At 39.6% G+C, this 144,179-nt stretch overlaps 2 protein-coding genes and 1 long non-coding RNA gene across 3 annotated transcripts in view; all 3 read left to right on the top strand.

Moving 5' to 3' along the window:
* The window catches only part of LOC124276524, a 12,002-nt gene extending 5,939 nt beyond the window's left edge, over positions 1–6,063 (top strand). The window contains exons 6-9 of the mRNA XM_046712158.1: positions 3,500–3,526; positions 3,751–3,822; positions 4,642–4,707; positions 5,500–6,063. Of these exons, the coding sequence (XP_046568114.1) occupies positions 3,500–3,526; positions 3,751–3,822; positions 4,642–4,707; positions 5,500–5,561 (227 nt within the window). The 3' untranslated portion in view covers positions 5,562–6,063. The remainder of the gene's footprint in view (positions 1–3,499; positions 3,527–3,750; positions 3,823–4,641; positions 4,708–5,499) is intronic.
* Positions 6,064–28,933: 22,870 nt separating this feature from the next.
* LOC124276533 lies at positions 28,934–62,348 on the top strand. The gene is made up of 4 exons (XR_006898557.1): positions 28,934–29,103; positions 57,049–57,115; positions 57,529–58,591; positions 62,321–62,348. It is a non-coding gene; the product is annotated as an uncharacterized LOC124276533 (long non-coding RNA).
* Positions 62,349–62,528: 180 nt separating this feature from the next.
* LOC124276552 lies at positions 62,529–68,423 on the top strand. The gene is given in 5 exon segments (XM_046712197.1): positions 62,529–63,295; positions 64,931–65,118; positions 66,069–66,140; positions 67,679–67,936; positions 67,939–68,423. Coding segments are annotated over 5 exon segments (1,755 nt in total). The 5' UTR covers positions 62,529–62,543.
* Positions 68,424–144,179: the final 75,756 nt, after the last annotated feature.

Genomic DNA, 144,179 nt, shown 5'->3' with positions numbered 1-144,179 from the left:
TATCAAATGACAATCAAAAACGACTTTCGATTCAGGGAATAGGGAAATGCATCGGACATATCAAAACAAAACAAAAACGAACAGCAAAAAAGATACGAAAACCTTAACCAAAAAACAATCTTAGAACAAAACCAAACAAGAAATTTAAAGAAACAAGAAAAAAGAAAGAAACAAAACGAAACACACAAACAAAGATATAAAATAAACACAAAAGCAGAACAACAGTGTCAAAGCAAATTAAAATATTTTCTACACTTTGTTGTTTTTCTGTAGTCAGCCTTCCATCCGATATTCAGGCATTGCTGCCCGACCAAAAGTATGTAAGTTTCGACACCTTTCTGATAATGTTCTAAACAGGGGATGCTTAATGTGTGTATGTGTACATAACTCGGTACTGATTCCAGAGTATTTATCAAGACCGCCGTTGGCGATACTGAAAACTAACATGAAGATACAATCATAAAAATATACAATTGCGACGTATAGTGAAGCACTGTAGTAGGTGCATAACTGTGAAATATTAGTTTTGTGAGTGAGGTAATTCCTTCCATAAGGGAAATTTGATTTAGTCAACTTTCTCAACATTCAGAAAATGTCACTTGTATTAATGGCTATTTATCTCAACGGCAACCCCTCAGCAATGTAAGATGAGAGTGACCCCCTAAATATTTTATTTACATATTTGTGTACTGTGCCAATCTTAGGAGATATTATAACAGCAACTTAACACATATTGCATTGGAATCTTCAACTTTATTCCTTAGAGCGGGTAAAAAACTGTAAAACAATAAAAAAAATCTCTAAATCTCTTCTACATAACAAAGGGCGTATTCCTCAGAGATAAACCACCTTTCAGCGCTTAAATCTACATGTAATAGACAAGGTATAAATGGAAACTCTTTTATGGACGCTTCAAACCGGCATGTCGAACAAATGGAACGCAAACCAATTAAGAAATTACCCAGTTGCATTAAATATTACATTCCCTTGTTACTAATACATTTGCCACTGTTTACACCAACCTGATAAAGTTGTTTACGTACAATTGCTATGAAACTGAAATACGATATCAACGCATACCTAAATCGATACTAGCGAGGGTGAAGGTCACTCAATAATAAACCAATATTGAGCATATCTGGATGGGCAAGTTGTATTTCATGCATTTATACACAATCAACAACTTTTGTAATCATTCAAATGTACTACTTACTGTATGCAAGCCATACGTTTTTGCCTCTTTTACACGCATTTGGGAGATTTGCTCCCAAAACGAAACCCGATAAGACCATCTAGTCTTAAACTGAGTTTTAAAACAAACTAATATACGGAAAAGAAAAGAAACGTACGTAAAAGGAGAAAAAAGGACAGATATTAGAATGTGCAGCAGAACAATTTGTGTTGTAAGCTGTGGCCCAATGCGAGGAGATCTGTTTGACACTTGAAGAAAACATTTGTTAGGACACAGTTCCAGAAACTGGACAATAGATAGCAAGCATTGTCACTAAGGTGACATAATCCCCCGTCGCAACTTATCAAATTAAACATAAACAGTAATAAAAGTTTAGATGTCAGCAAAAACACGACTAGTCAACCTCTCTTGATATCTTGCTCTTTAGTTGTTCAAACACACAAATATTTTCAAAACTGGTACTAAAGAAATTGCTTATTCAAAAACATTCAAGGAAAGTCTGTGAAGAAAATCCAGTGATTTCAGGTTAACATGCTGAAATCTTCAAAGTGTCGCAGTGACCTTGAACATTAAGTGAAGGTCACCAAAATTGACTGGGCCCTGCACCTTTATTAGACAAGGCGTTGTGTCAAATATGAAAAACATCCAGTAAATGATTCTTGAGATCTCACTAACCATCTTAACATGAAGGTTAACAAACTGAAATCGTCAAATTGTCGCTGTGACCTTGACAATTACGTGAAGGTCAGTAAAATGACTGTCGCTTGAGGGTCGCCAGTAAATGGTTCTTGAGGCGCGCTAAACGCGCGGAGGGGGATAATAATCCAGACATTCTTGAGTGAAATGACTTTCAATAAAGACCTTGACTTACATTGCTGCAGCCAAATATTTGTATTGCCTATAGTGAATGTTTATGCCATGTTTCATTGGTATGCTTACAGAAAACCTAACCACCCTTCCTGACGAGATGGTAGACACAACGGGCCTGTATCAGAAGAGGACTCCCTGCATGCAGATTGGGAAAAGTCTGCAGGTTATTGAAGCCATGTTTTTGCAAGGAGGTGAGTGCTTGGGTTAGAAATTTGTTCTAACACTGTAGTGCCCGTGGAGGGAAAGAACAAAAGTTTTGGTTGTGATAAGGCTTTTATGTTTTCATTGGTTGCATTCGTCTCTGATTCTGTGTCATTTGTTTTCCATATATTTAAATATCACTATTCATGAAACATGCCGTTGCATTGACAGGCTAAAAAGAAATCAAATTATTTCCAAAAAGTTTTCCAGAAGAAAAGGCTTATGCCAATTTGAAGAGGGGACTCAATGAACTTTCAGAAAGGGGCAATGCTGCCCTTTCATACATTGCAAAGTCTCTCCCTGTTACTACTAATATGGACATTAAGTGCATGAGGTTATTATGGACGTGTTTTTGATCAGACAGGGAAGTCCAGCAGCTATTCTTTCGGTTGTGACTGATATGTCTGAAAATATGAAACTTCAGACTCAAAGATACAACTCTGCTGTCTCGAAAGTACTTACAAAGAAACTTCGCAACTTTACAACCGTGACCTTCAACTCTATATATGGGTTAGTGCACGAGAAGGAGTTCATGTCGGAGGAATCATTTGAGTCATCACTGGCAATGATAGAGAAGGAACGATCTCGCCCCTTTATTCCTGGACCTTTGAGCATGAACAAGGAGAAGTATAAACATGTTGTCCGTGCTTTTCTCTCTTCTATGGCAGCAACAGAGTTTGTTAGTGATGGAAACGATGAAACGCTATGTTTTTTTTAATTCATAAACAGTTCTGTATCTTGACAGATATGCACTAACCCATATATAGAGTTGAAGGTCACGATTCTCATGCTGTTGAACGCTGGATTGTGTGATCCAGACTGGATTATTTACAGACGGCAGTAATATAGCTGGAATATTGCTGAGTGCAGCGTTAAACAAAAAAACAAGAGTTAAAAGAGTGTGAACAGTCGAGTCTGGACCAGACAATCCAGTGAATGACACTATAAGACATGGAGCATATCTTTATGAATCACTGTGCAATAGTGTTGATACAAGGTATTCGCGAGAAAGTGAGCGTATCCTGCCCCACCGGTGGCACCCATCCTAACCATATGCCAGTCAGTTGTTCACCTGAAACATTACGGGACCGCAATTTGGAATGCAACAAATGTAACTTGGAAGTTTACATCTGATCATGCAAAGTTTAGAACTGAGAATGGATTTACATATTGCTTAAGAGAGATCTCTGTATGATTAAATTCTATCTTACTTATATTTACAAACGGCAATGTAAGACACTATCAACAAACGATTTATAACAGGTTTTGCTAATCGAATATGTCAGTTTCCAGGATAGTTGGGGGATTAAGATTTGCAAGGAAGCAGACATGTTACCCATTAAAGAATAAAATAAATCAGAACATATTTACTAATTCAAAAGTAAAAGAGCCTTAGAATAGTTCCTAGTTTGTGATTGTATATGGAATCTTCTTCAGATCAACTTATACTCACTATGTTGCATGAGAGAATGTACCTTTTGTTCAAGGATCGCTTGAAGTTGAAGATGTGCAACAAACTTACCATGTGTTGACCCGTTCAAAGACAAGGTTTGATTGTTGTATGTAAGATCAGAATAATTCTAATAGGTGTATCAAGTGGCAACCTACTTTCATGTACACACGAACCATTTGTGAGTGAGTGAGTGAGTGAGTTTAGTTTACTCAGCAATATTCCAGCTGTGTGGCAGCGGTCTGTTGAACCATGTTTGTGTTTACAGCTGGAAAAAAGCCTGAAAGGGCAAATGTATCAAATGACAATCAAAAACGACTTTCGATTCAGGCGATAGAAACCTCCTCGTCTTTCTTCAGACAATTGCTCTTTCTGGTTGGGCACTTTCTGCTTTACATGCAGTTTACGGCAGTATAGCATATGCAAAAGGTCATGTATATTCTAACATATTCCATTGTACGACTTGGGTAAGACAGGGCTGTATCCCCACGCCATTGTTATTCTCCCTTTTATTAATGAATTGGTCAAGTGAACCGAATTTAGAAGCTATACAGGAACTCAACTATACCAAGACCTCACAGAGCTGATGATATTACTTGTCATAGAAGCATTGATAAAAGTCTGCAAGATATTAGTATGATCACCCAATGCAAATAAAACAAATACAAACTGCTCACTTACACCTTTACTTTTAACTTTTAATTTATGTGTGGAAGCTGTATTGAATACCAAAAAACAGAACTACAGGAATGTTTTGAGAACTTGCAAGGTTGGACATGATTATCAAAAGAATCATAACATATATGCTATTTCAAAAGAAAATGTGTCCAAGAATAGTTTCTAGTCAGTGATTAAAGATGGATTTTTTCTCAGATCAACTCATTATGTAGCGTAGGTTTGCCTAGAAAGAATGTACGATTTGTTCCAGGGTGTCACAAGGAAGAAGATGTACAGCAACACAAACGTTTATCTTCGATAACAAGGCCTGATGATGGTATGTAAGATCATAATAATTCTAAAAGTTTCAATTTTGTGTGTTTGGAGCTGGAAAAAAGCTATAGAACATAGCAAATATCAAGTGACAGTGAAATCTTATTTTTCCGGTAAGTGAGTATGTGAGTTTAGTTTTACGCTGCACTCAGCAATATTCAAGCTATATGGCTGCAGTGTGTAAATAATCGAGTCTGGACCAGACAATCCAGGGATCAACAGCATGAGCATCGATCTACGCAATTGGGGACCGATTACATGTGTCAACCAAGTCAACAAGCCTGACCACCCGATCCCGTTAGTCGCCTCTTACGACAAGCATGGGTTACTGAAGGCCAATTCTAACCCGCACATTCACGGTTTTTTGGTCAGTAACACTGACATGTACACGTAAGTATAAAGTAAAAAAACAAGCAACAGAAACGTTTCCTGTCAAGTAACATTTATGAAAGATGTCTGCTAAATGAGTGAATGAAAAACGTCAACTTTGAAACATTCCATCTATCACCTATTGTCCGTCAAGATCGCTGGCGGTCATAACCGCTACTGCCATACTTCAATACCAGTTGCTGTGTGTTCCACCTTCGTTCATTATTATCATACAGCAAGTTCTAGAATTTTCTATATATTTCCTATATTGTTCATGGTTATACAATTATTAATAGTAACTATTATCATATAATTCAGTGACTTTTAAATGAAAATGTTTAATAAAAGATGTGTGAGAAACGTAATTTTAGATAATATAAAATAATTTGTGTGTCCTTATCTTTATGCACCTGATGGCCAATGGAAGAAGTGAAAAGGAAACGACAGGTAGAACAAGTGGTAGTGTTGAAGACAGGAGAGACGTTCTGAGAGTGTTATATATTGAGATGAAGCAGTTGGAAGAGTAATATAGGTGTAGGAAAGAAGAGCTGCGACTTGAACAGGATCGTAAACTCAAACGAGGAAAGGTTGAACATGGCGACACATAGCTTAACACAACAGCCAACAAAGGTTAAGTGAAAGAGTATAGTTTCACTGATTTTACGTGATTCGTGCACATCACTGTTCATTCGTTCATCACTGTTTTGTTTTACTTTAACACCCACAGACACACATTGAAACTGTGAGGCAAACAATTCAGTTCGGTGAGTGTCATAAGTTGTTTGACGGAGACAACAACTTTTAAGTACCGAGGAAATGTGTTAATTTAGAAAAGAGGAAGACATTTCTAACTTTAACAACATCAGTGACGGAACTGGTGACTATTGAATTTCCCTATTTTGACATGTACCACATATTCTTTGAAAGTGCCATATTGCCTTGGCTCACACACACACACACCTGTTGTTACTTGCTTCCTTGTTTGTTTAACATTGCCATCTGCAATATTACAGCTATGTGGTGGTGGTCGGTAAATAATTAGGGCTCCTTGCCTCTAGGCAGGAGACCTATTGTAATCGTTCGGATTATTATTATTATTATTTATTATTCCGCCGATTTTTGTACCAAACATAACTCCTAAACCAATGCTCCGAATTACTTACAAAAAATCACACAGATGCGCACCGATGTGTAGATATCCCCCTTAAAAATCTCTAGGCTCTTGGCCCAATAGCAAAGGGGCAATAATTCAAAATTAATTCCAGAATTTCAACGTTTGACAGCAAATATCTCAGGAACTAATTGTTTCGACACTTCCAAATTTCTTGTACAGATGCACAATCGAATACCCAACAATTTTGCCAGGACGGGTCAAGTCGCTAAAACGTACCGTTTGGCAGATATTTTTGTTTTCAGCTTTTCTGAGTAGTTTGCTCCCAAAATGTGCAAATTCTACGATTCCAGAACACTAATTGTTTTGAACGTAGACCCAAGAACAACTGAGATACAGCATTTTAAAGCACGTTTTGGACGATGATATCTAGCCCTCAGATACAATAGATAGAAAGTAAAGCCAAGGAGACCTCATCGTTGCCTGCAACTATATTTTTACTTTATCTTCATGCAAAATACTTTAATTTCATTGGTCAACACCCGGGAGGGTGAAAACTGAAAAAACTATTACCCGCTGCAACGGTAACCGCCAAACACTCCGCCGAGAAGCTGTATCGCTAACAATTGTATGCCTTGATGATATGACGCATGCAGTACGCGTGTTCGAAAACATTTCGATTAGCTGTTTTTTAGATCATTATGTACACATTTAGTTTACCGACTTTCACTGCTTTATTTAAACTATTTTACACATTGAATCGTTTGCACACTCAACTTAAACATAATAAACTAAGTTTACAGGAGTTTTAATCTTGTCAGAATAAGTTTCACTGATATGAAAAATCCAGACGCGAGGCAGACGCCATTTTGTTTACATGTCATATAGTCCGTAGTGATCATATCGATCTTCAAAATAAAATAAAATGATATTTTGTACATTAAACATGACGGTAAGATAAATACGTTGAATGCTTCGCCCTCGGGTAATACGGTCTTAAATACGTCTGTTTGTAGCAGTGTCACCGGCTCGGGTAACACTACCACAAAGAGGCGTACATCAGACCGTATTACAATCGAGAGAAGCATACAACTGGACTGGACTTGACATCATGAGACCGTCTCTGTGGTGTAGTGGTGAGAGCGGAACGTCGCGGGTTCGATACCAGGCGGCGTCATACTAAAATATGTTAAAATATGGTACTTGTTGTTCCCGGCCTGATGCTTGGCATTAAGGGGAACAACAAGGACTGGTCGGCTCGGAGTCAGTATAATGTGTCTGAGTGAAGTATGTGAGCTTAACTGTGGCATGGTACCTCAGTGAGCTAGCGCTATAAAACCAGCTAAAGTCTGGGCTAGCACAAGCAGCCAAACATACAAACGCATGCATGTGGTCATGTGAGCGAAATATTCTTAAAGAACGAATAAACTTTTTTAACTATTACATATGAAAGATTTGTGGTTAGTCTTGTGCGGAACACCAAATTCATTCTTAGATATCTTGTGGTTAAGTAATACCGAGCGATTAAACGTTGCCAAAAAGTCACGTGCTTCACTCGCGCCCGCCAACGAAACCACAGAAAAGTTACGTAACTCTGTCGCCAGAGCACCGCAGTGACGTCATATGAGGAAAGATTTTCAGTTAGTTGTATATAAAGTGTGTAGCAAGCTTGTCATTTTGATGATTTCTCGACATCATTGAAGACATGCTGAATCGTTACATTGTCGTGAGTTGCTCCTAGGGGTTGGATGATGGTGTCACCATGCACAGATTTCCACAAGACCCCGCAGTTCCTGCCAAATGGGTGCGAGGCGAGCGTTGTGGAAGCCTGAAACGATATCTTACTTGTGTTCAGATTGCTGCAAGGAAGTTAAAGAATCAAAATTACTTACTAGTTGTAGTAAAATATGTATAAGATTGATGACCATAAAGATTTTCCGTGACACAACTTGTAACATAATTATTTCTTCCTCGGAAGCAAGGTTGTGGTCGAAGTAACAATAATACTGTAAGTAGAATTATGTTGACACCAACCTCGCTTCCACGAATGAAATTGACATGTAATACGCTATGTCATGCAAAATCCTTTTGGCCATCAATCAAATACATATTTTACAACCGGTAGAAAGTAGTTTTGATTTTGTAACTCGGTGAAAACAAACCTATATAGCATTCATCCTCTGACTGGCGGATGTTCGCGACAGGCCGCTGCCATTTTTTAAAATCGTAAAGTCACGGGCTAAAGTCTGTTAGAATTAATGAGATTATGGTTTGTTATCATCAAGTTAGAAAATCAAAATTACTTTCTACTCGTAGTTAAATATTAATTGAATCATGACCAAAAGGATTTTGCATGACACAACTTATAACATAACGATTTCTTCCACGGAAGCGAGGTGGGGGTCGAAGTCATAATACTGCGCGATAAATTTCTTGCTACATTCATGTGGTTAACGTCCACTTACCAGTATGTAGATACTAGTCAATGTACGTCTTTATATTTGGTCTTATAATCCTAATTAGTTTATTATCATACTTGTATGCATTGTGAAACTAAATAAAAAGCAGAAGATCTGCTGATACTTGAATTCATGACAGGACTGTAATTTCTAGACGTTTTATAGTTTGCCAATGTTAATCATAATTCGCACACACGCCCTAGTGTATGTTGTCTGTCTCATAACACTTCACGACGAAAACAATGATTCTGTTGAATGCTACGACAAATGAATAAAAACAAAATGCAAATATTAAAATTAAAACCGATTTAAGTTATAGGAACAATGTCAGGCTATTACCTTGTTCAAGGAATGTATCCATCAATATCCACAAAAACGAGTGATATGCCATTCATCTGCAGCTGTTTCAAGTGATGTGGCTTTTAACAGTCTCATATACGAAAAAGTGACATATCGTTTCAGGTATTTCACATTCGCGTATAGTCTCATTGGTCACCCAAGATAGCACACCTGGCAACTGATTGCATAATGTCCGCCATTCTTTAAATAAAGTAATTTAGTTAGCCAATAATGAGCAAGCAATCAATGCATTGGCGGTTTATCCTTTGAAAGAAGGACGTTGTTTTTTCGCAGACACAGACACGGCAGAGTGTATTCGGTATAGATTAGTAAATCTACATACACAAACACTACCTTTTGACAAATCCGCTGTGTAAGATAAAAGTAATTAATCAATCAGCGTGTTATCGGTTAATCCTTTGATCGATGTTGATAATGTTGAGTATTTACTCCAGACACACGAAATGCCGAATGGGGACCTTTGTCGGTTACTCTAAGGGGTGTTACCACTAATTATACCTGTTATAAATTCATTAAATGACCATCAAGTGAATGATGACAAATAACGTGAAGGTTAACACCACCTAACTCAGGTTACAACAAAGGAGTAATTTTAATTGCATGTGAAAGGTTATGGGCCGACACTGTTTTGAGAATACAAACAGAACTTCATTGTTGCATAAGAAATACATATAAGCATTTGCTGTGTGCTAAAACTGTATGTACCTATTTACCTAAGTAAATTTTCAGATTTTCTAGCAATGGCAAAGTAAGGTTGTTTAGTTTACGGATTCAAATAAATGAAATGTCAATTTTTAATATCATACGTAACAGACGTCATATTTTTACACGACATGATTAAATTCGAGGTAAAAAAACACAGAAATGGGATCAATTTGGATCAGTCATTATACCATCCAGGCATTAGAAAACCTGAAAAAGCCCACACTTCTTTGATACTTTATTAAAATCAGACAAGAATTACCGAGGATATTTTGAACTGATGGGCATCTGATGGGCATCCACCCGTCTTAATGTCGTACTGTGTAGGTTGAAGAAATTAACCGTAACTGTGATGGGCGAGGCTGATCATCATTTTCGCTATGACTAGCGCCTGGCTCGAACAAATAAGTCCTAGCGACGCTGAGCGATGTTGACAGAATCGTCTATGAAAAAAGTTGTAACTCGGAAACTAGGCAAAGCAGGAGACAGAAATAAATGACAGTAGATTGTGAGAACATATAGCTTTCATTTTTCATAACAATTCTCGCGATTTCAGGTTTATACAAACCTGTAAGCAAGATGATTTACCCCCTGAAATGTACATGAATTCTGCATGGGCCCTCATAGCTATTCCTCTTATGACGTCACAGAGACGCACCGCTCTGATTGGTTGAAATTTCGTTCGCGGGTGAGAATTTTGCACTGTTGTCAAGAAGGTCGATTTAAGTTAATTAGAGATCGGAATGAGTAGTTTTGACGAGTGATCTTTAAGTGCGACGTTAAACCCCATTTCACCTCACCTCACCAGACATCATGAGTTGATTGTACAATTTTGACTCTATCGTGCTATATGGTAGATTTGTATCATTGTGTATTTGCGATGTTGTTTCTAAACAAATCGAGTCTGGACCAGACAATCCAGTCACTTTTGTCATCACCATTAGATACTGATTCATATAGACATGCTTGTGAGGCGGTGGGGGTAGCCAAGTGGTTACAGCGTTCACTCGTCACGCCCATTACATGGGTTTGATTCCCAACAGGGGTACATCGTGTGAAGCCCATTTCCGGCGTCCCCCGCAGTGAGATGGCTGAAATTTTGCTGACAAAATATAAAAAAAATTGGCTTGATTCTTCAATATAATATAGTTTGTTTGATGTATGAATTATATGTTCTTTTGTGTACAAAATGTATGGTTACTTATAAATTTCACCTTATTGTTTAATCTTTAATAGTTTTATTGCAACCTGGTAAGAGCTACAACACTCAGTGTGTAGAAAATCTGTAAGTGCATTGCATTGTTGTACAATACAATTTGACTGTTATGCATTGGTTTCTCTCCTGCTCTGAATATATCCAAACAGTGGACCTAAGCAGCTAAAACCAATTGCCTCTTGAAATCTACCGAGGTGTTTGAAACAATCGCCGCCACTCCTCATTCAACGATGTCTCCACTTTGAAGATTCACATTTTGTACAGGTGACTTTTGCCTTCAAACGACTACTACGAATGTTCCAGATGTTCGTGATGGGGTTCAGATTAGGACCCGGGAAAAGGGAGAGTTTCATTAGCGTTATTCCCCAGGAACTTCCCCGCAGCACGGGAACGATGTGAACTGTCGTCAGTAAATATGATGCTCGTTGTCAGGTGGGTGGTTATCAAAATGAGGCACAACAACTTGATGGAGAACATCCATGACGAACCGCCGGTCATTAGGATATCCCTGCACAACCTATAGTCACGGGAGACTGGGAGACACATAACCTCACCATAACGGAGCCTCCATCAAAGGGAACAGTAGGATGAATGGTCCTGGCACATAAGCAGTTTTGGTGCGCAATCCAATCTCTTATACGACCATCCGTAACATGAAGCAGGAACCTGATTTTGACAGACCAATGGATTGGTCTCCATGTCCAACGATTTACGTGCAATTGCCGCCTTTGATGTTAAGATTTGGACATATGAAGATCCGATTCGTTAAGTCTGTTATATCACAAACGTCAATGTCAGTATCATCTTGGTAAATGTCAGTATTTATTCGTAGATGTTAGTACATTCTCGTAGATGATGGTGTTTTCTACGTAGACGAAGGTATCATTATGTAGAAGGAAATTGTTATCAATGTAGTTCCGGGTCGCTTTTATGTAACCCTATTAGACTGTGTCACCAATATGTTTCAATATTATTGTATGAATTTCACACTGTGATGTTTATACATGTGTTTTGTGGATAAACACTGGAGAAAACACATTACGAATGTAAAACTTCCAGGATTGATTTAAATCCATTGTGGTAGTAATAATTTATCTCGAATAATTGAGCCCCGTATGATGTATGGAAATTACGGATATTTTGCGAATGCAAATCAATGGAAAAGACATAACCCTAAATGTGTTTTTCTTGTCTGTCGTTGTCGGTATTGGCTAACGTTCTCTGGTACTCCTTATTATAATTCAATACCCGTGCTTCAAACAGTTCAAAACTAACACTGAGGTGTTCGGTATGATAATACGTTGTTCACTAGTCCCTTGGGGCACATGGGTTGGTGGACTCAACCCATGTCCCCCTCGTGACCAGTGAACAACTTATAATGTTAGTACTTCCTCGTAGATGTAGGTGTTTTCTCCCTAAATGCAGGTATCATCAATGTGGAAGTAAACTGTCATCTATGCAGTTGTTTCTGTGTTATGAACCTTTTTAGACTGCGGCACAAACACATTTCCATGTTATTGTATGACCTTCACAAGTATATAGATGCATATTTTATTTTATTTTATTATTGGTGGTTTAAATTAGCAACTTAGATTGTTAGTGGTGGTATCCTCAAGGGAGGTTGAAGTACCGTAAAATTATTGTCCTCCTGAGAGGATAGGTAAGTCCCAAAACATTCGAAGTAAATTTTACTCAAAGTTTTAATTGTAGTATTATTGTCATTTCAATTTGTGGCTACATTTACCTACAATCGCCAGCAGCTGAAGGGATGGTGTAAATCTAGCTAGGGCCCATGCAGGTAGCAAAGGCAATGCAAGTCCCCATGGTCCTTAGTATTGTGATCTACCTTCAGTTGTTGGCGATCTATAGACTGTTTTTATATTGTATCGTCTTCTATACTGTTTTAGATATATTTACTAGTAACTTATATTTGTGATAGTCTAGGTGCTTTACTGTCCTTCGTTGACATATATTTATAATTTAATCTTAATTATGAATCTATAACTTGATTTTGTTACGATATGGCTGAAATATCGCCAATATCACTTAAAATCTGAACTTGCTCACTCACTCATAAACAAAGATTAACGAAGCTTGATCTCCGACGACAAGCTCAGTTATGCTTGTTTCCTTCTCGCCCGAAATCTTGTTTTTTGATGTAATTAGAAATTACACAAATTGCTTATTCACTTTTGTCATTGTTTTTTTTTTAAATAAACATTTTACACATCAAAGACTGTTACTTGATCCCTCTTAAACGTTTTCTGTACCAGTCTGTGTAATCTTCAGTGGTGTAGTGGTTAGAGCGTCCGCCCGGAGAGCGGAAGGTCGTGGGTTCGATCCCCATCCACGTCATACCAAAAGACGTTAAAATATGGTACTTGTTGGTCCCTACCTGGCGTTCTGCATTAATGGGTACGACAAGGACTGGTCGGCTCGGAGTCAGTATAATGTGTCTGAGTAGGGTATACATGCTTTACTGCGGCATGGTATCTCAGTGGGCAGCCACACATACATACGAATGCACGTCATCATATGAGTGAAATATTCTTAAGTACGACATTAAACCCCATTTTACCTCACCTCACCTCACCTCATATGCCAGCGGTAACATGGGCTTAATGTAAACACGCATTATGATTTTAAATTTACACTTATTACAAAACTCAAATGCAACTTGACTTGTGCGTTTCTTGTGTGAATAACGTGCATTATGGATAATAATAAATAAAAAGGTCATTTATATTGCACTGACTTCCTTGGCGTAAGGGCATGTACTAAGCGCATACAACATAATGAACATTATTACCCTGGATAACCTAAGCCGCCTCCGAGGCGCTAGAAGGTTAATTGTCATATGAGATCCCACCGGGTACCCATTTTCTGCTGGGTGAACTTAACTAGGCAATTAAGAACAAACTCACTTGCCTGAGGTGAGACCACACGTATCATATGCGTCACGTGTGCTTCTACAGAAGTCCTAAAAACTCTCAGGAGTCAAGCTGCCTTTCCTGGTCGCCCATCCAAGGACAGCGTTCTTTAAAATCAACTGATTTGTGACCGGGCTCTGTGCACAAGACCACACGCCGCCTCTGGATGTATATGTAAGCGGGGACTTTCAGCAAAAACAAAACCTATAAAATAACGGCACGCAGAACGCACACGCACGATCAAAATAACGACGACTCTATCTTGACATATCCCAGAAAACAGAAAACACTATAAAGTCTTGTATTACCTTGGATTTGCATTAATTGATGTCTCACCATGCGTCAAATAGTTGACATTGATGTCATCAAATTCTAAGTGTTCACACAGAATTGGGCCGGTGGGGTAGCCTAGTGGTTAGAGCACGCCAAAGACCCGGGTTTGATTCCTCACAGGTGTATTATGTGTGAAGCCCATAGAGAACTCGTTGTTTCTCTGCTTCCATGGCATCTTCTTAATTAATTGATGAATAAACCAGCAGGGGTTCAATACGGAATCTGGGGTGCAATACGGAATTTGACCACGTCATCCGTATTGCACCCCTGTATTACTATCCTACGTTTATATGGGTATCTGATAAAGTTTGATAGGCATTCTCGAAGTTGGTGCGCCAATAATGAAGCATACGGCTTTATGGTTTCCACGCTTGTAAACGGTGTAAGAATCTTCACCGAAACGTTGCTCTATGCAATAAGTAAGAACTTGTTTCCATCAATTTGTATACTTTATTACAGAAGTAGATATCCTTCCTATGTGTTTGTGTCCAGTTACTGTGTAAGGAATACTGTGATAATTACCCCGGAGCCAATATTATGTTATATTATATGAGAGCTTCACTCAATATATTTTTCACAGCAAGCGTTTATCTGGCGTTCCCTTCCCATGGCTCCCTAACAACAACGCGCGTACAGACACAGTGCTGAGCTTTGAAGCTGGGGATGAATAGATTATTTCAGAAACATCAATTATATTAAGTTTAAAAAGGCCGCTTTCTATACGAGAGGACGGCCATTCGAGTCAACGAATAGTTCCCTACTCACCGGCTTAAGGGCATTATCAGTGGTTCAAGGGAGGTTACTCTCTTTCACAACATCGAACATGCGAATGTGGGCCCATATTCGAAACTAAACAACCTTTGAAACCTTGTCGACATGAAATCACAGATATCTGACGAGAAACATACTCATAAATACAATATAAGCGTCACCTATTCATACAAAATACATGAAATAAGTGTTACATAGAAAAACAATAGCAAACAACACGGGTACATTTGCCGTGAAACTAGGTCGTGAAGTCATTAATATTCATTTGCTGTTCGGACCCGTGAAGATCCGGGGTAGAATAGGTCTTCAGCAACCCATGTGCTTGCCATAAAAAGGCGACTATCTTGTCGTAAGAGGCGACTAACGGGATCGGGTGGTCAGTTTCGCTGACTTGGTTGACACATGTCATCGGTTCCCAATTGCGCAGATTGATGCTCATGCTGTTGATCACTTGATTGTCTGGTCCAGACTCGATTATTTACAGACCGCCACCATATAGCTGGAATATTGCTGAGTGCGGCGTAAAACTAAACTCACTCACTCACTCATTTGCTGTTCGAGAGGCATTTTAGAAGTTGTAAAGATGAAGGAAAATTAAGTTCTATGGATAGTCAACTTCATTATTGCAATGAGTGCGACGTTTCGGTGTAGGTACTGACACCGTTATCAAGCAAATGATTTGAATCAAGGAGAATATATACATTGCTTAATAGTGAGTATATACAATTAACAAGGCTGACGTATAGAGTGATTGATTGTGATTAGAGTTGAGTTTATACAATAGATGAGTTTGACTCCCATAGATTGCCAACAACTGACATACAGCATTTGCTTCCTGCATGGGCCCTACCTGGATTTACACTATCCCTTTTGCTACGGTTAATAATTTGCCGTGACAAAAGGTTTAAAAGTCCCCTTTGAACCAGTAAAATAAAACTCAGGCAAGTCTAAAATATTCAATATGATATTGAACAAACAATGGGCAAAGTACAATGAATGACAATACAGATTTCTAGTACACTGCAGTTGAGTCACAAATCTAAAATAATGGATCAAATATATATAATATTAACTCACAAGAGGCTTGACATTTACAGTGTGAGCAGATATCCTGATTGAAAGCTGTTTTCAATGCCACAGCTGAATAGACAAGCATGGTCAGTGTTCATATGTTGACGATGGCAAACAGATGTACATAAATCCTGTCATATGAAAAATCCCGCCGCATAGCTTAACAACCAACTCTATATAGCTCTGAAACAGTTCTCGAGCATTCTAGCAAAGCTAGGCTCCATCATTATTCTCTCAGAACGATGCGAGTATTTTTCGAACCAACGACGTTACAAGACTCAGAGGCACCCATGAAAGGCCACCTCCTCGTGGTGGGTGCTGGGTCACGCTAAGCGCCTTTCAACCCCCCGTTGTGGACCCGGGGGGGATATTTTGGTCCACCAACCCGTTTGCCGTGGGTTGCGCCCCTGTGTCGGTGGAGGACGGGATTCTGGTGGTTGAGGGCAAGGGTTCCAGGAACAGCGTTCCTTTGCCCAACACACCACTTCGGCCCTTACTTCACCTAGACGGGTGGTAGAACTGGCCCAGTTCTATCAATCGGCTGGTCATGCCAAGCCCTGTGTATGTATATTTTGATACACACGTTTTAGACACTATGCAAAATATTTCTGAAATGACTTGGCTTCATGTTTCTGTTTTTGAATTTGAACATATTTCACTTTTGTAATTTGCCTAGAGTACTATACCCAGAAGGCGGTGGCTCATGGGCCAATCTGGTGGAAAAATTAATCTTTTAGTTTTTCTGCTTGAGTATATCATCCGAGTATCCTTGGTGCTACAAGTTGGAGACCCACTTGTATTTAGCATTGTCCTTGTGATACTCGTGGTGGGTGGGGAGCTCGGATGATGAACCATTAAAACTAACCATGGCATACGAAACCCCTTAAAAAACAAAACGTCCACTTGACAATGATCCAAATGATAACGAACAACGACTGTCCACATCCATTGATTACTGGCCACGTTTTCTCGTGATTGAGACTCGAGATAGCACAAGATTAAAATTGAACCCTTTTGCAATACAGAAAGGTATACAAGGCATTGCCGGTGACGTAAAAAATATCAAACGTTTACGTTCAGGTGCATTACTCGTGGAGTGCAGCAAAAGATCGCAGGCTAATAACCTGATGTCAACTGAAACATTCGTCGGCATTCCAGTGTCAGTCTCTCCTCATAGAACACTGAACACCAGCAAAGGAATCATCAGAGATAGAGATCGATTGTTTGCTGACATGTCTGAACTTGATATTGTTTCCGAAATGAAAGATCAAGGGGTCACATACGTTAAGCGGTTTACAACACGTAAAAACCAGGAAACCATTCAGACTAATACGTACCTGTTTTCGTTTTCCTCTCCAAATGCTCCCAGATCAGTAAAGGCAGGATATTGTCACATTAATGTCGACACCTACATACCTAATCCTTTAAGGTGTTTTAAATGCCAGAAGTTTGGTCATGGGGTTAGTACTTGCACATTGTCTGTTGTGTGTGCTCACTGTGGTGAGAAGACACATACAACAGAAGATTGTGACAGTGACTTTAAGAAATGTACCAACTGTGCAGGAAATCACTCATCATTTTCAAAAGATTGTCCGATCTGGAAACAGCAGATGGAGATCAATAAGATCAAGTTCACTCAAAAGATTAGTTTTACTGATGCCAAAAAGCTTGTCTTACGATCTGAAATTAAGGAATCCTATGCATCCATAGCCAAAACATCGTCTGATTCAACTCCTCCACTAACCAAATCGTCTGTGAGCTGTCAGACGAATTTAACCTGGCTCACAACCGATTCTCCTCAGATTTTGTCACCTGCAATATCTACACAAACTGCAGAACCACTTCCTGGTACGCCCCAAGTCCAATCAGAACCATCTCGTGACCGTGGCGCCTCTCCTCAGTCAACTCAACAGTCTCAATCAACGTCAAACGTTCAACCAATTGTTAAGACCAAAGGCAAACCGAAGCCAGATTCAAAGAAACAAAGTGGCAGAGCCCCAAGGGGTCAGATGATAAAATCAAGTTATTTAATAAATACGGATCACTTGAGGACATGGACGTGTCCGAAAACGTCCACTCTAGGGCACATAGCTTGTCGCCCTCGAAACGGTGCGGGTAGATCCCCAATTAATCCGCCTAAAAGATAGGTCTATCTACCAATATCGTGCAGTGGAACTGTAGAGGACTCCGGACAAATTTTAATGAAATACAGCTATTACTCCAGGATTTAACGCCATCAGCGTTCTGTCTGCAAGAGACGTATCTGAAACAATAATTTTAACTTACGTCAGTTTGAAGCCTATAGTTATTTTTTCCCCTCCAGGTGATAGAGCCACTGGAGGTTCTAGTATCCTTATACGATGACAGGATGTAATTCACAGCCCTGTTACTCTTAACACTAATCTCCAAGCTGTTGCAGTGCGACTTACTCTGGGTGTAGCATTTACATTGTGCTCTCTGTATATCCCACCTTCATCGACACTTCAGCTGACTGATCTTCAATCACTGTATGATCAACTCCCAAAGCCATGTGTTATCATGGGTGACCTAAACGGTCACAACCCACTCTGGGGCAGTACTCACCACTAATACTAAAGGTAAAATAATTGAAGACTTCATTTCCAATAATGACCTGTGCATATTTAATGATGATTTAAGCACCTATCTTCATCCTGCAACTGGCACTTATTCTTCTTTGGATTTATCTCTTGCAGATTCACACCTCCTGAATGAATTTGATTGGTCTGTTCATAATGACCTTTGTGGAAGTGACCACTTCCCAACTATACTTTTGGTAGAAATAACTCCATCTGATTCTCCATCGTATACAAGATGGAACTTTTCGAAGGCTAACTGGTCTTTATATCAAACTTTATGTCAATGTAAATTACGACCTGAATGTTTCAGTGATATAACTGATCCCATTCAAACCTTTTCTGATGTTTTAACTGAAATAGCTGATGAGTGTATACCCAAGTCCTCTACGACTCCACATGTACGAAAACCATGGTTTAATACTGATTGTAGACAAACCAGAAAAGCGAGGAAAAAGGCTGAGCGTTATTTCCGCCATCACCCAAATGTCCACAACTTAAATAAATTTAGAATACTTAATGCAAAGGCGCGTCGTACGTTTAAACAAAACAAACGACAATCTTGGAGAAATTATGTCTCCAAAATTAATTCACGCACGCCAATGTCTAAGGTTTGGAACATGGTTCAACGAATAAAAGGCAAAGGTTCAAAATCAGCTGTGCACCATCTTAAAGATGGTGATAACTTGCTAACTGATAAATCGGATATTGCAAATAAAATTGGCGAAACCCTTGCCAAACATTCATCATCGGCAAATTATGTCCCTGAGTTTCAGAGATATCAGAAACAAAAGAAAAGACAAAGCTTAATTTCGAATCGCATAACGGTGAAGATTATAATGAAGTGTTTTCATTACATGAGCTACATACTGCTCTTGAGCAAGCTCATGACACTGCAGCGGGTGATGACAATATACATTACCAGCTACTGAAACACTTACCGGAACCATGTCTGATGACACTTTTAGATATATTTGACAAAATATGGACGTCTGGAGAATTTCCTCCTTCATGGCGTAATGCCATTGTAGTCCCAATACCAAAACCTGGCAAGGATCATACAGATCCGTCTAATTACAGACCGATCTCTCTAACTAGCTGTGTTTGTAAAACCATGGAACGTATGGTGAATAATAGACTAACTTGGTATCTTGAAACCAATAACCTTATAACCAATATTCAATGTGGTTTCAGGAAAAATCGTAGTACCATTGATCATTTGGTACGCTTGGAATCCTTTGTTAAGAATGCTATAGTAAATAAAAAAACTTGCTGTATCAATTTTCTTTGATCTTGAGAAAGCTTATGATACGACCTGGAAGCATGGCATTTTGAGGGATTTACATGACTTTGGTTTGAGAGGCCGTTTGCCTCTTTTCATATCACGGTTTTTGAAAGACAGACAATTTCAAGTCCGAGTGGGTTCAACCCTGTCTGATCATTACAATCAGGATCAGGGTGTCCCTCAAGGCAGTATTTTGTCTGTCACTTTATTTAGTATCAAGATTAACAGTTTATCCAAGGTTTTAAACGATTCAATTGATGGATCACTTTTGTGGATGATTTTAATATTTCTTGTCGTGGTAAAAATATGCATACTATTGAACGGCAATTACAGTTGTGTTTAAATAAAATAAATAAATGGTGTCTTGAAAACGGTTTTAAATTTTCCAAATCCAAAACTAATTGTCTACACTTTTGTAGAAAATATAAACCGCATAAAGATCCAGAACTATCTTTAAATGGCACTCCCATCAAAGTGGTTAAGGAGGCCAAATTCTTGGGTCTAATTTTCGACTCCCATTTAACTTTTTTGCCACATATTAAATCACTTAAAGCCAAATGTCTGAAGGCACTCGATTTGTTGAAAGTTGTTTCAACTCAAAGTGGGGAGGATCAAGCTACCCTCCTCCACCTGTATCGATCATTGGTCCGCTCGAAACTTGATTATGGCTCAATCGTATATGGTGGAGCCTGCAAAAGCAACCTAAAACTCCTTGATTCTGTCCACCACCAAGGCCTAAGACTTTGTCTTGGGCCCTTTAGAACCTCTCCTATTGATAGTCTCTATGTTGAAGCAGATGAGCCTTCTCTTACACAACGTCGGATAAAATTAACTTTACAGTATATTACAAAACTTTATTCCAATGAGTCAAACCCTGCATATAACTGCGTCTTTAATCCACTATATGAAGATCTGTATAACAAGAAGCCTTCTCTTGTTCCGCCTCTTGGTATAAGATTGAAACTTTTCCTTTCTGCTGCTGGCATTGAGCTAGAACATATAGCTCCTTCCCCGTTTCTTTCTTCTCCGCCTTTGGCAATTGGTTAGGCCTGAAGTTGACCTAACATTAACTACATTCAAAAAATCAGAAACAAATGAATTACAGTATAAACAAGAATTTAGTCAATTAAGAAATCAATATAAAACATATAAATCCTTATTTACAGATGGGTCCAAGGATGGTGGCGCGGTGGCATGTGCCACTGTCATTGGATCCAAAACAATATCTTCTCGACTACCAAATAACAGCTCTATTTTCACAGCAGAAGCAAACGCCATCTTAACGGCTCTTAAATATATTAATAAACATCGTAAATATAAACAATATATCATCTTTTCAGATTCTCTTTCTTGTCTTCAGGCTATTAAAAATATTTCTTGCAAACATCCACTTTTATTAGAAATTATTGAATTGAATAATGAGCTTGCTACTGGCCAGTGCGACATCGTCTTTTGTTGGTTACCCAGCCACGTTGGCATTTCTGGGAATACCATGGCTGATCTTGCTGCCAAGGCAGCACTCAACAAATCTGTGACACCACTTCTTATTCCATACTCTGATTATAAAGCTGGCATTAGAACTTACATCCGTGATCTGATGCAGAAGAAGTGGGACGCCCAAGTAGGTATTAATAAGTTACATGTAATAAAATCCTATATTGGTTACACCTACTTGGGTTGTCAGTCCAGATTTGAAGAGGTCATTATGCGACGATGTCGCATTGGCCACTACCAGATATACTCATGAATATTTATTGAAAGGCGAAGATCCTCCGTTTTGTATCCCTTGTGATGAAAGGATCACAGTCAAGCATGTCTTGCTTGACTGCATTGAATATTCCATCACAAGGATAAGTATTTTAATGTCAAAACACTGAAGGATCTTTTTAATAATGTTAGTTCTCATTTAGTTATTGCCTTTTTAAAAGAATTAGATTTGTTAACAGATTTGTAAATAGCTAAATATTTTATGATTGGAAGTTTGAATTAGTAACATAGATTGTTAGTGGCTGTATCCTCGAGGGGGGTTAAAGTACTGTAAAATTATTGTCCTCCTGAGAGGGTACGTAAGTCCCAAAACATTCAAAGTCAATTTCAACTTTCCGTTTTTTAATCGTAGAATATTTGTAATTTTAATGTATGGCTAGATATGTGTTAATTGCTAACGGCTGAGGGGGATGATATAAATCCAGCTAGGGCCCATGCAGGAAGCAAATGTACTGTAAGTCCCCATGGTCCCTAGTATGGTGATCTACCTTCAGTTGTTAGCGATCTATAGCCCATTTTTAGATTGTGTTGTCCCCTATGGTTAAAATGTTTTAGATTCAATTACTAGTTTTACATATATATATCTGTGATACTCTAGTTGCTTTACTGTCCTTCGATGACAGGTTTTATAATATATACATATTCCATTACAATGTAAAATGTTCTCGTCACGATATGGCTGAAATATTGCCGATGTGACGTTAAATATTAACTCACTCACTCACTCACTCACAAGACTCAGAAGTCAAAACAAAATAAAGCCGGCCAAGGGAGGCAACTCTGCGCCATCAAAAAGGCGTACCGATACAAATACTATTGCCATTGAACAGATATGATGCGAGATGCGAGCCAAAACCCACATTTAAAACTTTAAACATTGTTACCCATAATAATTATCACTTAATAAGTGTGATATTACATGTTACAAATTACAAAAAAACCCACTCTCATAACAGTTTGATGTACACAATGTAAACAAATCTAGCGATACATTAAAAGCACACATATTAAAAAGCGTGGATAGATTAATTGACTTTAAATGTTTTGCGAAATTATAAGAATTGAATGTCTGTTTATTGTGTTTACTGAAAAATGAACGATGTCAAAGCGTTGTTCAAACTCTCGTGTGAACACGCTCGTAAACTCGCTCGTCCACACGAGTTTGAACACCGCTTTCACATCGTTCATTTTTCAGTGCAAACACACAAACTGACATTCAATTTTTAATTGAATGTTTTGGGACTTGCGTACCCTCTCAGGAGGACAAAATTTACAGTACTTTAACCCCCTTTGAGGATACAGCCCTGAACAATTTCAGCTGATAATCTTAACTACCAATTATAAAACATTGCTTTTAGCAATATTCCAGCAACATCACGGCGGGGGATACCAGAAATGGGCTTCACACAATGTACCCATGTGGGGATACGAACCTGGGTCTTTGGCGTGACGAGCCGACGCTTTAGCCACTAGGCTACCCCAACGCTAGGGGTGATAGAAGATGAGTTTCATTTCACATTAGTCTGTCTGTATTTTCAAAAGTTAAGAATGTTATATATACCCCCATTTTACCGCATCAATCACTGTGAATATAAATTAAGGTTAAGGCAATGACGCCTTCCCAATCACGGACCGGATACCTGTTGAAAAAAACAATACCACCTTTTTCCATCAACCAACTTCCTCAATTTAAGTCAGGCTTCGGGCATCATTCCAAACTATTTAACAGTTGTTGAACACATTTCAATAGAATGACAGTGAATAGCACCTATATCATTTAAACACATTGGTCATTTCTGTTTCCAAATAGTCTGGCCACTACATTACATATTGTGTACTGAGCTGGATTCTGATTCAACATGGGGTAACCTAGGCCGCTCGTCACGCCGAAGACCCGGGGCGATTACCACAATGCCATGACATTGCTGGAATATTGATAAAAGCCATATTAAGTAGCTGAAAGCACCACTAAAGTACCCTCCTTGTATTCCAGATGTAAAAAGTTTACGGTTGTTGATTGCCTGTAGACAGGATAAACAAACAGAAAATATGATAATTCTGCTTCCTTTGGAATGTTGAAAATGTTGCAAAGCTAGTAGGATAGCCCTAGTCTCTGCTGTAAAACTTCCATCGGTTGATCCTATTGACACAGTATCATCACGAGTAACAGCTGCAGCTGACACGGTGTCTCTATTCTTTAATCCGTTGTGTATATACTTGTGTTATCGACATATTGGTGCCTAATATCCAGGAAGGTTTGTTGAAATGTTCGTATCAGGCCTTTTCGGATAATTCCAAATTTACATAAGTGAGTGAGTGAGGCATGGTTTTTAGTCACATTGGCAGTATTTCAATCAGATCGTGACTAACTCATGATACTGAAAGGTCGATTGCTTTCGATATTTGTGTTAAGGGCGTCTTGAAAAGATATTGTTGAGACATTTCATAGTAAAACGACCCTTTTCATATCTCCACGAAGGACATGATTTGAAAATGCTTCATGTTGACCGTTACAATCAACACAGTTTAGGTCTGCTCTACAACTAGAGCCTTTATGATTGCATCCACAACGATGGCACACGGACGACTGAAGAATGTGGAACCTTGTCCAAACTTTTCACAATTGTAACACAATGGACTGGGGACATACACCTTTGAAGTAGCCTGTTTTAATGGTTGTCGGGATAGAAGTCAGCGAAAACACAATTGAATTATAAAATCCTGCCAACGAAGGGCAGTAGAATAATTACATTATCACATATATAGAATTAAAACTTATACGTAACTGTTAAATTCGACAAACGTTTATGGACAATAAAATATGAAAACGGGCTGGAGATCACCAGCAACAGAAGGTACGCCACCAAAGAGACAGTGAGGTGAGGTGAAATGGGTTTAACGTCGTGTGTATGTGTGGCTGCTTGTACCAGCCGAGATTTAAACTGGTGTTATAGTGCTAGCCCACTGAGATACCATGCCGCAGTTAAGCATAAATATCTTCTTTGATTGGCATTCTAGAAGTTGGGTAGATGAAGGATGAGGACTATTTTTATGGATATACAACTTCTTTATATATATTCTAATGTCGTTGTCAAGCAAGTGATACATGAGAAGTAATTTTGGGTGATATATATATACATGAGATGTTATGGACAGTAGATGAAGCATAGGGCGAAAATGAGTTGTTTATACAATAGAAGAGGTTGATAACACAGATAGTATACAGGATTAAGTAGGTTGATGGAAGCAAGTTGATGGAAGTACATGGTTGTATACATAAGGGATCAAGGATGTTGATTGGCAGCCAGTAGGGGATGATGTACATAGGTGTATACATTAGTGATAAGGTACTGTTAGGAAGCCAGTAGTGAGGTGATGGACACAAGGGATAATGTACAATGGCTGGGTAGGGTTACAGCTTGTCGTAAGAGGCAACTAACGGGATCGGGTGGTCAGGCTCACTGGCTTGGTTGACACATGTCATCGTATCCCGATTGCGCAGATCAGTACTCTTGATGTTGATTACTGGATTTTCTGGTCCAGGCTCGATTATTTACAGACCGCCGCCATATTGCTGAGTGTGGCGTAAAACAACAAATAAACGAAACATAAATGTGCAAACCAGTTTCTATATGCTTATACCACCATGGAACTAATATTGCAGCCAGTTCTTTTGACAAAGTCAACAATAATATTTTCACAGGCCTTTTATGTAATTTGTTACTTTAATAACTGTAAACAGCCACACGAATTACATGGCATTGATCAGTGCAATAAATCGACCATAAGCCACGCGTCATGTATTATGGAAACGTCAGTCTAATAGGCGTGGTCTGGTCTGTTTTATAATTAGCTTTATGGGAACATAATCTATTGACAACATTACGTGATACAAACGGATTATATATCTATGGTGACGTTTGATCTTTTAAAGCATACATAGAACAATAATATAAATAAAAATCTCGTGACAAGTTTCTGAATTCTGACTTTAAAAAAACCCTGGCTTTTTACTCAAGGTAGACCTGGCTGACACATGTCATCGGTTCCGAGTTGCGTAGATCGATGCTCATGCTGTTGGATACTGGATTGTCTGGTCTGGTCTTGTCTGGTCGAGACTCGATTATTTACAGACCGCCACCATATAGCTGGAATATTGCTAAGTGCGGCGTAAAACTAAACTCTGTGTTTTCATTAATCGTTATCTATTCATTTCCTTTCTGAATTCACGTCTTATTTCCAATTATATTAATGATTTTTAAATTATAAACATCTTCTCGTTCACACGAATGTTTCATAGACTTAATTGTTAATTCATAACTAATTTTTAATTTAAGTGTTTGCTATTGAAGATACACAACCAAATGTCAGTGCATAAAACATAATTTCAAGAAATGCTGATGCAACTATCATTAAATGTAATGTCATGATTACACTTGTAAATGACTGTAAAACTTAGTGGTTACGATTTTTAAAGCATGGTTAGCTTTGCAGCTCTGCCAAATGATTTGAAAGACCGGTCCGATAACACACTGACCTAGTTTTACGGGCCATGTCTTTTGAAGGTCGTGAGGCGTGTGGGCATAGGCTAAGACTGCATTAAACACAAGCCATTGCAACACGAAATATATCATCAGATACCAGTGGATGGATATAACACTATGTGTAAAACTGTGTATGAACCTAGGACAGTGTTCTATTCTATTTGGAGGACTTGTTAACCTGCTACGAATCCATACGACAATGAGAGCTCTGTTTACATGACAAGGCATGTTTACGTGACGTTGTGAAAAAATGTGACTGTTGATCTCATGGAATATTTAGAATATACCATGCTGTTTGTCGATGGATTATATGGAATGTGTTATACTGTGGACAAATGATAACGAGCAGGTGGGAATTATAGTTTGAAATTGTAAGCCGACATGTATATAAAGGCTAATGTTATGATGTGATGTATCGTGAAAGTAGCTTTGGCATCTGCTGTTATTAAGATTTACGGGCTTATTAAATGTTGTGTATAGAAGTTGTATATTGTCGTTGTTTATTTCGCCCCATAAGTTTACATTCATGTGCGTTGGTCCCATTATACAACCGGACGACTTTTCAATATATTTTAGCAGTGAAACCAGGTTACTTTCTCTCGACTTCAGGGAGGCTACCTGATCTCTTTGCAAGATTACATGGTTAAGGGTGCGCCAGCAGTTAGGGTCCTACCACTACTCCTGGCGTTGTGAGAGATGACTGCCCACATCTTGTCACTTTCTTCACCAAATCTGTCCACTTCCTGTATGCAATATGTTGTGAAGAGTTCACCCCTTCGGCGGTAGATACGGACCCTACCATCCTGTCTGCAGAGCATGAATCGGGATTCATCGCTGAACCATACTGTCTCCATCGTCCCTGAGGCCGTACCCTGTGCCACCATTGCAGTCGTAGCTGGCGATGCTGGCTGTAGAAAATCACGCCTCTAACAGGACTTCTTGGTCGCAACCCTGACTCTCATAGACGGTTCCGGACAGTCTGGTCTGAGATGTTGCGCAGTTCCAGTGCTGTAGATGAAGTGGAGGCAGCATTTGTCGTTGTTTGGCGTAGATGGCGCAGATGGCGCAACCGGATGTGGCGGTCTTGGGCAGGAGTGGTGACTCATGGTCTACCGGATCTAGAAAGGTCACGTGTTGATTCCTGTGGTCCATATCATCGATATGGTGCTAGGAATATCGATATGGTGCTAGAGACTTTAAAAAAACTTGCAACCTCCTTCAGTGTTTGTACAACCACCCCAGAGTGTGCTATGGCCATTTAAATCCCCCACGATGAAACAGAGTTTAGGTAGTTGATCATAAAGAGCTTGTAGATCAGTTAACAAGATAACAGGTGAAGATGGAATATACAATGAACAGGGAGTAAAGGCAATTTGTAATGTAAGTCACACTATTAGTGTTTGTGACAGCATCATTCTTTTTAGCAGTGAAACGTTCGTCATCAGTAACTCCTTGGGACCTTAATTCTGTAATGATGTCAACCTCAGCCATATCTGAAAGGCAACGCCCTATAACACGGATGATGCCTTTACTGCTCTGTTATGTCCTGCGAAGGGAAACCTCAACAGGAACATTGGCTAATAATTTTGTTGTGAGGAGAACCTGAGATTGGATCTTTTCCAGCACTGGATCAACAGAGAACAAGATCGTAGTTTTTTTACTTCCTTTACTTCACCAGCCAAACCGTCTATACCCTTTGCTATAGTAAAGAACATCCGGTGACGCCAGGACAATGAAGTTATCGGTATTGATGAGGGCTGCGGTAGTCACATCTGCCGACGAGACAATTCATCAGATTCATGAGAACGTTTTTTGAGTGGGGGCGCCATGGTAGAAACATATCAGATTCACTCTCCTAGCTCCCCACACAAGGACGATGTCTCATGGGTCTTTAACAGACGACACAAGGTATACCAGGAGGGTATACTCAAGGATGCAAATATCTAAAAAAAAAACATGACCTACCAGATTGGCTCATGGGCCACCGCCGTCTGGGCATAGTACTCTAGGTAAATTGAAAAATAAATACTTTGTGCTTTTAGCAATAAGTTTTGAAGCCAAGTCCAAACGATACATTTTTAAGAATCTAATGTGTGCAAAAATACTTACCATGCACAGGGCTCAGTGTACCCAGCCGATTGATGGAACCGGGCCCAATTAATTCTACCACCCGTCTTGGTGAAATCCGGGTCGAAGTGGTGTATTGGACAAAGGAACTCTCGTCCTGGAACCTGTGCCCTCAACCATCTGAATCCCTTCATCCACAGATACAGGGGCCGCAACTCACGGCAAACCGTTTGCCCAATACGGTCGCCTCTTACTATCAGCTATGGGGTATTGTGGATACATTCTGCCCAGGTCCTCACGCGGAGGTAGCTCTTCACGAGTGCCTCTTTGTATTACAAATATACACATGATCATATTTTGTAAATCCCTATCTCCATTCATATTAATTGGTGTGACCTACTTTGGACTGTACTACTCTTATTTCGAAATAAGGTGTTTCTTTCTACTTTATAACAATTCACATTAAAAACCGTAAACAACTTGACATATATACCCTTGCAAGTATTCATTCTTAACACACAGGAGTCAGCGCCCCATCAGAAGGAAGATGGCGGCCAGCCAGTATTCTCAGGCAGCAACGATGTTTGTTGTTTACCCTTGACTGAGCTTAGTCACACGAGACTGCAACGTGCTACAACCTTCATAACGACACAGTCGAGCAGTTCCCGACAATACGCCCGGGTACATAATGTATAAATAATGTAATGTATGCAATGTTGTGTAACTACCAGCTTGAAGTATCCAGATCGTTCTGTACTGCACCCAGTAAAGCGAAGCTGTTTTGAAATATTTCCAGATCCACCTGCTGCTGAGAGTGACAGGTAAATATATGATACTTCAATGTCACTAATAGTTTAGTTCATGTTTTATATCTTGTTTGAGTGGCATTTTAGAAGTTGAGACGTACAATATAGAACAAGTTTTATGGATAACAACTTTTTATTTCGTGAGTGCGACGTTTCGATACAGATTCTTGTACCGTTGTCAAGCAGGAGGATACATGAAGTGTAGGAGCTGCATATTTATACTGTATATAACAATGAAACAACATAATAGACAAAGGAAACAACATAATTGCCATAATTGGCTACAGTAAGCTGGTGAAGCCAGTGAGTACAATAAAGGATAGTGAATGGAAGCCAGAGATGTATAAATACAGGAGTAGTTACAAGAGATGTTTATACAATAGGTGCGATGTTTATACAATAGATTGGGCTTGGTGGAGGACTGATCATAAGCTGATGAAATGTGTTATTTATAAAATAAACTGTGATTGTGGACAAAGCTACATAGGTGAAACATCCTGACCCATCAACGCCCGAGTCAAAGAACATCGCACCTCGGTTTCCAATTCCGACGCCAAATCAGCCATCTCTGAACACATCAAAGAAAACCCCAATCATCGAACAGAGTGGTCCGACATCACCATTCTCGCCAACAACCTAACGGACTTCACTAAACGCAAGCTCACCGAAGCCATTCACATCAAAACGCCATAAGCCCACCATAAACCGTGACCAAGGATACTTCATTCCATCAGCTTATGATCCACTCCTCCACCAACTGGTTCTATATTGATGTTTTATACCTAGAAATAACATGATACAATGTTTGGGACATCTGCCTTTGATTTCCATGTAAATTCCAGCTTACTACACCTGTTTCGTTGCGATATTTGCCTTTCACCTTCCTGGTCACTACATCCGCCACACTACACTACACTGTTACAGTAATATGTATAATCAGTAAATATTACATTTACTGATTTTTTCAGTGATTATGTATATTTACTGATTCCGTCAGGGATTATGTATATTTACTGACATTTTCAGGAAATTTACATATTAACTGAAAAGTACACTTATTCATTGTACATATTTACTGAAATGAAGATCTGATCAAGAATGACATATAAACAAAGATTTGTTCACTCTATAAGCCTTCTCTCAGTTGTTGTAAACTCTTGATCATATGATAACTATACCTGTATCAGATCATGATCTCAGTAAATATGTATCTGACAACATAGTACATGATATCTTGATTAGCCCAAAATACTTCATATGAATATATGTAAAATATGTACATTATTTAAATTTACATGATTTGAATGAGTTTTGTATTTACCATCTGGTCTGGATGATTTGAAGCAAGTAATGGTTCACGATTTAGCAGCTTGTTACTTCCTGTTACATATCAGTTATATGTAAGATTATGGTGATCTTACTTCAGTTGTTGGCAAGCAATAGCCCATTTTTATATTGTATTGTTCTATTTAATAATAATCGTTTAATGATAGCATGCTAGTTTTACTTTAATGTCTTTGATATACTAGTAGTTTTACTGTTCTTCGACAACAGACTATTAATTTATAATTTTATTCATAATATGATAGTAAATTGTTTTCGTCACGATATGGCTGAAATATTGCCGATGTGACGAAATATTTTAACTCACTCACTATATGTAACATTAAGGCCAGCTGGGTCTATGGAATATGCATTCAGGTACCAGTCAGTGACGTACAATAATGCATATAACGAAGCGAGTTAGGAAAGGTGTAGGTTTTTGATCAGGGTATTTTTGACTACTGCCGACTCTGGACGTCAATGTGGAGGGCTTGAAGGTTGTAGGATTGGTAAAACTCTAACCGGTGTAGAGTTATACGCCACGGTGATCACATTTGATTGTACTGCAGCCGTAGGAAAACGATACTACTTGTTTTTCCTTCGTTCATTGGGTGTCAATCTTAACGACACTTAATATTATTAAACTCAACACCTTGGTGACCATACAACTATTGCAGCTACTTGGCGCTTCCCATCCTTACGATCACAGCTGGGTGGACTGGGAAACATAGTCACAGTACCTTTTCCAAGTTCACTGCACGTTGCTGTACCCGCAACTAGGTGTTTTCCTGTATTTATGTGGCCACCAGCTGGTCATTTACCAACGGACTCATGGGTTCTTTTAAGTCAACAGGGTTACAGTAGGGATTTTGACAACGCTAAAGGAGTCTGCACACAAAGTTGACTCCAAGGTTTTTACACTCGGTCAGAGGTGGGCTCGATCCCGACACCTAAAGCTCGCTGGATCACTAGCCTGGCGCCAGTTCACCCACCACGCCCCATTACCACCAAGTGCAATATTGTTATTAACATCAGGCGCACCTGTAGTGACGTAAACACTGCTGTGTAACTACCCCACATGGGGTTTAGCTGACACAGAGCTGCGACGCAGTAACATACTTTCAGCTCATTTCTAAGTATAGTATGATTGAGGAGTTCCGATATTGAGAGCAACAGATAAATACGGCCGCTTTTTTGTACTCTAATAGCGTATGTCAGGAAGTTTGAATTCCATTTAGGGTTGTCATTCTTTATCAAGTTTACAATACATAATCTCGTCTTTCTAATCTCAAAAAGTTATAATCTGGATAACTTAAAACCCTTTCGCGATCTGGTGTGATCACTGATTTTCAGAGAACCGTCCATTTAAATTTAACATATAAACGATTTACTTCGATAAAAACTATAATTTCTGAACAGACTGCAAGAAGATGTTTTGATCAAAATGGATTGACATTGCCGTCTGCTCATTATTTCACAGGTATCTTTCTTGAAGAGCAAAAACATTTTTCTAACCAAATTATCAGATTCCTTCCAGAATATTTCGTGGTCGGTCCCTACCATTTGCATTACACTAAGTTTAAAACAGCACGAGTACCTGTCGCTGCGATATTTGCCTTTCACCTTCCTAGTCACTACCTCCTTCACACTACACTACACTACACTGTTACAGTAAATATGTATAATCGATTAAATATGTAACAGTGATCTACCTTCAGGGTTGTGTACTGTACACTAGGGGTTTTGACAACGCTAAAGGAGTCTGCACACAAAGTTGACTCCAAGGTTTTTACACCCGGTCAGAGGTGGGCTCGATCCCGACACCTAAAGCTCGCTGGATTACTAGCCTGGCGCCAGTACACCCACCACGCCCCATTACCACCAAGTGCTATATTGTTATTAACACCAGGCGCACCTGTAGTGACGTAAACACTGCTGTGTAACTACCCCACATGGGGTTTAGCTGACACAGAGCTGCGACGCAGTAACATACTTTCAGCTCATTTCTAAGTATAGTATGATTGAGGAGTTCCGATATTGAGAGCAACAGGTAAATACGGCCGCTTTTTTGTACTTAAATAGCTTATGTCAGGAAGTTTGAATTCCATTTAGGGTTGTCATTCTTTATCAAGTTTACAATACATAATCTCGTCTTTCTGATCTCAAAACGAAACAATCTGGATAACTTAAAACCCTTTCGCGATCTGGTGTGATCACTGATTTTCAGAGAACAGTCCGTTTAAATTTAACATATAAACGATTTACTTCGATAAACACTATTATTTCTGAACAGACTGCATAAAGATGTTTTGATCAAAATGGATTGACATTGTCGTCTGCTCATTATTTCACAGGTATCTTTCTTGAAGAGCAAAAACATTTTTCTAACCAAATTATCAGATTCCTTCCAGAATATTTCGTGGTCGGTCGGTTTGAGGCAATATTTAAACACTTGCCTTACACTAAGTTTAAAACAGCACGAGTACCAGTCGCTGAGCACAGTATGACGTTGCTGTACACGTTATTGCTATTGAACTGCATGTCATATGTCATGGGAAACTACCAGCAACTCGTGTAGTGTTCAGTCAAGCATGGCTCAAATCCCCTTTGAAACGAAGTCCTCTTTGTGGTTACTGAGGGGCAGCGATTCATAGTCAGTTGATACCGCTGCTCGTATACATTGAAATGCACCTGCCATTGGAGATGAAACTGTTGAATAGACCTAGTATTCAAAGATAAGCAACATAAAAAGATAAACATTCTCTCAGAAATATGATTATATCAGAAAGTGAAATGGTAGGGGTCATAAGTTTTCCTGTTCTGGTTTTCCTTCTTTAAATGATTTTACAAATATAGGTTTGCATATTCACCTTGGATAAGCAGCCACGGCTGCATCCTACATTATACATATGAGACATACAACATTAGGAGTGAGTGAGTGAGTGAGTTGAGTTTTACGCCGCACTCAGCAATATTCCAGCTATATGGTGGCGGTCTGTAAATAATCGAGTCTGGACGAGACAACCCAGTGATCAACAGCATGAGCATCGATCTACCCAATTAGGTACCGATGACATGTGTCAACCAAGTCAGCGAGCCTGTCCACCCAATCCTGTTAGTTGTCTCTTACGACAAGCATGGGTTACTGAAGATCAATATTGTAACCTAGATCTTCACGGGTCTACAACATTAGGACATGGTGACACTGAATTAGAGCAATTTATAGTAAAAATATTTCAGCAAAACTTCGAAACGCCGATGTGGCAAGCCAAGTGGAAATTCATATAATGTTTTGATGGATGTAGTCAGTTACGATACGTGTACAGTGGGCGCGAACCTTATCACGTCTTGAAAGTCAATACGAAGCAATATATAAGTATTAAAAAGAACTCTACAAGAACACATCAAGCGATAAAAAGGAAGCGTGAGTGACTGAGTTAAAAAATTTAACGTCACATCGGCAATATTGCAGCCATATTGTGATGAGAACAGTTGATATCAATAGTCAAATCAAAAAATGTATAACGTAAAACCTATCATAGAAGGACAGTAAAACTACTAGAGTATCACAGCTCTTAATTTAAAACTAGTACGCAATCACAAATAATATATCACAAGAGACAACAGTACAATATAAGAACGGGATATAGATCACCAGCAACTGAAGGTTGATCACCATACTAATGACCATGGGGATTAAAAGGAAGAGTAACAGTTACACCTAACCTCTAAATATAGTTTGGTTTAAAGAGTATTATACGTTTAGTTGAGTTGAATTTTGTGTCGCATCGGCACTATTTCAGCCATACAGCGACGAGGCCAAGTCTGCACACATACACATTCCAAGTACAAAGTTTTAATGAGTTTTCCAAACAGCGTTTAAATCTGTCACGCTTGAGCGTCAACGTGGCATGTGTAGTTGTATGTATGTATTAAGCTTGACGTGCACAAAAGGCATAGCTTTTTGTATTGGTTTGAAAAGCCTCTAATGTTCTGATATACATGCATTACTACGTAGTATATTCCGGTCCCAACAGCTGCTTAGTGTTTAACATTCAATGTGACTTTAAATTGTGATGAGGTTCTATTGAACACCTTTTCCTTGCATCTAATTATTGTAATGTTCATGTCGCAGGATTAATACAAGCACTGGGCTGGTGTTCAATGTTTTATTTTGCCATTTGGGGTACAGGTCGTGCCCGTTGTAAACCTGTAATTACGGAAAGTACATGTCACTGCCAGCATGGTGTCATACAATATGAATTAATATGGCAAGCTACAAAGCAAAACTGTCAAAGTGTCATTGTGACATTTACATGCTATTAAATAAAAAATAATTATTAAGCTTCATGGTTACAAAATCATTATTAAATATTTTTACTAGAATATACAGGATTACACCTGACTTGTAAATGTGGGAAATCGTGGATACCTGTAATTAAGGACACTACCTGAATCTGTCCGCACAGGACCAGAATGAGCCAGAGCCCATGATGTACCTGCTGGGAGCCAGCTCATCAGTATGGCAACCTGTTAGGGACAAAATTGTGAATTTGTGAAATGTACCAGGGAATTCGGAATTTGTGCTGTGCTATATAAACAAATCAAAGTGTGACATTCACACAACTGCTACCGTCCTACTTGGTGATGTCAAAATTCATTACTAATGTGAATCTAAACCAGAGGTGAAGCAGTGTAGGGCATTATTTGAATCATATTGTCTAACCCAGCTTGTGCAAGATCCTACACACAGAAGCGGACATACCATTGATTGAGTAGTTACAAACTCCCATCAGAATTCAATGTTTTCCGATGTCAGGTTTGGAGATAGGTAAATGTCTGATCATTATTGGATTGAAATTTGTTTTGATTATGACAAACCTGCTCCAGATAAGAAGTGAATTCTGTGTAGGAATCTCAAAGGCATGTCTAAAGACGACTGATCTCTTGGAATCAACGTTACTCACCAATCCTCCAACAGACAAATGATCTAGCGATGCTCTACAACAAAATACTAAAGGACCTACTGGATAAATGTGCCCTTGCTAGACTGCAAGAGAAGCACGTGAAAATAGGTGCTCCATGGTATAATGAAGATATTCAGCAGGCAAAATCACACAGGCGATCTCTGGAGCACCAGTTGAGAAAATCGGGACTAGAAATACCCCGTCAAATGTTCAAATCGTGTCGGACGAATGTGAACAGGCCGATCAAGTTCTGCAAGTCAGACTTTTGCAGGAATGAGATGATGTCCAACTTAAACAACCCAAGGATGCTGTTTTCTCATATGTTCAGCATTCTGGGTCAAGTTAAGGACAGACCTCTACCGGATGCTGCTGACAAAGATGAGCTTGCAAGAGATTTCTCTCTAACGTCATCAGTAAGATCGATAACATTCATCGTGATTTTCCAAGGGATTCTTCAAGTGGAGACGAGTCGGAACATCAAAGCCTTGAAGGCACTTCTATAGCTAAGTTCAGATCCAAAGAAGATGTAGAAATTATGAAGCTTATTGGTTGCTCTAAACCACCAAGTTGTGAGTATGATCCCATTCCTACCAAACTGCTTTTGGAACATATTGATATCTTGCTATCTACAGTGACAAGAATAATCAAAGTTTGTAGAGCACATGAAGAACAATCATCTTCATGTCATGAAGAACAATCAAGTTTCAGTCGGCATATCTTGTTGGCCACAACATAGAGACAGCTTTGCTTAGAGTTGTAAGCGACCTTCAGCAAACACTGGACCAAGGTGAACTAGGTGTTCTAGTTCTTTTGGATTTGACAGCAGCCGTTCATACTGTGAACCACACCATACTTCTCTGTCGTCTCCAGTCAGATTTTTTGGTATCACTGGATATGCGTACCTCCTATCTATCAGGAAGATAACAGGCTGTTGCAATTGATGATATCAAACCTGACAGAGTATTGTTGGAATGTGGTTTACCACAAGGATCCGTGTTGGGACCGGTTTTATTTACCATGTATACAAAGCCCCTAGGTCACCTCATAGATAGCCATGACAAAGGTCATCATCTATATGCGGACGACACGCAGGTTATGGACAGTTTGCTTTCTTTCCATGACCCTGGCTCACCACTGTCATCCTTAGATGATTGTCTTGATGACATCGGTACTTGCATGTACAAGCTTAACCAAGACAAAACTGATGCCATGCTGATTGGAACTAAGACCATGCTGTCTAAAAACAACATGGACAAGCTCTCAGTTGGCCAAGAAGAAATAAAATTGTGCCCTTGTGTCAAAAACCTTGGAGTTTATCTCCAATCAAACTTTAACTGTGACAAACATGTAACCGACCTCTGTTGTAAGTGTAACTACCATTTATGAAACATTGGGAACATTCGTCACCTTCTCACCCAAGAGGCAGCTGCTGCCCTCGTCAGAACACTTGTACTGTCCAGGTTGGAATAGTTTTTGCTCCATAGTGCAAAGCAAGAGCATATCCGGCGTCTCCAGAGGATGCAAAACAAGGCTGCCAGGATAGTAACTTTAGATCCAAGTACGACCAACCATATAACGCCAATACTGAGATCACAACACTGGCTACCAGTACAGGCTCGGATGGAGTGCAAAGTTATCTCCCTTACGTACCAGTGTATAAATGGAAAAGCCCCCCAGTACTCATCAACATATAAAACCCTCTCGTTCTCTCCTATCAGACACAAAGAATCTTCTCCAGACACCTAGATGGATGCTTAAAGTTTTCAGACAACGTTCTTCCAAAAACTCTGACACTACCCTCTGGAATACTCTGTTTAATGACATGAGAAAATGCCCATCCTTGGAGAGTTTCCAAGTCCATTTGAAGACACATAATTTCAAAAATATATATCCAGATTGACATTTCATCTTTGCTATGTACGGCGCTTTAAGCATATGATTTATGGGTAAGGCGTATTATTATTTTATTATTATGTAACTGCTTAGATTAGATAATACTACATAAATGACGACAAACTATTGTTATAACACAATGATATGAACTTCTTAGGAATCTTAACAGATACATGAGTGCTTAATAATATCAACAACTGTTGATCGCTTCCTTCGTGCACATGAATCGGAATTTCTGTCCTAATTTGCAAAATAACATCAAGGTAATTTGACCGAGAAGTTATGCTTGAGACACATCGATTTCTCATGTTGATAATGGTCTTGCACTGATATATAAATAACGGGAAAAAAGAGATCGATGAAATCGCGTCACCTGTTTGATTCATACAGTTTCAGGCTTCAATGTAACATGACATATTGCCGATGTGACTTAAAATCTTAACTCACTCACTCACTCAAAGTGACAGATAACTCTCCACAAAAAATGACACTCGATCCTTCATCCACTGCTTACCCGACAAGTATCTTTCGAAAGTAATAAAGCACGGGTCATTGATCATATACAAAGCATGGTGACGTTGATGTATTACCTTGTTAACTGACTCATAAAGATCCGGGTTAGAGTTGGTCTTCGTAAGAGACGACTAACGAGAGCGGGTGGTCAGGCTTGCTAACTTGGTTGACACATGTAATCTTATCCTAATTGCGTAGATCGATGCTCATGCTGTTGATCACTGGACTGTTTGGTCCAGACTTTGTTAATAGCAAACATACGTCATATGGCTGGAGAATTGCTGGGTGCGGCGTTAAACAAACACACGGGGGATCGGTGGAATAGCCTAGTGGTTAAAGCGTTCGCTCGTCACGCCAAAGACCCGTGATCAATTCCCCTCATGGGTACAATGTTTGAAGCCCATTTCTTGTGTCTCCCGCAGTGATGTTGCTGGAATATTGCTAAAAGTGGCGTACAAGTCACTCACTGACTGAAGGTACTGGAACACCACATCTATAATACATCAGATGTTTTGTTTGTTTATGGAGGAAAGATTTTGTAGCTTTTGAGATCGCTATGGTCATCTATTTGAAAGCCTCCTATATTGTTATGCCACATGTGTCATAATTAACCATTTACAATATGGCCGATTTATGTGAGGTTGTCTAATTTTGACTATCACAATATCTGCATTTTAGTGAGTGAGGTTCCTGAGCTATGATAAACGTGAGGTGAGGTGAAATTGGGTTTTACGTCATGCTTGAGAATATTTCGCTCATATGACGACGTGCATGCGTGTGTATGTGTATGTGCGGCTGCTTGTACTAGCCCAGAATTAAGCTGGTTTTTTATTGCTAGCCCACTGAGATACCACGCCGCAGTGAAGGATGAATACCCCACTCAGACACATTATACTGACTCCGAGCCGACCAGTCCTTGTTGTACCCATTAATGCCGAGCGCCAGGCAGGGACCAACAAGTACCATATTTTAACGTCTTTTGGTATGACGCGGTCGGGGATCGAACCGCGACCTTCCGCTCTCCAGGCGGACGCTCTAACCACAACACCACGGAGGCGGTCGATCTTTGATAAAGAATGACATTTTATGCCTTTCATACAGAACTCTGTATGCGTAAGAATTTTCATATGTTTTTATGGATCTTTTTAAGATTGTGAAACCTGCTCCGCATATTGAGGCTGTAAAGAGGGTATTTATCTACTAGAGGACAATGTGTTGCTTATTGATGTAGATGTTAAGGTAATAAACATACCTCATTTCAAAGAGAAGGAGTGGAAAGAACAGAGAAAGAATTTTGTTGACAAGCTTAAGCAGTACATATCGGCTCTGAGGAACACAGCAGGAGGCATAGCGCTGGTTCACCTACAGGGATTAGCGTTGGAAGACAAATGCCTCCACTACTTCCATGAAATAGTCGATGTGAAACTGAATGATATGATCAAAGATGGTAGTTTCTTTGTGCAAAGTTACCAGAAAGATTGGCTTCTAGACAACGAGTCAGACACTGAAAAGTTCAGTTGTTTTCAAGGATTTGTTGCTATCCGCATTGTCAAAACAACCACTTGATAACAGTGTAAACGATTTACAAAGTAATGTAGCCATACAATTTCTAAAACGGAAAACTGTTTTGAAGACAAATGTACGTCAATTCGCTCAATACCACAGATCAATGAACGCCAAAACATTCAACTAAAACGTTTCGACACTGCCAAGGAACATACTTTGCAAAGTGTTCACAAATTCAATGACTTTCTTTGGAAAGAATGTCGGTTAGGTGTATATATAAGTGCCTTTTCTAAGTTATATGGTGGTGGGTCTTTCTTCCTTGGCATCAACGAGGTCGATAAACGGTACAGTGCCTACACATCTAAGACGTTTTCATCAACTGGCATAAAATTCAAAGACTCGAATTTTCGTCAAAAGACTGAAGCTGCCATTTTCCAGCCTTTGCAGGAGAATACTGTTACCGTGACATACAGTGGAGTGCCACTTGAAACTCGCAACACTATTCTAATTGTATTCCATACCGTAAAGGCAGACAAGTTTGTGCTGGAGGTTGCTGTTGCAGCAGTAGATGGTTTACTGTTTTACGACAAGGAAGGCCCAGAAAGTCTGTTGTCGGTCGCACTAACAAAGAGTCTCGGAGCACGAGGCGATGGACGATCGGGAGGTGGAGGGCGCAGAGGGAGTAATTTTGGAACGCTTGTCAGCAGGTGCGTGTGGTGGTCCTCGATGCATACCAGTCCTTGTTAGAGTGGACCGCAGTAGTTTTTCTCTGAGCGTGGTCTTCCTCCATCCACTGACTGAACTTCAGGCCCATCTGACGCGAGACTCGTTGCTGTCAGTTGCGTCTCAGGCTGTGTGTGAGGTTAGGGGTATGTGCCGGCTGTGGCTGGACACGACCTTTTTTAACCTGGGGTTCAATTGGATATTCCGGAGGCTGTTAAAGCAGCTGCGGCTTGCTCGCACCTGTAGCTCCTATGGCTGGCTCTTCCTCAGTGATACTGCCTAAATCCGACTCTTCTTCCTGGTTACTGCTGGGCAAGAATACGAGGAAGAGCCGTGCTAAGGGTAAGAGCAAAGGGGATAGTGCTGGTGGAACGCAGCAGCCTTTTTTCAGTAGCGGGGGTTCTGCCCTGACCTTCTTCTAGGTCTGCAGAGGACCCATGTCGTCTATACTCAAGTTAACTGGGGTTCTCTTATGATAGGATTTGTTATCAACATGCTACCCTTATACTGCTCCAAGGGTGTTCACCAAGCTCATGTTGTTGCCAGCGCAAACAGCGAGGTTGCAAAGACTGTGCTGTCACCCTGACCTGACAATTGGTTGCTGTGGACACCAGCTGTGGTGGATCGTGGACCTTTCTCTCTCGCCCAATCGTATTACTAGAGTACTGGAAATTGTGCCGCGCCCACAGGCCCAGGCTCAGACGTGGCTACGTTTGCTGGGTCCTTCAGGTGACTTAGGAGTTCCCACTGAGGTGCGGCAGCTTGGCTACTTGTGCTGCTGGCACCTCTTTTTCTGTTGCAGAGCTGGTTTCCTGTAGTCCTGTTTTTTTTACTTTATGGCCGGACGTTCTCACTCAGAATGGAGCACAGAACGTTCTGCAGATATAGTTTGGGTACTGGACTTCCTTCAAACCCATTTGGAAGATGGTCTTGCAGTCACGATCACCCATGTGTATTTCCGCATTTCACATCCCTATCGATTGTGCTCTTCTGGGGCAGCATCCTCTGGTGAACACTTCTTAGTTGGCTCTTCACCGAACCAGCCCATCTTTGGAATTGAAAAGAAATAATTGTTCTCGAATTTCAAGTCTATCATCTCTCGCACTTCAGTTGTTGTTGTTAGAGACTGCTTTCCTTGTGGCATTGGCCTCTGGTACAAGGGATGGTGACATTTGTGCAATGTCTGCGGACAAATCGCAGACAATATTTCATACTGATCGTATAAGTATTTGCCTGCAAGATAGCTACCACCCTAAGATTCACCATGCTTTCCACGCGACAGTGCCTATCCAACTTCCAACTCTCAGCTATGTGTCCCAGCCTTCCACATCATGGACCGCTCCTTTGAGTGCTCACCCGTTTTATGTCCTCAGGGACCCAGGGTTTATCAAACTAATGAAAGGGATCCAGTTATTCTGCTGTGATGGTGGCGGGAAGGCTTGTGTAGACTATTTTTTGTTGCAACTGCCCATTGAAGAGCTCTGTTCCAATGCTCTGGGTGACTGGGACTGGGTGTATGTGCGTCTCTAACGTCCTCTTCGCCTAAAGGAATGAAAGGGCGGGCTGGGTTATGAATGCAATAACAAGATGTTATGTTATTAATACATCTTTCAATGGAAATGGGTATGAACCCCAACAGGTAACCGCCTGGCATGCCTCCCTTCCAGCTGTAATGGCGGGCCAACACTAGTTTGGTTTTTGTTTGGTTTTTGTATGCTAAAAGAATTACCCTCTTTCAATCAATCGACTGGTATTATCGAGCCCTGTGTATCACTAGTATTTGCACAAATTCTATTATGAACACTATTTTTGACTTAAAGTGTTGGCTCGATTTTGATTAGAACTATTCACTACATTTTGAAATATGTCCTATTTAAATTGCCTAGCGTGTTATGCCAAGAAGGCGATGGCTCATGGGCCAATCTGGTAGATTTATTACTTGTTTAATCCTTCTGCTGGAGTATATCATCCCAGTGTCCTTGGTGCTGCAAGTCGGAGATCCACTTGTATATAGCATTGTCTTTATGATACTCCCTGGTGGGTGGGGAGCTGGGGTGATGAATCTTTAATACTTCAACATGGCTCTTGAAACCCCCTTGAAAAAAAAAGCGTCAACTTAACAATGATCATGGTGCTAATGAAGGCTGTCTACCTCTAAAACAAGTTGAGTACTTTCAGAGATTTCTGGTTCTAGAATTTCCGGCATAGCAACCTACCAAATCGAATTCTTTTGCGATTTCAAAAGGACTGTATGGTATAGCAGGAGATGTTAAGAATATCACACGTATAAGATCCGGACCACTTCTAATTCAAAGTGCCAAAAGACAGCAAGCTACCAACTTACTCACTGTTGATACATATTGGCTGGACTTCCTGTTTCAGAATCCGTCCACAGGTCACTTAATTCAAGCAAAGGCATTGTAAAGGACCGTGATTACCTCCTAGATGATATGTCTGAGCTTGACATAGTTTGTGAGTTGAAAGATCAAGCCGTGACACATGTGAAACGTTTTACTCGGCGTCAAAACTCAGAAATAATTCAAACAAACACTTATTGGTTTTCTTTCGTCTTTCCGTATCCACCAAGAACCATCAAAGCAGGTTATGGCAGTCTTGCAGTTGAACAATATATCCCAAACCCACTGAGGTGTTGCAAATGCCAAAAGTTTGGTCATCGGGTAAAGATTAATACAATCAAAACTACTCAGAACATTAGTTACAATGAAGCTAGGGAACTTGTACCTTCCTGTGGCCCAAATGGTTCCTATGCCTCTGTAACTAGAAGCCCATCTGTGGCAACATCTTCTATTGGCTGTCAAACAGATTTGACATGGGTAACTTCCATCAATCCTGAACCTTTCTGTATGTCGGATTCCTGCACACAAACTACTGCTGAGCCTTCTCCAGCTTAACAGATTCCTGTATCATCATCGACTGTTTCTGTAACACCAACTCAACGAACAGGGACATAGAATAATTCAGCACCAAATTCACTATCCAAGAAAGGAGAAAATGCGCTATCCAGATATAAAACTGACTCTTCTCGAAACAATGAAACGGGTAGAGTATCAAAAGGTTCCGATGATCCCATTAAACTCTATAATAAGTTTGGATCACTTGAAGGAAAGGATGTTTCAGAGAACATCCCTCAGAGAACAACAAGTTCACCTAAACGTATTGGGCGAGCGAGATCTCCAGTTAATCCGCCTAAGAGATGAATAGTTCTCAGCCTTTGATTCAGTGGAATTGCAGAGGACTGAAGAATAACCTTAACGAAACACAATTACTCATACAAGATCTTAAACCGTCAGCATTATGTCTCCAAGAGACATATCTTAAAAATACAGATAACTTCAATTAGAGACAGTATAGAGATTAGCACTTCTATTTTGGTTCATCAGAGCGTCATACATAGCCCTGTCACTCTAAATCCGGATTTGCAAACTGTTGCTGTTCGTCTGACTCTGCACATGGCGCTGACATTGTGCAGCTTGTATATACCCCCCTCTTCACAAATTCAACAATCATATCTTCAAAATCTATATGATCAACTTCCGAAGCCATGTCTCATCATGGGCGATATTAACGGACACAACCCACTATGGGGAAGTGTCAACACAAATACTAAAGGTAAAATCATCGAGGAATTCATATCTGATAATAATTTGTGTATTTTCAACGACGATTCAGCCACTTATTTACATCCACCCACGGGACCATATTCTTCCCTGGATATATCACTTGCTGATTCTAACTAATGTAATGAATTTGAATGGGAGGTCCATGATGACCTATGTGGGAGGGATCACTTCCCCACCATTCTCAAAAACATCATCCCTGGGGATGATGCACCTTTGTCAAGAAACGTCACCAGGGCTGACTCGTCATTTTATAATACACTTTGTACTGAACACTTAAAACATGATGTTTCTGCAAATAGCGCAGATCATATACAGCTGTTTTCAGATATACTCAATGACATTGCTGACCAAAGTATACCAAAGTCCTCTGCAGTTCCACACATTCGTAAGCCATGGTTCAATGATGAATGTAAGCAGGCCAGAAAGTGTAGGAAGAAAGCTTAAACGTATTTTCGCCGACATCCTATCGTACATAATCTAGACAAAGTTAAAATTTTAAATGCCAAAGCTAGACGTGCTTTTAAGCAAAATAAGCGTAAGTATTGGCGAAATTATGTTTCTAAAATAAATTCACGCACGCCTATGTCACAGGTGTGGAACATGATTCAAAGAATAAAGGGCAAAGGTTCTAAGTCTACTGTTCACCATCTGAGTGAGTGAGTGAGTTAATATTTAACGTCACATCAGCAATATCTCAGCCATATCGTGACGAGAACAATTTAATTTATATCAATATAAGAAACAATAAATTGAGAACTCAAAAAAAACCTGTCAGCGAAGGACAGTAAAACTACTAGAATATCACAGCTATTAATAGCACGTTATCATAAAAATATATCACTGTACACAACAACACAATATAAAAACAGGCTATTGATCGCCAACAACTGAAGGTTGATCACCATACCAGGGTCCATGGGGACTAACAGTGCCTTTGCTACCTGCATGGACCCTAGGGGCCGAATTATGGAAACAGGTTTAGACCCGGTTTAAGGAAAATCCCGGTCTAACTGTGAGTTTAAACCTGACCTGCTATGATGAAAAGTGGTTCGAACTTAATCCAAGTCTAAAACAAAGAAGTTAGACCGAGACGTAAATATTTCATATTATCGAACGTGGTTTAAGTTAGTCCCGAGTTTTCCGTCGCTCCCCGGGAAATCACGAACACATTTACGAAGTTTGCCGATAACCCAGGTTTAACCCTGCACTGAAGCTGAGTTTTCATTCCAGGACGGTATTAATAAAGCAGGTTTTGTACTAAACCAGGTCTTAACCCAGCAAAAAACTGGTTAAAATGCAGACCTGGTAGGGGCAGGTTTACATGCAGGTTTTTATCATGTAACTCCGATTTACCTCTAAAATCAAACGTTGTTTCGTTCAGTTCGAGAGTGTTCCATAGCCATAAGGTACTAAAATAACCAAGAAAAAGTGTCTAGGCCTACATGTATATATCTTGTTATTTTGAATATCCTTTTTTGAAAAAAACCCCCAGAACTAAGGCATGTAATTAGGAAGGTGACTTTATTTCAAGAACAACACTTTTATTTTTGTTGAATCAACTACAACATAACAAGCTCTTTAAAATACGGAACAAGTGAAAAAACGGACATTGAAGAAATATGTCATCTTACGGAGCAAGCAAAGTCGATCAAAAATATGCTGTTATATGGCCAAAAGACTTGGCGTAACAATGACATAACCTACATGAAGTTATTGCCTTTGTGGCGCAGTGTGGACATGATGCCATCAATATAAACAAGCAGTATTAAATGCAGTAGTGTGCATACGGTTTCTGTGAACATGGGGCAAGTCCATATCTGTGATTTAATGAGAGAAATGTTGTGCAATTATCATATCTCGTTCCCTTAGGCCGCGACGTCGCAGAACAGCGTCGGTCACATTGTCATTGTCAGTCTCTGGCTCGCTGTCGTCATCGTCATCATCGTCGTCGTCACTGTCGTCAAAGTCAGGATCATGTCTAAGTGACGCAACGTTGTGCAGAACTGCACATGCTATGATAACACTGAATATTGTGTCCAACTTCAATCGAAGGCCAAAAGATAAGCAGGGGAAGCGACGTTTCCAGATGCCGAACAGACGCTCAACAATCCCTCTAGTCTTCCTCTGAGATGTGTTGAAACGTCTATCTGCTTCCGTGCGAGGATTGTTAACAGGTGTCAGTTAGTACGGTAAACAAGGATACCCGGGATCACCAAGAAGGTAGCCAGGAACTTGACCATGTTCCAGTTTCTCACTGATTCTGCTTTCTTGTAAAATACGCGAGTCGTGGGTGCATCCGGGCCATCGTGCGACAATGTTTGTTATCAGTGGGATGTCGTCACATATTACCTGGGTATTTAATGAAGAGAACCCTTTCCTGTTTATGAACCGCATTGCATCATTGCCACTTTGGGTAGAAATAGGAATGTGAGTGGAATCTACTGCCCCTGTAACATGTAGGAAATTAGCTACTGCCGAGAATCCAGCCATGACTCGTCTTGCTCTAGCACCAGTAGGTATTGTAATGAACTGATGGCGACAGGAAGCCAAAGCTTTACTAACCCTTTTGACAACAACGCAAGCTGTTGTCTGGTGGACGCCAAGGAGATCACCAAGGGCAATTTGAAAGGTACCTGTAGCATAAAACCTGAGAGCAATTAAGCATTGCAACGCAGCAGGTAATGAATTGTTGCGTCTAGTTAAAGGCGCAATTTGCTCTGAAATCAAACCAATGATGAAGTTAGCGTTCTCCTTATTGAACCTAAATCGGCGATGAAATTGCCCGTCGTTGTACATGTCAAAAGGATTCAGGCGATCTCTAAAAACACGGTCTCTACGCAGAGCACGACGGAACGCATGAAGTTGCCGAAGTGCCCGAATGATGTGTCTCGGCATTTCTTACTTTCATACAAAATATTTCATACGAGGTGATGAATACCAGTATCTGTCAAATTGAAGTGACCTTCTGGGAACTATGTCAACCATATCATGTCCAAAACATACCTTGAAACAAAACGTATTCAAGACCTTTGACATTTGATTTTCAGCATCCTCTCCGTCATCCCTAACGTCGACTAATATCTGTTTGATGTTACTGAAGGTGGTCAGCAATTGTCTCAGACTAGAAGGTGTAAATGAGAAGCCTACGTCAGTCAAAAGCAAACTGTGAAGACCTGGTACTCTACTCAGCAGATCTGAGATACCATCAGCAGTAAAGCTAACCACATTTGTAATCTCAAGACTCACAAGAGAATTGTTGTGAGACAAAGCATTGATAAAGTCACCCTGTAAGAACTTTGGGCCACGGTAGCCAACAATTTTCACAAACTTCAAATTTCTCAAGACTTCCAAAACTTTGCTAGAACACAATTGATTTTCAGATACTTTCAATATGCCTAATGTTTTTGATTTTGGCAGGAAAGGGGTAATGTCTAAATGTGAAAGGCCAGGGTCGTCCAATATATCAATGGTTTTGATACTTAGCCAGAAGTGGGAACTATCAATGATACTTCTCCATCGTGTACACAAAAAACTGATGTTTCGAAAAATGTCACTAAGTTCCAATTCACGAAAAATGTTTCCCAAGATTTCGTCTGGCAAATGATCTATAGATGCAATCTGAAATGAAAACAAAAATGTGTGGATTTTTCACTCAAAAAACAGAATGTCACTGGAATAAAATCTCGACATGCAAGATATGCGATTCGCAAAAAGACCAATCTTTCAGAAATGTTTAGCTGCGATATTTACCAGCTGAACTTTGACATTGTATTTAGTGTCCAGTTTTGTGGAGTACAATAATCACAGTCAATGGTGGTAATCTTTTTCTACATAAGAGATTCGTCGCTGATTTGTATCAATAAAATATATTTTCCACTGTTACTGGTGGAAAAAGAAATGCGAGGCATATGAATAACATCGAAACAGGTCTGAACTGCATTACGGAACATAGATTCAGAACTCTACACTTGCAGAACAATGGACAACGTAAAGTTCTCCATTAATGATCTACAGTTCAGTGTATGAACGATCGCCATCCCACACGACATTGTGAGTGCCAAGTTTATTTCCTGCATGTGTTTTCTGCAGTTGCAGAATTTCCATCTTTAGGTCGTGTTCTTCCTTCATGTACTTCAACTTTAGTTCGTGTTTTTCTCGTGCGAGCTGCAGAAGGGTTGTCTCGGGTGTCGCATCTCTAGCTGAACCGGTCGATTGTCTCTTTCTCTTTGTAAGAATGGGGAGTTTATCATAATGACACTGACTTACGCTGATGTCATCGTCGCAGTAGTAAACATTTGGGCCGACAGAATCACGCACACACTCGATGTTGATGTTGATGTTGACGGTATAGGGGCTCCCTTGCTGACATTTACTACCTGGACGTCGGGACTGAAGAGTAAATATCACAAAGATAAAGTATGATATTTTTGTTCTGGTACATAAGTATTTTTTCCTTACCATTTAAACTACATTGCATGGATGTAACTATCATACATTTACCTAATCGGTTTATCTATAACGTTTAGCATACATGCTCCAATCTTACTAAACTGACCTAGCAGACACTTTTGAAGGGGAACTATTTATTAGGAGCGCTTGACTGCGTTAACCCTCTATTATATATGATAATTGTAATTCCTGGTATCTAGTGTGCCCCATAGAGTAATTGGAGTTATCTCCCTTATAGGGCTTTGATCCATGCAATTTTGCAAGTCATTCAGTAGTTTTGCATGCTTAGTGCAGAAAGGTCATCCAAGACGGCGGCCTCCATGAAAAAACACATGTCTGTGTGCGCTCAGACATTGACTGGATATTACACGCTTGTACAAGTGAAATTAAGTTTTATTTTTAATATGTTCCATGTTCATGGATTACCATGCATCAGTATATTATGTTATTTACGCTTATACCACTCTAGTTTAATATTAACATGTGTGACAAATGATGTGTATCATATATGATACAACGGGAAAGACGTGAATTGTAAGGGGAGATCACTCTAATATTTTTCTCTGATGATGTCTTTCAAATCTTCATTTTGTATGCTATAAATACTAGATTTGTTACTGAATAATGAAATTTAAGACAATAATTATTGGCTGCTTAAACATCAGTTGAAAACAAGCGTGATTTTTCGTTCACTTTGTACTTGATGTTATTGAGGATGAAGAAATCTATATAATTTTATGTGACCGCGTCTTGACAAAATAGGGTGAATGGCCAAATTTAATATTTGAGACTTTTGGTTATTTGAAATCAGCATCATCATAATGACACACACACAAAACTTTATAGAGGTACCTCACTTCCTGTTGAAGTTACAGCATGTTTTTCTGGGGTTTTGTGAAAGGCGAATGACGTTATAAATAACTGAAAATTGCTTGTGCCGCATCTGGCCCTATTTTGTCAGCCGCGGTCACATATTCATCCTTATACACATGTATACCTCAAATTTTCGCCTTCCGCTGAGATATCTCCTTGTTCGTCATGGTCATCAGCGTCGTCGTCGTATGGGTTGGTCAGTTGTTCAAACTCCCTGGGAATCATACTGATTATTCTATGCGATACATTTGACACGTCCTTGGGTGGTGGCCCCCCTCCAGTTTTTTTAAGTTCCTTTCCGTAGTTGCGTAGTTCTGTTTTGACAGTTAACTTTAGTCGTTTCCATAATTGCTTCAATTTATCTGTGTCAATGTTGATGCCAAAACGACCTTGAAAAGATACCTTGATTCTTCCCCATGCTGTCGATTTGTTTTTAACGCATTGGCGTCACACCTCTTGTCTTCAATGATTGAAATATTATCCTCAATACACTGGAGAATGTACAGCTTGTGTTCCTCTGTAAAGTTTTGTATTCTAGATGCCATATTGCCTTACCTTGACGTTTGAAACGCTACTGTCATGTGCCGTCATGTTCCGCCATGCAACGTATAAAACGCTGAGTCAAAAACGGAAATAGGACACTGATTATGCGCAAAAACGGTTTAATATAATGTTTGAATCATTTTTAAAGCGGAAAAACATTAAACCCCTAGTCTAGGTTTAAACCAAGGGTTTTGCCAGACCTGCTTTCTATAATACCGTTTATTTTAGACCCGGGGTCTGGGTTTACCAAAACCCAGACTAGCCTTAAACCTGGTCTAAGTTAAACTTCTTTCCATAATTCGGCCCTAGCTGTATTTACACCATCCCTTCAGCCATTGGCGTATATGCAGAGATTTAGCCATACATTAAAATGACAAAAATACTACGATTAAAAACCTGGCAGACTTAAATTTACTTGAAATGTTTTGGGACTTACGTACACTCTCAGGAGGACAATAATTTAACAGTACTTTAACCCCCTTTGAGGGTACAGCCACTAACAATCTCAGTTACTTATCTAAACTACCAATCATTGAAATACATCTATCTACAGAACATATTCACAATTCATCTATTAAATGAATTTCCAATAAAAAGCCAATAATAAAATGAAAATTGACAGTGTTAAAAACGATCCTTAACTGTTTCCACATTGAAATACTTATCCCTTATGATGGCGAATGCAACACAGTCAAGCAGGAGATGCTTGACTGTGACTCTCTCATCACAAGGGATACAAAACGGAGCATCTTAACCCTTCAACAAGTATTTGTGAGTATACCTTTTGTGGCCAATGCGACATCGTCGCATGATGACCTCTTCAAATCTGGACTGACAACCCAAGTTTAGGGTTTTATTTCGTGTAATTTGTTAATACCTACTTGGGTGTCCCACTTCTTCTGCATCAGATCACAGATGTAAGCTCTAATGGAAGCTTTGTAATCAGACTATGGAATAAGACGTGGTGTCACAGATTTGTTGAGTGCTGCCTTGGCAGCAAGATCAGCCATTGTGTTCCCAGAAATGCCAAAATGGCTAAGTATTAAACCAACAAAAGACGATGCATATGTCGCATTCGCCAGTAGCAAGCTCATTATACAATTCAATAATTTCTATGAAAAGTTGATGTTTACAAGAAAGATTTCTAATAGCCTGAAGACACGATAGAGAATCAGAAAGGATTATGTATTGTTTATAATTACGGTGTTTATTAATATATTTAAGAGCTGTTAATATGGCGTTTGCTTCTGCTGTGAAAATAGAGCTGTTATTGGACAATCGAGAAGATACTGTTTGGATCCAATGACAGTGGAACAAGCCACTGCGCCACCACCTTTGGACCCATCAGTAAATAAGTAAATAATTGCTTATATTCAATAGTTGCAGATTTCTTAAACATTGTCAGAGTTAGGTCAACTTCAGGCCTCAAGAGTTGCCAAGGAGGCGACGAAAGAAGACGGGAAGTATCTATATTTTCCAGCTCAATGCCGGCAGCAGAAATGAATGGTTTAATTCTTAGCCCAAGAGGTGGAACAAGAGAAGATTTTTTGTTGTAAATTAGCATAAAGAGGATTGAAAACATAGTTAAATGCAGGATTAGACTCGTTAGAATAGAGTTTTGTTATATACTGTAATGACAACTTGATACGACGTTGGTAAAGGGATGGCTCATCTGCCTCAACATGGAGACTATCAATAGGAGAGGTTCTAAAGAACCCAAGACAAAGTCTTAGGCCTTGGTGGTGGACTGAATCTAACAGTTTTAGGTTGCTTTTGCAGGCTCCACCATATACGATGGAGCCATAATCAAGTTTGGAACGGACCAATGATCGATATAGGTGTAGGAGGGTAGCTTGATCCCCTCCCCACTTTGAATTAGAAACGACTTTCTGCGGACGGATGCTCTGCAACTTTTTGTGAAGCATTGAAAGAAGCTAATCTGAGATCACAATGCAGAAAACCAACCATTGAAGCCCCCTGTAATATTCCTTTTGATGTCATTTTAAAATATGGTTCAAACGTTGATCAAGTAACTCACATTGATAACCCTTATTGGAAATATGTTTTGAAAGTATGGAACTAATATTGTCATGTTTCTGGAGATATTTATGAAATCCTAGCCTAACCACTATGGTTTACCATAATTACAAAAACTTAACACATTACAACACAAACAGGGCAAGTAAAGGAATTCTTACAATTAAAGATCTGTGTTCCAAATCTGGTTTCTTATCATTTGACAAGTTGAAGGCAATTGATGGTATTAAAGGCACGTATTTCGACTATTGCATGTTTTGAATATACTACCTGATTCTTGGAACTATTCATTAGACACTCTAGAAATATTCCAGTTTTTGATTTACTCATAACTGAATGTCATTTGAATTTACTGAAATCATACACAGGCTCAAAATGATTTAAATGATGCCTTGACTTCTAATGAAGAGTTACCTCAAGTGTGTCTTAAGTGGCTAACGATACTTTTGATTAGAATAGGATATTTATGAGTCACAGATATGGTTTGAAAGATGTCAAACTGTCTGATTACAGGTTTTCACATGGTATTATCTATACTAAAACCAGTTTTTTTAAAATGAACCTTGTTGACGATTTATTGTGCTGTTTTTGTAATGAGCTGAATGAGAGTACTTGTCATGTTTATTGGGAATGTTATGGTGGCTGATTAGGGCCATTGCATTCTCGCCTAAAAAATCGGAGGCGAGAAAGCGATATCACGAGACAAGAAAGTGATATCACGAGACAAGAAAGCGATATCACGAGACAAGAAAGCAATAACACGAGATGAGAAAGCGATATCACGAGACGAGAAAGCGATAACGTGAGACGAGAAAGCGATAACGCGAGACGAGAAAGCAATAGCAAGAGACGAGAAAGCGCTAGAGCGAGAAAGCAAAAAAGCGATAGAGCGAGAAAGCGATATTACAAGGCTAGAGAGCGATAAAGCGTGAAAGTGATATAACAAGGCGGGAAAACGATAGAGCGATAAAGTGAGGAAGCGATACAGTGAGAAATCAAGAAATCGATAGAGGGAGAAAGCGATAATTCTGCCCTGTCTGCACAGAGGCTTTATTGTCATTTGGTTTAGTTGTATAGAAACAAAATGAACATGCTTTCAAATTCTTGTAATTAATTAATTTTTGTAATTAATCCTTTAACTTGTCCAAACAATAATCCAACAATAATAACTCCAGAAACCGAGTGTGTTTTCGTTGAAATAAATGAGCGGTCTTAAAAAGTCTGTAAAAAGGATAACAATCATTTAATGTATTGTTACATCACTAATTAGGCTTGGATTCATTCCTGGCTTACATTTCTTTACTGTCATTTCCCTTGTTAAATGCCACCATAGTTATTTCATTATTCATTCCCGGGATTAGCAATCCATGGCTTCCATTTGTCCATCCACCCTACCAATTTAGCGCTAATTAAGTACTGGCTTCCCTTGTTATCTTATCACTGTTTGTTTATCACTGTAGGCCTTTGGCCTTGTCTCTTCATTCACCCCATGAAGGATAAGAATATACTCTGTAACATCGTGTTCCACAAATACAGAAGTTGACATCCATAAATTCTCTTAAATACCTTTATGAGTCCTGTTTTATGAGCCCTGTTTTTCACTGGGCTAAGCTACACATTTGCCTTCACCCCATGTTACACTTGAAGATTCGGGTTAGATTGTTCTTCAGTAACACATGCTTGTCGTAAAAGGTGACTAACGGGATCGGGTGGTCAGGCTCGCTGACTTGATTGACAATGTCATCGTAACCCTACTGTGTAGATGTTTTTTTCCCATGATGTTAATCACTGTATTGTCTGGTCCAGACTCAATTATTGACAGACCGCCGCCATATAGCTGGAATATTGCCTAGTGCGGTGTTAAACAACAGACCAACCAAACCAACTCCCCGTCGGGCTTTATTGTATCCGTGATGGAATTTTATACACTCTGTGCCTTTCATCTGATTTTTTTTATGTGTGCATATTTCACACATATATATATTTCTACTATTATATGAAAAAGGTATTGTTCTAAATGTATGTGCCATAGTCTCTCATACTTCTGCTTTATATTGTAAGGAGTTTAGCTTATCATGATTGGTAGGGGGATAGAGAAGGACGGGAGCGACTCACTCCAGTGTGAACACGATAAATTTTTTGTAGATGTGTATGAGGGTTTATTTGTCTGCATCCCAGTGAATGTCACCTATCGCTCTCATTCGATTTGAATCGTTTTGACTTAAGTTGACCAAATTATAAACAAGATGATACAGGTAGATAGTTCCATATATTGAACGAGTTTCAAGTCTTCCTTTGGAAATGAAAATGTTACGAAAGGTTAATTGGATACCCGTGTGAGCACTCAGCTTATCAAAACCTATGCAACCACGTCCAGCTGTAGCCTTTACTTTACTTTTATTCTCAATAGTACATATCACACACATCAATAAATACATACAGTCAAAATGGCGGCGGAGTGTAACAATATATTGTAGAAAATCAGTTGTTGGTATAACATGTCTATTATCTAACTTTTGTTAGAAAAAAACTTGGGGGAAAAGATGGGTTTTGATAGATATTTTGATGGCAGAACGGGTTTGAAATTGGTGGACCAAAACGTCGCTTACATTATAATAAAGAAGTTGTATATCCATATAACTTTCCCCGTTGATCAGCATACCAACTTCTAAATGCCACTCAAAGAAGTTCACTATATATGGCTAGACCAGCGTTTAACTGCGTACTATTTTCAGCTTTGATTACACGAACGTTTGACTGCATTCTTTTATTGGCTTAGATTACACCATTGACTGTGGAATGGTTCTGTTACTACACTGATGTAGCAAGGTGCTTTACTGTCACGTGCGTCTCCTCTATCTTTGGGTAGGAGCGATTTGGATTCATGTAGGTGAAGATCTTCAGTTAATAAATTTGATCGTCTTTATTAATTCAAAGAAACTACAGCTGTAATTTGATCACCCTGAAATACAAGAAAGTGACATTAACATAAATGGTTAACTTCCCATACCTCATTTTAATTCTTTCACCTGTAATCAAACAGCGAGAACTGATAATTATTATAGAATTGTCATAATTCAAAGAAAACCATAGAAAGAACCAGACTACAAAAGTCGTAAACACATCAAGAAGATAGGATCCGCCCTCAACAGAGATGTAGGATAGTACAATGCCAATGCCTACCATCACTTGATAAAGTAATCAATAATATTTCTGTGTCAATTCAACTATGTACATCAACCCCATCCATTGTATATACATCCACCTGGCTTCCTATCAGTTGTGACCGCCTCCGTGGTGTTGTGGTTAGAGCGCATGGCCGGAGAGCGGAAGGTCGCGTGTTCGATCCCCGACCGCGTCATACCAAAAGACGTTAAAATATGGTACTTGTTGGTCCCTGCCTGGCGCTCGGCATTAATGGGTACAACAAGGACTGGTCGCCTCGGAGTCAGTATAATGTGTCTGAGTGGGGTATTCATTCTTCACTGCGGCATGGTATCTCAGTGGACTAGCACTATAAAACCAGCTTGAGTCTGGGCTAGTACAAGCAGCTGTTCATACACATACACACGCATACACATCGTCATATGAGCGAAATATTCTCAAGCACGACGTTAAACCCAATTTATCTCACCTCACCTCACCTATCAGTTGTATAAGTTCTAATTCAGTCCTTGTATATCACCCTTCTGGCTTCCAATCAACTTACTCAATCTCTTAAACAAGCGTTGTACATCAACCTCATTTACTCTATAAACAACTCATTCCCCATCTATTGTAATAACAACTCATGTATATATTCTCTCAATTTGTTACTCATGTATCACTTGCTTGACAACGACATTAGAATCTATGTCTGTCGAGGCGACGTTCCACAGAATAAAAGAAGTTGTATATCCATAATAATTGTCATTATTCTTCATCAACTCAACATCTAAAATGCCCATCAAAGAAATAATTCAATTGGTTGGTGTGATTAAGACAATTCGAATCCAGTCATGAAATATGTAATTTCCTTAGTCACATCACAAAATGAACGTTTCCGTTATTTCACGATATGAATATTGCATACGTGTAAATTTTCAATACGTTTCAAAATTGACAATACGTGTCAAAGGAAAGTCTACATTTGTATAAGATATTCTCTAAACGTCAAGTCATACAACGCCATTCATGAGCAAGAACATTACTGAAAACCATTTAATACTATCCAGAAATTACGAATGGCGACTAACTCCCGTCTGTGGTCGATCATGCGCAGAAAGCACTGAATTGTAGGTAATATCGCTTCCTTTCTCGCTTTCTCGCAATAATATCGCTGCTCGTCTCTTGCTAAGGGCTCGCTAAATACAACATTTATTCATAATGCAAAATATTAACTATTGCACAATACAGCCGCGTGATAACCTATATTTATCCGTTTTGCGTTTCTTTTTTTGGACAGTATATATTTTGTTCAGAACCGAAAATACAAGTTTTATATCGTTACATTACTTCATGTTTTCTGGTTTTGAGGCTGTTTGAATATTCATTGATCGAGGATCGAGGTTATGAATCTGACCAAACGCATTCGTTGGAGCTCTCGGATGGTAGTTGATGATGGAGGAATGACGGGAGATAAAAGTCAGGCATGAAGAGTTGATGTTGACAACAGCTATGTGTATTGTAGTTCGGGAATAATGGTCGAAAGTTGATGGTTAACACGTGTCAGAAGGCACACAGGACCGAGTGGCCAATGTTCCCGGTGCGGAGACCCGCTGTCTTACATACACACATGCAGAAGTCAGACGGCGATTCTTCTTCATCGTCGACGTATTCGTTGGTGAGGCGTAGGCCTTGTCCGACGCCACGACATAGCCGCACAATCCGTCCGTTCTGTCGATGAACCGTGCCCGTCGCCTTGACTGGAGGCCGTCTCTCCGGCTTGTCTCTATGACTCGTCTCCTTGACTGATCATGTCAATCAGGTTTTATACACAGAGGCTTTACGGCACGTTGTGCAAGGTGGCTGACATACGCTTATGTACACTAATAAGATCCGCTGACGTAGGGAAGTGTTAATTGACATCTACCGATACCATTGAGAATTAAGGGTCCTGCCCGTGTGCGTGCGTGCGTGTGTGCGTGTTTATTGTCAGATTATATACACCGAATGTTACCTGAATACATTAAACAGACAAAAGCGATAGAATTTCAGTATGTGCACTTGTTGCGATTCTGTTCAGCATTGTTCTTGTGTGTTTGAAGACACGAATCCGTGTATCTCTGATTGTTACGATAAATCAAATATTTACAGACCGCCACCATACAGCTGGAATGTTGCGAATTCGGGGTTAAACAGCAAACAAACAAATCACAATAAACAGTAAATAGGTTCATGTGATTAGCTACCTACTAAGATCAAAATGTGCTACGATTTTAGTACACGGAAGATCGAGATGACTTTCTCGTTGAATTGTCGACTTAGTTTTATACAGTTCACTATGTTTACAGAACTGGACATGGACTGTAACTGGTGGCGCCATGCAGGATCCAGATGAGGCGGTCGGAGACTCGGACCGTGAGTATCCACTGACAATATCACAAAGTACGAACCCATGAAGATCCGGGTTAGAATTGGGCTCCAGCAACCCATGATATTCCAGTTATATGACGGCCGTCGGCAAATAATCGAGTCTGGAGTAATCAGCATGAGCATCGATCTACGGAATTGGGATACTATGACATGTGTCAACCAAGTCAGCGACTCTGACCACCCGATCCCGTTAGTCATTTCTTACTACAAGCATGAGTTACTGAAGATCAATTCTAACCCGGATCTTCACGGGTCTCATTTGTTGTAAGTGTATTGGATATCACCATGCCTGCATTTAGGGTTCCTGAACTATCATAAACATTGACATTGTATGCCTTCATACCCAGCTGAGACTGTATGCTTAAATCATTTTCATATATGTTATGGGTCTTTTGCAGACTGTGAAACCTGCTCTAAACTTTTGGATTGTACAGAGGATTTCAACCTTCCAGAGGACAACGTGTTGCTTATTGATGTAGATGTTAAGGTAATAAACACACCTCTTGGTGAATTTAATAAGAAGAAACGACAAGACGAGAGGAAGAGTTTTGTTAACAAGCTTAATAAAAACATATCAGCTCTGAGGAACACGGCAGGAGGCATAGTGCTGGTTCACCTACAGGGATTAGTATCGGAAGACAAATGCCTTGACTACTTCCATGAAATAGTCGATGTGAAACTGAATGATATGATCGAAGATGGCAGTCTCTTTGTGCAGAGTTACAAGAAGGATTGGCTTCTAGAAAACGAATCAAACAGTGAAAATATCAGTCGTTTTCAAGGGTTTGTTGCTATCCATGTAACAGGTTCTCGCATTGTGACAACATTCAACTTCAAATCAAAACAACCGCTTGATAACTGTGTAATTGATGTACAAAGTAATGTAGCCATACAATTTCTAAAACGGAAAAACTGTTTTGAAGACAAACGTACGTCAATTCGGGACATACCACAGATCAATGAACAGCGAAACATTCAACTAAAACGTTTTGACACTGCCAAGGAAGATACTTTGCAAAGTGTTCACAAATTCAAAGACTTTCTTTGGAAATAATGTTGGTTAGGTGAATATATAAGTGCCTTTTCTAAGTTAAATGGTGGTGGGTCTTTCTTCCTTGGCATCAACGAGAACGATGAACTATACGGTGCCTACACATCTAAGACGTTTTCATCAACTGGCATAAAATTCAAAGATTCGAATTTTCGTCAAGAGACCGAAGCCGCCATTTTCCAGTCTTTGGAGGAGAATACTGTTATCGTGACATACAGTGGAGTGCCACTGGAAACTCCTCGCAACACTATTCAAGTTGCATTCCATGCCGTAGAGGCAGACAAGTTTGTGCTGGAGGTTGCTGTTGCAGCAGTAGATGGTTTACTGTTTTACGACAAGGAAGGCCCAGAAGCTTACGAGCATGAAAATAGCAGACTGAGGAGGTTATTGATCACAGAGTGGTACGAACGGTAAGGTAGTTATATTTGTTGGCATTTGTTACTGACAAAATAATGAAACACGTTTCGGACTTATAGACAAAACATTTTCCATATTCATACGATTCCTGTCAAGAAAGAGAGAGTTCCTTAAATGGTTCCAACTATACCAAGTCACGTGATCGAATCCCGATGATACCTAGCCTTTGCGAAAAGGTGTGCATGTTTATAACCCATGACTGTGTACATAATTGTCGGTGTAATAACTATATGTATGCATGGAACGTAAATAAGGACCCACGTATATATTTCATGAAAGGGGACCGTTCATAATTTATGGTGGTGGTGGCGGTAATGGGGGTGTTCATGATGACTTTAAGGGGTTACCCAGTCTGTTGTCGATCCCTCTAACAAAGAGCCTTGGAGCGCAAGTCGATGGAGGATGGGGAGGTGGAGGGCGCAGAGGTAGCAATTTTGGAATGCTTGTCAGCAGGTGCATGTGGCGGTCCTCGATGCATACGGGTCCTTGCTAGAGTGGACCGCAGTCGTATTTCACTGAGCGTGGTCTTCCCCCATCCACTGACTGAACTTCAAGCCCGCCTGACGGAGACTCATTGCTGTCTGTCCCGTCTCAGGTCATTTACCACAGTGGAAGGTATCAGGTGCACTCTCATGCTATAATGAAAAAAGTTGCTAGAGACTGTGAACCGTTGGGCGAGGAAGACCTGTGTCTCACTCAACGTACAGCAAGAAAGATATCCACCCCATCTTCAACTTCAAAGTTGAGAAAGGCTCAAGGCAGTCGACCTCATGGATGCGCATCTTCATGTGCTGACACATCCCTCGTTCAAGAATTACCTGGGGTTCTCTTATGATAGGATTTGTTAACAATATGCTCCCCTTCCACTGCTCCAAGGGTTTTCACCAAGCTCATGTTGTTGCCAGCGGAAGTAGCGAGGTTACAAGGACCGTGTTGTCAACCTGACCTGGACAACTGGATGCTGTGGACACTAAGTCGACCAGCTAGTCATTGGGGTACTTACAACTCTAGTCCGACTGTGGTGGATCTCTGTCGCCCTATTGTATCACCAGAGTACGGAAATTGTGTCGCGTCCCCAGGCCCTGACTCAGATGTGGCTACGTTTTCTGGGTCCTTTGGGAGATTTAGGAGTTCCTGCTGTGGTGCGACAGCTTGGCTACATCTGGCACCTCTTTGGCTGTCATAGAGCTGGTTTCCTGTACATCTCATGTTTCTGGGTCAGCCTCCTGTTCTATTAACTTTATGGTCGGACGTTCTCACTCAGAACAGGGCACAGAACGTTCTGCAGATTTTTAGTTTGTGTATTGAACTTCCATCAGACCTGTTTGGAAGATGGTGTTGCGGCCTCGATCATTCGCTGATACTCCACGTCTACTTTCGCATTTCGATTGTGGTCTTCTGGACCAACACCCTCTCGTAGAGAACTTTTTATTTGACTCTTTAACAAACCAGGCCCTCTTGACATTTGAAAAGAAATAATTGTTCTCGAAGTTCAAGCCTATCGTCTCTCATACTTCAGTTATGACTTTGGCATAGTCCTCTGGTACAAGGGTTAGTGACATTCGTGCAATGTCTGCCGACAAAACACTGATGGTATTTCATACTGATCGAGTCAGTATTTGGCTCCCGGATAAGATCCGCCCTAAGATTGTTCATGCTTTTAACACGACATTTCCTATCCAACTTCCTACTCTTACCCAGCCTTTCACATCGGGGGCCACTCCTTTGAATGAGAATGAGATCCAATTGTCTGCAGTGACGGTGGCGGGAAGGCTTGTGTAGACTATTTCTTGTTGCAGCTTGAAGTGATCTGTTCCATTGCTATTTGATGCCAGCCGAGTACCTTCATTCGCCTTTACCAACTCGACAGGCATTCTAATGATCGTACTCGGTCATTCAGTTGTCTCCAGTGGGCACTGTCCTGCCACCCTGACCAAGTGAGTCTGGTCATTGGTATCGGACCTGTGTTCAGTGTCTGTTATTGATATATCCACTGAAGGTTCATATCACTACATCGTGTACCCTTATATGTGTGCGTCCCTTACGTTCTCTTCACCGAGGATTTTTCGTCACATCGGCAGTATTGCAGCCATATCGTGAGGAGAACAATTTATTTATATCAATATTAAAATCAATAAAGTTAGAATCTGCCATCAAAGGGCAGTAAAAATACTAGATTATTTCAGTTCTTAATTTAAAACTAGTACGCTATCATAGAAATGAAGTTGATCACCATACTAGGGAACCTGGGGACTTACAGTACCTTTGCTACCTACGTGGACCCTAGCTGGATTTACATCATCCCTTCATCCCCCGGCGATTGTAGTGAAAATTTAGCCATAATTAAAATCACAAAATTCTATGCTTAAAATCCTGGTAATTTGTAAATTTACTATGAAAGTTTCGGGACTTACGTACGCTCTCAGTAGGACAATAATTTTACAATACTGTAACACCCCTCGAGGTTACAGCCACTAACAATCCAAGTTACTAATTTAAGCTTCCAATCATTAAAAAATATATATCTACAAATGGTATCAATCAAAATTTATCAATCAGTTTGATTTCGTTTAAAAACTCAATAATTAAATGATTATTAACTTTGTTAAAAAGATCTTTTACCGTTTTAACACTGAAATATGTATCCCTTTTGATGGAAAAAATCAACACAGTCAAGCAGAACAGGCTTGACCGTGATTCTTTCATTACAAGGGATACAAAACGGAGGATCCTCACATTTTAGTATATGGGTGGGTTATGAATACTATAACAAGATATATGTTATTAACACGTCTAACGACGGAAATGGGTACGAACCCATACGGGTCACCACCTGCCATGCCTCCCTTCGAGCTGCCAATCACGTTTTCATGCTAAAAGAATTACTCTCCTCCTGACCCCTTCGGTCTTTGCGAGTCTGTGTTAATGCATATATGTACCCCAAGGAAGACCTCTTAACCAAACCCATAGATGTTTTCAATTCATTGAAGGAATCTTCCTTGTGGAAGGACCTCACTCCTCTCTGGAATTCTGTTCTTTGATGTTTATCTTTAGCAGAAGGAGGGATGTTTCTTGACAGGAATACACTTGGCTACTCCTGCATCCGCGGTAAAGGAGGGGCCGTGTAACAGATAAAAACCGGGTTTTTATTTGTACATCTTTTATTAAAGCATTCAACTGTCACAGGACGTTTTCAGACTCAGAAGATATATATACCCAGGGAAGACTCTAGTCAAAGAATTGAAAACCACTTCGGGTTTGGCTAACATATCTGCAGGCTCTCATGAGGAGAAGGGTGGGTGCTTTCATCCAGGCATGTGGAGGATACACGAGATACTGATGTGAAACGCATCTGTACATTTCAAGGGGCCCATACTTACAGCAATCATGTGTAGTGCAACAAACAACAAACAAAACCCCCAAAATACAACCAAACAAAAATAAAAAAATTAAAAAAACAAAAACAGAAAAACAAAAAACAAAAAAACCCAAAACATAATAAAAGGAAACAATAGTGTGAGCATTTCTCAGGTACAGAGCATACAAATCAACATATTGTCAACATTGTGTTGTTTTTCTGTACTCAATTACTCTGTCTTCCATCCGATAACCAGGCATTACTGCCCTACTGGAAGTATGAATTTCTGTTGATGTCATTGTTCTCGGACAGGTGGTGCTTAGTATGTGTATGTGACGCGTATATGGCTTGGTACTTATTCCAGATTGTGTATCGAGACTGATGGCGATGCTGAAAACTAACATGGCACTATCTGACAAAGACAGCAAGAAATGCAAGGAGGTGAGGGCGTGGATTAGAAATGTGTTTGAGCGCTAAAGTGTCCGTAGGAGAAAAGAACAGAAGATTGCTTGTGTGATAATGCTTTTAGATTTCGACTGGTTCAATCTATCCCTAATTCTGTGTCATGTATCAAACTATCACCATTCATGAAATATGAAGTTTCATTCACAGGCCCAGAAACAATCAAAGTATTTCCCAAGGGTTTTCCAGAAGAAGAGACTTATACTAATTTGAAGACAAGACTCAATGAACTGTCGACAGTGGACAATGTTGGTCTTGCATACATCGCAAAGTCTCTCCCGGTTACTGCTAATATGGACATTAAGTACGAGACTCCTGGAGAAGTTATCATGGACGTGTGTCTGATCAGACAGCAAAGTCCAGCAGTTATTCTTTCGGTTGTAAAAGAAATGTCTGAAAATATTAAACTTCAGACTCAAATATACAACTCTGCTGTCTCGAAAGAACTTACAAAGAACGTTCGCAAGTTTACGACCGTGACCTTCAACTCTATATACGGGTTAATGCATGAGAAAGAACTCATGTCGAAGGAAACATTTCAGTCCTCTCTAGCAAGGATAGAGAAAGTGCGATCTCGCCTCTGTGTACCTGATTCTTTGAGTATGAACAACGAGAAGTATAAGCATGTTGTCCGTGCCTTTCTCTCTCCTATGGCAGCAACCGAGTTTGTTAGTGACGAAAACGATGACACTCAGTGGTTTTTGACACATAAGCAGTTCTGTATCCTGACAGAGAACATTGATCACACTGAAGTGCATGTGGATACCTTCCCTGCCAGCGGTGGTCGAGTCCTGTCTCTCACCGTATGCCAGCGTTTACAGAAACTTGGACGAACATTGCTCATATCAGATGATCTCAAACTGATCGAACATGCAAGGTAATGTTTAATAACATTTCTTACGTATAAACAATTATTTTGTAAGAAGAACATTTTTCAATACTTGTTCAGCAACGACACTGTATGGATACCACCATTACAATCACATATATATGATTACAATTATATATATAACACAATGTATAACAATTTATATTATAACAATGAATATGAGTTCATGGTCCAAGTTATAAACACACAAAACACACAGTCTGAAGATCCTTGGTACAAATTACAGATATAATGTCTTCAATTCTAACCAGTTTCACACTGTCAATGTGATCATCATGAGAATGAGGTTATACTTTGTGTATCATCTTTGTATCACCGGGTAGAATTGAAGAAATTATATCTGTACCAAGGATCTTCAGACTTTGTCTGACAATCGTGTCAGCACCAGACACTCCAATGATTGACACTATATGAGATACGATGACAGACCTTGTGTTCATGAATCACTATCAGATAGTGAGTGAGTGAGTTAGTTAAGATTTACAGTTACATCGGCAATATTTCAGCCATATCGTGACTAAAACAAATTTTTAATTCACCATAAACACATTCAAATTATAAAGAGACTGTCACGAAGGACAGTAAAAATACGAAAGTATCACAGATATGAATATAAAACTGGCATGAAAAACTAAAACAATTTAATTAAAGAAGACACTACAATGGAAAACACGGGCTATAGATCGCCAACAACTGAAGGCAAATCACCATACTAGGGACCTATCAGATAGTGATGATACCAGATGTGCGCGAAAATATGAGAGCATCATGCCCACCGGTAGCAGCCGTCATAAACGTATGCAAAGGCTCGTCAACTGTTCACCTGATAATATTAAGAATTGTATGGTACAAGTTAAAACAGGAAATTGCATTGGGCAACATATTTTGTCACTGATGCATCAAATTTTTTGAAACGAATTGTCAACCATAAAACTTTTTCAAAGCTTAATTGATGCATTAAATGTCGTAACAACTCATTGAGACAAAGATAAACCATTAACGTTGACCCCAGCATTTCTTCAGCATAATTTGCAAGCACTGAACACAGGACCACCATACACGTGCTGAATTTAAAGATGCTCATGTAGTGTCAGTGGACGATTATTTATCTTATGCTTATCACAGAGTTTTGGTATACTTGATACTATTAATTATTATTAATTGTGAGATGCAACAAGTCTACGATTTATTGGCATCCACAAAACTGGCATAAGTCAGTGGCCACTGCCTGTAAACAGCAAATTGTGGAAAAACATCGAATGATCGGAAACCGGGCTCTACGAAATCAAGCTCAAAAGGAATATAATAATGTTGCATTACTGCAATATTAACTAAAGATTAGATTATTAGAAATCGTTTTCAATAAACTCATCTCTATCCTCGACTGCAATTTCCGGGGGTAGATTTGGTCTTCATGCCTGTCGTAAGAGTCGGCTAATGAATCGGGTTGTTAGGCGCGAATCACAATTGATGCTCATGCAGTTAATCAATGGATTGTCTGGTCCAAATTCGATTACTTACAGACCGCCGCCATACAGCTGGAATATTGTTGAGTGGGATGTTAAACATAATACATAGGTAGATCGAGATGACATATTACCTATACGTTTAAATTTCTTACAGAAAACACAATATTGATCAGACGACTTTCAGCGACCTTGGACAAAGAGATCTGGCGGCTGAAGGAAAAGAAATCCTTTACGTTGTTGTATACGAAGGTGGAGAACACTGCTCATCTCAGGTTCCACACCCACCGCAGCTGTTGGCCGCTGCACAAAAGCGCTGGGTTTTCCATAGACAGAAAGGTATTGGTAAGCAGCTTGCTTCAACTCTCTTCTCTATGTGTTGACAAAGTACTATGAATACAAGCGACAAAACAATTTCCACATCCATACAATATCGAGTCGATTGTAAACTACTGACTATATCATGAGTACGTATCAGCACTATTACAACTGCACGATGTTCCACGTGAAGTTCCAGGTTAGAATTGGTCTTCAGCGATTCGTTCTTATCATAAAGGGCGACTAACGGGACAGGATGGTCGGGCTTGCTGACTTGGATAACACATGTCATCATGTCCCAATTGCGGAGATCGATGCTCATGTTGGTGATCACTGGATTGTCTAATCCAGACTCGATGCTTTCCAGACCGCCGCCATATAGCTGGAATATTGCTGAGTGCAGCGTTAACAAACACACCAAGAGAAAAAAGCATGTGTAAACACTCGAATCTGGACCAGACAGTCCAGTGAATGACACTTTAAGATATGATGACAGCATATATATCAGGTGTTCGCGAGAACGTGAGCATATCCTGCTACACCGGTGGCACCCGTCATAAACATATGAAAAGCCGAGTCAGTTGTTCACCTGAAATAATACGGGAACGTATGTCACAAGTCAAAATAGGGTATGGTTATGTCACTGATGCGTCCAATTTGGAATGCAACAACCGTATCTAACAAGTAAATATGTGATCAGGCAAAGGTTACAACTACAAACAGCTTTACACATTGTTTAAGAAAATAGAGACGGTGTATGATTAAATTCCATCTTACAACAAACCAAAAACACCAAACCAAACAACAACCAAAAAAAACAAAGAAAACAAAAAAAGCCCAACAAAAAACCATCAGAACACATTTGCTAATTGAAAAGAAAACGTGCCTAAAAAGTGAGATGGAATTTTCTTTAGGTATGATCACTATATCACTATTTAGCATTTGTTTGGCGAAAGAGAATGTACATTTTGTTACAGGAGCGCTTGAGGAGGAGAGTGTGCAACAAAGCAAACATCTGTCGACCCCTTCAACGACAACGCTTGTTTGTGGTATGTAAGTTCATAATAATTCTTAAATTTTCTAAGAACCACTTGTGTGATTGGAGCTAGGAGAAAAAACTAACAAAACAAACGTATCAAGTGACAGCGAAATCTTACTTTTAATAAGACTTTCATGTACACATAAACCATGTGTGTGTTTTGAGCTGGAAAAAACTAACAGGGCAAATGTATCAAATGACAGTAAATAAGGTTTTCGATTGAGTCGATAGAAAACTCCTCGTTCTTTGCACTTTCTCGTTGGGCATTTTGTACTATACGTGCAGTTTACGACAGTGTAGCATGCGCAGGTCATGCGTATTCTAAAACATTCCATTGTACGACTCGGTTAAGACAGGGCTGTGTCCCCTCTTTGTTCTTATTCTCCCTTTATATTTAATATGAATTTACAAATGAACCGAATGCAAAAGGTGGCACAGGAATGCAGCTATACCACGATGTGATAGAGCTGATGATATTCCTTGTCAAAGAAACATTAATAAAATTCTGTAAAATATTAGTAGTATCGCGTAATGAAAATAAAATAAATATACTCATGCCCATAATGGTTGTCAAAACCCTCCCCACCCCAACCCCACACACATCCTCACACCCCACACCCCTTCTCCAATTAAAAAAAATGAAGGGGGTGACAACCATTATCGGCATGAGTATATATATATAGTTCTCACTTACAGGTTTACTTCCTTTTAATTTTCAATTTTAGTTACAAAACTGCATGTAGCCCAGTAGCCTTGAATACGACAAACAAAACTATACATATTTTTTCAAAACTTGCAAGGTTATCAACAGAATCATAACATATACGCTACTTCAAGAGAAAATGTGCCATAAAATAGTTTCTAGTTAGTGATTAAGGGTCGATTTTTTCTCAGGTCAACTTATACTCACTATGTAGCATAAATTTGGCTATGTACATTCCAGGATGGCTTGATGATGATGATGTACAACAACGCAACGACATTCGACGACAACACTTGATTATGGTATGTAAGATCATAACAATTCTAATATTTTGAAAGAACCATGTGTGTGTTTGGAACTGAAAAAAAGCTTAACAAAGCAAATATCAAGTGACAGTGAGATTATTGTTTTCAGTAAGACTGACATGTACACGCAGTATAAAGTAACAAAAACAACAAACTTTTTCTGTCAAGTAACATTTATGAAAGATGTCTACTAAATGAGTGAATGAAAAACGTCAAGTTTGGAACATTCCCTCTAACACCTATTGTCCATCAAGATCGCTAGCCATACTTCAGTACCAGCTGCTATGTGTTCCAACTTCGTTCATTATTATCATACAGCTAGTTCTATAATTTCCGATATATTTGCCATATTGTTCATTTTTATACAATTATTAATAGTAACTATTATCTCATAATTCGGGAACTTCTGAATGAAAATGTTTAATAAAAGATACGTGTGAAACGTAAGTTTAGGTAATATAAAACGATTAGTCTCTGCCTATCTTTATGCAACCGTGTGATCTTCCGTGTGTGTAAGATGATGTTTGTGCTCATTCACAGGAACAGGTTCCGGTTTTCTGGAGAGGGCAATTCGAATGGTACTTGTTGGAAAGACTGGAGCAGGTAAAAGTACCACAGGAAATACAATATGTGGAGCCGGAAAGGGGGCACAGATATTCCAAGCATTAGCAAGGGCAGTGTCTGTTACAAGGACATGCAAACAACATTCCGTTAAACGTTTTGGGCACGACTTGCAACTTGTAGATGTCCCGGGTTTTTGTGACACAAACAGATCACGTGAAGACATCAAGAACGAGTCATAAAATGTGTGGGTATGTCATCTCCTGGAATACACGCTATTCTTTTCATCGTGAGAATTGGAAGGTTAACTGGAGAAGACAAAAATACACTGGAAAAGTTCCTGCAATGCTTTGGACAAGAAGCTAAAAGATTCGTGATTGTTGTATTTACTGGAAAAGATGACTTGGAAGAGGCAGGTGACACAATTGACGACTATCTTGGAGATATTCCTGTGAAACTGAAGCAGTTTCTACTTGATACAAGACTTCGTCTTATTGCTGTAAACAACAGAGGAACGGATGAAGAGAAGGAGAAATTTACCCAAGACCTGATTGACATGGTAAAACACATGGTTGATGAAAATGGCGGCCGGTGCTACACAAATGAGATGTATCAGCGACATGAAGCTGATCTGCGAGAAGCTGAGAAGATGGAAACTCTTGAAGGCGAGAGACAAGAAACAAGAAGCGGCTGCCTTCGAAGAACAGGCACAGAGTCAGCGTGAAGAGGAATATAAGCGTAGGTAAGAAGAACTGCTGCTTGAACAGGCTCGTAAACAGATACGAAAAAAGGTTGAAGATGGCGACCTATTTACTTGGATCGTGTTCGGCAATGGCGTTTTGATGACCTTCAATGGTAGCTTAACTTAACAACCAGCAAAGGTTGAAAGATAGATTTAGTTTCCCTGATTTTACACTATTCGTGGACTGTTTTCTATTACTCCTATCACCCATTGAATCCGTGAGGCAGATAAATCAGTTTGGTAATAGTCTAATATTTAAGTCCTTAATTCGTCTTTGCAAAAACTTGTTTAATGGACATAACAACTTTTAAGAACCGAGGAAAGGTGTTATTCTATAAATTGGGAGGGCATTTCCAAATTAGTGACAGAACTAATGACTGTTACTGTTCCCTATTTTGACCTGTGCCACATATTCGCATGTCTTTGAAAGTGACATGTTGTCTTGCCTCACACACACCTGTTATTATTTGTTTCCTTGTTTGTTTAACACCCTGCAATAACACAGCTATGTGCGCTTACCCGCCATTCTCGAAACAATCAACCCTGGTGATGATCCACCTTTATCGAGAAGGAACAGGGCTGATTGGTCATTATCTAAGACACTATGTGCTGATCACTTAAAGGTCACATGCAACGTAAAACACAAGTTTGCAGATTCTGATACCTTTCGGTATGGACATAGCTCATAGCACGTGCGCAGTGAAATAGGTTCGCACAACTTGGAAGCGGGCTGTCGGGTGAATACTCGGTGAAGGCTTTGGTGTGAGCTATTTTCATAATGTTTTGTTGATATCTCACAGGCACGAGCTTTTTTGTATGTTATGACAGTAAATAAACTGTTTATATAATTTCATTTGTCTATTTCACCACACGTTCTTCTTACCGAGTCACTTTCTCAGTTCGATACTTAAAAGCAATGTCATTATTTAGAGTTGACAGAATTTCTAACTGTGATATAGATATGTCGCTGTCACAGACAAAACTCAATGTCTTGTTTTATTGACACCTGTGTGTCTGCCTGCCTGTCTGCTAACGACAATATTCAATACACAGCTGCGATCACTGACCACATGCAATTTGAACTTAACACCAATCAGGCTATACACCATAAACAAAACGCATTGATTTATGGCCCGAGTTCGGTCTCTGTCACATTATGTAATTACACAGACAGGCAGGTGTGATACTTGAACACATTACATGTTATGATGTCTGTTGATTGCAAAATGTTATACACAAAAAATGAGCATGTATTTACAAAACCCAACTTTCTATATATACACACACATTGAGCCGCGAAGGCGGCATCTGCTAATGAACCAGCCGTTACACTTGAGTGCACACCCACCCGCTCTGACTGGGTTCGGTATCCCGGCTGCTTCGTTTCGAGGGAGGTAAACCCAAGTACAAAATAATGCACTTTTGATTTGCGATTATACGCTTATAATTTTGTTTATTTGTTTTTTCATAATCAGCAATGCATATTATATGTCATGAAGAAGTGATAATTGTGGTTTAATTATGTTTGATTTTTTGGTTGCATGTGACCTTTAAACTTTTTCAGATATACTAAATGCAATTGCTGACCAAACTATACCAACGTCTTCTGCAATTCCACATATTCCTAAACCATGGTTTACTAATGAACATAAACAGGTCAGAAAGAGTAGGAAGAAAGCAGAAAAATATTTTCGCTGACATTCTACAGTCTATAATTTAGATCAAGCAATTTTTTGCTAATGACATGGCTCGACGTGCAATAAAACAGAATAATCGTCAGTCTTGGAGGAATTATGTTTCTAAAATAAATTCCCGTACACCTATGTCAAAGGTGTGGAACATGGTCCAAAGAATATAGGGCAAACGTTCAAAATCTACTGTACACCATCTGAATTATGGTGATAATCTATTAACAAATCCATCTGAAATAGCAAATAGAATTGGCGAAAGTCTTGCCAAACATTCTTCATCATCCAGTTATGTCAAAAACATCAGAAACAACAGGAAAAGAAAAGAATCACGTTTAACTCGGACAATGGTGAAGAATATAATGAATTATTGTCACCACATGTGCTGCATACTGCCCTTGAGCAAGCTCATGATACAGCAAAAGGGGCTGATACTCTTTTAGATATAATTGTTAAAATATGGACATCTGGGACGTTCACACTTTCGTGGCGTAATGTCATTGTGGTCGCTATACCCAAACCTGGCCAGGATCATAGCGATCCTTCAAATTACGGAGCAATTTCATTAACGAATTGTGTCTGTAAAACCATGGAACGAATGGTAAACAATAGATTAATTTGGTATCTGGAAACCAATAAACTCATTACAAATATTCAATCTGGTTTCCTGAAAAATCGTAGTACCATTGATCATTTATGACTACTGTCGGCGAGGCCAATCAAGGAAAGGATTACAACATGTAAATTGGGATGATAAGGGCGCAGCCAGTTTATTACAAATAGGACAGGTTGAAATTATCGCTGGCAGGTGACAGATGATAGGTGGTATATAGTATATAAGCATGCCAAGCGCCGGCCCGAAGGCATAGAGCTCCTTGACCTGTAGCTCTCTATGGGTAACCAAGAGAGTGCAAGCATTTTAACAGTACCGATAGATACTGTTAGCGTGATATATATGCCACGTAACCCAGCTGGGTTAACCTCCGAAGGGTAACCTCTGAGAGGAAAGGCATTAGCAAAACAAAACCAACACCAAATTTATACCTATAAATGTGTCCCCACAATTAAACAAACCTTACAGCTTCGGGATCTCGTAGCTCGATCATTGTATGCACGTGCTGCCATTTCAGTCCACGCTTGCTCAGCCATGTAACGAGCCCAGGTAGCCCCAGACTGTGCCCCACCGGACGTCTAACTGCCCGCTTATGCACCATATAGATAAATGAGGAGTCCAGTATCCAGATTTCTGAAGCAGATTTGCCTAGATATAATGAAAGAAACAATAATGTTAATACATTCATTCAGATTTCATTGGATGATACAATGAAAGGTGGGAGTTACCAATCCCACGACATTCGGATAAAATTGCATAGGCAGCAGATGTCCATCTGCCCCACCGTTTGAAAGTATACCCGCGTACTAGTCAGCCCAGAAGTTGACCTAACATTAACCGCATTTAAAAAATCAGAAACCATTGAATTAGAATATAAACAAGAATTTAATCAATTAAAGAATAAATATCATAAATACAAATCCTTATTTACATATGGATCCAAGGATGGTGGCGCAGTTGCTTGTGTCACTGTCATTGGATCCAAAACAGTATCTTCTCGATTGCCGGGTAACAGCTCTATTTTCACAGCAGAAGCGAACGCCATATTAACAGCCTAAATATATTAATAGACATCCTAAATATAAACACTATAATCTTTTTCGACTCGTTTTCTTGCCTTCGGGTTATTTATTACAAATCTTTCTTGTAAACATCAACTTTTAATCGAAATTATTGAATTATATAATGATCTTGCTACTGGCCAATTAGGAGATAAACGTACTGTGTTGGGAAATTAGATGAATGTTAGGCAGAATTTCATTTGGAACCGAACGCGTTGCGTGAAGTTTCAAATGATTAATTTAGAGACTATCAATTCTGCCTAACATTCATCTAATTTTCCAACACAGTACGTTTATGTCCGTTCTACCATAACCAATTTAAAAGCGAACTCCTTCCTTCCACGGAAGACACTGCGAAATCCGGCATAGTGCGAGAGGCAAATTGAACTTGTCAGTGAAGGGAGTGGAAGGTGCCGTCCGTATTTTTTTAAACATTGCAACATATATAATATTCTGTCCAAAGAAAACTAACTACTATTTATTCCATTAAATAATGTAATACCTAAGAGATTGGTTTATATAATCCGAACTCCGCACGACCGAAACCAGCCTATTGTTTTGCGTGCCGTGTTACTCTAACCCCCTGGCCACACTATAATGCAATCGTCTGACCTACTTATTTTTCTTGGAAGTGGAGTCTGACAGTTACGCAACAGTTTGAAATGGCGGACAACCAGTGTTTACATTTTGAGTGACATTGGAAAATACTTGACTGAGTGTGGAATCTGAACCCTGCAGAATCGAAGAGTAGATCCTTTTCTGATCGACCTACGACCTGTAACTATTCAAAGATTTGTATGACAAGCGAGTGTGGATCATGATTTCACTTGCATAGGCTGGAGTTGCTTCCATGAAAAGAGTGACAGTGCTGCTTTGTGTACATGCGACTAACTTGGGATTCCTTGGAACATTGTTTTCATCATTTGGGACTGGATTGTGGCCAAACTTTTTTCAAGTGTACGAACATAGATCACCAGCAGTGACAGCCTTGTTGGAAAGCTGGCAGAGAGCAGAATTCTGGCGGTTCAATTTTTGACATGTATTTTTTGAACGATGCAACGGTACATGATTGAGTGTGAGTGGCATAAATTTTGTGTTTCGCCTGACCGTTATCTTGCGAATTTCCCATTCTTATGATTCTAAACGGAAACAAATATACCATTTACCAGGTAGGTAAATGTTTAGTAAGGTTTTGCTGCACATTTTGTATAGATAGGGATGAAATTTACAAGGCTTTCTGATTTACATGTTAGATATTGTTTGTTTATGTTTGGGGCTGTGTATTGTACTTGGGTTTGGCTATTTTTATTATAGAAGGTTATATGATAGTGAGGTTCCCTAATAATTGTGGAGGAAAAATCATATAATAATTGTATTTTTCGACTTGTAATACATGTTTTCTCAGCATTTCCATCACGTCTGTTGTGTTGATATTAGCCATGTTGGTGGTCAAGCTGGATGCGGCAGTGTTGTATACGTGCGCAGTGAAGCGGTCATGAAATCAGACGAAATTTCAATCCAAAATTGATAGCGTCTAATTTTATTGTTTGACCAATAAAAATCGTTCATTTCACGTAACCGTGGTAGAATGCGACATCGTCCCCTGCTGGTTGCCCAGCCATGTTGGCATTTCTGGGAATACAATGGTCGATCTTGCTGACAAGGCAGCACTCAACAAATCTGTGACACCACTTCTTATTCCAAACTCTGATTACAAACCTAGCATTAGAACTTACATCCGTGATCGGATGCAGAAGACGTGGGACGTTCAGGTAGCTATCAATAAATTACATTGAATTACATTAAATTTCAAACCTTATATTGGTTATAGTACTTAGGTTGTCAGTACAGATTTGAAGAGATTATCGTGCGACGATTGGCCATGCTAGATATACTAGATATACCTGTAAAAAGGTGAGGATCCTCCGTTTTGTATCCCTTGTGATGAAAGAATCACGGTCAAGCATGTCCTGCTTAACTGAATTGAATATTCCATCACAAGAGATAACTATTTCAAATCTATGAAGGATCTTGTTAATGATATAAGTTTTCATTTAATTTAATTATTTGCTGAATGATTTGTAAATAGATAAATATTTTGTGTTTGGAAGTTTATATTAGTAACTTCGATTGTGAGTGGCTGTGTCCTCAAAAGGTGCTGTAAGTACTGTAAAATTATTGTCCTCCTGAGTGGATACGTAAGTCCGAAAACATTCAAAGTAAATTAAAACTTTCTACGTTTTTAATCGTAGAATACGTTTTTTTTATGTATGGCTAGATTTCCTTAATTGCTAACGGCTGATGGGATGGTGTAAATCCAACTAGGGTCCATGCTGGAAGCAAATGTACGGTAAGTCCCCATGGTCCCTAGTATGGTGATCTACCTTCAGTTGTTAGCGAACTATAGCCTGTTTTTATATTGTATCGTCTTCTATAGTTAACTGTTTTCGATTTAATAACTAGTTTTAAATTCATATCTCTGATAATCTAGTTGTTTTACTGTCCTTCGTTGACAGGTGTTTATAATTTAACTTCAATTATTATAAATCTATAACGTGATTTAGTTACAATATGGCTGAAATATTGCCAATATGTCTTAAAATCTTAACGTACTCACTCACTCATAAACTAAGGATCAACGAAGCTTGATATCCGACGACAAGCTCAGTTTGCTTGAATCTGTCTCGCCCGAAATCTTGTTCTTGATGTAATTAGAAATGACACAAATTGCTTGTTCGCTTTTGTCATTGTTTTTTTTGTAAATAAACATTTGACACATCAAAGACCGTTACTTGATCCCTCTTAAACGTTTTCTGTACCAGTCTGTGTAATCTGCAGTGGTGCAGTGGTGTAGTGATTTGAGCGTCCTCCTGGAGAGCGGAAGGGCGTGGGTTCGATCCCTGGCCGCGTCATACCAAAAGACGATAAAATATGGTACTTGTTGTTTCCTGCCTGGCGCTCGGCATTAATGGGTACAACAACGACTGGTCGGTTCGGCACCATTAACGTCTAGGCCAGTACAAGCAGTCACACATACACACGCGTGCGAGCACACGTCATATGAGCGAAATATTTTAAAGTACGGCAATTTTTACGTCACCTCATATGCTGACGGTAACATGGACTTCATGTCTGCACACATTATGATCCTATATTTTCACTAATTACAAAACTCAAATCAACTTCATGTGTGAATAACGTGCATTATGGACTGCAATAAATATTAAGAAGGTCATTTATATGACTTCCACGCCGTAAGGGCATGTACTAAGCGCCTACAACATAATGAACATTATTACCCTGGATAACCCAAGCTGCCTCCGAGGCGCTAGAAGGTTAATTGTCATATGAGATCCCACCGAATACCCATTTTCTGCTGGGTGCACTTAACTAGGCAATTAAGAACAAACTCACTTGCCTGAGGTGAGACCACACGTATCATATGCGTCACGTGTGCTTCGACAGAAGTCCTAAAAACTCTCAGGAGTCAAGCTGCCTTTCATGGTCGCCCATCCAAGGACCCCGTTCTTTAAAATTAACTGATTTGTGACCGGGCTCTATGTACAAGACCACACGCCGCCTCTGGATATATATAAGCAGGGACTTTCAACAAAAACAAAACCTATAAAATAACGACACTCACAGGCACGCAGCACGCACAAGCACTATTATAATAAGGACGACTCTATCTTGATATATCCCAGAAAACAGAAAACACTGTAAAGTCTTGTATTACCTTGGACTTGCATTAATTGATGTCTCACCATGCGTCAAATAGTTGACATTCATGTTATCAAATTCTAAGTGTTCACACAGAATTGGGGCGGTGGGGTAGCCTAGTGGTTAGAGCACGCCAAAGACCCAGGTTCGATTCCTCACAGGAGTATAATGTGTGAAGCCCATAGAGAACTCGTTGTCTCTCTGCTTCCATGACATCTTCTTAAGTAATTAATGAATAAAACCAGCAGGGGTTCAATACGGAATCTGGGGTGCAATACGGAATTTGACCACGTCATCCGTGTTGCACCCCTGTATTACTATCCTACGTTTATATGGGTTTCTGATGAATTTTGATATCCTTCGTATGTGTTTGTGTCGAGTTACTGTGTAAAGAATACTGTGATAATTCCCCCGGAACTTATATTATGTTATATTATATGAGAGCTTCACTCAATATATTTTTCACTGCAAGCGTTTATCTGGCGTTCCCTTCCCCTGGCTCCCTAACAACAACGAGCGTACATACATATTGTAAAGCTTTAAAGCTGGGGATGACTACATTTTTTCAGAAACATTAATTATATTAAGTTTAAAAAGGTCGCTTTCTAAACGAGAGGACGGCAATTCGAGTCAACGATTAGTTCCATACTGACCGGCTAAACCGCATTATTAGTGGTTCAAGGGAGGTTACTCTCTTTCACTATATCGGACATGCGAATGTGGCCCCGTATTCGAAACTAAACAACCTTTGAAACCTTGTCGACATGAAATCACAGATATCTGACGAGAAACATACTCACAAATACAATATAAGCGTCACCTATTGATACAAAATACATGGAATAGTTGTTACATAGTAAAACAATAGCACACGACACGGGTACTTTTGCCGCGAAACTAGGTCGTGAAATCATTAATATTCATGAGTGTACTCTTTTTGTGGAACGGTTCACACGATATCTATGACGAAGTTGGTTGAGATTTTGACTTTGGAGTGAGAGTGAGTTAACATTTATAGCCACATAAATATAGCAATGTTTCAGCCATATCGTGAAAAAGAATAAAACATTATAAACTGATAATAAATGGAATTAAATCACAAAAAGTGTCAACGAAGGACAGACAAATAACTAGATTATCACAGATAGAAACGTAAAACCAGTAATTGAATCTAAAAGAGTTTAACTATAGAGGACAATTCAATATAAAAGCAGGCTATAGATTGCCAACTACTGAATGTAGATCACAATACTAGGGACCATGGTGACTTACAGTACATTTCCTTCCTGAATGGACCCGCGCTGGATTGACATCATCCCTTTAGCCGCTAGCAATTTAGACAAATCAAGCCATACATTTAAAAAGACACATATTCTACGATTAAACATAGTGGAAAGTTCGAATTTACTTTGAATGTATGTGGACTTGCGTACTCTCTCAGGAGGACAATAATTTTACAATACTTTAACCCCCTTTGCGGGTACAGCCACTAACAATCTGAGGTATTAATTTAAACTTCCAATCATAAAATATTTATCTATTTACAAATCAGTTAACAAATCTAATTCTTTTAAAAATGCAATAATTAAATGAGAACTTATATTGTTAAAAAGATTCTTCATAGTTCGTGATTTGAAGTAGATAACCCTTGTGATGGAATATTCAACACAGTCAATCAGGACATGCTTGACCGTGATTCATTCATCACAATGGATACAAAACGGAGGATCCTCACCTTTCAATAGGTATTCATGAGTATACCTTGTGTGGCCACTTCAAATCTGGACTGACAACCCAAGTAGGTGTAACCAATATAGGGTTTTATTTCATGTAATTTATTGATACCTACTTGGGTGTCCCTCTTATTTTGCATCAAATCACGGATATAGGATCTAATAGCAGCTTTATAATCAGAGTATAGATTTATTGAGTGCTGCCTTGGCATCAAGATCGGCCATTGTGTTCCCAGAAATGCCAAAATGGCTGGGTTATCAACAAAAGACGATGTCGCACTGGCCAGTAGCAAGACCATTATACAATTAAATAATTTCGATTAAAAGTGGATGTTTACCAGAAAGATTTTTAAGGGCCTGAAGGCATGAAGGGCTATAATTGGAAGGATCAGTATGATCACGTCCAGGTTTAGGGATGGGAACAATAATAGCATGACGCCACGACGAAGGAAAGTTTCCAGATGTCCAAATATCATCAAAAATATGTAAAAGTGTCTCCAAACATAATTCTGGTAAGTGCTTCAGGAGTTCATATAGTATGTTATCAGCTCCTGAAGCAGTATCTTGAGCCTGATCAAGAACAGTATGAAGCTCATGTATCGAAAAGGTTTCATTGTAGTCATCCCCATTATCTGAATTAAAATTAATAGCTTCCTTTTTTGGCTGTTTTTGGTATTTTTGGAATTTAGGTTCATAATTTGATGAGGAAGAATGTTTGCCAAAGTTTCGCCAAGTTTAGTAGCAATATCGGTTTTATTAGTTAATAACTGGTTTCCATCTTTAAGATGGTGAATGCTAGATTTGGAGCCCTTACCTTTGATTTTTTTGATAATATTCAAGACTTTAGACATTGGCGCACGCGAATTAATGTTTGACACATAATTTTGCCAAGATTGACGTTTACTTTGTTTAAAAGTACGCCTTGCTTTAGCATTTAAAATCTTAAATTTATTCAATTATGCACCATGGTTTGTCGACGGAAATAGTGTTCTTCCTTTTTCCGTTCCTTTCTAGCTTGTTTGCATTTATCAATGAACCATGGTTTGCGAATATGTGGAACTGCAGAGGACCTTGGAATAATGATATTTATTTTATCAGGGTTGAATAGCATCAGGAGCATTATTGAAAAGTTCAGGTTTAAGCACAGCGTTTCATACAAAGGCCAGTTAGCCTTTTAAAAGTTCCATCTTGATGATGATGGAGGAACATCAGATTGACACACGGGTTTTAGTATATTTGGGAAATGGTCACTTCCACAGAGGTCGTCATGGACTGACCATTCAAATTCATTGAAAAGGTTTGAAATCTGAAACCGATAAATCAAGGGCTGAATATGTTCCTGTGCCAGGGTGTAGATATGTCTTGGAACCATCATTATGAATGCATAAATCATTATCTCCACAGAACTCCTTCACTAGTTTACCTTTAGCATTAGTAGCTGTGCCACCCCAGAGTGGGTTATGGCCACTTAAGTCCCCAATAATAACACAGGGTTTCGGGAGTTGGTTATACAAATTTTGAAGGTCGGTCTTCTGAAGTGTAGAAGACGGTGAGATATACAAAGAGCATAATGTGAGTGAAACGTGTAAAGAAAGTCGCACGGTAACAGCCTGGAGACCAGTATTAAGAATAACAGGGCTCTGAATAATATTCTGGTTGATAAGGATTGAAGATCCTCCTGTGGCCCTCTCATCCGGAGGTGAAAAATAATGGTATGCATTTAAATGGCGTAGGTCAAAGGTATCCGTCTGTTTTAAATATGTCTCCTGCAGACAGATTGCTGATGGTGTAAAGTCCTGGATTAATAGCTGCGAATCATTGAAATTATTCTTCAGCCCTCTGCAATTCCACTGTACAATATTATTGGAAGAAACCATCTTTAGGGGGGATTTATTAGGGATCTACCCCGCACTTTTTAGAGGGCGACAAGCTATATGCCCTAGAATGGACGTTTTCAGATACGTCAATGTCCTCCAGAGATTCTATTTTCCGATCCTTTTGGGGCCCTGCGAATTTGTTGTTGTTTTTAAGCATCATGCTTCGGTTTATTTTTGCTTTTAACAATTTCATGAGTATCAGATGACGATTGAGACTGTGAACGTGATTGAGAGGATGACTTATGATCAGAAGATGACTCAGACTGCTTTTGGGACGTACTAGGACGTGATTCCGTAGTTTGAGATGATATAGTAGGATATAAAGTCTGTGGAGAGTCGTGTTTACCCAAGTCAAATTGGTTTGACAGCCTGTGGATGATGTAGATATTTTAGGGTTTGATCCTGTTGATGTTTTGGTTTTTGAAGCATAACTTTCTGTAAGTTCAGATCTCTTTACAAGTTTTCTTATGCATCAGAAAAACTGATGTTTTGGGTAAATTTGAGCTTGTTGATCTCCATTTGTTCTTTCCAAATCGGACACTCTTTAGAGAAAGATGAATGATCTCCTAAACAGTTGGTGCATTTTTAAAAAATACTTGTACAATCTTCAGTTATGTGTGTCTTCTCACCACAGTTAGCACACACAACGGACAATGTGCAAGTATTTACACCATGGCCATTCTTCTGGCACTTAAAACATCTGAGCAGATTAGGAATGTACAAGTCAACCTTGTGATGCAGTAACCTGCCTTCAGTGATTTTGGAGCTGTCGGAGATGAAAAGGAAAACAGATAAGTGTTGGTTTGAACAGTTGTGTTGTTTTTACGGGTTGAAAAGCGTTTGACGTACAGCACACCTTGATCTTTCATTTCATACACGATGTCAAGTTCTGACATGTCAGCAAACAGTCGATCACGGCCTCTTACAAGATCTTTACTTGCATTTAATGTCTTGTGAGCAGAGACAGTAACTGGAACGCCGACGAACGATTCAGTGCTCATCAGGTTGGCTGATTGCTGTCTTTTAGCACACTCAACCAGCAGCCGTCTGTTCTTAACCTCTCCAGCGATACCCTGAATACCCTTAGATATTGCGAAAGGGTTCAACTTTAACGGTGTCTTGTCAACAGTTTCAATCACTAGAAAACGTGGCCAAAAGTCAATTGATTTGGACGGTCTGAGGTCATCATTAATAGGACCACTTTCAAGAGGACGTTTCTTTTTCTTTGTTGGGGTTACATAAGTCGTGTTTAGTGTTTAGATTTCATCATCTGGGCTCCCACTCACCACGGAGTATCACAAGGACAATGCTAAAAACAAGCGGGTCTCCGACTTGCAGCACCAAGGATTCCCGGATGATATACTCCAGCAGAAATATTAAAAAGTTAATTATTCCACCAGACTGCCCCACTAGCCAACGCCTTCTGGGCATATGACTCTAGGCAAAAACATGAAAGTGTGTATTTGAAATTCTGAAGTTCTAAAATACGCCAAGACTTACAAATAGCATGGTACAATTCTCAAAATTTGGTGCAACATTACATAATGTAATGCTCAGGGCTTGGCGTGAACAGCCGATTGGTTGAACCGGGCCCATTCAACCACCCGTCTATGTGAAGTTAGGGCCGAAGTGAGTGAGTGAGTGAGTGAGTTAATATTTAACGTCACATCGGCAATATTTCAGCCATATCGTGACGAGAACATTTGACAGTAAGAAATAAAAGATATATATAGATATTATAAAAACCTGCCGACGAAGGACAGTAAAAATACTAGATAATCACAGATATGAAAATATAAAACTAGCAAACAAAGCTAAAATATTCCAATGAAAGAAGACAATACAATGTAAAAATGGGCTATAGATCGCCAACACCAGAAGGTAGATCACCAAACTAGGGACCATGGGGACTTACAGTACCTTGGTTACCTGCATGAACCCTAGTTGGATTTACACCATCCCTTCAGCTGCTGGCGATTATAAGGAGTGTTAGCTACAATTAAAATTACAAGAATGCTACGATTAAAAACCTGGTACTCTTAAATTGACTTTGAAAGTTTTGGGACTTACGTACCCCCTCAGGAGGACAATAATTTTACGCTACGTCAACCCCCTTTGAGGGTACAGCCACTAACAATCTCAGTTACTAATTTAATTACCAATAATAAAATATTTATCTATTTACAAATCAGTTAACAAATCTAATTCTTTTAAAAATGCAATAATTAAATGAGTACTAACATTATAAAAGAGATCCTTCAATGTTGTGACATTAAAATACTTATCCCTTGTGATGGAATATTCAACACAGTCAAGCAGGACATGCTTGACCGTGATTCGTTCATCACAAGGGATGCAAAACGGAGGATCTTCGCCTTTCAGTAAATATTCATGAGTATATCTTGTGTGGCCAATGCGACATCGTCGCATAATGACCTATTCAAATCTGGACTGACAACCCAAGTAGGTGTAACCAATGTAGGGTTTTATTGCATGTAATTTATTAATACCAACTTGGGTGTCCCACTTCTTCTGCATTAGATCGCGGATGTATGTTCTAATGCTGGCTTTATAATCAGAATATGGAATAAGAAGTGGTGTCACAGATTTGTTGAGTGCTGCCTTGGCAGCAAGATCAGCCATTGTGTTCCCAGAAATTCCAACGTGGCTGGGTAACCAACAAAAGACGATGTCGCATTGGCCAGTAGCAAGATCATTATATAATTCGATTATTTCAATTAAAAGTGGATGTTTGCAAGAGACATTTTTAATCGCCTGAAGGCAAGAAAGAGAGTCAGAAAATATTATATATTGTTTATGTTTGGGATGTCTTTCAATATATTTAAGAGCTGTTAATATGGCGTTTGCTTCTGCTGTAAATATAGAGCTGTTATCTGGTATTCTAGAAGATATTGTTCTGGATCCAATGACAGTGGCACTTGCCACTGCGCCACTGGACCCATCTGTAAATAAGGATTTGTATGTATTATAGTTATTCTTTAATTGATTATATTCTTGTTTATACTGTAATTCGTTAGTTTCGGATTTTTTAAGGAGGAGAAGAAAGAAGACGGGAAGGAGATATATTCTCCAACTCAATGCCAGCAGCAGAAATATATTGTTGGATTCTTATCCCAAGAGGTGGAACAAGTGAAGTTTTTTATTATACAAGTCCTCATAAAGAGGATTAAAAACGCAAGTGTGAGCAGGATTGGATTCATTAGAATATAACTTTGTGATATATTGTAGGGACAATTTGATACGGCGAAGTTTTAAAGATGGCTCATCGGCCTCAACGTAGAGACTGTCAATTGGAGAGGTTCTGAAAGACCCAAGACAAAGTCTGAGACCCTGGTGATGGATAGAATCAAGTAGTTTGAGGTTGCTTTTACAGGCCCCACCATATACGATGGAGCCATAATCAAGTTTCGAGCGGACCAATGATCGATACAGGTGGAGGAGGGTAGCTTGATCCCCCTCCCCACTTTGAGTTGGAAACAACTTTCAACAAATCGAGTGCCTTCAGGCATTTGGCTTTCAGTGATTTAATATGTGGCAAAAAAGTTAAATGGGAGTCGAAATTAGACCCAAGAATTTGGCCTCCTTAACCACTTTGATGGGAGTGCCATTTAAAGATAGTTCTGGATCTTTATGAGGTTTATATTTTCTACAAAAGTGTAGACAATTAGTTTTGGATTTGGAAAATTTAAAACCGTTTTCAAGACACCATTTATTTATTTTATTTAAACACAACTGCAATTGCCGTTCAATAGTATGCATATTTTTACCACGACAAGAAATATTAAAATCATCCACAAAAAGTGATCCATCAATGGAATTGTTTAAAACCTTGGATAAACTGTTAATCTTGATACTAAATAAAGTGACAGACACAATACTGCCTTGAGGGACACCCTGATCCTGATTGTAATGATCAGAGAGGGTTGAACCCACTCGGACTTGAAATTGTCTGTCTTTCAAAAACCGTGATATAAAAAGAGGCAAACGGCCTCTCAAACCAAAGTCATGTAAATCCCTCAAAATGCCATGCTTCCAGGTCGTATCATAAGCTTATCGAGATCAAAGAATATCGATACGGCATGTTTTTTATGTACGATTGCATTTTTAACAAAGGATTCTAATCGTACCAAATGATCAATGGTACTTCGATTTTTCCTGAAACCACATTGAATATTGGTTATAAGGTTATTGGTTTCAAGATACCAAGTTAATCTATTATTCACCATACGTTCCATGGTTTTACAGACACAGCTAGTTAGAGAGATTGGTCTGTAATTAGACGGATCTGTATGATCCTTGCCAGGTTTTGGTATTGGGACTACAATGGCATTACGCCATGAAGGAGGAAATTCTCCAGACGTCCATATTTGGTGAAATATATCTAAAAGAGTCATCAGACATGGTTCCGGTAAGTGTTTCAGTAGCTGGTAATGTATGTTGTCATCACCCGCTGCAGTGTCATGAGCTTGCTCAAGAGCAGTATGTAGCTCATGTAATGAAAACACTTCATTATAATCTTCACCGTTATTTGATTCGAAATTAAGTTTTGTCTTTTCCTGTTGTTTCTGATATCTCTGAAACTCAGGGACATAATTTGCCGATGATGAATTTTTGGCAAGGGTTTCGCCAATTTTATTTGCAATGTCAGATTTATCAGTTATCAAGTTATCACCATCTTTAAGATGGTGTACAGCTGATTTTGAACCTTTGCCTTTTATTCACTGAACCATGTTCCAAACCTTAGACATTGGCGTGCGCGAATTAATTTTGGAGACATAATTTCTCCAAGATTGTCGTTTGTTTTGTTTAAAGGTACGACGCGCCTTTGCATTGAGTATTTTAAATTTATTTAAGTTATGGACAGTTGGATGATGGCGGAAATAATGCTCGGCCTTTTTCCTCGCTTTTCTGGCTTGTCTACAATCAGTATTAAACCATGGTTTTCGTACATGTGGAGTCGTAGAGGACTTGGGTATACACTCATCAGCTATTTCATTTAAAACATCAGAAAAGGTTTGAATGGGATCAGTTATATCACTGAAACATTCAGGTCGTAATTTAGATTGACATAAAGTTTGATATAAAGACCAGTTAGCCTTCGATAAGTTCCATCTTGTATACGATGGAGAATCAGATGGAGTTATTTCTGAAAGTATAGTTGGGAAGTGGTCACTTCCACAAAGGTCATTATGAATAGACCAATCAAATTCATTCAGGAGGTGTGAATCTGCAAGAGATAAATCCAAAGAAGAATAAGTGCCAGTTGCAGGATGAAGATAGGTGCTTGAATCATCATTAAATATGCACAGGTCATTATTGGAAATGAAGTCTTCAATTATTTTACCTTTAGTATTAGTGGTAGTACTGCCCCAGAGTGGGTTGTGACCGTTTAGGTCACCCATGATAACACATGGCTTTGGGAGTTGATCATACAGTGATTGAAGATCAGTCAGCTGAAGTGTCGATGAAGGTGGGATATACAGAGCACAATGTGTAAATGCTACACCCAGAGTAAGTCGCACTGCAACAGCTTGGAGATTAGTGTTAAGAGTAACAGGGCTGTGAATTACATCCTGTCGTATAAGGATACTAGAACCTCCAGTGGCTCTATCACCTGGAGGGGAAAAATAACAATAGGCTTCAAACTGACGTAAGTTAAAATTATCTGTCTGTTTCAGATATGTCTCTTGCAGACAGAACGCTGATGGCGTTAAATCCTGGAGTAATAGCTGTATTTCATTAAAATTTGTCCGGAGTCCTCTACAGTTCCACTGCACGATATTGGTAGATAGACCTATCTTTTAGGCGGATTAATTGGGGATCTACCCCGCACCGTTTTCGAGGGCGACATGCTATGTGCCCTAGAGTGGACGTTTTCGGACACGTCCATGTCCTCAAGTGATCCGTATTTATTAAATAACTTGATTTTATCATCTGACCCCTTGGGGGGCTCTGCCACTTTGTTTCTTTGAATCTGGCTTCGGTTTGCCTTTGGTCTTAACAATTGGTTGATCGTTTGACGTTGATTGAGACTGTTGAGTTGACTGAGAAGAGGCGCCACGGTCACGAGATGGTTCTGATTGGACTTGGGGCGTACCAGGAAGTGGTTCTGCAGTTTGTGTAGATATTGCAGGTGACAAAATCTGAGGAGAATCGGTTGTGAGCCAGGTTAAATTCGTCTGACAGCTCACAGACGATTTGGTTAGTGGAGGAGTTGAATCAGACGATGTTTTGGCTATGGATGCATAGGATTCCTTAATTTCAGATCGTAAGACAAGCTTTTTGGCATCAGTAAAACTAATGTTTTGGGTGAACCTGATCTTATTGATCTCCATCTGCTGTTTCCAGATCGGACAATCTTTTGAGAATGATGAGTGATTTCCTGCACAGTTGGTACATTTCTTAAAGTCACTGTCACAATCTTCTGTTGTATGTGTCTTCTCACCACAGTGAGCACACACAACAGACAATGTGCAAGTACTAACACCATGACCAAACTTCTGGCATTTAAAACACCTTAAAGGATTAGGTATGTAGGTGTCGACATTAATGTGACAATATCCTGCCTTTACTGATCTGGGAGCATTTGGAGAGGAAAACGAAAACAGGTACGTGATTAGTCTGAATGGTTTCCTGGTTTTTACGTGTTGTAAACCGCTTAACGTATGTGACCCCTTGATCTTTCATTTCGGAAACAATATCAAGTTCAGACATGTCAGCAAACAATCGATCTCTATCTCTGATGATTCCTTTGCTGGTGTTCAGTGTTCTATGAGGAGAGACTGACACTGGAATGCCGACGAATGTTTCAGTTGACATCAGGTTATTAGCCTGCGATCTTTTTGCTGCACTCAACGAGTAATGCACCTGAACGTAAACGTTTGATATTTTTTACGTCACCGGCAATGCCTTGTATGCCTTTCTGTATTGGAAAAGGGTTCAATTTTAATCTTGTGCTATCTCGAGTCTCAATCACGAGAAAACGTGGCCAGTAATCAATGGATGTGGACAGTCGTTGTTCGTTATCATTTGGATCAGTGTCAAGTGGACGTTTTGTTTTTTTAAGAGGGGTTTCGTATGCCATGGTTAGTTTTTTTTTGGGTTCATCATCCGAGCTCCCCACCCACCACGGAGTATCACAAGGACAATGCTAAATACAAGTGGGTCTCCAACTTGTAGCACCAAGGATACTCGGATGATATACTCAAGCAGAAAAACTAAAAGATTAATTTTTCCACCAGATTGGCCCATGAGCCACCGCCTTCTGGGTATAGTACTCTAGGCAAATTACAAAAGTGAAATATGTTCAAATTCAAAAACAGAAACATGAAGCCAAGTCATTTCAGAAATATTTTGCATAGTGTCTGAAACGTGTGTATCAAAATATACATACACAGGGCTTGGCATGACCAGCCGATTGATAGAACCGGGCCAGTTCTACCACCCGTCTAGGTGAAGTCAGGGCCGAAGTGGTGTGTTGGGCAAAGGAACCAGTGCCCCCAACCACCAGAATCCCGTCCTCCACCGACACAGGGGCGCAACCCACGGCAAACAGGTTGGTGGACCAAAATATCCCCCCCGGGTCCACAATGGGGGGTTGAAAGGCGCTTAGCGTGACCCAGCACCCACCACGAGGAGGTGGCCTTTCATGGGTGCCTAGGGCCGAAGTTGTGTATTGGGCAATAAGAACACTGTTCCTGGTTCCGATGCCCTCAATCAACAGAATCCCGTCCTCCACCGACACAGGGGCGCAACACACGGCAAACAGATTGGTGGACCAAATATACCCCCCGGGTCCACACTGGGGGTTGAAGAGCTCTTAGTGTTACCCAGCACCCGCCACATGGAGGTGGCTCTTCACGGGTGCCTATACAGTGAAAAAAACAGTTCAATGTCCTTTGATGAAGCACGCATACAAACAGTAAAAGACTCCCTGGGAGTAGATGACGTCACAGCAGCCTCGGATGGTGTAACTGCTATTAACCGGGAGATTACTGGAGAAGAGGTTAAGGCTGCTGTTATTCGAGCTAAGCTGAGAAAAGTTAGGTGGGGTGAAACTGGGTTTAACGTCGTGCTTGAAAATATTTCCCTCATATGACGTGTATGTCCACCATCGGCATTGAGAATAGCAGTGTATCGACGACGCATAGAGCCTATCAAACGTGCAAGGAAGGCTTGTGGGCTGTCACGCCGGATTCTCCAAAGTTCTGTTGCAATGTAAAGGACGTTATCTGGCGGATGAGGAAGACGGCGTAGACGTCGATCCATCTCGTCCCAAACATGCTCTATCGGGGAGAGATCCGGTGAATTTGCAGGCCAAGGCAGTAAGTCAACGTTGTGGTGTTGCAAGAAATCCATAACAACCCTTGTCGTATGAAGGCGGGCATTGTCCTGTTGGAATGTTAACCCAGGGCCATGACGTTGCAGAAAAGGAATTGCCACGAAGACTCTGATCCCTGTAGCTCACACCAGTTAAGTTGCCCTGAACAATCACCAAAGGAGTTCTTTGACGTGCTGTTATTCCACCCCAAATCATCACGGAACCACCACCAAAGCTATTCCTCTCCAAGACACAGGCCTGTGCATAACGTTCTCCCACGCCTCTATAGGCACGTTGACGTCTATCACTATGGAAAATGTTAAACCTGGACTCATCTGTAAAAACAACATTTCTCCACCAAAACAAGGGTCTGCGGACATGATTTTGGCACCACATTCAGCGAGCTTGTCGATGACGTTGTGTCAGGATAGGCCGTATGGCGGGACGTCGTGGTCTGATCCCGTGATGACGTAAACGTTGTCGAACTGTGTTGGGGTGGATACGGCGAAGTCCTGGGATGGTTCGGGCAGTCATCACTGCAGTCTGAAACCTGTGGCGAAGATGGGTCACCCTTTTCCATCTGTCCTGTCTTGGCGATGTTACACGTGGACGTCCAGAACGTGGCCGATGGATGACGTCATTTGTGTTCTGGTAGCGTCTCACCAGTGCAGAAATGGCGTCCGGTGGCAGTGGAAATGTGCAGCCACTTACTTGTCGTTGAGACATACCTCCATGGATCATCCCAATTGTCTCATGACGTTGTACAGACGTGAGCGTTGGCAGGCTATGCGTTTCAATAGCCGTTTAATTTTTTAAACGATCGCAAGGGCAGGGGTTGAGCTTTCCAAAGGGACAGTATTGTTTGGCATTCATTTGATCTGTTTCTCTTTCCCGGAATGCACTTGCAACGTATTGCACGTCTCAAGGACGAACCCACTGACGTCACGGAACGTGGCACGTGAACGCATGTTGGATGCATGTCACTAATCTCTGAGTTTAAATCCTTATGTGTCTACACAGGTTTGATAAATTTAGATTTTTAATTTGTGCATGCACACTTTCTTTATGTGCCTAGCATATATATGTGTGCATTTGTATGTGTGTATATATATATGTATGTGTATAAGTTATTCTATTGGTATGTAGTATTTTTGTTATATATGTATGTATGTATGTATGTATGTATGTATGTATGTATGTATGTATGTATGTATGTATGCATGTATGCATGCATGCATGCATGCATGCATGCATGCATGTATATCTGCATGTATGCATGTATGTGCGCGTGAGTACGTTATTGTGCATGTCTGTGTACATGTTCGTGCGAGAATGTCATAGCGTGAGAGTGTAATAGCGGAAGCCTGTGATTGTGTTTGTCAGTGTGTCATTGTACGATGTGTGTGAATGCATGATTGCGTGAGTGGTTGTGCGAGTGCATAATTGCGTGTGAGTGCACGTTTACGTCAAAATGGTTGTTAAGTGCTTTTTTAACATTTGTGTAATTAAACTATCTTGTTATTAATCTGGAATGTTTGTAATGATGTGTTTTATTTGTATTCTCTTATTTTATTGTATTACTGTGATAATGCTTGCGATTGTAGTGTCTCATAGGCCAAATGGCCGGGTGCTTTTTGTGTTTAATGTATGTCTGTAGTGTCTCTCTCTCTCTGTGTTTATTCTTGACTGAGCTTATTCACAACTGAGTTTTTAACAGACTGCAACGCGCTACAACCTTCATAACGACACAGTCGAGCAGTTCCCGACAATACACCCGGACACACAACGTATAAATAGTAACGTAAGCACTGTTGTGTAGCTACCAGCTCAAAGCATCCAGATCGTTCTGTGCTGCACCCAGTAAAGCGAAGCTGTTTTGAAATATTTCTAGATCCACCTGCTTCTGAGAGTGACAGGTAAATATATATGATACTTCATTGTCACTAATAGTTTAGTTGATGTTTTATGCCCAGAAATAACATGTTTGGGATATCTGCCTTTGACCAGGTTTTCCATGTAAATTCCTGCTTACTAAACCTGTGTCGTTGCGATATTTGTCTTTCACCTTCCTTGTCACTACACTCGTCTCCATATACGTACAAAGACACCAATCTGACAACATAGGACATGGTATCTTATGTGAATATGAAAAAATACATACATTATTTAAATTTACATGATTTGGATAGGTATTGCATTTGTAATTTACCATCTGTTCAGGCTGATTTGAGCAGATACACGATTTAGTACCTGTTAACTTCCTGTTACATATCAGTTACATGTAACATTAAGGCAAACTGTTACTATGGATATGCAGTCCGGTATCAGTCAGAGACCTACAATAATGCGTATAAAGAAACGTGTAAAGAAAGGGTTATGCTTTTGATCAGCGGATGTTAGACTACTGACGCGTCCGGATGTAAAGCCACGTAAAAAATAATGTCTTGTTTCTCATCACCGCCTGACCCTAAAATTTGGCCTGACCCTAATTTTATATATAATCTTTGTTCTGGTAAATTTGCATGTATAAAGCCGGCAGACTTCCGAAATCCGTCTAAGCTTCGACTAACATTGCATATGAAGTCAGAAAAAACATTAAACAAAAAAGATAATAAGCCCTACCTACCCATTTAAAAAACAAGTGTTGAGAAACAAGAAATGCATTTTATGTGATCGTGAATGTTTTAGCATTTGTAAGACTCGAACTAGTGTAGTGGTATACACCACTGTAACCCCGCGGGAATTGTACATTGTACACATTTTACTGTACTGCAGCCGTAGTAAAGCGAAACTATTGATTATTACCCGGAAACGTCTGGTGCACCTGTAGTGATGTAAACACTGCTGTGTAACTACCCATACACCGGGTCTATCTGACACAGAGCTGCGGCGCAGTAACACAACACCAGTTCATTTCCAAGTACGTCCGAGGGGTTCTGACTTGGAGAACAACAGGTAAATACGGCAGTTTTTCTTTATTCTAACTGCTTGTCCGAGAATTTGATTGTCATTTAGGTTTACATTACATAATCTCATCTCATCTGAAGAATACATATAGTCTGTTTGCATTAAATCACTGTTCTACCTACTACGCTTTCCCCCTCGTAATACAAACAAATAATAGCAATTTGAAACTGTGATCGTTTGTTAAACAGCTCTTATCCTACGTTGAATAAAATTCTGAGATTTAAATGTTTAATTAGCAAGGTAAAACTGTGAGGATGCGCAATCTTAATTTCACTTTATTTGATTTACTTTTTTGTTTAAAATGGAATTCATCGGTACGTTTTCACCGTAAACAGACTATTATCTGGTTAATTTAAGACTCTTTTGCGAGCGTCTGTCGTGAACTCTGATTTTCAGAGAACCTTCCATATAAACACAGCGCTATTATAAATTTGTCCCGCAGATACCGACTTATTGTCACTGGCGCTGGTAGTATAAAATTATGATAAATACAGTGTATACTGTTTTCAATAAATCTGTGTATTTCGTTACACAATCATACAAACATGCATACACCTTTACATATGAACGATTTACTTTGATAAAAAGAAGTATTATTCTTCTAAAGACTGCGAACATTTTAAAATGGATGGACATTGCCGTCTGCTCCTTCTTTCACAGATATCTTTCTTGAAGACCAAAAACGTTTCTTAACCAAATTCTCAAATTCCTTCCAGAATAGTTCGTGGTCGGTCCGTTAAACACTTGCCTCACACTTTGTTTAAAACAGCACCGTTGCACACCGCATCACGTTGCTGTAAACGCGATTGCTGTTGAACTGCATGTCATATATCATGGGAAACTGCCTGTATATCGTGTAGATATTCTGCCAATCTGTGTTTCTCTCAGCTGAAATCCCATTTGAAACAAAGTTCTCTTTGTGGTTACTGAGGTGCAGCGATTCACAGTCAGTTTATAGCGCTGCTCGTATACATAGAAATACACTTGCCTTTGGTGATGGAACTGATAAATAGTGAGTGAGTGAGTTAAAATTTTACATCGCGTCGGCAATATTACAGCCATATGGTGATGAAAACAAGGTAATCACTGATGATCAGGGCCACTTGTAACTACTCGCCTGTTTCCGTGACCTACAAGAAGACCCGTACCCCTATCGTTCGCCATTATTGCCAAGAATCGTGTCAAACCAATCAAATCGCGCGTAGTAAAATGCATTTCGAAGCATGAAACTTGAATGCATGAATTTTGAAAGTTCGTTAATCTATGCAAAGCACAATTTAAACATAAACTTTGAGCTAAAGGATCAACAACTTTCAACACTGAAGCATCTTTACGAAGGGGAATGACCGCATAGTTGTTTTCCCCACTGAATATATTGAAGGAGTAGCCATGTTTGGAAATTCAAAGTAATCTTTCCTTGGTAACAGTACTAGACTATTTTAATCCCCGCGCCCGTTTGCGCTTAGACAGGGCCCAGTCGTAACATGGTATGAGACGCCATCCGGCTTGCCGGAATGACACGATTAGTTACGAATGGAACAGAGATAGTTTTCAAAGATAAACATCACAAGATGGTAAACAACATTACCTGAGAAATATGATTACATGAGGAAGGGAAATGTTAGTGGTCATAAGTTTTCCTGTTATGTTTTTCCTCTGAATGAATCTATTAATACAGGTTTGCTAAACAGCCCAGAGTTAACCCCCCCCCCCCATTGATTATGACGTGAGCGGTGACAATTGATTTAGACAGCTGGTTTTTTCATTCTATTGTGAACGTTTATCTTTTGTTTTCAATTGTTAACAAATGGTTGATAAACCCTTTCCTCTTTCCTGTTACTGAAATCTGCATATTTTGGGTAGTTCAGGAACGAGGAACGAGGAACGAGGAACGAGGAAAGAGTCCCTTGATAGATAGCATTTGTAAAGAACGAATTGACGTCAACATACTGAAATTCCAGCAAGGATGTAACGGGCACTAAATACAGCCCCTAATTCCAATAAACCATGGTAACATTATAGTTAAAACTGATATTTGACAGGCAGTTCAGGATCACCCTGACAATCGAGTACTATTCCTGTGTAAAAACAGTAAACATGATTCATACTTCATCGGTATCTTGTGAAATACGACAATTGCATTGAAAAAAGACACGTGTATTGCATATAAATATATCATTAATATAGTTTACGGTTTTCTTTTACATTACAGACGATAATTGGATCAACCCCTCGTCTGACGACAAAATTTGTGAACGTTTGAAACACTAAGCTCTTACACACCGCACAAAATGACTGTATTACCCAAATTTACTAACGTCAGGAAATACTCGTTTCATCCGGCGGCCATATGAACAACGTTTTAAATCTACGTATCGTCTGGCCGTCAGACTTACACACGTTTAAAGGGGTGTTCAAATAAACGACCATTCAACTCTGCATTTACATGTATTTCACAGGTGTGTAAATACCCTTGAAATCTCGTATGACCAGGGTTAGGTTTGTCATATATTTAGTACATGCGTAAATGGTTGGAAATGGGTAAATATAGTGTTACAAGAATAGCACTACTTTAATATGTATTTCAATGGTTCTATAATGTAACTGTCACATGGGGTTCGTTAGCGCGTCCGACCTCGCCATAATGTACTGAGATAATTAGAAACACATGGTGAAGTGATACCCATGACTGATCACCACTAATAACGTGCATGTCTTTCTTAACATACACATGGTGTCTGTTTAAAAGGTTCAAATATCGGAGTCTATGGGCCAGAGCGATATGCACGTTAGGGAGTGTGTGTGTGTGTGTGCGAGGGAGAGGGTGTGGTATGGGGTAGGCCTAGGGTGGGGTGGTGGAGGTGGGTCGGGCTTATGAAGTACTGATAAGTCTTTCTTATCAGTAGGTAATATCGTTTATAGTTCTTGTAATGGACATTGCATAACAGTTTAAATAACTGACCTTAGGTACACTTCTTATCAATGCTATACAAGGAGACACTGCTAAAAACACAGACAGATATGTTCACTCAGACATGAACCAGTAGGTCCCTAATTTTAGTGCTCACTTGTATGAGTTATCCGACTGATCATAACTGAACAAATTTCATTATCTATACTTTCATAAAAGATGATTGCAATGTATTAATGATTCCCGGTGTAAATTACTGTTGTACATGTGTGAACATGCACATGCCTGGTATGACCTCTTTTGATTCGGAATACAGATATTATCCCATACGGGCGTTTTCTCAAATTTCAGTTACCCGACGGAATATACCGTAGACATATTTTGTTTCCATCGCTTGGGTAGACTATAGAAAATTCTAGTGATTGCAATTAGCTTATAACTAAGCAGTTTCGATAATTATTGAAAGCTTACTACCTGACAGCATTTATGTTGCTAATGCGTTTTCTTTGTTGCTTTTGCTTTGTTTCTAATTTGTTATACATTATATAATTATGTTAATCATCTCAATATCATGGAATATAATGTGTACTTATTAATCTATCAAAGTACCGAAATGTATTATCTGTATGCTTTACTGTAATTGGGTGAAACTGTTAAACTTACCTTCGTACAGAATTTCCAGGAAATAGAAACTGAAAATTACTAGATATATGGAAAACTAAATTGGATAAAGGTCGCAAACAATCATTATTTATATTCCTCTTTTAAATTAACTTATCATGTGCAGATCATGTCAATAACATAAAAACTGAAGGATATATGGTGACAAACTTGGTTCAATCTTGAATGTATAATAAATGTACCAATGTATATTCTTTAACAGTATAAAGGAATGATGAGGTACGCTCGTGGTTAAAATCAGGTGTTTGATTCCCGACATTGGCTGATTAAGACTGAAAATATATTATTTTGATAAAAGGCAAAGATCTTAACTTCAATTGAAAAAAAGAGACGAAGTTATTTGGAAGATTCACAGACTAGCAACATCTATATTGGGGCTACAGGTGCAGGAAGTATCTTCAATTATAAAATCACATTCCACAAACATCAGATAAAGGTTTAAATGACAAGCATATTTATTGGTATCTTGCCAAGCTCTGTCCTCTCCCAATGCAGTATAACCAGAGTGCTGTCACAGCACCAAAAACCGGATAGTAAACCATTGAAATATACGTAAATACAGTAGGAAATACATGCCATGACCGGGTTTACGTATGTTTTCAGATATTTCCTAACTTCGGGCATATATTTCATATGAATCTATACCTTTGAAACATATGCCCATCGTACATTTTCGTATGCACAAGCACCTCGTTCATGTATGCCCTGACCGGATTGTCGGGGATTTCCAAATATGAATTGTAAAACAGATACCCGGTAAATACATGATCATACAGTATTTCCAATGCATTCCTTTGAATTTCAGTGGGTGCTGAAATTTCCGATTTCGTTCTAAGTTTACTCGGGTTGGAAACATGTGAATTTACTTAGGTGGGCAAACACAAGTAAATTTTCAAATTTGCAAATGTTTACACACCTTAGATATTTATGTATCATACCGGATTTCAGGGGTATGTATATGAACGGTTCATACACCATCATGTTACCTGTATTCAAGCAAGATGATCAAATGTTTCCATCATGTGAATTACTTGGCTCATGTAATTTCACTTTCACACATTTTAGTACGTTTGAAATAAACGTTCACATGACCTCAATATTCTTATCACCAAAGAGCCTGACAAAGAAAGCGGTATTACGCAAGCTAACACGCCTTATTAAGCTGCACTGGCTCTTGCTACCAGTATCAGTTACGCCTTGTCTGTGGTGTTGGCAAATCTTGTGAGGTGCATGTTTCGAGGGATTGAAAGGTTCAGTGGTGAACAAAGGGCGATGCGTTGCCCCTTTGTCCTAGCAAGTGTCCCTAGCTGCCCCAAAAGAATAGCACTTTGTCTCTCTTGGAGCACAGTCAAATATGCTACACGAACCAACTCGTAATTTCTGTTCAGCTCGCGCATCACTACTGTACAATAATTGTGGCAGTACATAATTGGAATATTATTGCACTTGCTGTAATAAACGCCATACATAAACTTTAAAGTTTGTTTCACTAACGCAAAAGTATACAATAAGAAACAATGCCATATCAAATTATATATTCTGTGAGACATGAAATGAAAAGTAGTTTTTATCGAGTAGCGATTATAACCGGATAGCACAGGCGGGTGCGTTCTGTGAGCATATCATAGACATGTTGGATCTCCGTGCCTTTTGGGAAATTCGTCTATATTGTCCTGTTTAAATTGACGATCCATAACTCAGATTGCGAGTAAATATCACGTAATTAATTGTGATGTCGCATTGCTGTAAATTTCCCTGTCGAAGAAGTCATTCTCACAAGATGTATATTCCCTTGTTTGGAGAAGATCTATGGCTATTACGCCCCAGTGTTGCTAAACATCTTACAGGCCTTTAGTCTGACACAGACGCGGAGTGAGTGAGTGAGTGAGTTGAGTTTTACGCCGCACTCAGCAATGTTCCAGCTATATAGCGGCGGTCTGTAAATAATCGAGTCTGGACCAGACAATCCAGTGATCAACATCATGAGCATCGATCTGCGCAATTGGGAACCGATGACATATGTCAACCAAGTCAGCGAGCCTGACCACCCGATCCCGTTAGTCGCCTTTTACGACAAGCATCGTCACCTTTTATAGCAAGCATGGGTTGCTGAAGGGCTATTCTACCCCGGACCTTCACGGGTCCACAGACGCGGACATCGCATGTTCAGGTTCTGATCTGACAGGGGCTGAAAATATCATTCCGACATGAATACAATATCTCAGTGTTTTCCTAAGTAAGTGGAGATCTTTCTACAACATTGGAAATAACTCTATCGTTGTCCTTCTGATATTCCCCCGAACGAAAGCTCTACCCATTTAGGGTACACTGTGTAAGTTACAGAATTGTAGGGAATAGTCTTAAGACTTTTCTACTTTGACCAAGATTCTTCGAACTTGTAACAGTCGTTTGAGAAGATCAAAAGAGAAAAGGGTAGTGCGCGATGTATATGACGGACGTATATGGAGAACGTTCGAAGAACTTTTATAAATACAATAATAGAAATACCGGTTATGTTTAAAACGCACCTTCAATCTGATAGCCAGAGGGATTATTGTGAAAGATCGCAGTATGTATCATCATAAACGGGCCAAGATAAAAGTATATGTCATTCATCTCCACATTATATCCCTTTTATAGACACGTGACATCGTTGTTACAGGTAGGGCAAACACTTTATTCTAAGTATCTGCCGGTTTCACTCTACATACATGTGTTCAGATTATCGAGAAAACTAGCGACGCAAGGTCTCCTCCATCACACCAGAGACCACATAATCTATCATATGGCCTTTGATCACACATATAATTGTATAGATACCAAGTGTTTATTGATAGCGATGAAGCAACTTATCAAAATTTACAGCCAACAGTATCATCTGCATTACTCTCTTACATAAGGTGAAATATCACAGGGTTGTCATGGTAACGATAATTTGGCATACAATTTATTGTGTTGTTCTTTAATCTGTGATTAGAATTTAAATCAATTTTGACGTGAGCATGTTAAGAAAAGAGAAGCTGTAAAACGAAATGTACTGTGATCGAACCTATAGGCCTTTGTAAAAGCGAGTTTCAAGTCACCTACATAAAAACCTGTTTTCATGATAAGTATCTGCTAATCCGTGGCACGATTCCGACCATATCGTGGGCATGTGTTTGTGAATCATAATCAAATAGTGATGTTACAAGCAGTCCATGCCGCGTCAACAACACATGCAAACAGGGGCGTAGCTACCATTATAAAAACAGCTCGAGCATTCACATGATCTTTGCTAAAAATAATTTACAGTAAATTACAGTAAACAGGTTATTCTTCATGTCATAGCTTTCAGTGATGATTGTTTTTCCATCGACATGTATGAGGATGTTTTGTTACAGTCATGATTATATGTGAATCATCACTGAAATGCAGTTGTTTATTTATCATTTGTTTATCAATTATTTTAGAAAAAACACCAAATACTCGATGTATGGTATTGTATCAATGCAGCTGACATGTATAAAATATGTCCAAACATATTTGTATATGAGGAAATCACACTTGAATTTCCATGGTGGTAAGACTTCCGTCCGTAGCCCCCAAACCTCCCCACCCCTCCCCCTTAAATTTTAACGATGAGGAAAACTTACTTTGAGTGGCATTTATATGTCTTTCAGTATGTTCAGATTCCACAATATTTTGAAGCTATTGAAATCATCAAACGTCAAACGATAACTCTTCAAGTCTCACAAAAAGTGAAAGGTGGACAAGCCCTCAATACCACCTAAATATAAGGCTTTGCAGCTCATATTGCTTACACGAAAAGCATGGCTTGCTACGTGCCTGGCAAACGCACGAGAATTGCAATACGGGCCTCTAACCACTGATTCTCCGTGACCTGGAGACACATGTGATTGAGCGTGTGTTGTGACGTCGTCTGTCATACAGACCCTGAAGCAAATATATCCAAGCCCACGCAAGTCTACAAAATGTGGCAAGTCTAGATTTTAACAGCTTCAGGAGAAAGTCTCAGGGCTCCTTTCCCTTATATAATATTCTTTTTACTATCAACTTTTTTTTCTGTAAAATATGTTCATATCAGAGACTAGTTGTTAATCTAGTTCTGACGGGTAGAAGACAAAAGACAAAATGGATACTAGTGCCGTTACAATTTTAATTATATATAAACATTCGTCCTTGTCTCGGGATAAATGTATATTTTCCACCAAATGTACATTCGGAGGATATCGAAATCTAGGTTAAGCTAGTTGAATCATATTTACAATTAAAAGACCCAAACAATGGTGTGTTGTCCACATTTTTGGTTTTCCATAGTCACAGAACGATATTTTCTCCCCTTCCGTCTCTAGGAAAAGTCACTGCAGGGTTCGGGTTATGGAGAGCCATACCGAACACCCACAGCTGGCGGGACCAACATCTCCAGTAACATTTACATCTGCCAACACTTAATTCGCAAGTGGTGAGGCAATAAGCTAATGAGGCTAAGGGTCCTGTACCATGTTTGTGAAATATCTGTGATTCCTTATATGAAGTCTATCATCTAAGCAAGTCTAGCTATGTATGGCGTTAAGTCACTGCTTTAAGGAAGGCTCTTTTAGAATTTTATCTGGTCAATATTAGTATTTCCATCATATCGGAAAATACATAGACTAACGCTTAGTGTCTGAATATATATAATTTTGATAGTAACAAACGAGCCCATTTAAATTGAGCCCCAGGGAGACACGAGATTCAGTCCGGCTAGCCATGGCTGCAGTTAGCTATAGATATGTTTACTTTGTAACCCGACCCCCAAAGTGAGTTAGGGTTCTTGCAGATGTTAACAGACCCTGGACCTGAGGAGATCTAGACTTGCTTCATTTAAGGCTTTAGCATTGCACAGAGGGCTTGGCAGTAGGGGAAATAATGTGGTTCAGGGACTGTGAGGCAGACTAAACAGTAAGGAAAATAATGTGGTTCAGGGACTGTGAGACAGACTATAAAATGCATGGCAACCTATACTTCATTGTGCCTATCACTTTAAAACACATGGGTTATTTCCTTTGGGTTAACTGACAGGCTTTCGGTGTCAAATTATTTGGAACTCCAGCCAAAGGTGATGTTATGCTCTCTGGAAATATGGCCTTTTTGTAATGCCATAATGATAAGTGATTGTTGTACATATGATGTTTTTGAAGGATAATATCAGCGTACTAATACTTTGCACGTGTCCCCCCGCACACTCTTTCCATACCCGTAAAAAGTTAACTTTCCAATATATGCCTGTGAGAAAATACTGTAAAGTAAAGGGATTGCTGAATTTGGCCACCGGAGGTAGTGACCACAGCACTCCGGTTATACTGCATTGGGAGAGGACATAGCTTGGCAAGATACCAATAAATATGCTTGTCATTTAAACCATTATCTGATATTTGTGGAATGTGATTTTATAATTGAAGATGCTTCCTGCACCTGTAGCCCCAATATAGATGTTGTTAGTCCAAATTACTTCGTTTCTTTTTTTCAATTGAAATTAAGATCTTTGCCTTTTATCAAAATAATATATTTTCAGTCTTAATGTGCCTTTGTCGGGAATCAAACACCGGTTTTTTAACCTGACAAGCGAACGCTTTAGCCACGAGCGTACCCCATCATTCCTTGATACTGTTGGTACATTTATTATACATTCAAGATTGAACCCAGTTTTGTCACCATATATCCTTCAGTTTTTATGTTAGTGACATGATCTGCACACTAATAATTTAAAAAGTGGAATATAAATAATGATTGTTTGCGATCTTTATCCAATTTAGTTTTCCATTGATCTAGTAATTTTCATTTTCTGTTTCCACGAAATTCTGTACGAAGGTACTTTTAACAGTTTCACCCAAATAACAGTAAAGCATACAGATAATACGTTTCGGTACTTTGATAGATTAATAAGTACATATTATATTCCATGATATTGAGATACCAAAATGATTAACATGATTATATAATGTATAACAAATTAGACAGCAAAAAGCAAAAGCAAAAAAGAAAACGCATGAGCAACATAATGCTGTCAGGGTAGTAAGCTTTCAACAATTATCGAAACTGCTTAGTTATGAGCTAATTGCAATCACTACAATTTCCTATAGTCTGCCCAACAGATGGAAACAAAATAGGTCTAATATGAAAATTATGAGCTAATTGCAATCACTACAATTTTCTTTAGTCTACCCAAGAGGTGGAAACAAAATATGTCTACAGTATTTTCCGTCAGGTAACTGAAATTTGAGAAAACGTCCGTATGGAATAATACCTGTATTCCGAATCAAAAAGAGGTCACACCAAGTATGTGCATGTTCACACATTTACAAAAGTAATTTACACCGGGAATCATTAATACATTGTAATCACTTCTTATGAAAGTATAGATAATGAAATTTGTTCAGTTATAACTCATCAGTCGGATAACTCATACAAGTGAGCACTAAAATTAGGGACCTACCGGTTCATGTCTGTGTGAACACATTCGTCTGGATCTGTGTTTTATTGTAATTAGCAGTGTCTCCTAGTATAGCATATTTAAGAAGTGTACCTAAGGTCAGTTATTTAAACTGTTATGTAATTTCCATTACAAAAAGTATAAATGATATTACCTATTGGTCAGAAAGACTTATCAATACCCCAACACCGACCACCGCCACCACCCCACCCTAGGCCTACCCATGCCACACCTTCTCCCTCGCACACACACACACTCCCTAACATACATATCGCTCTGGCCCATAGACCCGATATTTGAACCTTTTAAACAGACACCATGTGTATGTCAAGAAAGACACGTACGTTATTAGTGGTGTTCAGTCATGGGTATCACTTCACCATGTGTTACTAATTATCTCAGTACATTATGGCGAGGTCGGACGCGTTAACGAACCCTATGTGACAGTTACATTACAGCACCATTGAAATACATGTTAAAGTAGTGCTAATCTTGTAACACTATACTTACTCATTTCCAACCATTTACGCATGTACAAAATATATGACAAACCTAACCCTGGTCATACGAGATTTCAAGGGTATTGAAATGCATGTCCTACAATCACAGCATTTACATATGTTACACATGTTAGGAAACACATGGAAACAATGGCCAGATTTACACACCTGTGAAATACATGTAAATGTATAGTCGAATGTTCGTTTATTTTAACACCCTTTTAAACGTGTGTAAATCTGACGGCCAGATGATACGTAGATTTCAAACGTTGTTCATATGGCCGCCGGATGAAACGAGTATTTCCTGACGTTAGTAAATTTGGGTAATACAGTCATTTTGTGTGGTGTGTGGTCACTACCTCAGGTGGCCAAATTAAGCCATTCCATTACTTTACGGTATTTTCTTACAGACATATATACTGAGTCAATAAAGAAACTTCACAAAATGTAATTTGAAAAATAATGAATAATCTTTCTCTGACGATACATCTATGTATCCGAAATGGGATCCCTATCTTTCGACTCTAGAAAAACGTTAGCAAAACCCACTCAAACCCATCCATTCGTCGTGCAAATGACGTTAGTGCCAAATCAGGTTTTGCACGTGCAGTCGATCACATGATCATGATCACAGTTTTCTTCATATGCACGTGTTTGCATTGGTTTCAAGAATTGAAAAAACACACTTTTTAACGGTACTTGAAATGCCACGATTGTCAAATGTGCAACGTGAACGTGCCGTTGGCATGTTGTAAACGGGAAGATCAGTTATTGGCGTCGCAAGAGCAATGGGATGCAGCCGTCGTACTGTGTATGACTTGCGAGGTCGTCTACATCAAACTGGCACCACTTCTGATCGCCCAAGGTCGGGTGGTCCACGTGTGACGTCACGAGCAGAAGACCGTCAAATCGTCCTACGTAACAGATTTCTGCCGGCTACACGAACCAGGGCTGAGATGTTTAGAGGTCGACCGTCCTCACAGACCATTCGAAATCAGTTGCTGGCTGCCAATCTCCATTCTCGACGTCCATATCGTGGGCCAATATTGACGCCGTTTCCACCGGACCCAGAGAGACTGGAATTGAGTCGTCTTTAGCGATGAATCCAGGTTTACTCTCAGATTCGCAGACGGCAGGCATAGAGTCTGGAGACTACGTCGTGAACGGTATGCCCAATGTTGTGTACAGGAAGTCGACAGATTCGGGGGTGGAAATTTCCTTCAAAATGCTGGAATCAACGTCATGGACTGGCCATCGAGGTCCCCTGACCTTATTCCAAAAGAGCACGTTTGGGATGCACTTGGGAGAAGGCTTTGTGGCCTAAGGAACCAACCTCAGAATTTGCAGGAACATGGCGCTGCCTTGCAAGAGGAATGGCGCAAAATCCCCAACCACGTGTTCACAAGCATCAGGCAGTCGATGAGGAGACGGTGTTTGGCAGTGGTGAATGCGCGGGGCGGCCATAGACGATATTGAACTGAGAAATTTCGCATTTTTATTCTTGTGACTTGACATTCTGTATACACGTTTTGGAACGGCGGTGTACCCTAATGGAACTGATTATGGCACTGTCAGTGTATCGAGTACATCACACAGATCTCAGCAATAAAATAATAACGATTTAACCATCTTACCATCTCTTGTTCTTTTATAGTGCCCTGAAGAAAGAATGTGAAGTTTCTTTTTTTACTCAGTATATATGAAAACTTAACTTTTACGGGTATGGAAAGAGTGGGGGGAAACATGTGCAAAGTATTAGTCAGCTGAGATTATCTTTCAAAAGCATCATATGTACAACAACTACTTATCATTATGTGCAACCAAAGCATTGCATATTTCCAGACAGTATAACATCACCTTTGGCCGGAGATCCAAATAATTTGACACCGAAAGCCTGTCAGTTAACGCAAAGGAAATAACCACAGGACCAAAAGCCGGATAGTAAACCATTGAAATAAACGTAAATACAGTAGGAAATACATGCCATGACCGGATTTACGTATGTTTTCAGATATTTCCTAACTTCGGGCATTTCTTTCATATGAATCTATACCTGTTAAACATAAGCTCATCGTACATTTTCGTATGCACAAGTACCTCGTTCATGTATGCCATGACCGGATTGTCAGGTATTTCCAAACATGATTTGCAAAACAGATACCCCAGTAAATACATGATCATACAGAATTTCCGATGCATTCCTTTGAATTTTAATGGGTGGTGAGATTTCCGATTTCGTTCTAAGTTTAATTGCGTTGGAAACATGTAAATTTACTGAGGTGGGGAAACACATGTAAGTTTTCAAATTTGCAAATGTTTACACACCTTAGATATGTATGTATCATACCGGATATCAGGGGTATGGATATGAACGGTTCATACACCTTCATGTTACCTGTGCTCAAGCAAGATGATCATTTGTTTCCATCTTGTGAATTACTTGGCTCATGTTATTTCATTTTCACACATTTTAGTACGTTTGAAATCAACGTTCACATGACCTCAATATTCTTATCATCAAAAGAGCTTGACTAAGAAAGTATTACGCAAGCTAACATGGCTTATTAAGCTGCACTCGCTCTTGCTACAAGTATCAGTTACGCTTTGTGTGCGGTGTTGGCAAATCTTGTGAGTGATGAACAAAAAGGCGAAGAGCTACCCTTTTGTCCTTGCAAGTGTCCCAGCTGTCCCAACAGAATAGCACTTTATCTCTCTTAGAGCTCAGCCAAATATGCCACACGTACCAACTCGTAATTTCTTAAGTTTATTCAGCTCACTAATGTAAACTATTGTTCGGCGGTACCCAATAGGATTATGATGTGACCTTTCTTAATAGTCTCACAGTGCCTGAACCATGTTATTTCTCTTTCCGCTCATCCTTTGCTGTAATAACGCCATGCAGCTTTACGTTGTCCACATTTGTTTTACTAGCGCAAAAGTATGCGACAACAAACAATGCCATATCAAATTATATATTCTGTGAGACATGAAATGAAAATTAGTTTCTTTGTATTCCGTTATTTGGAGCAGGCCTATATCACTATTACGCCCCAGTGCTGCTAAACAACTCGCAGACCTTAAGTCTGACATAGACGCAGACCAATCATGTTCACATCTGATTGGGGCTGAAAATATTGATTCCGACATGAATGCAATATCTCATTAAGTTATTGTTTTCCTAAGTAAGTGGAGTGCCTTCTACCACATTGGAGATAAATGTATCGCTGTCCTTCTGATATTCCCCCGAACGGAAGCTCTACTCATTTTAGGTACAATGTGTATGTTACAGAATATTAGGGAATAGTCTTAATACTTTTCAACTTTGACCAGGATTCTTCGAACTTGTAACAGTCGCTTGAGAAGATCAAAAGAGAAAGGGGGTAGTGCGCAATGTACTAGCGAAGCAAGTGCTTCTCCATGACACATATAGTTGTATAGGTACCCAGTGATTAGTGATAGCATTGAAGCAACATATCTAAATTTACGACAGACACTTTCAACTGCAGTAATACTGCCACACCCAGCATCGTATTTATAGCTCTCTTACATAAGGTAAAATATCACAGGGTTGTCATGGTAACGATAATTTGACATACTATTTATCGTCTTACTCTTTAATCAGCGATTAGAATTTAAATCAGTGTTGAGGTCAGCATGTTAAGAGAAAAGAAGCTGTAAAACGAAAAGTATTGTGATCAAATCTATTGGCCTTTGTAAAAGGAAGTTTCAAGCCACCTACATTAAAACCTGTTTTCATGATAAATATCTGCTAATCCGTGGCATGATTCCGACCATATCATGAGAATGTGTTTGTGAATCATAATCAAATAGTTATGTTTCAAGGCGTCCATGCCACGTCAACAACACATGCAAACGCCCTAGAATTGCAATACGGGCCCTTGCACCAATGATTCTCCGTGACCTGGAGACACATCACAGCACCAAAAACCGGATAGTAAACCATTGAAATATACGTAAATACAGTAGGAAATACATGCCATGACCGGGTTTACGTATGTTTTCAGATATTTCCTAACTTCGGGCATATATTTCATATGAATCTATACCTTTGAAACATATGCCCATCACACATTTTCGTATGCACAAGCACCTCGTTCATGTATGCCCTGACCGGATTGTCGGGGATTTCCAAATATGAATTGCAAAACAGATACCCCGGTAAATACATGATCATACAGTATTTCCAATGCATTCCTTTGAATTTCAGTGGGTGCTGAAATTTCCGATTTCGTTCCAAATTTACTCGGGTTGGAAACATGTGAATTTACTTAGGTGGAGAAACACAAGCAAATTTTCAAATTTGCAAATGTTTACACACCTTAGACATTTATGTATCATTCCGGATTTCATGGGTATGTATATGAACGGTTCATACACCATCATGTTACCTGTATTCAAGCAGGATGATCATAAGTTTCCATCATGTGAATTACTTGGCTCATGTAATTTCACTTTCACACATTTTAGTACGTTTGAAATCAACGTTCACATGACCTCAATATTCTTATCACCAAAGAGCCTGACAAAGAAAACGGTATAACGCAAGCTAATACGCCTTATTAGGCTGCACTCGCTCTTGCTACCAGTATCAGTTACGCCTTGTCTGTGGTGTTGGTAAATCTTGTGAGGTGCATGTTTCGAGGGATTGAAAGGTTCAGTGGTGAACAAAGGGCGATGCGCTGCCCCTTTATCCTAGCAAGTGTCCCTAGCTGCCCCAAAAGAATAGCACTTTGTCTCTCTTGGAGCACAGTCAAATATGCTACACGAACCAACTCGTAATTTCTTAAGTCTGTTCAGCTCGCGCATCACTACTGTACAATAATTGTGGCAGTACATAATTGGAATATTATTGCACTTGCTGTAATAAATGCCATACATAAACTTTAAAGTTTGTTTCACTAACGCAAAAGTATACAATAAGAAACAATGCCATATCAAATTATAAATTCTGTGAGACATGAAATGAAAAATTGTTTTTATCGAGTAGCGATTATGACCGGATAGCACAGGCGGGTGCGTTCTGTGAGTATATCATAGACATGTTGGATCTCCGTGCCTTTTGTGAAATTCGTCTATATTGTCCTGTTTAAATTGACGATCCATAACTCAGATTGCGAGTAAATATCACGGAATTAATTGTGATGTTGCATTGCTGTAAATTTCCCTGTCGAAGAAGTCATTCTCACAAGATGTATATTCCCTTGTTTGGAGAAGATCTATGGCTATTACGCCCCAGTGTTGCTAAACATCTTACAGGCCTTTAGTCTGACACAGACGCGGAGTGAGTTTTACGCCGCACTCAGCAATATTCCAGCTATATGGTGGCGGTCTGTAAATAATCGAGTCTGGACCAGACAATCCAGTGATCAACATCATAAGCATCGATCTGCGCAATTGGGAACCGATGACATATGTCAACCAAGTCAGCGAGCCTGACCACCCGATCCCGTTAGTCGCCTTTTACGACAAGCATCGTCGCCTTTTATAGCAAGCATGGGTTGCTGAAGGGCTATTCTACCCCGGATCTTCACGGGTCCACAGACGCGGACATCGCATGTTCAGGTTCTGATCTGACAGGGGCTGAAAATATCATTCCGACATGAATACAATATCTCAGTGTTTTCCTAAGTAAGTGGAGATCTTTCTACAACATTGGAAATAACTCTATCGTTGTCCTTCTGATATTCCCCCGAACGAAAGCTCTACCCATTTAGGGTACACTGTGTAAGTTACAGAATTGTAGGGGAATAGTCTTAAGACTTTTCTACTTTGACCAAAGATTCTTCGAACTTGTAACAGTCGTTTGAGAAGATCAAAGAAAAAGGGTAGTCGCGATGTATATGGCGGACGTATATGGAGAACGTTCGAAGAACTTTATAAATACAATAATAGAAATACGGTTATGTTTAAAACGCACCTTCAATCTGATAGCCAGAGGGATTATTGTGAAAGATCGCAGTATGTATCATCATAAACGGGCCAAGATAAAAGTATATGTCATTCATCTCCACATTATATCCCTTTTATAGACACGTGACATCGTTGTTACAGGTAGGGCAAACACTTTATTCTAAGTATCTGCCGGTTTCACTCTACATACATGTGTTCAGATTATCGAGAAAACTAGCGACGCAAGGTCTCCTCCATCACACCAGAGACCACATAATCTATCATATGGCCTTTGATCACACATATAATTGTATAGATACCAAGTGTTTATTGATAGCGATGAAGCAACTTATCAAAATTTACAGCCGACAGTATCATCTGCATTACTCTCTTACATAAGGTGAAATATCACAGGGTTGTCATGGTAACGATAATTTGGCATACTATTTATTGTGTTGTTCTTTAATCTGTGATTAGAATTTAAATCAATTTTGACGTGAGCATGTTAAGAAAAGAGAAGCTGTAAAACGAAATGTACTGTGATCGAACCTATAGGCCTTTGTAAAAGCGAGTTTCAAGTCACCTACATAAAAACCTGTTTTCATGATAAGTATCTGCTAATCCGTGGCACGATTCCGACCATATCGTGGGCATGTGTTTGTGAATCATAATCAAATAGTGATGTTACAAGCAGTCCATGCCGCGTCAACAACACATGCAAACAGGGGCGTAGCTACCATTATAAAAACAGCTCGAGCATTCACATGATCTTTGCTAAAAATAATTTACAGTAAATTACAGTAAACAGGTCATTCTTCATATCATAGCTTTCAGTGATGATTGTTTTTTCCATCGACATGTATGAGGATGTTTTGTTACAGTCATGATTTTTTGTGAATCATCACTGAAATGCAGTTGGGTTTTTTATCATTTGTTTATCAATTATTTTAGAAAAAACACCAAATACTCGATGTATGGTATTGTATCAATGCAGCTGACATGTATAAAATATGTCCAAACATATTTGTATATGAGGAAATCACACTTGAATTTCCGTGGTGGTAAGACTTCCGTCCGTAACCTCCAAACCTCCCCACCCCTCCCCCCTTAAATTTTAACAATGAGGAAAACTTTCTTTGAGTGGCATTTATATGTCTTTCAGTATGTGCAGATTAAATAAACAAAACACGTTAAAACCCATCCTTATCGGATGAGGAATATATATTCAGGTGATATGATGTGACTAGAATGAAATTTAAGGGGGGATACAGGCGGAAGTCTTTCCACCATATTTTGAAGCTATTGAAATCATCAAACGTCAAACGATAACTCTTCAAGTCTCACAAAAAATGAAAGTTGGACAAGCCCTCAATACCACCTAAATATAAGGCTTTGCAGCTCATATTGCTTAAACGAAAAACATGGCTTGCTACGTGCCTGGCAAACGCACGAGAATTGCAATACGGGCCTCTAACCACTGATTCTCCGTGACCTGGAGACACATGTGATTGAGCGTGTGTTGGGACGTCGTCTGTCATACAGAGCCTGAAGCAAATATATCCAAGCCCACGCAAGCCTACAAAATGTGGCAAGTCTAGATTTTCACAGCTTCAAGAGAAAGTCTCAGGGCTCCTTTTCCTTATATAATATTCTTTTTTTACTATCAACTTTTTTTCTGTAAAATATGTTCATATCAGAGACTAGTTGTTAAGCTAGTTCTGACGGGTAGAAGACAAAAGACAAAATGGATACTAGTGCCGTTACATTTTTTAATTATATATAAACATTCGTCCTTGTCTCGGGATAAATGTATATTTTCCACCAAATGTACATTCGGAGGATAACGAAATTTAGGTTAAGCTAGTTGAATCATATTTACAATTAAAAGACCCAAACAATGGTGTGTTGTCCACATTTTTGGTTTTCCCTAGTCACAGAACGATATTTTCTCCCCTTCCGTCTCTAGGAAAAGTCACTGCAGGGTTCGGGTTATGGAGAGCCATACCGAACACCCACAGCTGGCGGGACCAACATCTCCAGTAACATTTACATCTGGCAAGGCTTAATTCGCAAGTGGTGAGGCAATAAGCTAATGAGGCTAAGGGTCTTGTACCATGTTTGTGAATATCTGTGATGCCTTAAATGAAGTCTATCATCTAAGCAAGTCTAGCTATCTATGGCGTTAAGTCAGTGCTTTAAGAAAGGCTCCTTTAGAATTTTATCTGGTCAATATTAGTATTTCCATCATATCGGAAAATACATAGACTAACGCTTAGTGTCTAAGTATATATACTTTTGATAGTAACAAACAAGCCCATTTAAATGAAGCCCCAGGGAGACACGAGATTCAGTCCGGCTAGCCATGGCTGCAGTTAGCTATAGATATGTTTACTTTGTAACCCGACCCCCAAAGTGAGTTAGGGTTCTTGCAGATGTTAACAGACCCTGGACCTGAGGAGATCTAGACTTGCTTCATTTAAGGCTTTAGCATTGCACAGAGGGCTTGGCAGTAGGGGAAATAATGTGGTTCAGGGACTGTGAGACAGACTATAAAATGCATGGCAGCCTACACTTCATTGTGCCTATCACTTTAAAACACATGGGTTATTTCCTTTGGGTTAACTGACAGGCTTTCGGTGTCAAATTATTTGGAACTCCAGCCAAAGGTGATGTTATGCTGTCTGGAAATATGGCCTTTTTGTAATGCCATAATGATAAGTGATTGTTGTACATATGATGTTTTTGAAGGATAATATTAGCGTACTAATACTCTACTTTAGCCACAGCTACTGTTGGTACATTTATTATACATTCAAGATTGAACCCAGTTTTGTCACCATATATCCTTCAGTTTTAAAGTAAATGACATGATCTGCACACTGATAATTTAAAAAGTGGAATATAAATAATGATTGTTTGCGATCTTTATCCAATTTAGTTTTCCATTGATCTAGTAATTTTCATTTTCTGTTTCCACGAAATTCTGTACGAAGGTACTTTTAACAGTTTCACCCAATAACAGTAAAGCATACAGATAATACGTTTCGGTACTTTGATAGATTAATAAGTACATATTATATTCCATGATATTGAGATACCAAAATGATTAACATGATTATATAATGTATAACAAATTAGACAGCAAAAAAGCAAAAGCAAAAAAGAAAACGCATGAGCAACATAATGCTGTCAGGTAGTAAGCTTTCAACAATTATCGAAACTGCTTAGTTATGAGCTAATTGCAATCACTACAATTTCCTATAGTCTGCCCAACAGATGGAAACAAAATAGGTCTAATATGAAAATTATGAGCTAATTGCAATCACTACAATTTTCTTTAGTCTACCCAAGAGGTGGAAACAAAATATGTCTACAGTATTTTCCGTCAGGTAACTGAAATTTGAGAAAACGTCCGTATGGAATAATTTGTTCAGTTATGATCAGTCGGATAACTCATACAAGTGAGCACTAAAATTAGGGACCTACCGGTTCATGTCTGTGTGAACACATTCGTCTAGATCTGTGTTTTATTGTAATTAGCAGTGTCTCCTAGTATAGCATATTTAAGAAGTGTACCTAAGGTCAGTTATTTAAACTGTTATGTAATTTCCATTACAAAAAAGTATAAATGATATTACCTATTGGTCAGAAAGACTTATCAGTACCCCAACATCGACCACCGCCACCACCCCACCCTAGGCCTACCCCATGCCACACCCTCTCCCTCGCACACACACACACACACACACACACTCCCTAACATACATATCGCTCTGGCCTATAGACCCGATATTTGAACCTTTTAAACAGACACCATGTGTACGTCAAGAAAGACACGTACGTTATTAGTGGTGCTCAGTCATGGGTATCACTTCACCATGTGTTACTAATTATCTCAGTACATTATGGCGTGGTCGGACGCGCTAACGAACCCTATGTGACAGTTACATTACAGCACCATTGAAATACATGTTAAAGTAGTGCTAATCTTGTAACACTATACTTACTCATTTCCAACCATTTACGCATGTACAAAATATATGACAAACCTAACCCTGGTCATACGAGATTTCAAGGGTATTGAAATGCATGTCCTACAATCACAGCATTTACATATGTTACACATGTTAGGAAACACATGGAAACAATGGCCAGATTTACACACCTGTGAAATACATGTAAATGCAGAGTCGAATGTTCGTTTATTTTAACACCCTTTTAAACGTTTGTAGATCTGACGGCCAGATGATACGTAGATTTCAAACGTTGTTCATATGGCCGCCGGATGAAACGAGGATTTCCTGACGTTAGTAAATTTGGGTAATACAGTCATTTTGTGTGGTGCATGTGATTGAGCGTATGTAGGGACGTAGTCTGTCATACAGACCCTGAAGCAAATATATCCAAGCCCACACAAGTCTAACAAAAATGTGACAAGTGTAGATTTCCACAGCTTCAGGAGAATGTCTCAGGGCTCCTTTTTATTATAGTGTTCACTTTTACTATGAACTATTTTTCTGTAAAATATGTTCATTTCAGAGACTAGTTGTTAGTCTAGTAGGGACGGGTAGAAGACAAAAGACAAAATGAATACTCGACCTGTTATACTTTTGAATTATATTTAAACATTCGTTCTTGTCTCGGGATAAATGTATACATTGTATTTTCCAGTTTCAACCAAATGTACATTCGAAGGATATCGAAATCTAGGGTAAGCTATTTGATTTATGTTTACAATTAAATGACCCAAACAATGGTCTGTTATCCAAATTGTTGGTTTTCAATATCTTGTCCCAGTCTGTCTCACAGTCACAGAATGATATTATTTCCCCTTCTGTCCAGCCCTTACTGTATATGTATACTGCAATACTGTATATGTTGCACATTTATTACACAATGTATTATACATGTATTAAATGCTATGCTAAGCAACGTCCACTCGTATTCAAGATTACACCTGGTTAGAGATGCAAACAAATGTGTATTTGTATGTGCATTTTAATGAAATGAGGAACCAAGCAAGCAAAATCATAGTATGCATACAAACCAAGTTTGTACACTGGGACTCGTTATCATCGGAGGAAGCTAACATTTTACCTGTATGGACGATCTATTGTAAGTACGTGTTGTCTGACCGCCTCCATGGTGTAGTGGTTAGAGCGTCCGCCCGGAGAGCGGAAGGTCGCAGGTTCGATCCCCGATCGCGTCATACCAAAAGACGTTAAAATATAGTACTTGTTGGTCCCTGCCTGGCACTCGGCATTAATGGGTACAACAAGGACTGGTCGGCTCGGAGTCAGTATAATGTGTCTGAGTGGGGTATTCATGCTTCACTGCGGCATGGTACCTCAGTGGGCTAGCACTATAAAACCAGCTTCAGTCTGGGCTAGTACAAGCAGCCTCACATACACATACACACGCATGCACGTCGTCATATGAGCGAAATATTGTCAAGGACGACGTAAAACCCAATTTCACCTCACCTCACGTGTTGTCTGTCTGTAGTAGACAGACCCGTTACATAGCATGTAGAGCACGGACACACTGCTCGTGCATCCCACACACTCACGTGCTTCACAACATTCGCAGCGCGTTCACCGTTCACATCTAGCGGTGAGTGTCACTGACTGAAGACGTGAAGGGAGGCGTTGAGCGCATATTCTCATATTTATCTAAATCATATAAATTGTTCATTTATATCACATGTGAATCTCTGCAAAATCGCAGTGTTACTGTAAACAACACAGTTTTATGTACAGTTACACTGATGTTACAATGATGTCAAGCATGGAGTCATGACGACTATCGACAGAAACTGTTCATGAGGTCGTGCAAGGGCATTATGGGTATCTCATGCAAGTTATCTCATGACTGTAATAGTATTCATTTGTCTTGACTCAGAGTAATCACCACCTTGAGTTTAGTAGACTCGCACACTTCATCGAAGTGTTGTTGGCCACCTTTCTCACCGACCCGTCCAGCATCTTTATGAGGATGCATGACCCCACTGGTCACCCTTGATGCCTCAACTTTCTCATCCAAGACAAGCTGGCGGGCCCTTCGAGCTAGCGCTGCTCGGTCCGGTAAGATCTTCACTGATAATAATTCGTGTCAACTGACAAGTTATGCGTTCTCCTAAGGTCCTCATATAGCTTCCCGTCTCGATTACGATTTGCGAATCTAAAATCTGAATCTTATATGTGTTAATCAGAATGGTTGCATTGTATTCTCTCTTCAGAAACTGTTTTAAAAAGGAAGCAATAAAACTATGTTTTTCGATGGCAATGCTAGAAAGGCAATTTGTCTGTGTCTCTGTATGGTTCATGCACGGACATGGGCGACGGCAAAATAGTCGGGGCTGCATGAAATACATGGACAGTGTCGGTTATAATGGAGTGAGTGGGTGAGTTTAGTTTTACCGGCTTTTAGCAATATTCCGGCAATATCACGGCGGGGAAACCTAAAATGGGCTTCACACATTGTACCCACTGGAGGAATCGAACCCGGGTTTTCGGCGTGACGAGCGAACGCTTTAACCACTTGGCTACCCCACCGCCCCTATATTGGCTGAACGTTTGTCAAGTTATGTTTATCAATAATACCATTTGCAAGGCATTGCATGTACTTGACTTTCATACTCATAGGCATGTAATAGATTTGAGATATTATTCATATTGGTCGGCCCATTTTGATCGTAATAAAAAATCATTACTGCAAAATTTACACTAGTCCTTCATGTTAAATAGCTGTCTTTGAAACACAGAATGTATTCCAAGCTGATTTGCTTTTCAGTCACTTCACGTCGCACGCCAAGCGATGACATTGGCATTATGTGATCTGACAACGGAACACAAATGGAAGTTCTTGTGTTTATTTACTCTTTGAAGTGTAGCGTTTCTACAGCTTATCACATGCTAAATATATCACATAATAGTGAATAAAAAGAAACCTGGCCTTTTTTAATTTAGTTTGTAAACTACTGACTGGTTTTGCTATTGAACACTCACCGAGTACATGGTGTGACAACAACCATCTGTCGTCGTATATCTCATAAAGCGAGAGCGTGTAGAGAACGCCTATGTTTGTTCGTGTTGGTCTTTCCTTTGTGGTTATATCTGAATATGACGGGAACATGAATCTAATCAATGCCCTGTATATTGTTTATGCATAAATCCATGTTGAGTCACTCACTCGACAACGCTGGTAGTTTTAAAAACTCTTGTTACCTTTGATCGCGCAATGAATATCGAAGATATTCAGTCGCAGATGATAGTGTGAAGCTAATCTTAATGCCATTCGTGTTGAACATGTAACGGATATTACTTCATACGTTTACACGCGCACCACCTCTTGTGCAAACTTCACGTAGGAGATGAGCAATATATTAATAGACATTAATCTGAAATGGTCGACTTAAATCCCCAGACACGCAAACAATCAGTCCCCGATGCATATAATTTATGTATAGTTATATAGTTTTTCTACTGGAGTATATCATCCGAGTATTTATGGTGCTGCACATCCACGTGACCTGAATATTCTTATTACCAAAAGAGCCTGACAAAGAAAGCAGTATGACGCAAGCTTACACGCCTGATTAAGCTGCACTCGCTCTTGCTACCAGTATCAGTTACGTCTTGTCTGCGGTGTTGGCAAATCTTGTGAGGTGCTTGAATAAAAGGTTCAGCGGTAAACAAAGGGCGATGAGGTGCCTCTTTGTCCTTTCAAGTGTCCCTAGCTGTCCCATGGGAATATGCATAGGGAATAGACTAAGACGTATCAACTTCGACAAGGATTCTTCGAACTTGTAACAGTCGCTTGAGAAGATCAAAAGAGAAAGGGGGTAGTGCGCGATGTATCTGACGGACGTATATATGGAGAACGTTCGAACTGTATAAATACAATAATTGAAATACCGGTTATGATTAAAGAGTACCCTCAATCTGATAGCCAGAGAGATTATTGTGAAAGATCGCAATATGTATCATCATAAACGGGCCAATATAAAGGTCCATGTCATTCATCCCCATATTATATCCCTTCTATAGACACGGGGCATCGTTGTTACAGGTAGGGAAAACACTTTCTTCTATAGGTATCTGCCGGTTTCACGCTACATCCATGTATTCAGATTGTTGAGAAAACTAGCGACGCAAGTGCTTCTCCATCACACATATAATAGACCGATCCAGTCCCGGCCGATAAGCCCCGCCCACTTCGTTTTTGACGTTTTGGGGGACAACCACGGACTAATCACAATGGTGTCACCGCTGGCGAAACGTTACGTGATTGCGAACGTTGTTGATGAATTCTGCTTGTAATACTTTGGTATCCGTCGTTTGTGAATGTTATTTAAAGAGGCAAGTTATACGTATGTGACTTTTATTATATTATAGCTGGCAGATTGCAACTGGCGAGTGAAAATGAGTTACATGCCCGATGAAAAATCGTCTCGACTAGCTGCTGAGACTGTAGGAAGAGTAATTTCTTTCGAATCAATTAATCTATCTGGCAATTCACCTCCGTCACAGATATTAGCAGGGGAAGGATAACTGAAATTTTGTTGTTTGAGTTTATAATTTTATAAAACACAACCACATGTTCATGTTGCAAATCGTTTTGGTATTTATAAATAGATTATCAACATTGCGCGTGGCGCCTTTACTTATCCGTTCACGTTGTTCAAATATTTAGTTCAATAATCTGAAAACATGGGTTTCTATCTTTTAATAAATTAAGAGAATGGTTGATTAAAAGCAGAAAATATTTCCCGTGTACTACTTCATGCACTTTATTTGTCTGTATATAATTTTTGTAAACAAATCAATCACATTTGGAAATCTGGAAAAGGTAAGTGGGCTTGTAAACAGTATGTTTCCATGAATGTATCTAGATCTGGACATACCCAGAAGCAAATATTCAACAGCTGATCTGCTGCAATTCTCAGTAAAGTTTCTCTCTTCAAAATCTGTACACCATGATAAACTGACACTGAATATAAGGAAACCATTTTTTTAATCATTTCCATTTTACTTTTCTATATCTACTTTGTTGTTGAATCCTAATTTACATACAAACTTCCACAATACTGGACTTAATGAACTGCCAGCGTTTATGTACAGGTATGTCACAGTACGAGAACACAAAAAGATCCAAGATACAGTCTGCACCTGTACACTAGCTGAGCCATCTTCCAGAAATAGGAAACATGTGATGCAAAATCTTGGAACAGAGGATCTACAGTTATCCGAACAATTAACTAGCATTGAAATAGAATGTTACACAAATGTAGATCTATTGTTTTTTCATCAGAGACGTTTAACTGCTAACTACTAGTGTAAATAAGGTGCAAAGAATATGTCCTATGTTCAAAGCTTTTTGTCAATACATTTACATATTGACATTATTGCTTCTTAATTAAGCAATGATAATCTTTGTTTTATTAGATCTGAGACCATATCCCTAGAGGACATAACACTGATTTTGATCTATTTCCTTTTCTGAGATACTTACTGGTGTCATACAAATTATAGTAAAGTTGATTTAAAATTTGTTAAAAGGCATAACAAAGGTTTAGGAAAACAGACATGAAAATGTCCAGAAGCATTCACCTCCTACAAGCCAGTGTGCAATTTAATATGAAGCTCATTTTCCAAATAACCATCAACAAACCTCTGAACAATTTGTCAAAATCCATTATCTTAATAAACACTAGCTTTGGCTCAGTCTTCAAATATTGATAACCTCCTAAAAAGCTGATGATTTATCAGAAGAATTACATCAAATATGGGTTAAATATATGTTTCAATATTTATTCCGTTACATGAAACGTCAACTGAGATTTTTGTAAGTTCTTCTGTTCCAGGGCCTAGATTTTCGAAGCTCGTTTAGCGTTAAGATAGTCGGAAGTTAACGTTAATGCATGGCACTTCCGACTATCTTAACTAAGAAAGCTCGAAAATCTAACCAACAGCACTGGATAATGCACGACCAGGGTTTGACCAAAACGTAGCCTTTGCTTTTCAAATTCTCTGGATGTTGAAATAACTTTAATTAGTTATGATACTAGCAATCACTTTCAGAATTATCTTATTAGTAAATGTAGTATTTAAAAAAAACATCTAAAAGCAGGAGCCAAGAAACTAAGTTAATACCAAGTGATTGTCCTGCCATGATATGTATGGTGTTTGTTTGTCTAGTTCTGCCTTAAAATCATACGAATCTGATATGTCAATCAATTAAATAATTATTTATGATTGATTAGATTATTATTAATTTTATTACCCTTCCACGTTTACCAAAAAAAGCAAGATTCTTAAAACATACCTTGCTATCATTTCCAGTGAATTAATCAAAATTACAGTTGTAATATTACTCCTAAAATATACCAATATATATTCGAATAGTGTATGTGGTAACAACACCTCAAATAATGTTCTCATAATTAAGATATACACTTTATTTCACTCCGTCCAATACTCCAGAAAGTCGATCACTATTCTTCTCACATAGTTTTCGTATTCGATCAACATGGAGGAAGGTAATTCAGTTCCAAGTCCCATGCAACTCTTTATAAAAAATCTGAAATATTTAAAGCATTGTTATATAGGCACTCATATGAATTAAGTTTGATACTTGGATATTGCCTGATAGGCAACAGCTGACACTGAAAATATTTCCGTTTGAATAAAAAATATAACTCCTCGAATATTTTGCTCTGTTAACAAGATACTGTAGGCCTTCAGATTGTGCTTATGAAACTTAAAACATCCTAAAATGTGTGACAAATTGAAGAAATTCTAAGAGCGAAGGGGACAATATCCGCCACATTGTTCTTTCATGTAACAAGTTTTGCTATTTCGGTTGACCGTAACCGAAATGGAGATTTGTTTACATTGTGTCACGGCTTTCTCGCCTGTCTCATTTGAGCTTTATTGCGTACCAACTCAATGCCTAATAGTGACTAAACAATTTTGTAGTTACGAGAATTGTCCGTGTTTATAACACTTGCAAAGTCTTAAACTGCTATTTGTTGTCATCAATTGGTAATGATTTTGCACATGTGCAAAAGTGTGGAAATTCGTGCAAATTCTCATCAGCAGGCAGACGTAGGTTTCCTGAACGATGGTGCAGACATTGAACTGATCGTTAGGCCTATCGCGTTTCTTGATCCGCCTCCATTTTTGTTGTCTTGACCGTAATGGTTTGTTAAAGGTACACATCAAATCGCAGCAATATGTAATAAATATAGCGTGTGTAAATAGCATAATTCGAAGCACATCGCTTCGGAGGTATCGTTTGACCCCGGAAATAAGTCCGACGAATCCACACAGCGCGCCCGGCCTGCTGATTGGCCAAATTTGACGCATGCGCCAGTTTTGATTGACAGACTGGATCGGTATATTGTATAGATACCCAGTAATTAGTGATAGCATTGAAGCAACATATTTAAATTTACGACAGACACTGTCAACTGCAGTAGTATTGCCACACCCAGCATCGTATTTATAGCTCTCTTACATACTGTAACATATCACAGGGTTGTCATGGTAACGATAATTTGACATACTATTTATTGTCTTACTCTTTAATCAGCGATTAGAATTTAAATCAGTGTTGAGGTCAGCATGTTAAGAGAAAAGAAGCTGTAAAACGAAAAGTATTGTGATCGAATCTATTGGCCTTTGTAAAAACAAGTTTCAAGCCACCTACATAAAAACCTGTTTTCATGATAAATATCTGCTAATCCTTGGCATGATTCCGACCATATCATGAGCATGTGTTTGTGAATCATAATCAAATAGTTATGTTTCAAGGCATCCATGCCGCGTCAACAACACATGGAAACGCGCGAGAATTGCAATATGGGCCCCTGCACCAATGATTCTCTGTGACCTGGAGACACATGTGATTGAGCGTATGTAGGGACGTAGTCTGTCAAACAGACCCTGAAGCAAATATATCCAAGCCCACGCAAGTCTAGAAAATGTGGCAAGTGTAGATTTCCACAGCTTTAGGAGAATGTCTCTGGGCTCCTTTTTATTATATTTTTCCTTTTTACTATGAAATTTTTTTCTGTAAAATATGTTCATTTCAGAGACCAGTTGTTAGTCTAGTAGGGACGGGTAGAAAACAAAAGACAAAATGAATACTCGTCCTGTTATACTTTTGAATTATATGTAAGGATATCGAAATTTAGGCTAAGATATTTGAATCATATTTACAATTAAAATACCCAAACAATGGTCTATTGTCCAAAAAATTTGGTTTTCCACATATTTTCCCAGAGTGTCTCACAGTCACAGAACTATATTATTTCCCCTTCCGCCCTGCCCTTACTGTAGTGCTAACGCCGTACATCTGCGAACGCTTAATTCGCAAGTGGTGAGGCAATACGCTAATGAGGGGAAGGGTCCTGTACCATGTTTGTGAAATATCTATGATGCCTTGCATGAAGTTTTAGGTTTTTATTGTGTGTTTTTTTTCCTTTTTTTTTCTTTTTTTTTAATGATCTAAGCAAGTCTAGCTATGTATGGCGTTAAGTCATTGCTTAAAGAAAGGCTTCATTACAATTAATTTTATTTTGGTAAATATTAGTATTTCACTGACTCAGTCATATTGCAAAACACATGGCAACCTATGCTTCATTGTGACTATGAATAAGCCATCATTGTAAAACACAAGGGTTATTTCCTTTGCGTTAACTGACAGGTTTCGATGTCAAATATTTGGAACTCCGGCCAAAGGTGATGTCATGCTGTCTGAAAATATGGCAGTTATGTAATGCTTTGGCTGCAATTAATGATAAGTAATTGTTAAATGCACATATGATGTTTTTAAAGGATAATCTCAGCTGACTCAGATGCTTTGCAGATGTTTTACCCCATTCGTTCCATACCTGTAAAAATAATTTTCTAAATATGTCTGTAAGGAGGAAATACTGTAAAGAAATACTGTTAGTCTGTGAATCTTCCAATTTACTTGGTCTAAATATCCATTGAACATCTGCACACTGATACTTTAAAACTGGTATATGAATAATAATTGTTTGCAATTTTCATCAAATTTAGTTTTCCATTTATTTAGCAACTTTCAGTTTCTATGTCCTGGAAATTCTGTACGAAGGTACATTTAACAGTTTCACTCAATAACAGTAGCACATACAGACAATAAGACTCGGCACTTTGATAGATTAATAGGTAAACATTTATTCCATGATATCGGGATGCCAAAATGATTACCATAATTATGTAATGTATAACAAATCAGAGAGCAAAAAGCGAAAATGAAAACGCACGAGTAACTAATGCTGTGAGGTGATAAACTTCCAGTAATTATCGAAACTGCGTAGTTACCTAAGCTTATGAACCAATTGTAATCACAAGAATTTTCTATAATCTACCCTAGAACTGGAATCAAAATAGGTGTACACTTATGTATATTCTGTCGGGGAACTTACATTTTAGAAAACGGCCGTATGGGATAATATCTAGATTCCGAATAAAAGAGAGGTTATACCAAGTACGTATATGCATGTTTACACATTTACAACAGTAATTTACACCGGGAATCCTTAATACATTGTAATCATCATTTTTAAAAGAATAGATAATAAAATTTGTGCAGCTATGATCAGTCTGATAACTTATACAAGTGAGCACTAAAATTAGGGACCTACCGGTTCATGTCTGTGTGAACACACCTGTCTGTGTTTTATTGCAATAAGCAGTCTCTCCTTGCATGTTATATACAAGAAGTGTACCTAAGATCAGTTATTTAAAGTGTAATGTAATTTCCATTGCAAAAAGTATAAACGGTATTACCTACTGACCAGCTGCAGAAAGGCTTATCAGTACCCCACCGCCATCACCCCACCCTAGGCCTGCCCCATCAAACACCCCTCCCTCTCACACACATGCACACATACACACACACTCCCTAACATACATATCGCTCTAGCCCACAAACCCAATATATGAACCTTTTAAACAGACATCATGTGTATGTCAAGAAAGGCAGGCACGTTAACAGCGGTGCTCAGTCATGGGTATCACTTCGCCATGTGTTTCTAATTACCTCCGTGCATTATGGCGTAGTCCGACGGGTTAACGAACCTAATGTGAAAGTTCCATTACAGAACCATTGAAATACATGTTAAAATAGTGTAAATCTTGTAACACTATTTATTCATTACCAACCATTTGCGCGTACTAAATATATAAACACCCTTTCAAACGTGTGTAAATCTGACGGCCAGATGATACGTAGATTTCCAACTTTGTTCATATGGCCGCCGGATGAAACGTATATTACCTAACGTTAGTAAATGTGGGCAATACAGTCATTTTGTCTGGTGAACCCTTGTGTTTTAAAATGATGCCTTAATCATAGTCACAATGAAGTGTAGGTTGCCATGCATTTTCTAGACTGTCTCACAGTCCCTGAACCACATTATTTTCCTTACTGCTAAGCCCTCTCTGCAACGCTAAAGCCTTAAATGAAACAAGTCTCTAGATCTCCTCAGGTCCAGGGTCTGTTAACATCTGCAAGAAACCTAACTCACTTTGGAGGTCGGGTTACAAAGTAAACTTATCTAACTGCCTTGGCTGGCCGGACTGAATCTCGTGTCTCCCTGGGGCTCCTTTTCATTTTAAATGGGTTTGTTTGTTGCTATCAAAATTACATATATTCAGAAACTAAGCGTTAGTCTATATGTATATATTTTCCAATATGATGGAAATACTAATATTTACCAACTAAAATTCTAAAGAAGCCTTTCTTCAAGCAGTGACTTAGAGGGATTTCCACTTTTTAAATGGAACGTGTTTGTAGGTATTTTTGGCAAGAATTAGAAGAACGATCACGTGTAAGCTCGAGCTGTTGTTTATAATGGTAGCTACGCCCCTGTTTGCATGTGTTGTTGACGTGGCATGGACGCCTTGTAACATCACTATTTGATTATGATTCTCAACACATGCCCATGATATGGTCGGAATCGTGCCAAGGATTAGCGGATATTTATCATGAAAACAGGTTTTTATGTAGGTGGCTTGAAACTCGCTTTTACAAAGGCCTATAGGTTCGTTCACAATACATTTCGTTTTACAGCTTCTCTTTTCTTAACATGCTCACGTCAAAACTGATTTAAATTCTAATCGCAGATTAAAAAATAACACGATAAATAGTATGTCAAATTATCGTTACCATGACAACCCTGTGATATTTCACCTTATGTAAGAGAGTAATGCAGATGAAACTGTCGGCCGTAAATTTTGATAAGTTGCTTCATCGCTATCAATAAACACTGGGTATCTATACAATTATATGTGTGATCAAAGGCCATATGATAGATTATATGGTCACTGGTGTGATGGAGGAGAACTTGCGTCGATAGTTTTCTCGATAATCTGAACACATGTATGTAGCATGAAACCGGCAGATACCTTCAGAAGAAAGTGTTTGCCCTACCTGTAACAACGATGTCCCGTGTCTATAAAAGGGATATAATGTGGGGATGAATGAAAAGTACTTTTATCTTGGCCCGTTTATGATGATACATATTGCGATCTTTCACAACAATCCCTCAATATCAGAAGGACAACAATACAATTATTTCCAATGTTGTAGAAGGCACTCCACTTACGTACGAAAACAATAACCCACTGAGATGTTGCATTCATGTCGGAGTCAATAATTTCGGCCCCTGTCAGATCTGAACTTGAACATGCGAGGTCTGCGTCTTTGTTTGATTCAAGGTCAGACTCTACAAGTTGTGTAGCAACACGGGGGCGTAATAGTCATAGGCCTGCTCCAAACAACAGAATATATATCTTGTGAGAAGGACTTCTCAGACGGGGAAAAGTACAGCAATGCAACATCACATTTACTTACGTGATATTTGCTTTCGCAATCTGAGTTTATCGATCGTCAATTTAAACAGGACAATCAAGACGAATTTCACAAAAGGCACGGAGGTCCAACATGCCTATGGTATACTCAGAGAACACATCCACCTGTGCTATCCGGTCATAATCGCTACACGATAAAAATTATTTTTCATTTCATGTCTCACAGAATTATATAATTTGATTGTTGCATACTTTTGCATTGGTGAAACAAATGTGGACAACTTTAAAGTTGATGAATGGTGTTATTACAGCAAAGGCTGAGCGGAAGGAGAAATAACATGGTTCAGGCACTGTGAGTCTATTAAGATAGGCCTCATGCAGTGCAATAATATTCCAATTATGTACTGCCCAAAATATTTTACAGTAGTGAGCTGAATAGACTTAAGAAATTGTGAGTTGGTACGTGTGGCATATTTGGCTGTGCTCTAAGAGAGACAAAGTGCTATTTTATTGGGACAGCCAGGGACACTTGCGAGGACAAAGGGCACCTCATCGCCCTGTGTTCACCACTGAACCTTTTAATCCCTCGAAACAAGCACCTCCCAAGATTTGCCAACACCGCAGACAAAGCACCAAGGCGTAACTGATACTGGTAGCAAGAGCGAGTGCAGCTGAATAAGGCGTGTTAGCTTGCGTAATACTGCTTTCTTTGTCAGGCTGTTTTGGTGATAAGAACAATGAGGTCACGTGAACGTTGATTTCAAACGTACTAAAATGTGTGAACATGAAATTACATGAACCAAGTAATTCACATGATTGAAACATATGATCATTTTGCTTGAGCACAAGTAACATAAAGATGTATGAACCGTTCATATACATACCCCTGATATCCGGTATGATACATACATATCTAAGGTGTGTAAACATTTGAAAATTTGAAAATGTACATGTGTTTACCCACCTTAGTAAATTTACATGTTTCCTATCGAGTAAACTTAGAACGAAATCGGAAATTTCAGCACCCACTTAAATTCAAAGGAATGCGTTGGAAATACTGTATGATCATGTATTTACTTGGGTATCTGTTTTGCAATTCATGTTTGGAAATACCTGACAATCCGGTCAGGGCATACATGAATGAGGTGCTTGTGCATACGAAACTGTACGATAAGCATACGTTTCAAAGGTATAGATTCATATGAAATATATGCCCGAAGTTAGGAAATATCGGAAAACATACGTAAATCCGGTCATGGTATGCATTTTCTACTGTATTTTCGTTTATTTCAATGGTTTACTATCCGGCTTTTGGTCCTGTGACATTGGTTCAAAATTATGAGCGTTTGTCAATTGATCGCAAGTGTTTTCACGATTCTTTTATTTGGGTTTAAATAATTACTAGTTTCTATTGCATCTTAATGTCGCCAGTTTCCTGCACAAATTGCAGAACTTACACAGCACCAAAAACCGGATAGTAAACCATTGAAATAAACGTAAATTCGCAAGTTAACACGCTTTATGAAGCTGCACTCGCTCTTGCTACCAGTATCAGTTACGCCTTGTCTGTGGTGTTGGCAGATCTTGTGAGGTGCTTGTGTCGAGGGATTGAAAGGTTCAGTGGTGAACAAAGGGCGATGCGTTGCCCCTTTGTCCTCGCAAGTGTCCCTAGCTGCCTAAAAAAGAATAGCACTTTGTCTCTCTTGGAGCACAGTCAAATAAGCTACACGAACCAACTCGTAATTTCTTAAGTCTGTTCAGCTCGCGCATCTACTGTAAAATATTTTGTGGCAGTACATAATTGGAATATTATTGCACTGCATGTGACCTTCTTAATAGTCTCACAGTGCCTGAACCATGTTATTTCTCCATTCGCTCAGCCTTTGCTGCAATAACGCCATACAAAAACTTTAAAGTTTGTTTCACTAACGCAAAAGTATACAATAAGAAACAATGCCATATCAAATTATATATTCTGTGAAAATGAAAAATAGTTTTTATCGAGTAGCGATTATGACCGGATAGCACAGGCGGGTGCGTTCTCTGAGTATATCATAGACATGTTGGATCTCTGTGCCTTTGGGAAATTCGTCTATATTGTCCTGTTTAAATTGACGATCTATAACTGAGATTGCGAGTAAATATCACGTAAGTAATTGTGATGTCGCATTGCTGTAAATTTCCCTGTCGAAGAAGTCATTCTCACAAGATGTATATTCCCTTGTTTGGAGAAGATCTATGGCTATTACGCCCCAGTGTTGCTAAACATCGCATGTTCAAGTTCTGATCTGACAGGGGCTGAAAATATCATTCCGACATGAATACAATATCTCAGTGTTTTCCTAAGTAAGTGGAGATCTTTCTACAACATTGGAAATAACTGTATCGTTGTCCTTCTGATATTCCGCCGAACGAAAGCTCTACTCATTTAGGGTACAATGTGTAAGTTACAGAATTGTAGGGAATAGTCTTAAGACTTTTCTACTTTGACCAGGATTCTTCGAACTTGTAACAGTCGTTTGAGAAGATCAAAAGAGGAAAGGGTAGTGCGCGATGTATATGACGGACGTATATGGAGAACGTTCGAAGAACTTTATGAATACAATAATAGAAATACCGGTTATGTTTTAAACGTACCTTCAATCTGATAGCCAGAGGGATTATTGTGAAAGATCGCAGTATGTATCATCATAAACGGGCCAAGATAAAAGTACATGGCATTCATCTCCACATTATATCCCTTTTATAGACTCGGGACATCGTTGTTTCAGGTAGGGCAAACACTTTCTTCTAAAGTATCTGCCGGTTTCACGCTACATGCATGTGTTCAGATTATCGAGAAAACTAGCGACGCAAGTTCTCCTCCATCACACCAGAGACCACATAATCTATCATATGGCCTTTGATCACACATATAATTGTATAGATACCCATTGTTCATTGATAGCGATGAAGCAACTTATCAAAATTTACAGCCGACAGTATCATCTGCATTACTCTTTTTACATAAGGTGAAATATCACAGGGTTGTCATGGTAACGATAATTTGGCATACTATTTATTGTGTTATTCTTTAATCTGTGATTAGAATTTAAATCAGTTTTGACGTGAGCATGTTAAGAAAAGAGAAGCTGTAAAACGAAATGTATTGTGATCGAACCTATAGGCCTTTGTAAAAGCGAGTTTCAAGCCACCTACATAAAAATCTGTTTTCATGATACATCTGCTAATCCTTGGCACGATTCCGACCATATCATGGGCATGATGGGCCGCGTCAACGACACATGCAAACAGGAGCGTAGCTACCATTATGAAAAAACAGCTCGAGCATACACATGATCTTTGCTAAAAAATCATTTTTCCTCTAATTCTTTCCAAAAATACCTACAAACACGTTCCATTTAAAAAGTGGAAATCCCTCTATGTATCATACTGACTACAATATTCTTTAATTAAAGCATTACTTTGTACAGTAAACAGATTATTCTTCATATCATAGCTTTCAGTGATGATTGCTTTTTCCATCGACATGTATGAGGATGTTTTGTTACAGTCATGATTATATGTGAATCATCACTGAAATGCAGTTGTTTATTTATCATTTGTTTATCAATTATTTTAGAAAAAACACCAAAAATACTCGATGTATGGATTTGTATCAATGCAGCTGACATGTACTTGAATTTCCATAAAACTCATCCTTATCGAATGAGGAATATATATTCAGGTGATATGATTTGACTAAAATGAAATTTAAGGGGGATACAGGCGGAAGTCTTTCCACAATATTTTGAAGCTATTGAAATCATCAAACGTCAAACGATAACTCTTCAGGTCTCATAAAAAATGAAAGTTGGGCAAGCCCTCAATACCACCTAAATATAAGGCTTTGCAGCCCATAGGGCTTACACGAAAAAATTGGCTTGCTACGTGCCTGGCAAACGCACGAGAATTGCAATAAGGGCCTCTTACCACTGATTCTCCGTGACCTGGAGACACATGTGATTGAGCGTGTGTTGGGACGTCGTCTGTCATACAGACCCTAAAGCAAATATATCCAAGCCCACACAAGTCTACAAAATGTGGCAAGTCTAGATTTCCACAGCTTCAGGAGGAAGTCTCAGGGCTCCTTTTCCTTATATAATATTCTGTTTTTACTATCAATTTTTTTTCTGTAAAATATGTTCATATGAGAGACTAGTTGTTAATCTAGTTCTGACCGGTAGAAGACAAAAGACAAAATGGATACTAGTGCTGTTACATTTTTTAATCATGTATAAACATTCGTCCTTGGTTCGGGATAAATGTATATTTTCCACCAAATGTACATTCGGAGGATATCGAAATCTAGGTTAAGCTATTTGAATCATATTTACAATTAAAAGACCCAAACAATGGTGTGTTGTCCACATTTTTGGTTTTCCATAGTCACAGAACGATATTTTCTCCCTTTCCGTCTCTGGGGAAACTCACTGCAGGGTTCGGGTTATGGAGAGCCATACCAAACACCCACAGCTGGCGGGACCAACATCTCCAGTAACATTTACATCTGCCAACGCTTAATTCGCAAGTGGTGAGGCAATAAGCTAATGAGGCTAAGGGTCCTGTACCATGTTTGTGAAATATCTGTGATTCCTTATATGAAGTCTATCATCTAAGCAAGTCTAGCTATGTATGGCGTTAAGTCACTGCTTGAAGAAAGGCTCCTTTAGAATTTTATCTGGTCAATATTAGTATTTCCATCATATCGGAAAATACATAGACTAACGCTTAGTTTCTGAATATATATAATTTTGATAGAAACAAACAAGCCCATTTAAATTGAGCCCCAGGGAGACACGAGATTCAGTCCGGCGAGCCATGGCAGTTAGCTGTAGATATGTTTACTTTGTAACCCGACCCCCAAAGTGAGTTAGGGTTCTTGCAGATGTTAACAGACCCTGGACCTGAGGAGATCTAGACTTGCTTCATTTAAGGCTTTAGCATTGCACAGAGGGCTTGGCAGTAGGGGAAATAATGTGGTTCAGGGACTGTGAGACAGACTAATCAGTAAGGAAAATAATGTGGTTCAGGGACTGTGAGACAGAATATAAAATGCAAGGCACCCTACACTTCATTGTGACTATCACTTTAAAACACAAGGGTTATTTCCTTTGGGTTAACTGACAGGCTTTCGGTGTCCAATTATTTGGAACTCCAGCCAAAGGTGATGTTATGCTGTCTGGCAATATGGCCTTTTTCATATGATTATTGTACATATGATGTTTTTGAAGGATAATATCAGCGTACTAATACTTTGCACGTGTTTCCCCCCATTCTTTCCATACCCGTAAAAGTTAACTTTCCAATATATGCCTGTAAGAAAATACTGCAAAGTAATGGGATTGCTGAATTTGGCCACCGAGGTAGTGACCACAGCACTCTGGTTATACTGCATTGAGAGAGGACAGAGCTTGGCAAGATACCAATAAATATGCTTGTCATTTAAACCTTTATCTGATATTTGTGGAATGTGATTTTATATAGATGTTGTTAGTCTGTGAATCTTCCAAATTACTTCGTCTCTTTTTTTCAGTTGAAATTAAGATCTTTGCCTTGTATCAAAATAATATACTTTCAGTCTTAATGTGCCTTTGTCGGGAATCAAACACCGGTTTTTGACCTGACAGACGAACGCTTTAGCCACGAGCGTACCCCATCATTCCTTGATACTGTTGGTACATTTATTATACATTCAAGATTGAACCCAGTTTTGTCATCATATATCCTTCAGTTTTTATGTTAGTGACATGATCTGCACACTAATAATTTAAAAAGTTGAATATAAATAATGATTGTATGCGATCTTTATCCAATTTCGTTTTCCATTGAGCTAGTAATTTTCAGTTTCTATTTCCTGGAAATTCTGTACGAAGGTACTTTTAACAGTTTCGACCAATAACAGTAAAGCATACAGATAATGCGTTTCGGTACTTTGATAGATTAATAAGTAGATATTATATTCCATGATATTGAGATACCAAAATGATTAACATAATTATATAATGTATAACAAATTAGACAGCAAAAAGCAAAAGCAAAAAAGAAAACGCATGAGCAACATAACGCTGTCAGGTAGTAAGCTTTCAATAATTATCGAAACTGCTTAGTTATGAGCTAATTGCAATCACTACAATTTCCTGTAGCCTGCCCAACAGTTGGAAACAAAATAGGTCTAATATGAACATTATGAGCTAATTGCAATCACTACAATTTGCTTTAGTCTACCCAAGATGTGGAAACAAAATATGTCTACAGTATATTCCGTCGGGTAACTGAAATTTGAGAAAACGTCCGTATGGAATAATACCTGTATTCCGAATCAAAAAGAGGTCATACCAAATATGTGCATGTTCACACACTTACAACAGTAATTTACACTGTAATCATCTTTTATGATAATGAAATTTGTTCGGTTATGATCAGTCGGACATCTCATACAAGTGAGCACTAAAATTAGGGACCTACCGGTTCATGTCTGTGTGAACACATTCGTCTGTGTTTTATTGTAATTAGCAGTGTCTTCTTGTATGGCATATATAAGAAGTGTACCTAAGGTCAGTTATTTAAACTGTTATGTAATTTCCATTACAAAAAGTATAAATGATATTACCTATTGGTCAGAATGACTTATCAGTACCCCAACACCGACCACCGCCACCACCCCACCCTAGGCCTACCCCTTGCCACACCCTATCCCTCGCACACACACACTCCCTAACATACATATCGCTCTGGCCCATAGACCCGATATTTGAACCTTTTAAACAGACACCATGTGTATGTCAAGAAAGACACGCACGTTATTACTTGTGCTCAGTCATGGGTATCACTTCACCGTGTGTTTCTAATTATCTGAGTACATTATGGCGTGGTCGGACGCGCTAACGAACCCTATGTGACAGTTACATTACAGCACCATTGAAATACATGTTAAAGTAGTGCTAATCTTGCAACACTATACTTACTCATTTCCAAACATTTACGCATGTACTAAATATATGACAAACCTAACCCTGATCATACAAGATTTCAAGGGTATTGAAATGCATGTCCTACAATCACAGCATTTACATATGTTACACATGTTACGAAACACATGGAAACAATGGCCAGATTTACACTCCTGTGAAATACATGTAAATGCAGAGCCGAATCTTCGTTTATTTTAACACCCCTTTAAATGTGTGTAAATCTGACGGCCAGATGATACGTAGATTTCAAACGTTGTTCATATGGCCGCCGGATGAAACGAGTATTTCCTGACGTTAGTAAATTTGGGTAATACAGTCATTTTGTGTGGTGTTATTGCCTGATTGATCGTATAAACTGTATGTTCTTTTGAGGTTGAAGGAGTAATTTCTCATGAACTTACTTACTTCAACATGGACAGTAGTAATAATGACCGAACTGTTGTTGTTAAAAATATCATATTCATGGTTTCATAAGACCAAGCAAACACGATTATTCAAGACTAACAAACATTGGGCCTTTTGTGGCACTTTTAGTATCAGCTAACATTGACTTACGTAACTAAATTTGAGTAATTGATGTAATTTTGTTTCTCTTTTCTTCTTGTTTCAATCCTTATTTTGTATGTTAAACGATAGTTTAGGGCTACAGAAAGGGCTTACTCTGTCAACCCCCCACACAAGTGTGTTTCTATATCCTTGATATTTGGACCTTTGCTTCAGTACACAAAACGCTTGCAGTGAAAAGTTTAGCTGTTTCCTCATGATAAAGTTGTGGGTCAGCAAATTCTATTACATAAGATAATAGTGTTAGGAGGATAATGCATAATTATGTAAAATCTATGTTAACGCACATATTCCAATTACACTTATGTCGCTGATCAAGAGATGGTGGGTAGCCTAGTGGTTAAAGCCCGGGTTCGAATCCCCACATGTTTACAGTGTCCGAAGCGATTTTCTGGAGTACCCCGCCGTAATATTGCCGGAATATTACTGAAAGGGGCGTAAAACTAAAGTCACTCTTAGACGCTCTGATCACTTGGAATCTTGCCCCACTTCTTATTGCTGATAGACCCTAACGTACAAAGAAAACAAAGACAATTATGTTAGCAGGTTTCAAAGTCGTTTGACATGCGACAATATTCGATTGCATATTATACTTTTTTACATCTTTCATTTCAGTTAATGTTGTATTTATGTGATATAGACACACAATTTAAGGGACTGAAAACAACTTACAAATGTGATGTGCGTTTTTGATGATATTGTTTTTTGAGATAACCCCCGACTCGAAATGCTTCACAGTACAATACATCATGACAAGGCCGGACACTTCAGTGCGACTGACTGCTTTGCCGATCGCTACACTACCATTGCATACAATCGATTAAAACTTAATGTAAACATAATCATGGATGATTGGCTTATCGAGCACCACTCATGACACCTACCAATTCTTTATTGTTATTTCTTCAAGTCGATTGAAACCCGATTTTGACTCTCAACTAAACGATCTTGACACAAATGGCTGACGATATATCCGCACATAACGGGTGTGTGGTCGAAGCAAGCCCTCTGGTTGGTCAACGCTGCTAAATCTGGAAATTTCAAATAATAAATTCTCGGGATTTTTTACATTCATCGACTGCTTGACTCTGATGAAATGTAAGTTTTTTCCAGCAATGGTTTCTCAAAAGAAAGCATCATTTGTAAATGTCTCTTTAACAAACATCAAACAACCAGTAATGCGTATTGCCCAAAGAACGCGCCTTCAACTCTACATGTTAAATAAGGACACTACATGAACACATCCAGTAACAGTTACACCTGGCCTGTAAATATAGTTCGGTTTAAAGTGTATCACACGTTTAATTGAGTTGAGTTGAATTTTACGTCGCATCGACACCATTTCTGCCAGATAACAACAAGAGCAAGTCTGCACACATACAAGTTCTAAATACAATGTTAATGTGATTCCTAAACAGCGTTTAAGCTTGTCACGCCTGAACGTCAATTTGACATTTGTAGTTATGTATTGACAACCCTACAAATAAAAGAGAATCCCAAACTCGCCTGAAATCAGTTTTGTTCTCACGACTTGCGAGAGATCAGAGGAACCAAGTCGTGGGACGTTTGCAAGTTGTCCAGAATGCACGAAGGGTAGCCAAACATTTTTATGTTCATAATATGACAATTTACCGACTACAGGAATGGTTTGAAGTCACTTACAGCATCCAAGACCGTCCACGCAATGGTCGACCTCAGTAACGAGCTGTGACACCAATGTGAAATTATTTTTTTTTATCAACCTATCACAACATTGCCATGTAGCATATCATAATGTACCTTGTGATGGGTGTTTTACAACAGCCATTATATATCATGAATCTCAATAATAATATATGTATGCATAATAATTACTGTGATCATAACTGCCTCTGCCAAAACCGAAAGTTTGTTGCAAAGGGTATGTATTCAACCCTGTTTGTGTGTATATTTATGTGTTAGCAACTTTATTAAAAAACTACTCGATGGATTTCAATGAAACTTACTGGAGCTCTAGGGTGTGTCCCCAAGGCAAAAGAATGACAGTCATCAGTCATTACTACTGTCCAAGAGGTGGCATTCACATTACTATCTTAATGACCACCTCTGACTGCAAGAACTGCACAACACCTCCTTGGCACAGATCGAATCAGTTGTTGGGTGTTTCGATGTGGAATCCTTCTCCATTCCTCACGCAGCATGTTGAACAACTGTTAAAGGGTCCATCACGGATTACGACATACACGTTTATCGATCACATCTGATTTGTCATTATATGAGACTCTGTGTGTTGAGCACTTGAAACAAGACCTTTTCAGGAACAGTGAAGATCCTATACAGTCGTTTTCCGATATACTCAATGACACTGCTGACCACACTATACCGAAGTCAATGCGACATCGTCTCCTCCTTGGCAAATGGTGAAGGAACAAGTTGACCTAACGCTGACAAAGTATAAAAAATCAGAAACTAATGACTAACAATATAAACAAGAAGATAATCAATTAAAAGTAAATATAATACATATAAATCCTTATTTACAGATGGGTCCAAGGATGGTGGCGCGGTTGCTTGTGCCACTGTCATTGGATCCAAAACAATATCTTCTAGATTGGCAGATAATAGCTGTATTTTCACAGCAGAAGCAAATGCCATATTAACAGCACTTAAATATATTAAGCAACGTCCTAAATATAAACAGTATATAATATTTTCAGATTCTCTTTCTTGCCTTCAGGCTATTAAAAATTTCTCTTGTAAACATCCACTTTCAATTGAAGTAATTCAGTTGTATACTGATCTTGCAACTGGCCAATACGACATCGTCTTTTGTTGGTTACCCAACCACGTTAGCATTTCTGGGAACACAATGGCTGATCTTGCTGCCAAGGCAGCACTCAATAAATCCGTGACACCACTTCTTATTCCATACTCGGATTACAAAGCTAGCATTAGAACCTACATCTGTGATCTGATGCAAAAGAAGTGGGCCACCCAAGCTGGTATCAGTAAATTACATGCAATAAAACCTTATATTGGTTATACTTACTTGGGTTGTCAGTCCAGATTTGAAGAGGTCATCATGCGACGATGTCGTATTGGCCACAAAAGATGTACTCATGAATACTTATTGAAAGGTGAGGATCCTCCGTTTTGCATCCCTTGTGATGAGAGAGTCACAGTCAAGACTGCCCTGCTTGACTGTGTTGAATATTCCATTACAAGGGATAACTATTTTAAATCACGAACTATGAAGGATCTTTTTAATAGTATCAGTTCTCTTTTAAATATTGCATTTTTGAAAAAATTACATTTGTTAAATAATTTGTACATCCATAAATATTTTATCATTGCAAGTTTGAATTAGTAACTAAAATTGTTAGTGGCTGTATCCTCGAGGGGGGGTAAAGTACTGTAAAATTATTGTCCTCCTGAGAGGGTACGTAAGTCCCAAAACATTCGAAGTAAATTAAAACGTTCCACTTTTTTAATCGTAGAATACCTGAATGGCTAGATTTGCTAAATTGCTAACGGCTGAAGGGATGGTGTAAATCCAGCCAGGGTCCATGCAGGAAGCAAATGTACTGTAAGTCCCCATGGTCCCTAGTATGGTGATCTACCTCCAGTTGTTGGCAATCTATAGCCCGTTTTTATATTGTATTGACATCTATAGTCAAATTGTTTTAGATTTAATTACTAGTTTTAAATTCGTCTCGGTGATAATCTAGTTAGTTTACTGTCCTTCGTAGACAGGTTATTATAATTTACAATTAATTACTATGTATACCCATTCATTGTTCTCGTCACGATATGGCTGAAATATTGCCGATGTGACGATAAATTTGGCTCCCTTTGGCGGTGGACAAGGCAATGCACGTGAAGACAGAGAATCTGCTCGAGCACCAGTTCCGTTCTGCAGGTGTATGAGATGGCTTCCCACACCATGACACCATCCCCACCAAATCAGTCCACTTGCCTTATGCAGGTGGGTACAAAACATTCATTGCTTGGTCTGTAGACACGCTGCCTTCCGTCGCGTCGCTTGAGGGGATACCGCGATTCATCACTGAACCATATGTACCTCCAGTTTCCAAGGCTCCATGGCTGCATCGTGTTACACCAACTGACTCGCGGACGTTGATGTAATCGTGTCAGAGAGGGGGCAGCTTTTGGACGTCTGGCACGCATACCTGCCTCTCGGAGACGGTTCCTGATTGTCTGGTCAGACATTCTCCGGGCTCCAAAACCGTTCTTGTGCTGTGTCCCGAGCGGAACGTTGGCAGTCACATAGGTATGGTGGCTGATTAGGGCCATTGCTTTTTTTCGCCTTAAAATTCGGAGGCGAGAAAGCGATATCACGAGACGAGAAGCGTTAACACGAGACGAGAAAGCGATAACACGAGACGAGAAAGCGATAACGCGAGACGAGAAAGCGATAACGCGAGACGAGAAAGCGATATCATTGCGCGAGAAGCGATATCATTGCACGAGAAAGCGATATCATTGCTTACATTTCTTTATTGTCATTTCCCTTGTTAAATGCCACTATTGTTATCTCATTATTCATGCCGGGATTAACAATCCCTGGCTTCCATTTGTCCTTCCACCCTACCAATGTAGTGCTAATTAAGTACTGGCTTCCCTTGTTATCTTATCACTGTTCTTATCACTGTTTGTTTATCATTGTACGTCTTTAGCTTTCTGTTTCATAGTTTCTAGTCTCTTCATTCACCTGATGAAGGATAAGAATATACTCCGTTACATCGTGTTATACAAATACAGAAGTTGACGTCCACAAATTCTCTTAAATAGGTTTAGGTATTTTATGAGTCCTGTCTTATGAGCCCTGTTTTTCACTGGGCTAAGCTACACATTTGCCTACTCCCCATGTTACCCGTGACTGACTGACTGAGTTTGGTTTTACGCCGCTTTTAGCAATATTCCAGCAACATCACGGCGGGGGACACCAGAAATGGGCTTCACACATTGTACCCATGTGGGGATTCGAACCCGGGTCTTCGGCGTGACGAGCGGACGCTTTAACCATTAGGCTACCCCACCGCCCCTGTTACCCGTGAAGATCCGGGTCAGACTGGTCTTCAGCAACACATGCTTGTCGTAAAAGGTGACTAACGGGATCGGGTGGTCAGGCACGCTGACTTGGTTGACAATGTTAACCCAACTGCGTAGATCGATGCTCATGGTGTTGATCACTGTATTGTCTGGTCCAGACTCGATTTTACAGACCGCCGCCATATAGCTGTAATATTGCCTAGTGCAGTGTTAAACAACAGACCAAACAAACCAACTCCCCGTCGGGCTTTATTGTATCAGTGATGGAATTTTATACACCCTGTGCCTTTCACCTGGTCGTTTTATGTGTGTACTATTATGTGAAAAATGTATTGTTCTAAATGTATGTGCCAGAGTCTCTCATACGTCTTCAAGAATGGCTTGTGTACATACTTATATGTCTGTCTGTCCCCATGTCCCAACTATCGACTTGAGACAGTGCCACAATTCATTGACCAACGTGGTAGGTGTGTTTAACAAAAACGTAATAAACCTATTACTTGGGGAATAAAGCACTATATCATAAAACACCTGTATATTGACATTAATTTAGTTTATATTGGGAGTTGAGAAGTTGGACGTAAGAAGGTTGGGAAGTTGATTACGTACAAGTTCAGCTAAGTAAGTAGTGTAAAGTATATTGTGACTTATTGTGCAGAAGTTAAACTGTTGCTGATGAGCTAATAAAGGAGTTTACTAAATAGATGAAAAGGTGTTAAATGTTAAAAAGTAGGTCTGGGGAGGCAGGGGACGGTGTTTATGTTTTGGTTGTGAAGCGTGCGGTGTGTGGCCTTGACATTGTGAGTTAGTCTGGATAATCGAGTTTACACTGTAATGTGTGGCTGGATTGGGATGTTTTAAAGGGTTTATTCTGAATGTAAGGGTGCCTTTTCTTGTTTGGTGTTTTGATATTTTGTTTTCAGACCCAGTCTGGAAGTTATTGAGTAATTTGGTTTCTTCTAGTAACTAGTACTAGTCTTTGCACCTATGTTTTTTTGTTTTGTTTTTTTTGTTTTGTTTTGTTTTGTAGTTTGTTTTGTTTTGTTTTGTTTGTTTTTTTGTTGTTGTTGTTTTTTGTTGTTTTTGTTTTTTGTTTTTTTTTTTTTTTTTGGGGGTTATATTGTAAGGAGTTTAGCTTATCATGATTGGTAGGGGATAGAGAAGGACGGGAGCGACTCACTCCTGTGTGAACACGATACATGTTTTGTAGATGTGTAGGATGGTTTATATGTCTGCATCCCAGTGAATGTCTCATTCGATTTGAATCGTTTTGACTTGACTTGACCAAATTATAAACAAGATGATACAGGTAGATAGTTCCATATATTGAACGGGTTTCAAGTCCTCCTTTGGAAACGAAAATGTTACGAAAGGTTAATTGGATACACGTGTCAGCAATCAGCGTATCAAAACCTATGCGACCAAGTCCAGCTGTAGCCTTTACTTTACTTTTATTCTCAATAGACCACCAATGGTGGTATAAGAGTACATATCACACACATCAATTATTCCATACAGTCAAAATGGCGGCGGAGTGTAACAATATATTGTAGAAAATCGGTTGTTGGTATAACTTGTCTATTATCTAACTTTTGTTAGAAGAAAACTTGGGGAAAAGATGGGTTTTGATAAATATTTTGATGGCAGAACGGGTTTGAAATTGGTGGACCAAAACATCGCTTATATTATAATAAAGAAGCTGTATATCCATATAACTTTCCCTGTTGTTCAGCACACCAGCTTCTAAATGCCACTCAAAGAAGTTCACTATATATGGCTAGACCAGTGTTTAACTGCGTACTATTTTCAGCTTTGATTACACGAACGTTTGACTGCATCCTTTTATTGGCTTAGATTACACCATTGACTGTGGAATGGTTCTGTTACTACATTGATGTACCAAGGTGCTTTACTGTCACGTGCGTCTCCTATATTTTTGGGTAGGAGCGATTTGGGTTCATGTAGGTGAAGATCTGCAGTTCATAAATTTCATCGTCTTTATTAATTCAAAGAAACTACAGCTGTATTTTGATAACCCTGAAATACAATAAAGTGACATAAACATAAATGGTTAAGTTCCCATACCTCATTTTTATTCTTCCACCTGTAATCAAACAGCGAGAACTGATAATTATTATAGAATTGTCATAATTCAAAGAAAACCATAGAAAAGAACCAGACTACAAAAGTCGTAAACACATCAAGAAGATAGGATCCGCCCTCAACAGAGATGTGGGATAGTACAATGCCTACCATCACTTGATAAAGAAATCAATAATATTTCTTGTGTACATTATCTGTTTCAATTCAACTATGTACATCAACCCCATCTATTGTATATACATCCACGTGGCTTCCTATCAGTTGTGACCGCCTCCGTGGTGTAGTGGTAAGAGCGTCCGCCCGGAGAGCGGAAGGTCGCGGGTTCGATCCCCGATCGCGTCATACCCAAAGACGTTAAAATATGGTACTTGTTGGTCCCTGCCTGGCGCTCGGCCTTAATGGGTACAACAAGGACTGGTCGGCTCGGAGTCAGTATAATGTGTCTGAGTGGGGTATTCATGCTTCACTGCGGCATGGTATCTCAGTGGTCTAGCACTATAAAACCAGCTTCAGTCTGGGATCAAGGGTAATCTAAAGCTTCATTTAATAGATGAAGCCTTAGTCGGACCAATTTCCCATTACCTTACCCACTACAGAGCTTTATTTCATAAAATAAGACTTTAGTCGGGATTCTTCATATCTCTTGCTACTATAGCGGGAATATGAACTCCACCGGGTATCTTGCTTCTTTATGTCGTGTTGATAGGAGGTAATACTGTGTCATACGGTACGATCAATAATTCTTCTCTAACAAACCTTGCTCTGCCGGGGTATCCCCTCTAAGTAGTTGGTAAGGTAGGCTGTGCCGTTTTATCTATGTCCACCCATCCATCAAGTGCCGCTATGTCACGTTGGCCTCGATGAAACAGTTTAATGTGAATCGCCTATGATCTCTTTGGTGTTCGTTATAAAGGCTTGCCGGGCTTTTTGTATCCCCTGTTCTATGTACTTTTTTTTCTCGTCCTCGCTGATAGCAGACTTACGAGACTTGGATCGAATCTCTTGTTTCATTTTGTCATATTTTGTGAGTTCAGAGAGGATTGAACGAAACTCCTCCTCCGAGATCTTACTGTCAGTGAGTGCCGTGGAAATACGCTCACTCACCGTGTTCAGCTTTGCTTCAGCCAGAACCCTGATTTCGTCGTGTTTCAATGCTTTACGATGCAGTCTGCGGGATACAAGCTTAAGCCCCAACCCCAACACCCCTGTCACTCCAGCTGTTATTTCGAGCCCCATCACTATAGGTGCGGCCACGATGGTAGCTAACAACCCAACACCTGCCACCCCTAGGCCCATGCTGGCTGCCATAAGGGTAGTATCGGTCCCGTCCACGGCATTGAAAGCTCTATGGTACTTCTTATATAGTGCTTTCCGCTTATCGCGGTCTTGTTCTAGTTGGCGTCTTACATCGCATAATTGTCTCAAGCGGAACCCGTCTACGGTTTCCAGGGTCTTCGCTACTTCATCTATGCCTGGGTACAGTCCCATCCTATAATATATATTACAAAAGATATTTTAATTGGGTTTCATTTAACCTTCGATCAACGTACTTGAGACTTATAAGGTGTGAATCCTCATGTAGGAGAATAGTGGAGAAGTTAATAGGTAACTTTGCATCCACACTATCCCCCTCGGAGGGGATTATTGAGGGGGTTATAGAACCCGTTGAGGGGTCCGGTTGTATGACGATGGTGCGGTGACGTTCACTACGGTTCTGGGGATTCCAGTGTACTATCACCCCGGGTACAAGTTGTTGTTCTAGATTATTACTATTAACTCTAGTGATGTAGACTTCTATGATGAGTGTGGAGCCTGGTGACACAACTGGAATATCCGATCGGGTTCTGTAGCATTTATACTGTAACTCACCCCCGATGAATGATAGTAACATATTAGGTAAAACCGGTCTTAGTATAATCTTTGTATTTGGTCCCGGAACGAAACACCGTAGCGCGGTACCGCTATTCTTAATTTCAGAGATATAACCTTGTTCCTTTAATGTGATATAAGGTGAGGTGAGGGTTAAGTTGACTAACCATTCAGGCTCTTTAAAATCTGATAACGACACCCGCCTATACACGTTGTCTTTCAAGTGCAGGATGTACAAGGCGTCTTCCTCACCAGTCTGATCGAATCCCTCCGTATCCCCTAAGTCGTTAAGCGTAGTGTTGGGACGAAGCCAAGACATTGCTATAATACTATTACGATATAATTTCCAACTGGTTTTCTGATAATAGTTCAGGGGTGAAGTACACCCCCATAAAATGTATATTGTCGGGGAGGAATATCTTGGTTAGTGATATCACGTCTTCCACGATCACGTTGACTCCCTGCAGACTGGTTTTGGAGTTGACACCAACCCGCACGTAAACGTTACAAACGTGATACTGTTGTTGTTTCCCCCACCGGAGTTTGACCCCTTTCACGATCTCTACATCATTCCGCGATGGTTCTCCTAGGTATACTTGAATGATAAGTGTTGAGTTCGCCGGTATACTCTCCAGGATCTTGATCACGCCTTCGAATTCAGACACCAACTGCAATACAACGTTTTGCATGCTCGGTTTACTCGATAGCATGTGGGATGGTGTACTGGCGACTGGACTGATGATTACGCTACGCCTCTGAGCCGGAACGTAAGCCACTAGCAGGGTTCCGTTGTTAACGACTTTGTTTAGGTAGTTGTCTTTATTATCCGTGAACACGTAGGGGGAGCCGAGCTTAATATTGAGAAGCCAGTCAGCTTTATCGGGTAATAACACCCACTTGTCATCGTCGGTGAAGACGAGTGTATATGGTTTATTTTTGGTGATAGCCGTCACGTTGCTCTCAACATCGTCTAAGTCGAGCAGTTTGCCACCGAACGATGGGTATATTATCCAGTTATCATTACCGGTGTTGACAAGGGTGTACTTAGTGTTGACGACCGCTCTTGTGGTATCTACTATATCGCTTAGATTGCTAGTACCACCGGAGGGACTTCAACGCGTTTGTAAATGCTGTTTTTTAGTTGCAAAGCGTACACTTTACCATCTACTCCGGGGTCGTCGAATCCGCGTGTGTCCCCGAGGTCGGAGATCCCCACATTGATGCATTTTTTCAACTTCATTCCAGGACCTTGTGCGCTGGTCATTTTATGTGCAGTGTTACGCTGAGGTATCCTATATTCACGAGATTATGATTTATATCTAACACCGATATTATCAATTCAGGGATATTACCTTGGGTTAACCTCTTATATTGCCACGTTGAAAACGACTCGGTTCTGCCGTCGTTGTATTTCTCCGTTTTAACCGGCACTGCTCTAAGTATAGTGGAAGGGTGGCCTCCTTGAATATTGTCCGTTGTGCTAACCTGGTTGAGATGAATGCACAGCTCTCGGTACGGTACTAAGTCGGGTAACTTCGCGCCTGTGACTGTAGTCGTTGGTTTTACCTCGTCAGGCGGCATACCGAGTGTTCTCGCCAATGGTCGGCCGAGCTTCAAGGAGTTTCTTCCGTTGTTGATTAACACCACTGTGCCGTTTGAGTCGTTCATCTTGAGTTCGGCTCCCAGTGGTTTGAATACCTCTTCGTCGCTTAGAGAGCACACGCTGTAGTAACCGTCAATTATCTTGGTTGCGATTGCCACCGACGAACAGTTTATTGTTGCTAGCGTTGATGTTAGTCCATCGCGGTAGGTAGGTTATATCGCACAGTGCTACTTCGAGTTGACCCGACGTGTTATCGATCGCGTGCGTCAGCTGAACGGCCTCGCCGCTAGTTATTCCTGGAAGTGTTATGTACATGATATATAAACTCATTATATAATAGTTTTAAAACATGAAGATCGTGGTCGCTGATGGGCTGTATTTCGACGCCCAGTTCATAGATGTATTCGATAAGTATAAGTTTTCGGTGACTAACACTAAGACAGTGCACGCTTGGTTCAACAATCCGATGCAGTTCTGGCAGAATCAACTCAACTTCGCAGTGTGGTGCGCTACAACGGGGTGTGGTGTGACATTGACCGACACTCGGCGTGGACCGCTGAGTCAGTCTGTGTTCACGTTTCACGTGTACTACCAGGTCAGGCGTATCCTCAAAGAGATCAGCGCTCCACTCTCACAGGAAAAAGCGTGGAATGCAGTAAACAACCAGTACGATAGACGGGCCTACGAACGTATTTGCAACGAATTCGGAATCGACACTAAAACGGATTGGCGTTTGCCGGGACCGAACCACGGATTGGGTATTCCTATCGTTCACAACATGCCTCTCGTGGAAGCCAGCGAGAAGTTGCAAGATTGGGGATACAAGTCGTATCATCATATCACAACAAACGAGTGGGATGACCGTTACATGGCATTCGACGACAGCAAGGATTACCGAGTCTGGAGGTTCGAGCAGGGGGGTGATTGGAAAAATTCATGTTGGAATCGAAAGGGTATACTCGTGCCGGCACCGAACGCTTGAATGACTCGATTCGAACGTACGTGTGGGCACTGTTGGGTGCGCAGACGCAAACGCGTTCAAATATCCTAGGCAAAGGGACTGCTTACGACGCACAGAAACAATTCGTTGTCAACGTAGAGGATGCTATCAATGCTCCAGTTGATCTGCCGAGTGCCATAAAACGCTACCAAGACGTGTTGGAGTATGCCAGGTCGAAAGTCGACTACGTGTTCGACGTGGGACTGTACATGGCTCCGAGCGATATGCAACTGAGAATAAAGAAAGTGGTGGGCTACAACAACGAAATAATTGTAGCCACGGCGGACCAAAAGTTGGGCGTCAACCTCGATGTCAACGTCCCCCACGTCCAACCACCCCCGACCGGTGAAACGGGTATAGTGGCACCACCCCCGGAGCCTAGGGTTCAACCAACACACCCAGTGGGGTCACCCCCACACGTTCAGCAGCACATCGATAATAAAACAGCAATGGTGGTTGGAGGGGTGGCTTTGGGTATTATTTGGTTAAAAATTTCTTAGCCGCTACGTACACCAAACCAGCTACGGCGACGATAGCTGCCCACAAGTTTTGACTGAGCCACGTAGCAGTTTTAGCTAAAACACTCAGCAACCACGAGACTATGCTACCCAGGATGCCAGGCAGGGCTTCGGCGGCCTTACCAGCCAGTTTAGCCAGGTTTTCCCCTAGTTTTTTGATCCAGTCTCTGACACCACCTGTTGGTGTGCCACCGCCGCCTGTGGGGGTACCCCCACTCAGTGACACTACCAGGGTTGATATGAAGAAGCCCAATGCAGTCAGAATGCTGGCGATGGTGATCCCTTGCTCCCGGAACAGGATCCGAATCCTGTCAGCTAACGTGGTGTCTTGGTGGAGGACTCGATCGATGGTTTCTCGCACACGGCTGACCTGGGATCGAAGCTGTTCTCGGAAAGAGGAGGCCGTTTCTAGCCGGGTCTTCTTTTCATCTTCCAAAGAACGTATTCGTTCCTCGATAGTGTCTTTCAGAGACTCGTCCTCCGTTTCACCGAGTTTGGCTTTTTCATGGGCGATGTGGTCGTCTATCGCGTCCAGTTTGGCTGTGTTGTTTACGAGATGTCCGCGAATGGTTTGCATGGCCATGTCCAGCCCCCGTTGTTCCCGAGCGGTAAATTCGAATCCGGGTAAGGGTTTGTTACGGTAGGTGGCCAACAGCTTTTCAATGTTATCAGCAACGTCTTGATCCGATGTGGCGTCCCGGATGTCTTGCAGATCTTGAATTGGGAGGGTTTTAGGTCGTGCGCCACCGTAATCTACGAAGCCTAGTTCATCGCGGATAAAGTCACCCCCATGGCGACTGCCGAGTGTTGATAAAGCAAGCGGTTCTCTAGTGCGCTTATTCATGAAATCGATCTCCGGGTAAGCTCTTAATCGCAGCGTGCCATTCTTATCAACAAAAAATTTGGTATAGTCTCGTCCCAAAGGCTCTACGTAATTTCTATCCCCTTTTAAACCATCATAAAACCCGTTGACGGCCTGCTGCACGAGTTCGTTGCCTTGCGAGAATGAGGTTTCATCCTCCCCGAATGCCTGAGCACTATCATCCCACATATCCTCCATAGATATTTCTTCATAACCGCCTTCAGCCATTATTTAGTATTAAAACTTATATATTTCATTTATATAACAATGTACGGTAGAAAACTAGATCCTTTCAGGAGATCGAGAGAGCACCTAGGCGTCAAAGCCGTGCGTCAGTCTGTGACCATCACCAACAATCCCAGCAAGATAGACCAGAATCAAACGCTGCTGGTTAGATTTCCAAACCTTGGCGCGAATGACCTCATTGTACCAGGCACTGTTCGATTGGCGTTCAACATCACGTTGACCTCCACCAACGACAAACGCGAGCTAGTGCGGAACGTAGGTCGAGCCATTATCAAGAAAACGACCATCAAGATCACCGTAACGAGGTGCTGAGCATCGACGACAGCGACGTCTTTCACTGCTACAAGGACCTCTGGAAAAGCGAGGGAGAACGTGTCAACGACGTGTACCAGGGTATCAGTAAATCGACCAGATCGCGCATTGGGTATGGCTTCACGCAAGATCAGCTAGACAAGCTATCGGACGGTGAAAAAGCCATCGCCGCCGCGTCTGGAAACAGGTTCTGCGTGCATGCTCGACTTCGTTGCTTACGAACACGCCCGCTTTACCAGGCCGCTGGGTGATAGACTGGAATACGAGCTCACGT

This window comes from Haliotis rubra, unplaced genomic scaffold, assembly GCF_003918875.1.
Source record: "Haliotis rubra isolate DU_JTF1 unplaced genomic scaffold, ASM391887v1 Scf1051, whole genome shotgun sequence".
Classification (NCBI taxonomy): Eukaryota; Metazoa; Mollusca; class Gastropoda; order Lepetellida; family Haliotidae; genus Haliotis; species Haliotis rubra.
This window is presented reverse-complemented; position numbering and strand designations above follow the sequence as displayed.